Genomic DNA, 144179 nt, shown 5'->3' with positions numbered 1-144179 from the left:
ATTTATGGTGGTGGGGTCCAAACCAAAAAAATCATACCTGAACCAGATATGATAAAACATGATCACTTTTTGAGAAAACAATCTGTAAACACCCCAAAATTTTCAAATCCAAGATCAAAGTCCAAAATCCTAATTTTCATTGTGAACTTGGGGTTTTCATTTTTAATTCTTCAGAAATCCATATTCAGGGTTCAATTCTCATTTTTGAACCAATTTTCTTCAAATCGAGATCTAGATTTAATCTTTTTCAAAACTTCAGATCCAGATCCTTTTCAAAATTCAATTTTTATCCTAGTTTCAAAATCAATTCTTGAATTTCAAAATCAAATCCATCATTTTATAAAAATATTTTGAAAAATACCCTGGATTCAATTTATAATTCAATTTAGATTTTGAAATATCAAAATGGATCTAGATCCAAATTCAAAATCCATTTTTTATCTTAAATTAATTGTTGAATTTTAAATTCAAAATCCAATCTTTATTTCAAAAGAATGTTTGAATTTCAAAACCAAATTCAATGTTTTTTGGCAAAATCTTTCAAAATTCCATTTGGATCCAGTTTCAATTCAATTTGAATTTCGGGAAAATCAAAATGAATATCATATCCAAATGAGTTTCATTATTTTTAAATTGCCCTTTGCTTTTATTTTTTATTTTCAATTTTATTTTCAAAACCTTTCACTTCAGTCTTCGAAATAAAAAAAAAAAAGAGGAAAAATTTATCTTTTGTAAAGGGGGCACCACTTGTCATTTTTCAAAATTTAAAATGGATTTTCATTTTTTGCTCTAGCTTTAAAAACCTCATTTTTTACTTGATTTTAACTTCCCCTTCTTTTTTAAAAAAAACCCACAAGTGCATACACTTGGAGATGGTGCCATGTGTCAGTATTTTAGCAAAATACCCACTTTACCCATCTCAAAAATTTTAAAATGCCCACGTGGGGAGGTCTATCCCCCCTTGTATCCTCTTTGAATGCCATGTGGCAAGAGCCTTCTAGAGGCCTTGCCATATCAGTTTTACGCTAACCGATTTTTAAACTTTCAATGCCTAAACTACCCCCACCTTAGGCTATAAATAGAAGCCAAAAGGGAGGGGTCGATAATCTCGATCATCTTGAATCCTCCTCTCCTTCTCATCTTTACTGTAATTTTCTGTTGGTAGCTGAAGTGGGGAAGGAGGAAGCTCATCTAAGGTGAGCTCTCTTCCCTTCTTCCAATTAGTGTTTTTCTTTTTTTCTCTCTAAGCATCGCTCCCCTCCTTTCTTCTTCTTCTTTCAATATCTTTCTAATTTCATAAGTAGCAGTGTAGATTTACTTTATTTTTGTATTAATTTTGATTCTATACTTTTTGATCCATTGAATTTGCTATTTGATTCATGCAATTTTGTTTTATCCATTAGAATTATGAGATTTGATCTTCTATAGATCAAATCTCGTATTCGATCAGCCAAATGAATCTCAATTTATGCTCCATTACTTTGATTATGTTTATGAATGCATTTTATTTTAAATTTTCATCATCCATGCATTTATTCATGATCTGAAACATCAGATCTCACATTTGAGCATCTACGCATGTGTAATTTGCTTTTATCATGTTCTACTGTCTTTAGATTGCATTTTCAATTCTAATGCATTTTAGACCTGGCAATTTAGCTATAATTAGAGCTCATTTTGATCTAATTTTTTTTACTGCAACTTTATGCATATGTTTTCAAGATCTCCACAAAAAATCAGATCATTCTGAGTTTTTTTGTTCTACTTTAAACATCAAAACTCGGAACCTGTTGTTTTGCACCCTCAGGATTTTAGCAAAATTAGGACCGACTTGCCGAAGTGATATCTCCCTAACCAGAGATGATCTCTCCGATCCGTAAAAAGTGGAGTGTTCAAAATTGAATATAGTTTGTTCATGACAAATTTTAACAAATTCTATGGTGTTTTCATACCTGTTTTTGGTAAAAAAATCATAACCCTATCACCTTGTATCGTTTTAATGGCTCGGATTTTTATCCATTTTGTTAGAGTCATATCTCTATGATAGGAGATCATTTTTCAATTCTGTAAAAATTGTTCTCTTCGTTTATATGTCTAGTTCATCTCTGCCAACTTTTAGCTATTTCTATGGTCAATTTTTATTTTATTTTGATTAAATACCAGAACCCTATATTCTAATTCTATAGGAATAATTATATATGTATTTTGATTCTGGCCCTATATTATAATTGTTAGTCTCCTTCAGCAAATCGTCATTCAATTTATAACATCTTTCAACAAATCGTTGTTTGATTTATAATGACTTTCAACAAATCATCATTCGATTTACAACATCCTTCAGCAAATTTTTGTTCAATGTGTAGTGTCCTTCAACAAATCGTCATTCAACTTTCTACTTTCTTTAGCAAACGGCTATTTCGATTTGTGGTGTCCTTTGACAAATCACCATTGCGATTTGTAGTCCCCTTCAATAAATCATCATTCAATTTGTGACATTCTTCAATAAATCACAATTGTGATTTACAGTGTCTTTCAGTAAATCATTGTGCGATTTATTATAATTTTTTCCAGTAAATTTCTATTGCGATTTACAGTATCTCTTAGTAAATCGTTGTGTGATTTACAATTTTCTTCAGTAAATCGCTATTGCGATTTACTGTGTCTTTTGTAAATCGTTATTGCGATTTACAGTAACTTCAGCAAATCGCTATTGTGATTTATGGTGTTATTCAGCAGATCGTTGTGCGATTTGCGTAAATCGCTACTCGAATCAGGACCATTTTGCCAGAGGCGTATCTCTCTAACCAAAGATTGTATTTCTTATCTATAAAAAATGGTGTCTTTGTAATTGAATCTAGTTTATTCCTGAAAACTTTTAGTGATTTATATGGTCATTTCATGCCCCATTTTGATTGAAAACCAGATCTCAGTCATTTTGTATTATTTATATTGCACAGATTTTAGTCTATTTTCCAGAGTCATATCTCCCCAATGGAAGATTATTTTTCAAATTTGTTAAAAGGGTTTGCTTTCTTTATGTGTCTAGTTTATTCCTATCAATTTATTTAAAGTTATATGCACATTTGTTATTTTAATTCTATTAAAAATCAGAACTGGTTACAGAACTTCAGGTTCTGTAACAGGTTCATTTCCTGAAACAGAACAGTGACTTCCCAAAGTAAACATTTCTAAACCAAAACTGATTTTCCCATTGTGTAACTTGAAAATGTTTTCTAATCATGTTAGGAAACTTCTCCCACAAATTTGGTACAAGTTGAATTCGTATGGTCTCTGAAACATCTAAATTATAGAAGTTTGTTCACTTTTCTCAAATTCCTGTTTTTGACAAAAAACCTTCAATTTCAATTTTTTCTTTCATGATTTCTCAAAAATCTTTAATATTAAATGTTTCTTTTAGATAAGTCCAGAGTCTTCATAATAATCTTGAGCATTTTAGTACTTCATTTGTTTCATTTTTTTATTTAACTCTTGAAAGGCTTATTTTGGATGATTTCCTTCAATTTTCCAATATTGAAAGAAAATCCGACTAAGCCTACATTTATTACTAATATGTTTGCTCAATTTCGCAAGTAATTCATTTTCTTTGTTATTTTCTTTTTCAATTGTTGTATTCAATTCAAGAGTTGTAATTAAATACTTAATGAGAATTTTTACTTTATGCAAAGTTTAGGAATGAATGAGCATTTAGTTTAAGCTTAATTTCATGATTACCTTGTTCCATTTCTTTTTATTTTATTTCGAATACACAATAGAAAAACACGAATGGCGTGTGCACCATTTAATAAAGGGAAAATAAAAGTAAGTAAAGTTCATATTTACGGTCATAGTCAGAATATGAACAATACCTAGAATTATTATTTTTTATTAAAATACAAAAATCGACTTACACACTTAAGTCAATTTCAAAATCATCATATTTTCAAAAATACATTTTCTTCTTTTATTAGAATTCAAAATAAAGATTAAATCAAAATATATTTGTGGACATAGTCATAAATATATGAAAATTTATTCTTGTTTTAATTTTATAAAGGCATAAAAATCTATTTTATTCCTTATTTGAATTTAAATAAAGATTAAATTAGAATATGTTTGTGACCAAAGTCATGAATATATTAAAATTTAATATTATTTTTAATTCTATTAAAGAATGAAATTTGCTTTAATTCCAATTTCAAATAAATTCTTTTAATACATTCATCATTTAAGATAGAATTACATCATCATTTTACATTTTCTTTTAAATTATTCAAGTTATTTTCAAGTTTCTAAGTGATTTTTTAAACAATTTTCAGAAATAATTTTCATTAAAAATATTCAAAGTCATTTTCGATTTTTATTATAAAATTCAAAGTTAATTTTCAAATTTTGTCCAATTTTAAATCCTATCTCGAATATCTATCTTTAATTTCCAATTTTTTTATTTTATTTCTAAATTTCTTGTTTTTGAATTTCACATTCCAATTTTGAATTTCATTTTCAAATATTAAATTCAATTCTTTATTTCTTTCAAAATTCAAAGTGTATTTCCATTTCAAATCCAATTTTAAATTTTCAGATTTAAATTCTAAATTTAATTCTAAAATTCAATTTTGAATTTCACTTTGAATTTCAAATTCCAAATTCAATATCACTTTTTAATCTCAATTATGATTTTTGATTTCCAATTTAATTTTCAAAGTTCAATTCCATTTTCAATTCTAAATTTTCATTTCAAAATTTTAAATTAATTCCAAATTCTATTTCAAATTCAAGTTTTAATTTCAAAAATTCATTTCAATTTCCAATTTTCATATTTCAATTCCAAATTCCATTTAATTCTTTATTTTAGATTTTAACTTCAATTTTCAAAACAATTTCAAAATTCAAAATAAAAATCGAATTTAATTCAATATTAAATTTCAATTTTAATTCTAAATTTCAAATTCGATTTTCAAACTTGAATTCTGATTTCAAGTCAATTTCAACTCTGATTTTGAGTTTCAAATTCAATTCTAAATTTTAAAATTCAAGGTTTCCATCCTAAATTCAAACTTCAAATTCTAAGTTTGAAGTTTAAGTTCAATTTCACATTTTAAATCTAATTCTGATTTTCAAATTCAAAATCCTAAAAATTCCAAATATAATTTCAAAATTCCAAGTCTGATTTCTGAATTCAATTCTCAACCAAACTCTAATTACGATTTTCCTATTTCAAATCAATTCAGATTTCAAAATTTCAAAACTTAACTTTGAATTCAATTTCAAAATCTTCAATTTTAAACTTTTAACTCAAATTCATTTCAAGTTCTGATTTTTCAATTCAAAATTGATTTCTGAAGTCATTTCTTAAAAAGATATTTTCAAATCCATTTCAGAATCACTTGAAAAAATCCAAATTTTTGAAGCATTTCCAAAAGCATACATATTTTCAAGTTCAAAATCATAGCACAAGTCTGATTCTATGTGCATTTAGGACTTAGAATAATTTATTAGATAAATTTAGGCAAAGCAAAGGCCTATATTCGATCCTTGGTTCAATTACCCCTGGTAAAGGCGTCAGGAACGATTGAACCTCATACCAATGAGTAAGCCCCGTCTCTCCATTTTCTTACAAATTTCAAAATGGAGTAATTTCAAAATATCTTTACAAAAGGTCAAGTGAGACCTTGCGAGAGTTTTTCTCTTTCTTGCCTTAAAAAATAAAAAAAGAAAAAAAATTGCAACGATCACACAATCGAAGTTCAAGATCAACGTATAAACTATGGTTGAACTAATCGATTAGGATCAAACCTATTCGGAGTGGAGCATGTATGCACAAAGCATCTATTCAGTTTGGGTCCAAATCAAACTAGGATTAGATGGATCTTGTGAAATCTTATGTGGCGACTAAACCCATGTGGACCATGGATGATCCATATGGTACCTCACTCTTCGTTGGTTGTTTGATAGATCCACTTAACTTATTTGGATTTGACAAGATATTCAAAAGATATCAGATATGTCAAGTTAATTGGGTCAAAATTGCAATGAGCCTCCTTAAGCTGGATTTGATGACCTAATATGGGTTAGATAATTGCAATGGGTTAGATCCATGGATATGGATCAAATCAGATTGGATCCAGGTACTTATAATCAAGCACAACATGCTTAAAGATACAATTCAACTAGATTGGATCCAGTGGAATTGTTTGAACCAGTGGGACCAGTACCAAGGCTAGACAAATGATCACTGTGGGATCCATGGACAGGTATAATGGACTACTACTTGCATGATATCAAGGTAAGTCCTCAACTATTTACCTGATGATTTGGATTTATATTGATTATTATATGTGGTTGGGTCATATTTTTGAGTTTATTAGCATTTTTTGGGTTGGGTCTGGTAACCCAACATTAGATCAAAATATTGAAATCCAACTTTAGAATTGTTGAAACTAAACTCAAAGTATACTTTGGATCCAATTATGGTTAGATTGGATCACTATCTGCTATGGGTGAGTTTGGATCCAAACTAAAATTATGTGGATTCAAGATTATTTATTTTTTGGTGACTATAGACATCTTGATGTATGTTCTCATTGGATGCCTTTATAGTACAGACCTAGTATTGGTCTAGTTTTTTGATGGATCTGGATAATATAATGCTAGATATGATTGAAACTAATTATATACATTGTGTGGATTCATTCGGATTTGGATCCTATGACTTGAATTTGGACTATAGTCAGATCTTAGTGAACCATGATTAAACATGATAATAAACTTGATAAAATAATCAGTTTGAACACATAATATTGCATAAATCTAGATAAGTAATAGACCCTTTATATGAATTTGCATGAAAGTTATGCTTGGAATTGAGAATTATTTTGATTGTCGTGATTTGGTTATTTTAATTAATAACAACACAATGAGATTCTAGAATAGCTTGCTAGATATGCTTTGTGGATAGTCCATGTTATTGGTCAAGTGTTCACTCTAAACATTATATGAATCTAATGGATTTGAACTACAATCAAATCTTATATGACTCATGGTTTATGCTTGAGCTATCTAAACATGTATAAAGTCGTTATAGGTCATGTTTGGATTTGGTGATAACATCGCATGTCAATTTTGGTGATTGACCCATAAGAATCTAATGGATTTAAATATATATCTTTCTTTCAGACCTATTGATGAATCCACACTTATATTTTTTATATGCTTGTAGTTTGGTTGCTCATTATCATCTTGATAAGATTAAAAGCCTTAAAAAATAAATAGGCTTGTAATATTTGGCATATCTAAATGGTAGTGAGAAAGAAATAGACAACTCCCATTGATTATAGATTTGTTGCATATCCAAACTAAATATGAATATGAGGACTTAAGCTTTAATCGTAATGCATATTGCTTTTAATGTTTTAAAAATAAGCATATATTGCATAATTGTAATATGTTAAAAAAGTGAGAGTTGAATTATTATTTGGACATGCATGTAAATATTTATTTACATATGATGATAAATAAATCATCATAAATTGTGTTCCCTATGGTTTATTTGTATTAATGTATGAAGAGATATTTTCATGCTTTGTAAGCTTTATGCATGGTATGCAACATGATTTTATTTATTTTTTATGATTGTTTAGATCTGAATAATATCAATCCAAAAATGATTTGATGATAGTTAACCTGATGAAATGAAAGCATGTTGCATAAGATATTGAGCATAATGCACATATAGTGCAAGTATAGTCTACGGTGAAAACTTGAAAGTAGGAGTATTTGCCATGTTTTGCAAATCAGAATTGATGATGGATACATGACTTGATGAAAAACCATAGTACCTCATTGGTGTGCATATGAACTATGTACAAGATAATTGACATATAATGTCCTATGATTGTGGAAGAGTCATAAGAGATTCCATGATTAACTAAGAAGGTGAGACCTATATGTTACAATGAGTTTTAAGTAAGGAAACCTAATTGATACATGTGCAAAATAATTCACCATGGTGATATGTATTTGTTAGCTCTAAAGTAATAGATTGCATAATTGTTGTTGCAGTAAATGTGAATGATAGTATGCACATGAAATTGCACATTAAGGGTTATGATTGAAAGCTATAGACTGTATATTTGTTTGCTCTTTCCAAGATAGTTTTGTAACACTCTCATGATGTCATGAATAAATTATAGTATATGTGAATTAGTTTCATGGTCACATCATATATGCATGGTAACTTGATAAATTCATAAATCTTAATGAATATATTTTCAAGATGTTATGATCATTTTGTTTCATGCATGGAATGATAAGTTGTGGTAGAATAGAATAGCTTATGAGCCCACGTGGCTCTTGGGGATCCTCATGTGAGACCCTATGGCCATATCTGGACCGGTACCAAGATCCAACATCTCTCACTTGTTCATATGGGGCAAACATTAGAATTATAAGGATTTCTCACACATAAGTGGATTATTCACTCATGTTCATTTATACTCACTTGAGTCATATTTAACTCACATGTTTTGTAAAGACATCTTTTGAAACTACCTTCATTAATGTATCAGCTTTCATATGCGAAGAAGGTAAATAATCAATTAAGTATTTATCCTTCTTTAGCATACATAGCTAAACATCAACCATATAATCTTGCACATTTCTAAGAGTTATCATATTTTTTTAATCATGAGATTTTTCACACATGTTATGAATTATTTATCATATAATCATGTGGACTATTTGGGTAATAAGTATATGTTTTATGGGCTGCATGTAACCTATAGAATGGTTATAGAGGGGATTATTGGATTTTATGGGGTACTATCTCTAATTAGTGGAGGTATTAATCCAATCCTTCATGGTGGCTTATATAAGAAGACCATGGTCATGGCAGATTAGACAATTGAGTCATCCTTGAGCTCTTTTAGAGGATTGTGAAGAAACCCATACTTAGATGGGTTGGAATAGCTCAAGTTGGTAGAGTGTGTGTTTTCATGAGGTTAGAGGTTCAACCCCTCCTAGCCTGTGCCCCACTATCTGTGATAGGGATCTAAAAGATCTTACACTAATTGGGTCAACATAACTCATACCTATGATTTATATTTATTCAAAAGTATTGTGGGCCATTGATTTTTTGCGTTTTTTAAATATTAAAAATTCATAATCTAAAACATGTCATTTAGTAATAAATGATAAAAATCTAATATGTAAAGTCTGATTGATGAAAAACTCAATTATTAGAAAAGGAACATTGTGGATCATCATTGGTTGTAGATTTTGGACATTACATTGGTTGGAAGGTCCCCTTCCATATATATTAACCAAACACTTAAAAATCAAGAGCTTTTGCTAAATTGATTCGATCTAAAGCATGGATTTTAATAAACAAGAAATGATCTTAGGTTTGGTCATTGGCAAACAAACCATGTTGAGCAAATCTTTGTGGTCAGATTTTTTTTTAGTAAGAAATAAATTTTGATTCAGAAGTCAAGTGAAATGGTTAAGGTGACCTCTATAGTTAAGCGATAAATATAAATATAAATATAAATAATATATATATATATGTGTGTGTGTGTGTGTGTGTGTGAAAACAAAAACCTACAAAATGAGCACTGCGCAAGATATTGGATTTTTGTGTTTTTCTTAATTTTGACCCCATAGATGTGTTCAACATGATTGATTTGCTAGAAATCAACACTTCAATAATGTTTTTTTTATGGAAAAAATGGTATTTGGAATGTCAAAAGTTTTTGAAAAGTATAGGTCATTGATTTTTGAAACCTTATAAAAACCCATCCATGCATCGGAATCAAATGTTGCAAGAAGTGTTTCCTATAAAAACAAGCATATAGATCATCCAATAATGTGTTTTATTTAGCACCATGCCTATTTTGTAGGTTTCTATCTATCTATCTATCTATCTATATATATATATATATAGTAATGGGTATATGCTAAATAAAATATGCTAAATGAGTTTTTTTAGGTTTTTTTGTTTTATTTTTAAATTCTGACTGTATAAATGTGATCTATGTAAATGATTTTATAGGGATCAGCTCTCGAAGTGTTCGATTATGACACATGGGTGGATTTTTATAATATTAAAAAAAATAACAGTCTAAAATCTTTGTAAAATTTTTAGGCTCCAAATATCATTTTTTGATCAAAAAGACATGATCCAGGTGTGGATTCCTTGTAAATCGACCATGCTCAACACATTTATAGGGTTAGAACTGTAGAAAAAACATCAGAAGAGCATAAAAACTCATTTAGCATATTTCATTTAGCACACACCCACATATATATCTATATATATATATGTGTGTGTGTGTGTGTGTGTGAGAGAGAGAGAGAGAGGAGAGTAGGTGTCTATCGTGAGTGAACAAGGGTTTTTAGGGGTTTTTATCACAAATCTAACTTCGCATATGTGTTCAACATAGTCTATTTGCTAGAAAACGGTACTTAGATTGTGTTTTTTTATAAAAAAATATGAATTTTTAAGCATAAATATTTATAAAAATTCTAAACTATCAAAATTTTAATCTTATAAAAGCTTACCTACATGTTAGAATCGAACAATCCAAGAATCTATTCCTATGAAATCAATTATGTAGTATATATCTTTATGGTCAAATTTGAGAAAAACATTGAAAAGAAAACTTCAAAAGCCTAGTATGCGACAATGGACACGGATAGGAATAGGCATCTACCCCTACTCTCTCTCTCTCTCTCTCTCTCTCTCTCTCTCTCTATATATATATATATATATATATATATATATATATATATATTGATAAAAAAATTTAGAAGAGAAATTTTGACCTACCTGGATTCTATAAAATTCTTTTTAGAAGCTTTTAAAAGATGTGAGGATGCTAGTTTCAAGCTATGGCGATCATTTTTTCAAGCAAAAGTAGGTCTTTCAATTTTACTAGTTTTGAAGCTAACAACTATATATTTAGGTATGCAAAGAGATGAAACGTGTATAAATGTCGATGTACATATTGTATTAAATCAAGAGAAATATGCAGATTGATTTGGAAAATACCTTTTTTCATACTTTTAGGGTATGTTGGGTTCTCTAAGGCTCCTCCTCGGTTCAACAGTACCTCTGCGTAGGTATGTGGATTGTTGCAATGGCTTCGACATCACCTTTGGGTATGACAGTTTAGAGCTCATGCCAAGAGAGGGTAAGAGTGCAGACAGGGTTGGGTAAACCTTTTTCTCTAGGGCCAACACAAATGTATATGATTTCCATATCCAGCTCTTTCCTGATTGTAGGGTTAACTCTTGTTTAAATAAGTCTTGGATGAGATATGAATCTAAAGTTTTCTGGATAAAAATTTAATCCAAATAGATCTAGGGTTATCCTCAATGGGGATAAGGCTCATCCAGGGAGAGTCTGACACGAAATGTGCAAGAAGAGGTTGAGTTCAAGTGGGAGAGTCTCACATGGGACCGGGCGACACATCAAAGTGTTGTCCAATAATGGGACCACACAAGTAGATGAGACTGCAGACTGGATTGCAGTCTCATACCGAAATTGGGGGTTTTGAGTTTCTTTTTGTTGGGATTATTCCTCAGACCTCTAGGTTTGTAATGTTAAGGGATTTGTAAAGAAAATTAGGGTGTCTATATATATATATATATATATATATATATATATATATATATATAGAGAGAGAGAGAGAGAGAGAGAGAGAGAGAGAGATGGGTAGGTGCAAAATTAATATGTGCTAAATGGGTTTTTCTGTCCTTTTGGTGTTTTTTTTTACAGTTCTAACCCCATAAATGTGTTGGGCATGGTCGATTTATGAAGAATCCACATTTGGATAATGTGTTTTTGATGAAAAAAATGATATTTGAAGCCTCTAAAATTATAAAAAAATTGTTCATTGATTTTTTGAACTTTATAAAAACCACCCATTTGTTAGAATTGAACACTTCAAGAGTTGTTCCCTATAAAATCAAGTACATAGATCATATTTGTATAGTCAAAATTTAAAAATAAAACCAAAAAGCCCTAAAAGACTCATTTAGCACGTATCATTTCACACCTACCCATTACTCTCTCTCTCTTATATATATATATATAGTAGAGCGTAGGTACTTAATGATATGTGCTTAATGAGTTTTTCTGCTTTTTCAGTGTTTTTTTGCAGTTTTGAATTTATGAGGAATCCATACTTGGATCATGTGTTTTCGATGAAAAAAATGATATTTGGTGCCTAAAAAATTTACAAATATTTTAGACCTTTGATTTTTTGAACCTTATAAAAACCCACCCAAGTGTCATAATCGAACACTTCAAAAGCTGATCCCAATAAAATCAAGTACATAGATCACATCTGCACAGTAACTAGAATATGAGAATTACAATATGAGACTAGAAATATGGGCATTTTCAACACATTTTTTGCAAATCCAACCATGTGGATGTGCTTGGCATGGTGAATTTGCTAAGAATCAACCATTGGATCATATATTTTTTGATGAAAAAAATGTGATTTTTTAATACTTGAATATTTGTAGATTATGAGCCATTGATTTTAAAACCTTAAAAAAATCACATTTATGCATAAAAATCTGATAATTCAAGAGCAGGTTATTATAAATCCAAGCATATACATCACATCCATATGGAAAAGAAAAGAACAAAAAATCCATGAAAATAGTGGTTCACACATTAGTTCTCATATTTTCAGTTCTCATATCCTAGTGATTATATATATATATATATAAAAATGAGAGAGAAAACTGAACATATTAAGCCCCATTTTTTCGTTCTGCCCTATGGTTTTGAAGTATTTTATGATAGATCAGAACTGTTAGATGTGTTTAGATTTAGTGGGAATTGACTCTTGGATCATGTTTTTTTTATGAAAGCATGATTTTATGAGCCGGAAAAAACTGGTACCTTTGTAGCCATTGATTTTGGATCACCCAAAAAACCTGTATATAGTGGTGATCCAAAAGCCTGTTCTCACTAAATAAAACCTATAAATTGTGTTAGAAGTGAGGAAAAAAAAACCAAAAATGATATTTTTGAGAGCGGCAGAACGAGAGGAGCGCATTACTCTCTCTCTCTCTCTCTCTCTCTATATATATATATATATATATATATATAGAGAGAGAGAGAGAGAGAGAGATGGCGTTTCATGGGTCCACGTTGCAAGTTTTACGTTCAGTGGGTAAATAATTTTCTTTATGGGTGCTTTTTGAGGGTGTCATTTTCGCCTGCCTTCTTTGTCCCGTCTTGCAAAAAGAGTCTGACCACTATCTGGGTCACGGGTGGTCAAGACATCCGAGCCCAGTCAAAAGCCCATCTAGTTTTGACTCCATGACCCAAACCATGTGCCATGCTGGTCAACTCGGATTAGTCTTAAATCTTGCATATGTTTTGGCCCATATCATGGTCAGTCAGGCCTCCAACATCTTTCCTTCGACTCAAGTTGGTGTCTCTTAAGTCAATGAGAAACAGGCCTGGGTTTCAAATATGTTAGTACGGGTTACAGCTCAAGCTTCACCCGATACTGTATACATTTTTATGGCAGCCAGTTTTGGATCTGGGTCTGAATCAAGTCTTATTAGTGGATCCAGATCCACATTTTCTTTTTCTTTTTTCTTTTTGATAGTCAAACAGGGGTTAGGCAGACCCCTACCAGATATCTCTTAAGCCTCATGTGGCAGAGGGATTCTAACCTGGGCCTTCAGCTTGGCACAGGACCCCGCTTTGAGATCCAGATCCACATTTTCTTTTTTATGACCAAGGAAACTACCCATGTAGAACAGTTGAAGATGCTTGCATCACCAACACCCAACTGGTACCCCTCTCTTTAGGGATGTAAACGGGTCGGACTTAGGTCAGGTTTAGGCATTATCAATTCCAACTTAATCTGGTATGAACTAATCCGGTTTGGTTTCAGATTCGAGTTCAGATGGAATTAGATAAAACCAAACCTGGAACTGACTAGCTTAAAGACCAACATTTACACTTAACCAGGTCGGGTTTCAACCGAGTTCCAGGTTTTGTCATATTCGGGTTCAAGTTTGAATGTGAAACTCAATACCAAACCTGAATCCGATTATTAATCGGTTCTGAAGTTTCTTGGATCTCTACTCCTTACGTACTCCCAAAACAGAGACTTACTCTTACTATTGACCAATCCCAAGTTAAATTTCAGTTAAATAAAGTCAAATGATAATAATACCCTCAAAATGACAGGTGCATACCCTTCTCTTCTTTATGAGTATAAACTGTAGTTTTAATTCCAAACAATACAGAAAACTCAGTAGAATCACGATTTCCAAGACTATGGAGGTTAACATGAGGTCTCTTGAGACTTTTTCAGATTAGGGGCAAAATGTTGTCACCTAATTATTCTCCCTTTTATTTTTTTTATATATAAATGATGTAAATGGGTCAAACCTGACCTGAACCCAACCCAGATCCACTGATAAATTGATTCCCAATTCTAGATCCGTACCCAAACAGACAACCACCCGTTCCATATTTGAGCATATCCGGCAATTCAGGTCAGGTTTGGTTGTTATCCAAGTTGGGACTTGATTCACTTGCACCACTGAATAGTTCCCAGCCGATTGTTTGCTCTGTGAGTTTGCAATTTTTGCATGGTGTAGAAGCGATCACGAAACCGTTTTTTGTTCATACATTTGCAATTGAAGTTTGTTTTTTGTGAAAGGCAAGCAGGGGTTGGCAGACCCCACCAGTTATTATTTAACGTGCCATAGGGTGTTGAACCTGCACTGTCCCACCACAAGGAGTGGTGCACTGACAGCTCTAACCAACCATGTGAAGCCCTAGTTGGTAATTGAAGCTTGTTTTTACCATGATGATTGTTGTTCTCTATTTTATAAAGTTGTATTTAGAGTATGTTTTGCTTTGATTGAGTGATGTAAGTGTTGAGTCACTTCTAACTTTCTCTGAGCCACCATTGCACTTTGGTTCAGGTTGATCAATACCCTGAAAGGTTAGCCTGTAGATCTGAACTGTAACCATCCTGCGGGCAAAATCGTGAATGAATGCAAATGCGTTGAGCTTTCTTTGTTCACCCTCGTTGTGATTACTTTCAAGTGATTGCAATTTATCTCTCTTTCTTCTCTTTCGCTCTCTTATACTCTCAATACTAAAAGCTTTCGCAGTGGCAAGCGAGCGATTAAAAAGGCTTGCGACGATAAGGAAGGACCGTCGCACCACACTGACCTATTGAAGAAATAAGACCATGACAAGTAGTACTAGAGCTTATTCTTGAGCTGGAAAAGGGACTCTAGAGTCGGTATCGAGAGACACATCAATAGACTACGATTTGTGAGCAAGACATCGCGGCGCCTCAATACAACTTACGAAGCACCAAAGGTAAGGCAGTTGCTAAGATCAAAGAGATGGGTTCACCTCGAGGCTATGAGCAAATGGTCGACACTATCAATAGACTGGTGGCTGATGTGACTTTGCATGAGGAAGTGATTTTATGCATAATTGAGTAGTTTTGAGCAATGGACGACGAAATAACAAGTCTGCGAGAGCAGGTGAACTTGTTGATAAGACAAGTTACGTCGTTGACTACGATAATGACAGCCCTGCAGACTGAAATATGGGAGCTTCAGTTGAAGAACCGCACATTACAGCGGACAGTGACCCTAAATGGTATAAATGATGATAGGCCATCAAAGATAGATGTGCCAAGGCCAGCGAAGTTCAATAGTTTCAGAGACAGCAAGACCATGAAAAATTTTCTGTTCTAGATGGAATACTATATGGATATTCAGAATGTACTGGCCGAGGACCTTAGAGTGAAGGCTACAGTAGTTTTGCTTGATGGAGATGCCATGACCTGGTGAAGATGGAAACGTAGCAATATGGAAAGAGGGCATTGTGTAATTGATACTTTTGAGGCCTTCAAAACTTATTTATGAAACTACTTTATGTCGCAGAATATACAGTGCCAAGCATATATGATGGTATAGAAATTGAAGCACATTGGAGCCTTGATAGATTATATCAGAATACTTCAGAAGCTCATGTTGGACGTACCCAATATGCTAGATAAAGATAGACTCAACTGGTTTATTACGGGATTACAGCCGTGGGTACAATCTGAATTGAAAAAGAGCAATCCCGAGACTTTGAAAGATGTATATGTGACGGTTGAGGGCCTAGCAGATACTCAGCGCAAGACCTTCACTCCATCGACCAAGGTCGAGAAGAAGCCAGACCATGAAGGCAAGAAAGAGGATCGGTGTGACAATAAGGGTAAGGTGTTGACCCAACACCATTTTGACAAGAAACGGGTGGGTTGTGATTAGTTGGTTCTGTGGCAATAGGCATATTGTAAGGCAATGTCCTAAGTGTCTTGTGAAGAACGATGAACAAGCCAATATATAGTACAAGCATAGAGTAGTGACACCGAGGTCGTGCAGCCCAAGATAGGGGCCTTGCAGACCATAAATGTGGTTAGAAGTTGTGCAGTGGAAAGTATATCAGTCAGCAAAAAACTCATGTACTTGAAAGTCATTGCAAATAGGAAGTCTATTATGGCAATGGTAGACTCTAGGGTCACACATAACTTTATCTCGCAAAAAGAGGCAGAGCGGTTGGGCTTGAATCCCATACCAAAGTAGAGGACCATCAAGACGGTGAACTCTGAGGCCAAGTTCATCCTTGGTGAAGCAAGGGATGTGGCTATCAAAATTGAGAGTTGAGCCAACAAAGCCAACTTCTCATTGGTGTCCCTTGACGATTTTTGAATAATTTTGGGCATAGTATTTCTTCGCAGCCAAAATGTAATGATGTTGCCAAAGGTGAACTCATTGACAATCACGGGGCCAAACTCTTCGCATACGATGCAGTGCCTTACTCTTGGAGGCAAGACTTCAATGTTGTCTGTTATACAATTGAAGAAGGGTGTCAAGCAAAGAAAGCAGGCATTCCTAGTTGATGTGCACACTGAAGAAGGGAAGGTTGAAGCAACTGTGTTGCCAACCCTTGCCCCATTGTTGGCACAGTTTCGTGAAGTGATGCTCTCAAAACTGCCAAAGCGTCTGCCACCGAAATGTGAGGTCGACCACATGATTGAGTTGACCCTCGTAGCAAAGCCTTCTGGCATAATCACTTATCGCATGGGACCGACTGAATTGAAGAAGTTGCACAGGCAGCTGAACGAGATGTTAGAAGCAAGCATCGTTTGTCCTTCAAAAGCACCCTTTGGTGCCCCTGTTCTCTTTCAGGTGAAACATGATGGTTCCAAAAGGTTATGTGTGGATTATCGTACACTGAACAAGGTCACAGTGAAAAACGAGTATCTGTTGTCACTGATAGCAGACTTGTTCGATCAGTTAGGCAGTGCTCGTGTCTTTTCGAAGCTAGATTTGTGATCGAGTTACTGGCAAGTGAGGATTGTATGTGACAATGAGCCAAAGACAACTTGTGTCACTTGCTATGTTACCTATAATTTTTTTGTGATGCCATTCGGGTTGACTAATGCTCTAGTCACATTCACGACATTGATAAACAAGATCTCCTACCCTTACTTAGACAAGTTCATGGTCATCTATCTTGATGACATCATGATCTACAGTAGCAGCATGGAGGAACATGTGGGGCACTTGTGAACAGTGTTTCAGGTGCTGAAGGAGAATGACCTTTGTGTCAAGCGAGAGAAGTATCTCTTCGGCCAGGGGGAGATCAACTTTCTTGATCATGTCGTAGGGCATGGTTTGTTGCACATGGATGGGCAGAGCAGAGATGAGAGTCATTTAGGAATGGGGTCTACCAACCAAAGTATGAGAGTTGTGGTCATTCTTTGGCTTAGCAAACTACTATCGACGGTTCATTGAAGACTACTCACTCATTGTTGCGCCCCTCATGGATTTGCTGAAGAAGAATCGGGTATGGCTCTAGACAAGAGCCTGCCAAGATGCTTTCAATGGCTTGAAGAAGGCCCTGGTGAGAGAGTCAGTGTTGCGGTTGCTGGACCACATAAGACCCTTTGAAGTCCACACATATGCTTCAGACTTTGCCATCGGTGAAGTTATCATGCAGGAGGGACATCTGATTGCTTACAACAGTCAAAAGTTAAAGGATGCGGAGATACACTACACTGTGCATGAGCATGAGATGATGGTCATCGTGCACTACCTCAGGACATGGCGGCACTACCTTTTGGGTGCTCAGTTCATCGTTAAGATGGACAATATTGCTACGAGATATTTTTGGACACAGAAGAAGCTTATGCCCAAGCAAGCTCGATGGCAAATGTTCATAACTGAGTTTGACTTCACTTTGGAGTATAAGGTGAGGAATACCAATGTTGTTGTTGATGCCCTGAGTCGCAAGGCTGAACTAGCGGTTGCGCGGATGGAGCCTTTTGAAATTCACTTAGAGGGTGCATTGTCGGACCGCATCCGCGAAGGAATGCAGCAGGACACAACAGCGCAACACCTTGTCTCTCTGGCGCAAACGAGAAAGACTAAGATTTTGGTTACGGAATGACCTCCTTGTGACTAAAGGGAGATGCATCTTCGTGTTGCGGTGAGAAAGCATTCATCGTGAATTGCTTAAGGAATACCATAATACATTATGGGCCAGTCATTCAGGTCAGGAGCAGACCTTAGCAGTCTTTGAGCGCGGCTACTATTGGTTGCAGATGAGAGACAATGCGGAGGGGTATGTGCAAACATGCCTCGTCTGTCAGCAAGATAAGGAGACCAACTAGAAGTCTGTCGGCCTCCTTGAGTCTCTACCTATTCCAGAACATCCTTGAGAGAGCATTTCCATGGACTTCATTGTTACCCTGACAAAGGTAGATGACTTTAGCTCTATCTTGGTGGTGGTGGATCATTTCTCTAAGTATGCCACCTTCATCCCAACTTCGAAGGAGTGCTTTGCAGAGAAAACTGTGGAGTTGTTCGTCAAGCATGTTGTGAAGCACTAAGGTGTACTAAGAAGCATTGTGAGCGATCGCGATGCTTGCTTCATAGGAAAATTCTGGCGTGAAGTGTTTCGGCTACGTAGCTTCAATCTGCTATTTTTAGCAAGTTTTCACACACAGACAGAAGGGGGCAGGCGGAGCGCATCAACAGACTATTGAAGTAGTACTTCAGGCACTTTGTTAGTGTCAATAAAAAAGACTGAGTGAAGCTTCTGAACGTGGCCCAATTATGCTACAATCTTCAAAAGAGTGAGTCTTCTAGCCATAATCCATTCAAGATAGCTACGGGGCAACAACCGCTGACTCCACATACTCTAGTCGCACCTGAGAAGGGAAGGTCATCCTTTGCTTATCAGTTTGTTTGAGATTGGTATAAGCAGACCGAGCTGGCGAAGGCGTTTCTGTATAAGGCGACTAAAAGGATGAAGAAGTGGGTGGACAAGCATCGTCGGCTTGTCGAGTTCCATATTGGGGACTAGGTGTTGGTGAAGCTTTACCCGGATTGCACAGACATCTTCCGTGGGCGGTACTGCAAACTAATCAGGAAGTACGAGGGGTCATTCACCATCACTAAGAGAGTGGGCAAGCTGATGTATAAGATAGACATGCCCTTGGACATCAAGGTTCACCCGATGTTTTATTTGTGCAACCTAAAATCATTCTATGCAGACAAGAGGGATCCGGAACATAGAGTGCCACAATGTACTCCTATCCTTCAGAGGTCACTGACAACACAACGGGCAGAGAAACGTCTCAATAATATCCTTGGCCATAAGGTCAACTACTTGGGCAAAGTCAAAAAGTATTTTATGTAGTGGGAGGAGACAACAGAACCGATATGCGAGCCAACATTCTTGATGATGAGCCGCGATCCAGATAAAGTCAGGGCCTACCATGAAATAGATGGTGCCGAGGGCAGCACATGAATTGAAGGGAGGAGCATGTTCCCCTGTGACCTACTTTGTACAGTTGTGTATAGAGTCTATTTTGCTTTGGTTGAGTCATGATGTAAGTGTTGAGTCGCTTTTAACTTTCTCCGGGCCACCCTTGCACTTTGGTTTATGTTGATCAATACCCTGAAGGCTTAGCTTGTAGATCTTAACTGTAATGAGCCTGCGGGCAAAATAGGAAATTAATAAAAATGCGTTGAGCTTTCTTTGTTCACCCTCGTTGTGATTACTTTCAAGTGATTGCAATTTCTCTCCCTATCTTCTCTTTCACTCTCTATAGTTAAAGCTTCTGCAGCAGCAAGTGAACGATTGAAAAGGCTTGTGGCAGTAAGGAAGGATCATCGCACCGCACTGGCCTATTAAAGAAATAAGCCCGTGACAGTTGTCATGTATCGGTTTTTTTTTTGTTTTTTTTATGACGAGGAACGCTTGATGATAACGAGGTCACTTAATAGGCCTCTCCATATTAAAAAAAGTTAAAAATGATAAAATATGGGAAGTAAAAAAACTCAAAAGATTTTTTATTTTTTTTATAAATCTTGCATTTTTTTGGCAAAATTGAGGCAATAAAAAATAAATAAAAAATAAAAAAACTAAATTTTATAAGAAAATATAAATAAAACACATTTAAAAATAAAAAACTTGGGGGTTTTCAGGATAAATATCTACTAAAAAGGTAAATATTGTGATATTTGTCACAATTTAAAAATCTCTTGAGAATTTGCCATTTTAAACTCTTAGGAAATTTCTTGCAATATTATCATAAGGTTTTTTTAAATCTTGTGATATTTGTCACAGAGGTCCTCTCTCAATCAATGTTATCAGTATCGGTGTGTATCAACCTGTATCTACCCATATATATTGTATCGATAAAAAAATCGATAACATGTGTTGTATTCTCATTGATGTGAAATCTTTCTTAATTATTTTTTAGTTGATTCAGAACAATTCACTTGAGAATCGGTATCGACCGATTCACTTAAATAGTTGGCTAAACGATTCAAGGCCGATACCGACAACATTGCCCTCCCTACCTCTCCCTAGGGGACCACCATCCTATCTTACATGCTCCAAGTCCAACCATAAAAAAAGTTGCCATTTTACTCTTCACATGTTTTGCAACTGGCATGGCTCTAATTTAGTAATGCATCATCCATCGATTAAAGAACCAAACAAGTTACATGAATAGTTGTCGATGCAATTTTTACATGATTTGGAGATATATTCACCTAATCTACTATTGAGAAAATGAAAACTTTTACATGATTGGGATGATACGAAACCCTTTTTCTTTTTAAAGGTAAGAGTGTGTGTCTTCTTTGCAGGAGTTGTCTTTGTGAGCACTTACGAAAGCGCAAAAGCTTGCTCCACATAAGCTATATTGGAATATGGATAAGATCCAACCTGGTGTGACCTGGTTTGACATGGGTATATTATGGGGTGGTGCATCACTCATGAGAGTTATAGGGCAGTTGTTGCAACTGCCCATACATGTTAACCACTAGAAGTGGTAACCACCCACACATCCCACTTCAGGCCTTCCTTAAAAGCCTATAAGAAGAATCTGGTTGCAACCAAGGTGCATCCTCTTCTTTCATGTATAGGGTTTAGGGTCATTCTCATCATTGACCTAAGGCTTGGGCTTATTGTGGGCATCGATAGGCTGAGGAAAATGCCAAGGACCCTCATGTTGGGTTATGGGCCCACTCATCGCGCGTTATGCTGGGGATGTGGGTGCACTGGGAGCGTTTGGTTTACGTTCACTGATGACAGCATGTCAGCTTTTTTTTATGGTGACACAAACTCGAGCCTGCTATCTATTTTCTCGTGTCGCCGATACTAGAAGTCACCGGTAAGGCGGGTAGCAAAATATGGGGTGGCATGAGTGTATGCCCGTTTTGCTATGAGGTGATTGGCAGCATTCTGGACCTCTGTTAAATTTTGAAAACAGAGGACGATAGTGTATCCCTTCACATAATCATTTTTTGCCGGGACAAAAGGGGAAGTCGGGAGATGAATGTTACCGTTGTCACCATCAGCCTACGCCATTGCATTCACAGGCGGGTACACTGCCATGGTGGCTATCTGGCGTCCAGAGTGTTTTTTAGTTTCTAAGAAACCGATCTGGTTTCTCAGAAACCGAAAGATGCACTTCTGCCCTGATTGCTTAGGTCGGCAACCTGGTGGAATAAAAAAATCAGGGTAACCTTTTACCTGCCGATGGCGTTTTCACCAGGGAGGTGAGAGGGGAGATGATCGTCGATGTCATCGTCACTACCGTTGGCAGTTGGAATCGGTCGCCAGACCATCGAGCTAGTTGAAACCCCAAAACCCTCGTTGGATAAGTTTTTTTGTCAAAGGGGTTCCAGCTATGGGTCATCGATCGAGAAGGGAGGGGGTGTTGCCATTCGCCGTCGACATCATCGGCAAGCACATCAATTGTCCTCTGCATAGGGGCGACCCGGCCGATCATGAGAAACTGAAATCCCTTTTTTCAGTTTTCTGATTTCTTTGAATCTGTCATCGTCGAGCAGTCGCTGGGGAGTGGGAGCTGCTTTTGTTGCCGGGGGTGTTGCCATAGACATCGTCGGGGCAGGGGTGACCTTCGCCGACGTGCCATCGTCAGTTCGACGACATGCGACATCCGAAGCATCATGCCTTCCCCTCTACAGTTGGGCGAGGTGGGGGTCACCATTGTCGGTGACTGTCAAGCGCGGTGGGAGTCACCGTGGGGTGACGCAATGGTGGTTTTTGGTTTATGAGAAATTGTCTCAGAAACCGAATACCCTTAGCCTTATTATTCGGCTTTGTTTTGGTAAGCCGAACCAAGTATTCTGACCTGGTAGTGGGGCTCGATTGAGACCCATTTTGGGTGGATCAAGTCTGCCTGAATCTTATTGGGTCGGTCCTGACCCAGGATCGGACCCGGACCCATTAATGGTTTTGGGTCTGGGTCTGATCTTGAGAGCCCAGGTCCTGTTTTGACTGGGACAGATATGGATCTTGTATAGATTGGGTTAGACTTGGGTCCTTTTTTAACTAGGTCAGACTTAGGTTTCTATTATGGATCGGATCTAAATCCAAATTGAATTAGATAGGATCCGTAACATGGTCCAGATACTATTTACACCTAAACGGGATGAGTGGCAGATATAGCCCTTTTCTAGGACTGATTCAGACCCATTTTTTGACTGATTCCTTTTGGTGTTTCACCAATTTTGATATGTAAAGACCCTGTTTTCATGAATCCATGAAAAGACAGGGAATTTTTTATTTAGTTATAGGATTTTATGAGCTGAAATGACATAGTTTATATGAATGAGGTACGCTTTATCAAAATGTCAAATATAAATATTGAATATTCCATAACATGTAATTTACTGCTTGAAACGAATTATGAGCATGAGGATTGATATTGCATGATGTGTGACGTATAGTAATTGCATTGACAATTGTGCAAATTGCCTATAAGAAGCATGTGTGAAATAATATATGCCTGTTAAAATGATATAGTTCAAAATTTGGAATTTTTGGAACTATTGTAGCATGCTTGTTAAGTTCTGAAAAATTCACATGCACTTTGACATATCATGTCACTGAACTAAAATATGAAGCATGCTTTATTAATCAAGTACCTTAAATTTGTCGTTGTTTTATAACATGCAAGGTATGCTCGAATAGAATCATGTGCATTTTTTATGTCTCTTGGAGCATATTATATTTTGACACTTGATTCGTCCCAAAAATGTAAAAGGGACTTGGAGCACCACTATAGGGGTATGAAGTGTTATTTTGAGACTTGTTGCATGTTGAAACTCCATGGCGAGTTATGTTTGGGCGATAGACCCATTTTGTGAGTTGAGCTCACTTATGCATAAAATGTTATACACCTCTAAAATAATGAATGTGATGTCGTCTTCACCGATGAAGTGCTCCTCTTGGCCTAGTTACGCTAAACCATGTGAATGGATGGGCTGACCTTGTCATGGTGATTGTGTTGCCCTACGAGAAACACAAGACAAATGTGCCTATGTGCCTCGAAAGGAGGGGATGTTTACTAACTGAGGCTAATAAGATAAACCCTCTGGTAGCCCATTCACAAACGGTTCACCTTGGAGAGGGTGGATGGTACAACCCTAAGTGATCGATCGATTTTACGACATATTTTGAGGAGCAATAACGTTCTTTGGCCTCCAATCACTCAGAGTTAGGGTGGTCGAGGTTACCTATTGAGGTATTTCTCAGGTACTGCAGTAGTGTGGATTGCAATTCGTTGCCTATGCGATGTTTCTCTCAGCCATGAGCCGCTTGCATGAGGTTGTTTACTCGGTCTGTAGGTACGTTGGTTATCACACTCAATGAAATAACAAACGCCAATGGTATTTTTCACAGATGTGAGGTTTTCCTTCGCGTACCCAAAGGAGTAATCAAGACAAAACCATTAAACTGACCACTGACTTACTACTTGAGTACTTTTGCTAGTTTACTTACATGCTTAGTTGAAATTTTCAGTTACATGTTTCATGTTAAGTAATATGAACACTGCCAAGATAAGATATTTATTGTTTTTAATGTTTTACACTACTTAGTTGTAAACATTCTTAACCATGATCGAAGATGTATTAGATTCCATGCAAATGTTTTTAACTGTTCCATCATGTTAGAATTACTTATGTTTTTCATAGATGGTTAGCTATGTTGATAATTAACATCCTGCTAGTGTTTGCTTATGTTTTTCATAAAATGGTTAGTTATGGATTAACGATGGAGGCAGATGCGCATTAAGGACTGGACCCACACTTCTAAAAGTTCTTGTGATTCTGGTGGTCATTTTGGGGAATGTCCCAATATTGAGAGATATTTAATAAAAAAAAATTGTATATCTTATATGTCTCATTTTGTATTTAGAAAGGAAAGCTCATTTTGTATTTTTGTATTTTTGTATTTGCTAAACTCTTGGCCTGTAACCCGCTCAAAGATTTCCAACTATTTTCTTCTTTTATATTTTTTTTTGCTTTGCGCAATCTTAAAAAAAAATCTCTAAAAACCATAGATTTTTAAGTTGGTATTTTTGAGACATTATAGAGGATCTTTTAATTGAATATGCATTTTAGGTTTTTTTCTCAAATTACCCAAGATTTATACATTTTTTCATACTTGGATCCAGTTTGAGATCTATATTTAAATCTAAAATCCATAATTTTTTGATAAACTTTCATAATTGGATCTAATAAGACACTGATTAAAGCATTTATATATAAAAAAATATAAATTCATATTTTTAAATTACCTAAATTCTAAATATTTTTTAGTTTTTAGATCCAATCTGATATTTATATTCTACGTTAAAATCCATAATAAACATGTTCAAACACTCATATGGTTGGGTGCTTCAGATCATACGATCCAAAACGAAATAATATGACCCATTATCCATGGTTGTCCAAGTTGTTCACACACCATCATCAAACAACAGACATTTAGAACAAAACATCTGAGTATGGTCCAAAAAAATGTTGCACTTTGCACAATTGTTACAGAATGAACATAACTAGTGCTATGTTTCAACTTTTTTGTTCATTTCGTTCAATCCTAAACAAGCCATCAAACATACTCCTAAATTATAAATTTTCAGGTAATGAATGAATTAGCTGGAGTGATGATGAAATACTATGGGTAGTGGCCAAGAACCAACGATTTTAAATCTAGGATTAATCTTGATTTATAAAGACTTGTTGATTTGTTAAATAATTATTTAGAAATAATTTATTTAAATTGATTAATGATTTTAAATTAATTTATGAATTATATGCATTTTTTATGTTTCATATTCAGATTTTTGAGTTGAAATTGAATTACGAGTTAGACATGAATCCAAGTTCTAATATGAGAGTTAACTCCAATCCCATGTTGTGTTGATATACTGACTCAAAATTTTCAACTAAAATAAAATAAATGTTTTTCACTGTATTTCAAATTTTCTTTGGTAAAGGGCTATGGGAGAAACATGCATCATGCATGTGGATGGCTCACGGGTGACCTCTATGACAAATATCATGAGATTTATAAAAATCTTTCGATAATATTGCGAGAAATTGCCTGAAAGTTTAAAACAGTAATTTCTTGTGAATCGTGATAAATATCATGATATTTACAGTTTTAGCAGATATTTATAGTGAAAAATCATGAGATTTTTATTTTTAAATATATTTTATTTATATATTTTATAAATTTTTTATATTTTTAATGTATTTTTTTATTGCCAATATTTTGCCAAAAAATGTGAGATTTATGAAAAATTTCAAAATCTCCCGAGTTTTTTACTACCTAGATTTTGACGTTTTTAATTTGTGACCCAAACCCGTCACGGGGTATGTTCTAGGAAAATTTTCATATAAGGCCAACTGTTTGCCCCTAAGCCTCAAGCATCACCTTTGTCATAAAAGTATTTATAATTTCAGAATCAGAGCCGTACATTTTGATAAGGTTTTAAGCTACACGACTGGCCTACGTTGAATTTTGAAGTCTAATTTCTCTCGTGACCTAACTGTGCAAGCCAAGCTCAACACAAAGGTACACTTTTTTTTTTTGTTTATTTACACGAATAAACCACTCTCCCTCGCCACCGCTCTCCTCTCACCACCACTTTCAGTGGCTACGACCGGCGTCCTCTTTTCACCTGAGGTACTCTCTCATCTGCTACCTCTCCTTACCATCCTCTCTCTCTCTCTCTCTCTCAGAGTGAACCCTAAGCTAATAATCAGTTTTTTTATGCTTGAATGTTGGGGGTTTTGCCTTGTAATGCATATTTTTGCCATTCGTGGTGTGAATGAATGTTAATTTCGTTTTTTTTTTAGTTATACTTCAATTTTGGGGGTTTTTGTATTTTAAACCTTATTTTTGTAACGTTTTGAACGAATGCATGCTAAATCCAAATTTTTGGGGTATGCGGGTTTTGTATTTTAATCATCATTTTTGCAATATTTTTAGTAAATACATGCTAAATCCGAATTTATTTTTTGGATATGGTTAGGTTTTAGGAGTTTTGTGTTTTTATTTTTATTTTTATTTTTATAATTTATTGAGCGAATGCATGTTAAATAAAAACTTTTTTTTTCAGAATTATTTAGATTTTAGGAGTTTGTATTTTAATCCTTATATATGTCATTTTTGAGTAAATGGATGCTAAATAAAAAAAAAAATTATGCTTAGATTTTAGAGATTTTGTATTTTAATCTCTAATTTTATAATTTATGAAGTGAATACATGCTTACCTTTTTATAATTGTCCCATTTGTCACTTTCCACTACTAAGTGTGTTTTTGCATGTCACATAACCACAATCCTTAAAATTTATTTAAAAATAAAAAATACATATTTTTTCATGATAAATAACCATTAGAAACATAAATATTGCATTTAAATCATGATACTTTTGTTTGTTACGAAAAAACATCATATTTTGAATCGCAAAAGTTTACCATTTAAAACGTTCAGGTAATTTCTTGCTATATTTTTCCATAAATCTCTCTATATTTTGCCCTGACGCTGTAGAGATATTCCATGATAGCTTTGCTGGGGCACTTTTTATGGTTTTTTTGTCCCTCGTTTGGTGCTAGTCTTAATTTAACATATTTAAGATAAACGTAGACGTTAATAGGGGTATTAATCACATGGTCTCATGCAGGTGAAGCAAACATGAAAGTTGCAGTGATCGGTGCGGGAGTGAGCGGGCTGGTCTCCGCCTATAACTTGGCCAAGGCCGGTGTTCATGTGGTGCTCTATGAGAAGGAAGATTACTTAGGCGGCCATGCTCGAACCGTTCGCGTCCATGGCGTCGATGTGGATCTCGGTTTTATGGTGTTTAATGGCGTACGATAATTGCTCTTAATCTTCTATATATTTGCACCATAAGCAAACATTAACTTCTTTTAAATTATGGGGTGTTTGAATGGTGTAACGAAGCCAAGGGATTTCTCATTGAAACCAATTCACATAGTCCAATACAAGCATGATTAGGCTTGATCAGACTCAAACTTAAGTAGTTTTAATTTGGTTCTAAGAAGGGAAGGGATCATCATGATCATCTACTTTAATCTTAATTAATTTCTGCTTATATTAATGAATTGGTTTATTTACGCTCAGGTCACATATCCGAATATGATGGAGCTGTTTGAAAGCCTAGGAGTTGAAGTGCAAGAGTCGGAGATGTCGTTCTCGGTGAGTCTGGACGGAGGGAATGGGTGCGAATGGGGAAGCAGGAACGGGCTCTCTGGCCTCTTCGCGCAGAAGAGAAACGTACTTAACCCGTCCTTCTATCGGATGCTTAGAGAGATTGTCAAGTTTAAGCATGATGTGTTGAGGTGAGCTTCTTCTATTCATCACAAGTGCTCCTTAGGCTCGTAACAAGGGAGGATCAATTAATTGCAATGTGATTAACACTTTTATAGCTAGGGAAATGGAAACCTATAAAATACAAAACCTACTAAATGAAACATGATAGTGTGATTTTAGTTATTCATTTTTTGAAATTTGATCCCGTAGATGTGTTCAAGTTCAACATGATTGATTTACTAGAAATCTACACTTGGATCAAGCATTTTGGATGGAAAAAATGGTATTTGAAGTCTAAAAATTTTATGAAGATTGTAGGCTGTTGATTTTTTAAACCTTATAAAAATCTATCCATTCTTCAATCAAATGTTCAAAGAAGTGATTCTTATAAAAACAAGCATATAGATCATATCAGTCAAAATTTAATAAAAACACCAGAAATTCATGAAAATCTACTATCATGTTTCATTTAATAGGTTTTATATTTTGTAGATTTTCATTATATATATATAGTAATGTGTTCCTTAGGGTCTATTTTTTGTTAGGTAGTGTTAGGCCCCTTCAAAAATCATAGTTTTAGGTTTTTTTCTCATGTCTAATACCGTAGATGTGATCTATAGGTTTTGTTTAGTGGGAACCAACTTTTGGATCGTCGAAAACTGACCTGCATACAGGTTTTACCAGTGATCCAAAATCAATGGCTATGAAGATACCCATTTTTCCTAACTCAGGAAAACATATTTTTTTTGTCAAAAAAACATGATCCAAGAGTTGATTTCCACTAAATCGAGCATTTTAAACACATCTAACGGTTCAGATCTGTCATAAAACACTTAAAACCTATAGGGCAGAATGGGACAGAACGAGAAATAGGGCCTCATATGTTAAATTCTTTATATATATGAGTTTATCTAACATTAAGTTAAGTTGCATGTAACATTAATTACATTCAACTATATATATATATATATATATTAAAATGATTAAAATATTCTTAAAAAGGTGGTAATTTTTTTATAATACACAATTACTTTTTTGGGTATTAGTGGGCTTTTGAAATTAGAGGTGGGGATGGCAGTGGATCAAGGGAAAGCCGGGCCCTACCCCGCCCCGCCTCGCTTTGTTTGGACTAGGGATGGAGGACATGAAACATGGACGGAAGCGGGGGATAAAAGTTAAAATCAAAACCCGGGATGGAGGCGGGGAAGGGCATACGTTTTCCCCCACCCCGTCCCAATCCTCATTAGTAAAATAACTAAAATACCTTTAAGAATGGCATTTGACCGGAGAAAAATAGGGCTCTGCCTCGCCTCGCCTCACCCCGTTTAAACCGGGGAGAACAAGGGATGAAGGACATGAAACGGGGATGGATGTTAAAAACAAAACCCGTGTGGGAATGAAGGTGGGGATGGAGGGCAGAATTTTAAGACAGGGAAGGAGTGGAGACCTTGTCCCCCACCTTCTCTCCTGTTCACTGCCATCCCTAATTAGGGGAAAAGAAAAAGTCAAATACCTCTTCTAAAAATTTAACTTTATAAATATATCAAAGTTACTGTTTAATGTTAAATTAACTATATATAATGGCATTTGCTTATTACAGTAGTAGCCATGAGTGCATTTAATATTCACAACCCCTACATATAAATTTGATGATATATATATATATATATATATTATGATGAAAGAAAATTCTCACTAATAACTAGGTCACTTTATGGGCCCACCTCCTGCTTAGTATAACTCGAGGTCGAGGACACGACCATGTGCTCCAACTATGATAAAGCATAATATTGCTTTATAACAATGTTTACGTTCGGCTGGTGGGCTTGGTAAGGTAATGACAAAGCGGACGAACTGACTTGTGCTTATAAAATTAACCACATAAACTCTCTTAGCGTGAAATGCAATAAATGGATTTGTTATATATATCCAAGTGGATATTCGTTATGCCACGTTTCCACTTATGGAAGTTGATGTCATTACCAAATATAAATGGATTGTGCTTAATAATAAAAAATGATGAAATTTTAGTTTGTTTTAGTTAATTAGTGGACCAGCAAATCATTGAAGGTTGCCACAATGTCCAAATTCATGACAGCTAGTAGCCACTCGCGCCCCATGTGCACTGTCTATGATGTCCCATCAGGTCAGGGATGCAGACGGGACGGATCCAGGACAGCTAAATTTATTGGGGAATCCCACCCGCTCGAATCTAGAACAGCTAAAAATTGTAAAACCTCATAGATGGTGGGCAGTCGAGTGTAGGGGCTCACTTAAAATGTGCAATGTGATTGCGCCTGATCTGCTATCCTCTTGGATGACATCACCTTTCACTCTAATGCCTTGAAAGTAGGGTTGCAAATGGGTCGAATTTAGGAAGCCAATTTTTTGCAAATGTGGTTGTCCTGAATCTAAATCCATTCACTTTTCAATGTATTTTGGGATCCGAAATCTGATCCGTTTGTATCCCTACTTGTAAGGTTTTTTTTTTTTAAATGATGGAGAAGAGTTTAAAATTGTGAAGGGATCTCCAGCTTTGCTGATTTACAGTTGCCGAGTACATCTCATAAACAGATGATAAGGTAAGGTAATTTCTTTCTTATCTTGATTACTAACAGACTAACAAACTTTATCTTGCCTAACACTTCCCCTCAAGATAGCGTGTGAATGTCATGAACACCCATTAGTGAAATGGCTCCCTTACAATTGCTTTTGTAAAAAATATCTACAAGTATTGTTCATTTGTTAGAACAAAAGCAGTTTGGATTATCCCAGAAGAGATCTTCTCATGAACTAGGTAACAATCGAGATCGATATGCTTGGTGCGTTTGTGATAGACGGGATTGGTTGCAATATGAAGAGTAGCTTGATTATCATAGAATAATTTTGTCAGTGCTCAGAGTGAGACCTGTAGATCTTTGAGAAGAAATCTGAGCCACACTAGTTCACACGTAGCAGTTGCCATTGAGCGATATTTAGCCTCAGGATGAGCGTGAGACTGTGTGTTGCTTCTTTGATTTTCATGATAATAGACTGGTGCCAATGAAGGTACAATAGCTAGATAAGTATCTTCGAGTGTTGGGACAATTGGCCCAGTCTGCATCACAATAAGCTTTCAGATCGAAGGTGCTAGAGGATGATAACAAAATGCCTTGGCCAGGACATCTTTTGAGATATCATAAAACTTTCATGGCGGCAGCAAGATGTGGTTTTCAAGGAGCACTAAAAAATCGGCTTAGCATATGCACAGCATAGACAATATCTGGGCGAGTGATCATCAAATAGATCAAACGTCCAGTAAGACGCCAATAGTAACTCAGATCATGTAGTAAGTCTCCATCAGTGGCATTCAGCTTCAGATTTTGTTTCATTGGAAACTCAATGAGACGTGCTCCAAGAATATCCTTCTTATCAAGAATCTCAAGAGTGCACTTACATTGGGATAACAATATCCCATGTGCAGATTGAGCAACCTCAATGTCGAGAAAATATTTTAAAAATCTCAGATCTTTCATGTGAAAATGCTCATGGAGATGAGATTTAATCTTATGAATGTCAACTTCATTGTTGCCGGTAATGATAATGTCATCTACATAGACTAAAATGGTTGTAAAAGAGGCATTGTTAGAGTATGTGAACAATGAATAATCTGCAAGAGATTGGCAAAACCCAATTTTTTTGATGGCAGTAGCAAACTTAGCAAACCAATTCCGAAGTGCTTGCTTAAGTCTATATAAGGATTTACTTAGCATGCAAACAAGATGCTCTCCCTTATGAGAAAAACCTGATATATATATATATATATATATATGTGTGTGTGTGTGTGTGTGTTTTCATGTAAGTTACCATGAAAGAATGCATTGTGCACATCCAACTGGTGTAATGATCAATTTTGGATGACAACAATAACTAGTAAACACCGGTCACAAGTTTTGCAACATGAAAATATGTTTCATGATAATCATAACCCTCATGTTGAGAGTATCCTTTTGCAACCAAACAAGCTTTATATCGCTCAATAGAGCCATCAAACTTGTATTTGACCTTATAAATGCACTTGCAGCCAATCAGCTTGACATTCAGAGGAAGAGGTGTTAAGGTCCAAGTTTCATTATCCTCAAGTGCTCAAATTTCATTTGCCATAGCGTCATGCCAACATGACTTTTTCATGGCCTCACTAAAGGTGATAGGTTAATGAACCAAAGAAATTTGAACAAGAAAAGCATGAAAGAAAGGAGAGAGGTTAGCAAAGGAAACAACACTTGAAAGTTGATAATGCATACCTTTCATTGAAGATGGCGATGAATTGAGATTGGATGCAATAGTCGATAAACAATGGTAGTCCCTAAGCATGACCGATGGATGACAAGTTCTAGTAGACTGATAACAAGGAGCAGGTGAGGTTAAGGGTGTTGACGATGATGGTGGTGAATCATTGCTAGAAGAATTAGAATTATGATTGTTAGGAGGAGGATCTGGTGGCAAAGGTTCAGTGATGGGTGAGAGGGAATCATGAACATCCAATGCAGAGATGGGTATGACAGAATTGTTGGTGGAAGGATTGACATGCTGAAATGAGAATGTGGATTCATAGAATAGTACATCATGATTGACAAACAACTATTTAGAGTCCAAATCATAGACCTTGTAACCCTTTTGGTATCCCAAAAAAATGCAACAACATGTACGAAGATCAAATTTGGTTCAATGAGGAAGGGCATTCGCTGCATAGCACAAGCAACCAAAAACTTATAGGTGTTGATAGGTCAGTTTGGGTTGGAACAACCTTTCAAATGGACATTGTCCTTGTAAGAGAGAAGTGAGTGTTCTATTTATTAAATATGCAGGAATTAAAATACACTCACCCCAAAACTTGAGGGGTAACTGAGCTTGAAATCGTAGTGCTCTAGCAACATCAAGTAAATATTGATGTTTACGCTCAACAATGCCATTTTGTTGAGGAGTGTAAACACACATGTATTGATGCCGAACACCATGGCTCGTAAAAAAATATTGAATTTGGTTGGAAAAAAATTTAGATCCATTTTCGGTCTGAATTTGTTTGATGTGGGTGTTGTATTGGGTTTGCACTGGAAACTTTTTTTACTAAGATAAAAGTTTTAGACTTGTTATATATTAAATATGCTCATGTACACATGTAGTCAGCCACAATTGACAAAAAATAATGAGCTCCAAAAATTGTAGATGTGGGGCATGGTTCCCAAATGTCACAATGAATCAAATGAAATGATGATAAAGTGAATATATCACTTAATGCAAAAGGAGAATGCATATGTTTAGCTAATGTGAAAAATGAACAAGTACATGAATCAGAAGTGAAAATAGAAGAATCATAACTAGAAAACAACCACATGTGAGAGGGAGATGGGTGATTGAGGCAGCAATGCTACAAGTTTAGAAGGCTCGAACGAGAGGTAGCTGCAGAAACAAAAGAACTTGAAGGCTGAAAATGGTAGAGACCATTGTGCTTCTCATCGAGCTAATCACCATCTTCGTTGAAAGGTCCTGAAAAACACAATAATTTGGGTAAAAAGTAACCAAACAGTTAATAGAGAGAAACACAAAAGCCATTCAGAAGGTTAATGCTAGAAGAAGATGAAAGGGTAATACAATATGATAAAGATACTAGCGAGGACATGTGATCGCTAGCACCTGTATCAACTATCTAAGTAGAAGAATTAAATTAAGAAAGTGAAGCAGACAAGCCTGTAAGGTTTATTGAGGAGGAAGGAGTTTGATCCTTAAGAAGCTCTAAAAGTTGCTGATGTCGCTTCCATTGTGAAGGTAGGTGCAAAGGACGAAGGAATCGACAAGGTAGGTGAAGCATGGCAGCGGTAGGCTGTTGTGAAGTGAGTGAGCGGCCAATAGGATTGTGAAGGCGATGATCAGGTGATAGCCATAAAGAAGGTAGCACTTGTCCTTAGTGTGACCCACCCAATGACAATGAATCAATGATCACATGTAGGATGATTTCTGCGGGCTTACAGCATGGCGGCACAGTCTGACTAATCATGCGAGTTGAGACGAGCTTCTCGCTGAGATTCTTCCTATAATACCAAGGAGTAGGTCTTGGCAACAGTTGGCAAGAGATTCATTAACAACATCTAACCCTGAATAACATTATATGAGTCATTCAGACCCATTAGAAACTGAATGATGCACTCTTGTTGTTGTTCTAATATCACTTTCATAATACCGTAGGAACTCGATGGTGGAGATGTATACAAGAGAAGCTCATCCCAAAGAGCCTTAAGTTTCGAGAAATATGCAGTGACAAATAATGAGTCCTACTAATGATGAGAGATGGACCACTGGATATGATAAAATGTGAGGAGCAAGAGTTTCAGTGAATAGAAACTTGAGGTCTTGTCATGCTTTGGGAGTAGAAGTGGCATAAATGACATTGTCAGCAAGTTTTGGCGAGATGAAGTTAAGCACCATGATAAGACCATGTGGCTGCATCGTACCCAGGCGATATAAAGAAAGAAGATGATGCAGCAGGTTGAGGAAGAGTGTCATCGATAAAGCTGAGCTTACTTTTTGCACTTACGGCAGTAGACATAACCGGCTCTACGTAGAGTAGTTCTACCCATTGAAAGGCTTGGAGACAAGAACGGTCCTTGGGTTGTCAAAACGATGAAGGAAGAAGGTGTTGGACAGGTCTGATGGGAGATCAGACGATGAGCTAACAGCTGTGTTGGTACCCTGTCGGCAGCCATGGCAAAGAAGAGAAGAAGAAGAAGAACAGGCCAAAAACGGTCGGTCACTGATACCATGTAAAGAAGGTAAGACCCAGAGAGGAAAAAAGAATTGACGTATCTTCATTTGATGATTTACATTGTCTATTTATACAAATAAAAATCTCTGATACGAATGATGTTTATCCCACAAAAAAAAAGATTTGTAAAACTAGGCGTACTAGTTTGAATTTGGGATTATCAAATTCTGAAAATATTAAGAATAAAATCAACAATATTTTCGAAGTCCACGTTATACAGCGGATAAAAGATGCCCTCATCTTCAAAACATTGCTAATGATTGTTTCATAGATGCCAAGTGGGTCCACCCTGACTAGGGGTGCACACAAGCTGAGACTGGGCTGTTCGAGCTTGGCTCGAGCTCGAAGGACACTGTTTGAGCCGAGATAGACTTAATCCATGAAAAGAATATGGTTTAAATGATAAAGAGGGCAGGAATAGATTTCTTCACCTTCTGAAAAACTGGCAGAGAAGGCCTCACCGCTAGAGTACAGCCCTTTTCCTGTTAGAAAGCACGCAGAAAAGGTATACATCGTAAATAAATGCATTGTCAACAATAAAAAAGCTTTGGCTGGCCACGAGATTCAAACCTGTCACCCTCCTCTGACAAAAAAGGTTCTTTGCCTAACCATTAAAGCAACGACAGTTACTGTGTTATGTTGGAAATAAAATCTACATGACTTTTCTAGCTGAATCGAGTTCAGTCACTTGATCAAGCTCGGCTTGTTTATCTAGGCCGAGCCTGGTCTTGTGTTCAAGTTTGGCTTGTTTATACTGGCGGACAAGCTCAACGGGAACTTAAACAAGCAGAGCCCAGGCTAGCTCGGCTCGTTATGCACCTCTTCATGCATGAGGAGGAAGACACTGATTGGTGGACGACTCCATTTGTTACACTGTAAAATGACACGTTTTCATATGAAAACGGGGTCGTTTTCCTATGTGGAAATGGTTATCTTCTTGAGGTGGGTGGGAAAACAAAAGGCCCCACGTTGGTCAAATGTTTTCTCCTGCCAAATAGGGCTTTCATGAACCAGAGAAAATGTGGGCCTATGTTGAGCACAGTTGATTCTCTACGGTCGTGGCTTTCATACGAAAGGCACTTCCGGTGACCACCCATCCCTGTAGGTCAGACAGTAAATGATGCAGGTGGACCGAATTTGGCTAATCGGTTACAGGTTCAATGTTAGAATCCGAACGCGTGATTAAAGCTTCCCATCTGTTTTCACTTGTCTGATGCAAGTCAGATATATAAATATCAAGGTCCCGATTCACGTTATAGGCTTCAGATTTTACATTGTGAACTTTTATATATCCTTGTATTGTATTGTGGTATCCCACAGTGATCCCTTTTTTGCTTCATTCATTCTTGAGTGTAGTTTTGAACTGTGATCACTACGGCTTTTTTGCCCATTAAGTTAAAACCAACTTCAGTGCATGATTCGATTCCCGTGGGCGTTATCCCCCCTTGCATAAGCCGAAGCCGGTTGTTCCCAGGGGTTGAGTGGCGCGCCCAGGTTTGCACCCCTCGGGGGTGGTTTCTCAGTGCAGTGCAGTGCAGTGCATGACTGGAAACTAATTAAAGGATGGTTCTGCAGCTATCTTGAACAGCTTGAGAGTAACCCTGATCTTGATCGCAATGAGACGCTTGGGCATTTCATCGAATCACACGGCTATTCTCATGCATTTCGAGACCATTACCTTGTGAGTTCACAACCATCTTGTTCATTGCCTTTCTTTCTTTTTGGTACTTGATCTTGCATTGCCCAAATGATGAGACTGATGAAGAGGAGTGATTGGCTGCAGATTCCAATGTGTGCCTCAATTTGGTCGTCCTCCTCCGAAGAAATGCTCAACTGTTCAGCTTACTGCGTACTTTCATTCTGCAAAAACCATCACGTTCTCCAGGTAATGTGACCTCTTAATTACATGCCTTTTGCACCAACACCACCACAAAAATTTCCACTAGGAGAGTGGACTTGGTACTTGGCTCCAAGCACATTCTAATGTGCTCTGAGCATCCTGGTGTTTGAAGTATGGCTTTTGAAAAAAAAAGCATTTGAAGTTTGAATTTATTTTTTAGGGCAGATTAAGTGATATGACAAAAAACAATTTTTTCTCTTGAAATCACGACGGTCCGTGGTGAAATGATGACATCAGCACTTTTGGTGCTCCCGACTGCTAGCACAATGAATGGTGGGGATTGAAGTCATGGATGGTGGTGATTTTAAAATAGAAAACCTAGTGTTTTGTCTTTTTTTTTTATGATGAAGAACCGTTGCGCCGAAGCGAGAGAAAACCCCGGATGGGGCCTCACAATCATCCTGCCTTATGTGACCCACCTCTGAAAGCTACCGACACACCCCTGCACCAGCGCCCCCACACCCACTGGCCACACGGGGGACCCCTGACGTGCTAAAACTGTGTTTTGTCAAATTAACCTTGACTCGAGCACATTATAACGTGCTCACATGGAGAATAAATATAGGATTAACCGAATCTTTATTGGTGGTAATGCAAGTATAAGGTGTTCTGCCCAACTAAGGGGAGCTATCGTAGCTGCCCTTTATTAAAAAAAAAAAATGTCCCCCCAAAAAAAAGAAAAGGAAAAGAAAAAAAAAATTAAAAGAGGCTGCACTTATAATAAACTGTGAGGATTTTGTACCAACGGGGCTCCACTTGTTTGGTAGGAGCATCTCTCCTTGTGTTGGGACGTTGCAAGTTCAAATCCCATGGTATCATTGTATAACTGGTAGGGGTTTGACTAACCCCAGCTTGCCTTTAACAAAAAACTGTGAGGATTTTGTGTTGAAGCACAAAAGCAATGTCTGAACTGGTTGTCTAAGGTTTATGCACAATCTACTACATAATAACAACCATGCGGTAATGATTCGATTGTGAGGTTTGTATCGTGAGCTTTGTTGGCAGCACACCATCTACGCTCCAAATTATTATCCAACATCTGACCCAAATCTGAATCCAATTACTACAATTCGCTGAGCCGGATCGAATCTGATTAATAATCGGTTTCAGATTCAGTTTGGGATTTTATTATCAAATCTAAAGGATATCTGCATCCAACAGATATCCAAATTAGGTTACATGTAAAAAGTAGACTGGGTGCTGCTCTTTTCCATCTAAATCTGAATCCGAATCCAAATACTTAATACCCAATTAGGTCAGATTCAGTAAACGGTACATCCAACCTAAGTCCAAACTGTTTGTCCCTAAATGCAAAACATTCATATGGAACCTAATTTTCTTTCAATCAGATTCAGTGGCAAAACCTAAAATCGAATTCGGATTCAAATACCATGCTACGGGTTCCCAAACATGGTGAGGAATCAGGAGTAGCTGCAAGCCTGAATCTTTGAAGGAGTTGTTTATGCTTCCAAACAAAAGAGGTAGTCCACATCTCGTTCTATCCCCCCGACTCCTTGCAACTCCCTCCAACACGGGTTCCCAAACAGAGCCTTATTAATCGTATTCCATTTGGCTTACTGAATCCACCTAATTGGAGTCTGATTCAGTTTAGATGTTGGATAAAATAGCATTGACATCCCTGGTCCCTCTATGGATTGTTGAGAAAAAATGCCTTGATATTTTTGACAGCTTGATACTAGCATTGAAAAAAAAAACGAAGTAGAATTGATTTTTATCGTGGTTACTTTCATCACCGTCCTCTCTTTTTCTTTTTATCAATGTCCGCCAACTTTATGGTACATGCAATTTAGTGGCAAAAATTGGTTGAGTCAAGTGAAAGCAGGTTAAGTTTCGATCAACTCGTATTAATAGTTGGAAAAAAATTGAGAGCAGCATTTGGAGTGAGTTTGGTTTGCACGGAGCGCAATAAAGTGGAAATCAAATTCTTCTTATCTACCAAAATTGTTGGTTATTTTCTAGATTAAAATGAAAAGGAATTGGGACTTGTTTGAAAAGGTGGATGTTGGGAAAAAGAATGGGAAGTAGTGGAAGTTAGTTTTGAGAAAATGTGATTATCAAAGTTACTTTTGGTTGTTTGGCACAAGGGAATTAGAGAGTTGATTGAACTTGACATGGAGTTCATCTCCATCAATTCGTTGATTTTTTTTTTTCTTGAGAGGAAAGAGAAAGAGGAGCGGGTGGATAACCCTCCATTGGATTCAAACCTTAGAACCTTGGGTAAAGATAGTGTGACCTAACAATCCAGCTATCTTATAATAATAATAATAAACCAATGCAGCTATCTCATTGATGGCTTGATTTTTCGTGTTTTCTACTTGTGAAAGGTTCTGCTTTTCTTGCTTGTTTGGTAGGAGCTGTTAGTGCAGGCCACCATGTGTTGGGACGTTGAAGTTCAAAACCTAATGTTATGTTGTCTAACTGGTGGGGTCTGCCTAACACCAGTTTGCCTATAAAAAAAAAAGTTCTGATCTTCTCGTCCAAAACTTCATCCTCCATGTTTAGATATTTTCCTCTATTCCAATGCAATGTATTCTTCATTTCTCTCATTTGTATCAGAAACAACATAGAGATCATAACTATTATCCTATTTTTGGGAACCAGTGTTGGAGGGAGTTGCAAAGAGTTGGGGAGAGTAGAACTACCGAAATTCGAGGGAAATGGATTTGGGAGGAGTTGTGAAATCCCTATCCACTTTGGAAGAATAAACAACTTCAAGGATAGGCTTGTAACTATTGATTCCTCACCATGTTTGGGAACCTGTAGCATGATATTTGGCTTGGGTTAGGGCTTATAAATTAGGTCTTAGGTTGGCCTATATATAAATAACAATTTAGGACTTAGTGAGGTAAAATCTTATTGTTTATTGAGGTAAAATAGGTGAATATAAGATTTACTGGAGTAAATTAAATAAAAATTTTGAACCATTAGAAAATTAAGAATCCACTGGAATCCTTGTGATTCAAGGAGTTGCAAATACCTCCTCTTTTTAAGAGTTGGGGTCGACTGATTCCCAGCCTAAAATGTGGACTCCCCCCAACTCTTTCTCCCTAACGTCCGCCAAATCCGTGATCTGAGTGCCACATCACATAACCATCGCCGAATACACTACAAATACTCCAGTAACATGCTCCCAAGCAAAGCCTTAATTTCTCCCATAACAATAAAAGAGACCCCAATTCCTTCCAAATAACTTGTCTTTCCAAACCATTTTTCACCATTTCCTTCTAAATACCCCTGCTAAACACAAATTTAATGGAATTGGATTCCAATCCTACTGATTTTCTCCTGTCCTCATATTCTGCACACATCACAAGTGAAGATGAACAGTCAGCTGGGAAAGTAGAAGCTGTGATTATTGATGACAAGGTCAATCTTAGAAATAACTTTCCTAAGATTTAAGGCAAAAACAATCACGGCTGACAATTATAATCACAACTTGTACTTTTCTCTTGTTTCATTAAACTTGAGAAAGTGTTGTGAACATCTTGAGAAAAATTCAAGAATCACAGGGCAGTGCAAACATGCTCTTTGGAGAAAAAACTTTGATGGCATAAAAGTGGCAGAAGAGAACCACTAAGACTATTTTCTGAGCTGATTAATTTTTCAGGTGCCTCGCTTTCGAGCCCCCACTACCGTCTCTTCACGTAATCGACAAGATGGGAACCCAATTTCCTTCTCTTCTCCAATTCCCTCTTTTCTGCAAGCAGCATTAAGCGCGATGTGGGTTCTTATAAGAGGTGGAAGTTCTTGATATAAAACCGAAGGGATCGCTTCCATTCAAGCTCCTGGCAGAAAAAATGTTTTTCAATGCTGTGTGGGAGAGGAAATGTAAAAACCACCATAAATTCATATAAGTATACCACCATTGCTATATAACTTGAATGCAAAGAGAAAGCATGTTGAGAAAGGGAATAATTTGGTTTCTTTTCCTGAATATTGTTGAATGTGTTCCGAAGGGGTTATCTCATAGGGTTACTTATTTTCGGAATCGAGTCGTTACCGTTGTTTTTATTTGTTTGTGTTATTGAGATTGGTTTTATAGTTTTCTTTGCTGTGGAAGATGTGACAATGAAAAATTTGTGGTCCATGCTGCAGGTCTTTGGGCGACCACAATGGCTTACTGTCAAGGATCGCTCACATTCTTATGTCAATAAGGTTTGAACATTTCACTTGTACAAATGATACATTAACTCTATTTCCATCTCTTCAGAGTACAATATTTGTGTATGGTCCTTTTGAACAATAACAGATCATAGATGAACTGGAGAAACGAGGTTGTCAGATAAGAACAAGTTGTGCAGTGAAATCTGTTTCAACAGCTTCTGGAGGTAACGTGTTTTTCTTCTTGAAAGTCTTCATGGATCTATGAAGGAGCAAGCTAATCTTACCTAAAATCTAAATCTAAAAGGAGAGTGAAATACTCTTTCATAGATCTAATGTTAGATGAGTATAATGATGGAAACTCTTGCATTCTTTAGCGAATAAAGAACCTAACCTTGGCTCTTTTTTCTTTTCATCAACATAAAAAAACAAGTGATAGGAATACAAGGGAGTAGAAACGAGAAGGCCATACAGGAGAAGGGTTGACTCTATCTTTGGTTTTATCCAAGGTTGCCCGACTAGAAAGCGGGTAACGATACGGGAAGAGAAAGTGAGAAGCGATGCATAATATATATATATATATATATATATATATATATATATATATATAAGATTGAATGGGAATCATAATGAAATACAAATAAAAACTAAAATAAATGTGACTAATATTAAATTTCATGATTTTTTAGTATAAAAATTAAATTTTTCACAAAATCTAAAAATAATGACTACCAATTTAGAGAAAGCATATGGAAGTGGGCGAGAAGAGAGAGAAAACACAAAAAACATGAAAATTTGATTTAGAGAACATATAAGAAGAATAGACGAAGCGTGTGGAAAGCAAAGGAAAAGTGTGGGAGAATCAATGTTCTCATCAAGTTTTGGAAGCAAGGAGTATCGCACTTCCGAAGCAAGTTTCCGGGAAGTGGGCTTCCCACCTATCTAAGAAGCTTTCGGTAACTTTGGTTTTATCCATAGTCAAAAATATCGATCTAGGTCAGCGAGGCAATTTCTCACGATGTTATATAGGTTAGGTTGATAAGTCTCAGGAAAATCTCATGGCTTAATTTTTTTTTAAATATAAAAATAAAAAGAACCACCACAATGGTTACCTATGTGTCAGCAGAGTCCTGGTGAAGCTGAAGGCTCAAGATCGAATCCTGCTGGCCCATAGGGGCTGATATTGCTTTTGTTAAAGATCCAGATCCAAGTGATGCTACAAATCCAGACCCAGGTGGTGAAGGGTCCACACGACTAGAAAGAGTCCCAATTAGTCAGGGTTCTGCTAGTCTCCTCACAGGTTCCTTCAAAAAAAGAAACACAGAGAGAAGGAGAGACTCCAGCTCATTAGAACTCTCCTAAGGTCAAGGTGCTGAGTTGAAGAACTCTAGAAGTCCCAAGTAGGATCCACATTGTAATAAAATTCCTATCAAGGATTCTATTTATAACAAACCTCTAGGGTCCTGTAATCACTATAAATTGAATAGAAACCCTCCCTCAGAAAATCGTTGAGAGGGAGAAAACACATAAAAAACATGAACAATTGATTTAGAGAACATATAAGAAGAATAGATGAAGTGTGTGAAACACTGTTAGTCTCCTTATAGATTCCTTCAAAAAAAGAAACACAGAGAGAAGGAGAGACTCCAGCTCATTAGAACTCTGTGGAGGTCAAGGTGCTGAGTTGAAGGACTCTAGAAGTCCCAAGCAGGATCCACATTGTAATAGAATTCCTATCAAGGATCCTATTTGTAACAAAGCTTTGGGGTCCTGTAATCACTATAAATTAAATAGATCCCCTCCCCCTCAGAAAATCGTTGAGAGAGAAGGAGAGAGTTGTTGAGATCGTGGACGTAGGCACTTTCTGTCGAACCACGTTAAATCATGTTCTGCATTTTTACTTTCCTTGTCAGTGTTATATTATATATATAAGTAGATGGATACATGTATATATATATGAAATATATATATGTATATGTATCTTCTTTTATACACATAAAACATATATTAGAAAATACATTGTCTTATGGATTACAATTTAACACCCCCCTCAAACTTAGGGCATAATGACCAAAAGTTTGCCAAGAAGAAAGTTTAATCATGGAGAGCACAACGATTTGGTGAAGAAATCTGTCAGCTGATATTCTGAAGTTACATATGGAAGATCTATGACTCCTTTCAGATATGCTTCTCAGACATAATGGCAGTCTATCTCGATGTGTTTGGTTCGCTCATGAAATGTGTGGTTTTTGGCAATATAAATTGCACTATTGTTATCACAGCATAGCTTAGTGGGCCCTTCTACATTAATCCTCATATCTTCTAGTAGCTGATGAATCCATACAATCTCCATGGTAGTAGTTGTCATGGCTCGGTATTCAGCTTCGGTAGAGGATAACGATACTTTTTGTTGTTTCTTACATCTCCATGAGATTAGTGAGTCTCCTAAAAACACACAAAAATCAGTGGTGGAGTGACGGTTATTTGGATTACCTCCCCAATCAAAGTCAGTATAAGCTATTAAATTTAATTTAGAAGAAGATAAAAATACTCCCTTATTCAACGATCCCTTTATGTATCTGATGATCCGCATAATTGTACTCATATGAACGGATGTTGGTGCATATTGAAATTGACTGGCAGTATGAACTGCATGTGAAAAATCTGGTCTAGTAATACTCAGATACATCAAGGAGCCTACAAGTTGTCTCTAGGGAGTGGGGTCTTTGAGAATAATTTCATCATCAATTTTCATTTTGGTTCCTACTATAGAAGGAGTTTCACAAATTTTATCATCTGTAATACCTGACCTGTCAAGAATCTCAGAAGCAAGTTTAGTTTGAAATAGAAAATAACCTCTATGTGAATATGCAGCTTCAATTCCCAGAAAGTAGGTCAGAAATCCTAAGTAAGACATTTCAAATTTATCTTTTAAAATAGATTTTATGCTCTTAATTCCTTTAGAATCGCTTCCAGTTATTAGCATATCATCGACATATAAAAGCAATATTATTATTCATGGGTTGGATTTTATAACAAATAAAGCGGTGTCAGTAAAACATGAGGAAAAATCATTTTTCATTACAGAGTTAAATCTATCATACCAAGCCTTGGGGGCTTATTTTAGTCCATAAAGTGCTTTATGGAGACGAAGTATTTTTCTTTTAGGAGTCTCCATTCCTGGAGGAGCATCCATATACACTTCTTTATTAAGATCGTCATTTAAAAAGGCGTTTTTAACATCCATTTAGTAGATGTTCTATTTTTTAATAGAAGCGATAGTTTAAGGCATCTGACAGTGACCATTCGTGCAACAGGGGCAAATATTTTTTTATAGTCAATCCCGTATTCTTGACTATATCCTTTGGAAAATAGACGAGCTTTATATCTTTCTAGAGATCCATCGCTCTTGGTTTTGACCTTAAACACCCATCTACACCCTATGGTTTTCTTACCCTTAGGAAGATCTTGAAATTCCCAAATCTTCTCTTTTCTGAGAGCTCTAAGTTCATTCTCTATAGCTTCTAAACATTCAATACTTTTTTTGGCTTCTTCAAAGTTTTTGGGTTCTACATACGACTGAATGGCACTAAGGAAAGCTCTATGTTGAGGTGTGAATGAATCATAAGAAATGAACCTAGAAGGGACTTTTCTATTTCTCTCAGCTCTCCGTGGATTTTTCTCATTTGAATAGGTAGTTCCACTAGATTCGTTATATTTTTTATGGAACTTCTAAAATTATTTTATAAGAAATGAACCTAGAAGGGACTTTTCTATTTCTCTCAGTTCTTCATGGATTTTTCTCGTTTGAATAGGTAGTTCCACTAGATTCGTTATATTTTTCTATTGCACTTCTAAAATTATTTTTATCTCTATGGGAATATGTGATAGGATCTCTAGTTGTTTCTTCATCAATATATTGATAGGTAGATGGAGTGTAGTAAAGAGTTATTCTCCTCAACTTCATTATCACTAGAGTCATTATGTGGGAACTCATCATCACTAGCATCATCATTTCTAGATAATAACTAAAATAAAAAAGAATAATCCATATTTTTTTCATGAGGTTTACATTTTTTAAAACCACTAACATTTTCCAGAAAACTCACATTTCTGGACACATAATTTGTCGCTTTTAATATCATAACATCGAAACCCCTTTTGAGTTTCGGAGTAACCAAGAAAAGAACATGTGATAGCTTTTGGGGAAAGCTTGTCATTCTTGTCCGTTAGAACAAAACATTTGCATCCAAAAATTCTTAACCTATTATAATCAGGTTATTTTGTGTACAACATTTCAAAAGGCAACATTTTGTTTAAATTTTTTGATGGAAGCCGATTTATGAGATAGACAGATGTGAGAACTGCCTCGGCCCATAAATTTTTTGGTATGTTATGTGAAATGAGAAGGATTCGAGTAGTTTCAATGATATGTCTATGTTTTCTTTCGACTAATTCATGTTTTTGAGGTGTTTTCGGACAAGATTTTTGATGGAGAATATCATAACTCTCAAAATATCTTTTGAATTCATTTGATAGGTATTCTCCTCCAGAGTCAATTCTAAGAATTTTCAAGTCACCATTAAATTAGTTTTTGATCATCATATGATATATTTTGAATGTCGTAAAAAACTCATGTTTGTGCTTAAGAAAAATATCCAACAATATCGTCAACAAAAATCACATAATACGAAAACCCCCCTTTTGATAAAACAGGTGTCGATCCCCATATGTCCGAATGGACAATTTCAAATGGTCTTTCTCATCTTTCCAAGAGTACAATCATTACATGTGAAATCACTTTTACAAAAATGTTTAACAAAAGGTAAGTAAGAAATTTTAACAATATTGGGATGTCCAAGCCTTTTATGTCATACATTAATATCTTTATATTGGACAACATTGCAAAAATGGTTTTTTCGAACTTAAACATAGTCTAGATCTCTCTTCCTAGAGCCTTCCCCAATCAACCTCCCGGACTGACGATCCTGTATCCAATATTTATCAGATGAGAATTTTATATCACATCCATGGTCCGAGAGTTGAGATACTGAAAACAAATTTAAGTTTAATTTTGGTATAAATCTAATTTTTGGGATAAAAAAACCCTTGTTTTTCAAAAATTTTAATTCCTTTGATTTCAAGAGAAGTTCTATCCGCAGTTAACAAAAGATGAAGAAGAATTTTTTGAATATTCAAAAAAGAAACAAATACTTGGAGACATATGAAAGGAGGCACCTGAATCTAAAAGCCAAGAAGTCTTACTGGGAGGAGAGAAAGTTGACATGGCGGCTCCGGAAATTGCCCCCTTGAGAAGAGGTTGAAGTGCTTCTACAATTTGATGCAAAGAAAGAGCTCCATTAGAAGAAGATGAACTTTCTTCCTTTTGGGGTTGGGATGTGGTAGCCATGACTAGTAACTTCTTCCATTTTAGACAAACCAGTTTGATGTGCCCCGATTCCTTACAAAAGTGGTACACAACTTTGCTATAATCTCTTTTTCTGCCTTGCCCACTATTTTTCATTGTTCCTTGATTTTGATTGTTGAAGTGGAGAGGTTTGTAGGTTCTCAAATTGTTTCCCGGTCTTGAAACGACATTAACACCTTCACATTCTTCTTGGTTGGAAGGTGTTGTAAGAACACTTAGGTTATTTTTGCTTATACTCATATGAGTCTCTTCCCTCACTTAATTTAGTAATTACATCTTCAAGGGAAGGGAAAGTAAAGGCGAATAAAAGAGAGGATTGTATTTGTTCAAATTTGGGTCTAAGCCCATTTAAAAAGTTGAAAAAGCGATCTTCTAATTGTTTATGCCTAAGCTCAATGGCTTCACCACTCCATTTGGGCTCAAGCATGGCAGGTTCATCTCAAATAGAAGACAACTCCGCAAAATACTCTTTAATAGTCATTTCGCTTTGTTGGAGGGTCAAGGGCCTTTTTTGAAGATAGTACTTGTGGGACAAGTCTCTTGAAGTGTACATTTTTTCAAGATATTATCATGCTTAAGAGGCCTTTTTGAATTTGATAATGTTGGCATTAATTCTTGTTTCAACGGATGAAAAGATCCATGATAGAATTTTAAAATTTTTCATCTCTCATTCCTCATGCTTCTTACGATAGTCTTCAAGCATTTTGATTCTCTCTTCACCTTCAAGAATTTTTATTTCTCCTCTTTCTACTAAGGTAATCATTGGTTCTAGTTCCGGTTCTGGTATTGAGCCTTGGACATATCCCCAAAGCCCTTTACCCCTGATATTACCGACCCAAACATGATAATTTGAGCCATTGAGTTTGAACCCAAGAGAGAAGTGAGAGTCTTTTTTCACCATTTTGAGAAGAAAGAAATATAGAGTGAAGAAGATCTTACCACAAGCGAGTCTTTTAGAGCTTACTTGATGTGGTATGATTCTTTCGATATATATTGCAAGGAGTCTCCAAGTAGAGAAAGGTAGGTGCATGCCTTTCGAGGCACACAATCTTCTTCAACAATCACCTTTCTTCTTCAATAATTTTCAACAGCTCTGATACCATGTAAAGAATCCTTGCAAACAATCAAGTTTTCAAATAACTTTGATACTTCAAATACTCAAGACACAAAATAAATGCACAGTGTTTATAAGCTTTACACCACAAAAAAAGTGCAATGAATGCACAATGTTTATAAGTTTAAGGAGACAAAACTCCTTACCGTAATACATACCTTTACAATGGGCTTACAGCCCTTATTTATAAGCTTAGCAACTCATAAGAGTTGTTGGGTTGATGCTCTAATTAGAGCCGTTGGGAGTCAACCCAACTTCTCTTATTCTTAACTGTGCACTGTATGTATAGAAATAGTACATAAAAAAAGATAAAAGAAAAAAAAAGTTACAAAAATAAGAAAAATTAAAAGGAAGAATTACAATCATATTCAACAACATGAATATGCATAAAATGACTAAAATACCCCTACAACTAATACAAGAAAGAAATATATATTATATATATAAGTAGATAGATACATGTACATATATATGAAATATATATGTATATGTATCTCCTTTTATACATATAAAATATATATTAGAAAATACATTGTCTTATGTATTACAATTTAACAAGTTTTACCTTGGAGGGAGTCGAACCCATTAAGTGACCCGGTTCTCAGGTGAGGATTCCTTTGTCATAAAAAAAACAAAAATAAGTAAGAAAATAACATGTTTAGACAATAAAATATGTATATAATAGAAGAAATAAGTAAAAAAATATAAAAGAAAGAAGAAAAACACATTTAAGATGTAAAAAATAAAAAAGGTAAAAAATAATTGATAATATCACAATATAATTAAATTGATGATATTTTCAAAATATTGTGATATTTTACTTTAATATAATTTGATGAAAATACAACAATAATATTTCGGTATTTTGAAAATATTGCTGGTATATGTGACTATGGTTTTATCATGTTTATAAACTTATTCAAATTGAACATAAGAAAAAGAGATCAAGCATTAGGAAATTGAATGAATTTCTTTTCACTGTTTTCTCCCTATTTGTTAGTTATTATATTTGCAATCAATGGTATATTTATATGTGCTCAGCATTTACACCCTCAGAACAATATCAATTTAGAAAACTTGGAATGTGTACGAGAGTCCTCTATTAGTGTATGCATGATGAAGCAATGGGTTGAGAAAGAAAACTGATTAACCAATATGTACGGTTAAGTTCATGATCTTTAGTGAAAGTTCAATTATGTGTAAGACTGTAAGGAGACAAGCCAACACAGTGTCCGTCGTGAGATACCATATGAAACACCTTGTACAAGGTTTTGATCATGTTTGATGCAGAAGATCAATGTTGACCAAGTCGGACATGGTCAAACTCATGTCTAGGTATAACTTTGTCTTCTTTTGATTGTTAAAAATTTTGAAAATAGAAATCTTAGAAGATAAAATGTCATTAATGCTCCTTTATACCTGAACCTAAACCTAAATTGTCAGTAACTCTCTTGTATAAAACCCGAACCCTTCTCGCTCTCTCAGTTTGTAGAAAATCGATCATTATTTATCATCCAAAAAAAAGAAGCTAGATCATTATTACCTTTCATCCAACTATTTCATCATGCAAATTCTAAATGAGTCCCCCCTCTCTGTATCTAGTGTGAACCCCATGAAGTGAGTTTGGTAACAGTGCTTTGCTAAACATAGCATCGTTAGGAACAAACATGATCCATAAACTTAAATTTAGGTACCGAAAATATTCGTTATGCTTGATTTGGTGTTTCTGCATAATTTTCATTTATGTGTGCATGCATGTTTGTGTGTGTGTCCTCGTGTCCTACAGTTTGCACAAACTCTTGAATCTGTATCTTGTCCATATCCGTGAATCTGTATGGCATAGTTTTGTCCCTTCTCTTTCTTAGTAGTGACAATTAATGTATAAAGAAACCAGGAATATCAAAATCTTAGCAGTGAACCAAATGTGGTGGGCTTGTTAATGTCGATGTGTATGTTTATCAAAGGTTGATGCATTTTATTTTATAAGATAATATTTTTGGGCTTGTATATCAGATATTCACTATTCTTATTGCTAAACTTTCTCTAAATGAAAAACTGTGAGGACAACTTGCACAGAGTTTTACTGTATCACAATAATTTTGCAGGATGCTCCATAGTGACTGAAAATGCTAATAGGGATACATATGACGGATGCATAATGGCTGTCCATGCACCTGATGCTCTAAGAATACTGGGAGAAGCTGCCACATTTGAGGAGGTCAGAATTCTTGGTGCTTTCCAATATGCTTACAGGTATCCTTGAAATTTTCTTCTGTTCTAGTTTCATTGTTATTTTTTATTTTTTTATATGTCACTCGATGATAATAATAATCCTCCAATTGTTCTTCTGCTATAGTATTTTTTTTATGTTATTGGATGATAATAAATTACTGTTTTGCTAGATAAACTTATACTGAAATTATTAACTCTCCATGGTTTCAAGACCAATTGTCATCTCATTCTTCTTGGCTCTGATGATAAAGGTGGGAGTTATTGGGCACCTGAAGGGGGGTGTAGTTACAGGATTTTTGTAAATCTCTAGACCCCTAATCTCTTTTCATCTGGGGCTTCTGTAACTTTCTTATCATGCTATTCTTGCAATGAGAAAAGTCAGAAATACAGGACATGAGGAGGAGTGCGTGATACAAAATATGGGACCTTTCTGGAACTCAACACTCTTCCAGCTAGTCACTTACAAACCCTATTACCATCAGAAAATATCATTCACAGTGAAGGCAGACCTTATTAATGTATAAAAGTAATTCCTTCACAAGTTGCTTCAGCTGATTGACAAAAAACAAAGAGGTTGCAGCTGTTAGACAAATTATTCTACTTCTTGAGGCTCCACAGAGTAGATGGAAAGTTTTCTAACTGCTTAGCTTGTTAGACTTCTTGGACTAGCTTCAAAGTTATGTATCTCTTATCCCTCCACCTTAATCCACCTATTAAAATCTTATGCAGTAGATTTTCAGTGCCAGCTTCTTCTATATAAAGTTGCAGCTGAAGTTCATAAAGGTGAATTCAGTTTACTTTTGTTCAGAAATGGATGCAGTCATCTATATTCCAGAGATCATGGTTATAAGGGTGTGGAGCCTGTTGGAGACTTCATGAGTGGGAGTCGCCTAGTATTTGCATTTTACAATCTGGTGTCTTAACTCTTAAGTAATTTGTAGAAGCATTTATAGTTAACTTCATTAGTTGTATCTTTTGGTTCAGTATAATCTGATAAATCAGTTTAGGGGTTGGTGTTGGACTTGGTATCTTATTGTTCTGCTAAATTTGAGTCCTAAATTGAGGCATCTTTGAGACCAGGGTAAGGTTGTGTCCTGAATATTCTCTTAATGAGGAGCTAGAATTGGTCAGCTAGTTCATGACTTAGATCAAAGACTCAAAGTTTTGAGTCCTTGGTTGAGTTATGAGCCTAGGATGAGGTTGATCCTGCATTTTCAGTTGTTGATGTGGAGCTAGTCTTGTCTTCCTAGGTTCTACTTGAGTTGTTGAAGAATCCGGGTCCTTTTCAGATCACCGAGTACCACAATGCCTTATGGTTAATAAAGAATAAAAAATAAAACAAAATGGATAAAAATATGCATTTTGAAGAACTATGAAAATGACATATGTCAATGTTGGTTAGCTGAAGCAAACAATCTTCCATTGAAGGATGTGCGAGCAATTTCTTTATAGTGTTCTATCATGCTATTTGGTTCCTCGTACTTCGAACCAAGTTTGAAAATGACTGTTTAAAAACTATTCTTTTCCCATAAGATTTTCTTTGAAATAATCAGTTATCTGATTTTAATTGGCAGTGATATATATCTTCACCATGATGATACCTTAATGCCCAAAAACCCAGCAGCCTGGGGTGCTTGGAATTTTCTTGGAGTCAAAGGCAACAGGATTTGTGTGACATATTGGCTCAATGTGCTTCAGGTTTGTAGGGTTTTGCCCTCATGTCTATCTCTTAATAGTTCTCCTAAAACCTGTCCTTGAAAGACGCCTCTCTCTCATGCACACAGACATACCTGTGTGTATGTGTATAAATAATACCTCCATAGTATCTTAGTGAAGCAATTTCTTTGGATACTGTCTTTTTTATAAACCTTGTGAAAATCCTTCCATTCAAGAAAATAAAAGTAAATAATACAAAATATAGGAAAAGGCTTTATATGGATACTTTCTTCATAATAATATGCAAGTTTGTTGACATATGTTGTGAAATAAGTCATATAAACAAATAAAACATGTCAAAGTCACATGGAGATATCACTAATGTTGCAACTTCGAAATATCACTATCCATGAAGGGATACAACAGCCCATCCCATTAGGTTATACCAACAATTTTACATGGACAACTATAATATCTCCACTCTGGGATATTGTATAACCTCTACGGGATGCTTTTGAAGGAGTTACTTATTTGTTTACCTATCTGCTTCTGAAGGCATCAAGGTGCTTTTTTGTGGTTCAGTTGTCTTTTTCCTACTATTAGTTTCACATAATGATGCCAGCACTCTGATTGTTGGATAAAATTCATGGAGTTGCAGCATTTAGAGACTGATCTGCCTTTTCTTGTAACCCTCAATCCATTTCATCTGCCACGGAATCAAGTTCTTAAATGGTCAACAAGCCATCCACTTCCAACGGTGGCTTCTGTGAGGGCTTCACTTGAATTGAGTGAAATTCAGGGAAAGAGAGGAATCTGGTTTTGTGGAGCCTATCAAGGTTGGTTGTAGATTCTTCTTCTTGTCACTTTGTTTTTCTTTGTTCTTATTTAAATGAAGACTTTACATATTCCTTTTGGTGAAAATATTACTTTCTCTGCAGGATATGGTTTCCATGAGGATGGATTGAAGGTAAATATTGTTGCTTTGAAACTTTCAAACTTCTTTGTATTTGGTAATGTTCAATAAAATATCAGAAACACTGTTTTGCTTTTCCCTTAAGCATGTTGTTGAAGTTATTGTTAAAATTGTACATATATGTATATATTATATATATTACATATATATATTATATATATTTATTTTTATTCTTTTTACTTTTTTTTTATTCTTATTTTTATTTTTTGTATTTTAGTCTAGTTAAAAATGAACTAGAGCTCTATCTAGTCAACAAGATATTGATTAGTTGTAGAGTAGTTGGACTAGCTCCAACGACTATATCGAGTCTCCTCTTCTTCTTTTCTCATGTATATAAATAGGGGTTGAACTCCTCTTGTAAGCTATGCTTCTTGCCTGGTGATGAATAAAATAATATTTCTTTTTAGCCCTCTTGTGAATACCCCTTGTGTGGGTTTGGTATTTAGTGCGCCTTTTTGTGGACACTTGTGCGTGTTCTTTTGAATCTTTGCTGAGCATATTGAGTATGATTGGAAGATTCTTGTTTCTTTACATGGCATCAGAGCAAAGGTAGCTCTTGACTCTTGAAGATTGCTTGTTGCATCATTTTTCATGCCGCAGGAAGAAAAAAAGATCTTTGTGAATCAAGTGTTCGTGAAAATTGTGCAAGTGAGGCTTCTTGGCTTGAGTGATCGTGGTGTATTCATGCTAATTTGTGGTGGTGCGCTTGTGCTAGTTCTCTTTCTTTTCTCTCATCTCTTTCTCTCTTTTTGTAAAAATTGATCACAATGAGAAAGTCACCATTATACCTATGAAGTTCAATGATACTAACTTTGTAATATGGTCTTCAGTAATAAAACACCACATATGGAAAAATGGATTATGGGGATTAGTTGATGGTTCTGATATGGAGCCTAAACTAATCCTCACAAAGGTAGAAAATGAAAAAGAAGTGCCTCTTACAGATGGTGAGAAGGCTAAGGCACTACCTACTTATGAAAAAAAGTGGAAAGAGTAGAGAATGGGTCATGCCAAGATTATGTCTTGGTTAATCAATAGCGTAGATATTAAAAAGTGCTCTAGTCTTGCAAAGTTTAAGCATGCCAACAAAACATGAGAATACCTTAAAAATATGTATTTTCTTAAAGATATTGTACATGTATACAATTTGCAAAAAAAAGTTCGGATAATGACTCAAAAGGGCAAAAGTAGTAGAGAAGACTATAATGAATTGTCCGAACTTTGAGAAGAATTATCTATTCTTGAGCTTAATTGGCATTGCCCGAAAGATATAGAGTTTCGGCAAAAGTAACTTGATGCAAAACATTTTTATCAATTTATAAATAGTTTGAGGCCGGAGTTTGAAAGCACCAAATCCACGCTTCTTCATAGAGGAAAATTTTCTTCTATTGTTGACACTATTGAAGAATTGAGTATGGAGGAAAATAGGCTAAGAGGGCATCATTTAAAAAATGAAGACAACTCTGTTTTAGTTGTCTCTAGACCGGAAAACTACATGTGTCCTTATAAGCCACCTCATTGGAAACAAGGTGTTTCATTTCATATGACCCCCAATCAAAATGTTTTATCCGAATGTCATACCATCTCAAGCATATCAAATGTTTTCACAACTGATGTTTCATCTCTTGAAATAAAATTAATTGAAAATTTCAAAAATACTTTACAAAATTCTAAAAGATTTATTATTCCAAAGGTAAGGTATATTCTTAAATTAAATTTAAATCGATTGTCAGTTTCTCAAATATTTGACCATAGATGAAATGTCTCCTTCTCTTCTAATGGTTGTTGGGTGCAGGATCGTCAGTCAGTGAAGTTGATTATGGAAGGCTATAGAGAAGGAGGCCTCTACTACATGGATTTTTTTAAAATACCTAAAGATACCTTTTATTGCAATGTTCAAAAAATTGGTTTGGATTTATGGCACAAACGATTTGGTCATCCTAATATATCCAAAATTCAATATTTTTTAAATCTAAAAAACAATTGTAACTTTGAAAATTTTAAATATAAAGATTGTATCCATGGTAAAATGAAGAGATTATCATTTCATGAAAGAACCTTTATTTCTTCTAGACCGCTTGAGTTAATACATTCGGATGTCTGGAGGCCAACACCAGTTATATCAAATGGTGGATATGTATTCTATGTGATTTTTGTTGATGATTTCACTAGGTATACTTGGATCTACTTCCTTGAGCATAAGTCTAAAGTCTTTTCTCTTTTTCGAATATTTTACAATTTAATCAAAAATAAGTTTAAAATAACATTTCTATCTTTTGCATTGATTCAGGAGGATAATACTTATCAAATGAATTTAAAGATTATTTGAATTGATATGGCATTACATATCAAAAGTTTTGTCCTCACGCACCACAACAAAATGGTTTGGCCGAACGAAAACACATACATCATAATAAAGTTAAGTACCAGAATTTTGTTGATAGTAAGTCAAGTACCAAGGGATTTTTGGGGCTGAAGTAACCCTAATTGCCACATATCTCCTTAATAGAATGTCATTTTTTCTGCAAAATATAACACTAGTTGAAAAGCTTTTTAAATTAACTCTTGATTACTCTAGCTTGAGAGTTTTTGGATGCAAATGTTTTGTTTTCACTAACAAAAATGATAAGCTCTCACTTCGTGTTGTTCCCTGTGCCTTTTTAGGTTATGCAGATAATAAAAAAGACTATCGATACTTTGATCCCAAAAGTAAAAAAACTATATGTTTCAAGAAATGCATCCTTTTTAGAAAAGGAAAGTTTTTTTTTACTCTGAAAAGGCTTAAGAAGTAGCTAACTACTCATTCTTATTTGATTTGATTCCAAGTTATGAAAAACATGATTATGAATATGATTTTGATGATAATATTGATATAATAGATGAATGTAACCTTGATAATGATCACGAAGAACATCCTCATAAGAACCAACATTGTTTGCAATATTCTAGACGTAAGGATCCCAAGGACTTCAATCACACATGTGCATTAGAGAAATATGACAAACAATCCGAAATTCATGTTAAGTTATATGTAGAATGTCATATATATATATATATATATTTGAGATATATGTATATATAACTATAATTAATAATGTAATTTAGGTTGCCCAGTAGGGGCATTTTAGTCATTTTGTACATGTTAGAAAATAAGTTTTTCTTTATTCCTCTTCTTTTAATTTTTTGTATTCTATCTCATTAAATAAGGGCATTTTTGTAAAATGCCTTCTTATAGTCGTTGGGAGTACTCCCAACGGTCACAAATATGGCCATTGGGAGCCTCTCAATGTCTATTTGGAGGCTCCCTCTTGGCCTCTTCTTGTCTATAAATAAGGGCTTAAGGCCCTTTGTATTCGAAGCTTCTTTGAAGCTCCTTGATGAATAAATTCATTATTTTTAAGTGTTGTCTCTCTTTAGAAATTGTATGCACTCTTGTGCTTGTGTAAGCCTTAGTGGTTTCTGGATAGTCCCATAGTTGACTTGTGCATGTGCACTTTGTGATTGCGTTCTTCATAAGCCCTTAGTGGTTTTTGTGCTTTGGACGATTTATGGGTGTGTTTGGTGCGTAGCTCTTTATGGCTTATTGTATTTATCAATTAGTGGCTTCTTGTTTACGTGTTTATGTATTCAATGTAGTCACTTTGTGACATTTTTCTTTGCGTTAGTGTTTTATTACAGTTCAAACTAGGAGATCTTCTAGGATATCTAGACCACTGAGAAAATTTGTATCTTATGATTCTTTTGTCCCAAAATATAAGGCGTTCATTGCTTTAATTTACTCATATATAAAACCTTCAACTTATACTCAAGTCAAAGAACATTCTGAATGGATAGAAGCCATAAGAATAGAGTTGGAAGCTTTAGAAATGGCTAATACTTGGGTCATTCAAGATGTCCTACAAGAAAAGAAACCCATAGGTTATAAGATCAAAACTAAGAGTGATGGAACTCTTAATAGATATAAAGTCAGACTAGTTGCCAAAGAATATTCTCACGAATATGACATGAATTACGAAGAAATCTTTGCACCAGTTGCTAAAATTATTATTGTTAGGACCCTAATAGCCTTAGCTTCTTTTAGAAAATGACCTATATTTCAAATGGATGTAAAAAATATTTTTCTTAATAAAAACTTAATTAAAGAAGTTTATATGAAGGCACCTCTTGGTATAAATATTCCTAAGGGAAAAGCCCTTCATCTAAAAAAGGCTCTTTATGGTTTTAAACAAACACTGAAGGCTTGGTATGACAGGTTTAGTCGTGTTATGATTGATATTGGATTCAGATCTAATTTGACTGACATTGCCTTGTTTATTAAGATTTTTTATGTAGGTATTATCATCCTACTTCTTTATGTGGATGATATGATCATCACTGGAAGCGACAAACAGGGAGTTGAAAATATCAAAAAGCTTCTCAAAAAATATTTTAAAATGACTGATTTAGGCTTTTTAAAATATTTTTTAGGAATTGAAGTTGCTTACTCTTCTAGAGGATATTTATTGTCTCAGTCTAAATTTGCTCTTGATATTTGTTTATAGGTCCAGAATCACGGATGATAAAAAAATTGATACACCTAAGATTACCAACACCAAAATGAGAATTTATGATGGAGAACCGCTTGATATTGATATAGCACACGTTGTACACATAACTAGTCAATTTCAGCACGCTTCAACTTCTCTTCACGTTGGAGCAGTTCTGCGTATTATTAAAAACATTAAAAAGTCACTTTCTCAATAACTTTTTTTGTTTGCTTCATCTTCATTATATTTAATTGCTTACACTGATGCTGAGTGGAGAGGTGATACCAATAATAGGTATTCAACCACGGGTAAGAAACAACAAAAGGTTTTGCTATCTTCAAGTATCGAGCCATGACAATCACAATGATAGAGGTGGTCTAGCTTAGAAGATTGTTGGCTAACATGGGAGTTCAAGTAACTAGTGCCTCGCGGCTGTAGTGTGACAACAAGAGTGCAATTTACATTGCCAATAATTGTACCTTTCATTAACAGACTAAACATATTGAAATAGACTGCCATTATGTTTGAGAGGAGTATCTTTATGGAACTATAAATCTGCCTTATATGACATTAGAATATCAACTAGCAGATTTCTTTACCAAACCTCTCGCCACTCCCAGATATCACTTTCTTTTAGATAAACTTTCGGTTATTATACCGTAAGTTTGAGGAGTGTTAAAATTGTACATAATGTATATATTATATATTATACATATATATATATATATATATTATATATTTATTTTTATTCTTTTTACTTTTCTCTTTATTTATTCTTTTTTTTATTTTTTTTATTTTACTCTAGTTCAAAATGCACTAGAGTACTAACTAGTCAACAAGATGTTGACTAGTTGTAGAGCCGTTGGAGCTAGTTTAACGGCTACAAATAGAGCCTTTGGACTAGCTCCAACGACTCTATTGAGTCTCCTCTTCTTCTTCTTTTCTCATGTATATAAATAGGGGTTGAACCCCCTCTTGTAAGGTATACTTCTTGCATGGTGATGAATAAAATAATATTCATTTTTAGCCCTCTTGTGAATACCCCTTGTGTGGGTTTGGTATTGAGTGTGCCCTTTTGTGGACACTTGTTGTGCGTGTTCTTTTGAATCTTTGGTGAGCATATTGAGTGTGATTGGAAGATTCTTGTTTTTTTACACATACCATAAAATCCAGTGTCTAATCTCTACCTTCTATGGACAAATTCATGCCAGAAGACAAATTTGTATAGATACATCTTTGATTGTTGTTTATCTTGACCAGTTGCTCAACTAGTCCTTTATTATTTTTATTTTAGCTAATGCAGTCATTTTAGTTTCTCCATAATGATTTCTTTATTGTTTTTACAGGCTGCAATGGTTGCAGCACATGGCTTATTGGGATCAAAATGTGTTCTTCTAGAGAATAGAAAATGTATGGCACCTTCCCTGTTGGAGAGTGGAGCACGTCTTATTGTTACTAGGTTCCTCAAAAGTTACATCTCTGCGGGTTACTTAAGGCAGGTCCACTCCAGGACTTGCATGTGGCATTTCATACCTTTTATCTCCTTGATTCATCATTCTAATTCTCATCTAGTTCTTTATTAGTGATTTCCATGTTATAGTGCAACTTTATCTATTTATAATATTATAGATTCCCATGTCCATAGTCCATGAGCAAATGAATAAACATAACAAGGACAAGCTTTGAGGTTAGGGATTCTTTTCATGGATGAGAATTGTGGAAGAGGATTTATATTTTTATGTGCTTATGGACAAGCAAAGTAAAGGGGAAAAAATGGAAATAGCAAAAAATCTTGAAGAGAATCCAGCTGTCGATGCCAAGTGAAACCAGCTTGAAGGCTATAGAGGAAAGTCAAAGATGAGTCCATGAATGAATAGAAGCAAGACAAAATAAAAAGAGATTGGTAAAAGCTGGAAACCCCAAATAACATGACTCTTAGCTATAGCAGATGACTAATCCACTTTCACATGAAAGTTTATACTTGAAAGACATGATAAAAGTGGTCCATTTCAACTATAAAATGAAATACAAGAACATAAATGTTTCCGCAAGTAAAGGGCAATGAGTAAGACCATTTTTTTCAGAGTGCTGACATCAGAAAATCATGTAATCTTGTTGATGAATAGACATGAATACAAAAAATTGATAGGCAGATGAGAAATGAGTTTCAACTTCAGGTGTAAGATCTGAAAATCCAAGCAAATGGAGACCTTATATTTGATTAGCCTAAGGCTTCATACCATGTAATGTCAAACGTAGAAAAGAGAAATGCATGCTAAACCTTAATTGCAGGAGTACATGTACAAAGTAAATGTAGCAGAAGGGTGAAAAGGACAGAAATAGAATTGGGGACATATCACTATGCTATATAAAGAAAAAGGGCATTTTGCTATGTACATCAACATGTTTAGGCATCTTGTTTCTATTCATTCTATACAAATACATTTCAATTATTACCTTCTAATCAATTTGCATGTTACAGGCCTTACTTTCTGCACTTGGTTGGTACCATTTTGACTGTATCATGTATCCCTGTTAGTGAGACTTAAACTTCATCCTTTGTAATTTTCTCCTTTTTACCCACGTATTTCCAGTTTCTTATTCTCAGCAAACAGATCACTGTATGTGCTATATGGGCAATTTATGTAATCTGGAAAGATAAGTTTTTGTGATCTGCAAACAGACCACTGTGTGTAATGTGTCAACTACATGGACAATCTATGCAGTCTGGACTCTGGAAGCATAAGTTTTTAAGCTTTGGTTGATTTATGACTGAATTGGCTGCTACTTTTTCACTGCTTTTTACTAAACTCCGTTTCATGATGCGTGCAGTTTGCTAGAGGATGGTGGTACAGTATTTGAATTTCTAGGAACCAATAAAAAAGATTGCCTCAAATCTGTGATGAAAATTCACTCTCCTTTGTTTTATTGGAAGGTATTGCAACTAGCTTACACTTCATTTGACCAATCAAACTTTTTGCTTGATGCTTCATGATCACATTTTCAGGTTGTGTTTATGAGATGGAGTTCTCCTGTACAGAAGGGTTTTTGTAATGGGTGAAGCTATTGATTTTATTTGCTCAAACTTGCCTTCTGGTGGGTCAAATGATGGTGAATTCATGATTGTTTTAACAGGTTGCCACTGAGGCTGATCTAGGGCTTGCAGATGCATATATAAATGGTGATATATCTTTTGTTGACAAAGAAGAAGGCCTTCTAAACCTTTTCTTGGTGATTATTTCTTTCTCCACCACGCATTTAGTGCCAGAAGTTCAGCTGTTACTGTTGTTTTGAGTTAATAATTGAGGAATTCATATTTTTTTTGTGCCTTCTGGCAGATGCTCATTGATGGCAGGGATAAACGTAATTCTGTGGACCACATAAATAAAGGGTAACATCTGCTTAGTACTTGCTTTCTCTTTCCTCTTTTGGGTAATCTAGTTTGTGAATTAGATAGTGGACTGGAACTCTTGAAGTTTTTTTCATCAACTGATTAAATGCTTGATCCAGGGGTTGGTGGAAGCCAATAATTTTAACTGCAGGATTTGCATCTGCAAAATTTTTCTTTCAGCATCTTTCCCGGCAGAATACACTCACACAAGCTCGACACAACATCTCTCGTCACTATGATCTGGTCTGCTACATAAAATACAAATATCCTAGTGTTTTTTTTCTTTTCACGGTTCAGTTAAGTGTTAAATAAATTATTCTGCTTTTCTTGCTCGGTTTACAAAAGTTCCTTTTATGTCACTGTGTGAAAAGAAAAGCTTTTACTTATGTTGAACTGTATATTGTATAGGTTGTTCATCTCATCTTCTATGTTCTGTTATTTGGTGTATATGCTCAGCCATTTGGTCTTACATTCTTTGTCCATTTCATCTGTCTGAACTCATGTCATGCTTGTTTAGTGATAATCTGCTTTACCTCTCATACAAGCTTTGGTCTCTCTCAACCTTTATCAAGTCTAGGGCTTCCAAGAATAAAATTTACTGGCTAAAATCCAGCCTAAACTTTGACCTGAATTGCCTCTGTAAACCACATGCACCTTGTGCACATGGGAACTTTGCACATATATTTATTTATTTTATTTAAACATCCATACATATGTGTGCGATTTTTACCGATTTATAGAGGTACTGATTGAAAATATTTTCAGAATCAGATGTATGGAAGCCACCACAATGAAGTTTCAGCAGGGAATAGAGAGAAGAAGAATGAGAAAGGGATGGAGAAGAAAAACGGTAGCCTCATTTACAATAGGCGTGCCCTAATGCTATTATATGTAACATAAAGTACATTAGGTTTAAAATACAAACAAATCACAAGGAATGCCATTATAACATAAAATGTTATTACGTTATCAGACGTCCAGATCTAGTAACACCTAATCACATTTTATCACCTTTCCTCAAGTTGTGCATGGTCTTGAACCATGGACAACTTGTTCTTTAAGAACCAAAATTGATGCTTTGTTAGGCATTTAGTGAATAAGTCGGCAACTTGATTTTGTGCGAATGTGATGAGGTTCAATCTCCTTGTCTTCAACCTTCTCTCTGATGAAATGTTGATCTATCTCAATATGTATTGTCCGACCATGCTCATGCTGTATGGGATTATAAGCAATGTTAATAGCACTTTGATTATCACACAATAAGAATGATTGGAAAATTCTTTCTCCTAGATCAGCTAGAAGATGTCTGACCCAAGTAGCTTCAATTGTCCCTGCTGCCAACCTGTATTCTGCTTCAGTATTGGATCTAGCAACAACTCTTTGTTTTCTGCTACTCCATGATACCAAATTCCTGTCAATGAATATATAATATCTAGAAACAGATCTCCTCTCATCTGTATTACCTGCCCAATCTGCATTTGTATAAGTGATGATTTTGTACCCCTCATTGTCAGGCCAATTTCTTTGATAAAGAAGACCATCTCCAATGGTTCCTTTCAAAAATCGTAAAATTCTCTTCACAACATCATCATGACCAGTTCTTGGTTCGTGCATAAATTAAAATACCTGATTTACATAATACACAATGTCTGACCTGGTAAAGGTAATAAACTGAAGCATCCCAACAATGCTCCGATATTTAGTCGAATCATTATATAACTCTCCATCATTAGAGCTTAGCCTTTGATGCAAAACACTAGGCATGTTTAGGGGTTTACAATCTGTCATTTCTGCCATCCTCAAAAGATCAAAAGTATATTTATGTTGTATAAGAGTTAAAACATCACCTCTTCTATCCACTTCAACTCCAAGAAAATACCTTAAATCACCAAGATCTTTCATCTTGAAATTTTGCATCAACAATTTCTTCATTGTTTCCATGTAACTGTCTGAATTGCCTGTAAGGATTATGTCATCAGCATATATAAGCAATAAGGTAGTAGCATTTTTATCCTTGAAAATGAACAGAGAATGGTCAAAAGAGGATATGTGAAAACCATAATTTTGAACTTTAAGGAAAAAACTCTTAAACCAAGAATGAGAGGCTTGCTTCAACCCATAAAGGGATCTTTTTAGTTTGCACACATAGTCTTTGGGATCTCCTTCGGCATATCCAGGAGGTTGTTCCATAAAAACTTCTTCCTTCAGATCCCCATGTAAAAAGGCATTTTTTATATCTAACTGACTCAATTCCCATCCATAATCAACTGCCAAGGATATAACAATCTATATTGTTCCCATTTTAACCATGGGACTGAAAGTCTCGTCATAATCTTGCCCATATTCTTGTATAAAACCTCGTGCCATAAGTCTTGCTTTATACCTCTCAATGTGTCCATCAGGCTTATATTTAATCTTATAAACCTACTTGCACCCAACAACGTTTTTCTCCTCTAATCTAGGAACAATTTCTCAGGTTTGAAACTCATGTAGAGCCTCTATTTCTTCATTCATAGCCTCTATCCATTTATGGGATTTAATGGTTTGATAGAAGTTGATTGGTTCATCATGCCTCTCAACTTGTGACATAAACAACTGAAAGTCTATGAAAAAATTATCATAGCTAACCCACCTTTGAATAGGATGGCGTATCCTTTTCGATCTTCTTAATGGAGGTTGACTCATATTTTGCTCAGTATTGTTGGTGATAGGATCTCTTCTTCTTCTAACATAAACTTGACTAGAGAATCTCTGAATTTCTCTAGACCCTTTATTTTCGAAAGTATGTGGAGGTTCGAGATTTGGTCCATTTGAACTCAATTCTTCGCAAAATGGCTGACAAGTCCCCCCCTTCTCTTGAAAACAATTATGCACTCATCCAGGGATCATAAACTTCAACATTTCGAAGTAAATCTTGCTCTTGAGATAATGTTGTGCTCTCAAAATTTTGTTCATCAAAAACAACATTGTTGAAAATCTTGATACGTTTAGTTACAGAATCATAACATTTATATCATTTATAATCATCCGCATATCCAACAAATCTGCACTTCACTGCTTTATCCTGGAATTTATTTCCTAGAGACTTGTCATCATGAACATAACAAACACAACAAAAAATACGCAAGTCATTATAATCAGGGTGTTTTCCAAAAAGAGAAAAGGAGACTTATCCTCTAGAATTTCCATGGGCAGGTAGTTAATGACATGTAGTGCAGTGTGAAAAGCTTTTGTTCAAAGGCTAATAGGAACATTACTATCATGAAGCATACTCATAGCACTCTCAACAATATGGCGGTGTTTCCATTCAGCTAATCTATTTTATTGAGGGGTATGTGGACAAGACGCTCATCTACTTATCCCATTATTTCGATGAAAAACAATAAAGTCATTTGAAGAATATTCACCTCCCTCATCACATTGGAAATGCACAATATTAGAGGAGAAACGATTTTTTACGAATACACATAAGTCTTGAAATCATTTAAAAACTTTAGACTTATGTTTCATGAAGTATATCCAGGTGAAGCGAGAATAACTATCAATGAATAAAACATAATATTGACTCCCTGATGAAGAATAAATAGGAGTTGGTCCCAATACATCAAAATACACAATTTCAAAAGCTCTTGATACTCTTTCATTAACAAGATTAAAAGGAAGTACACGACTCTTGCATAACTGACAATTTGAATAATTTTTAGCATCCAAAACAGGGTGCAGACAAGACTTTGAAATTAAATTTTCTGACACAAGTTTCTTAATGAAACCTTTCCTACAATGACCCAAACGACTGTGCCACAAATCTGACTTATTACATTGAGAAAGATTGTAGACATCTGTATAGCGAGACTTAAGATTTTGTGATGATGGTTCCAAGGGAGAAGACTTCAAGGCAGAAGATGAATATGCAGTGGGATCCTCCTAAAAGACATTCATGTTTCCTCGTTGTTCCTCCTTAGTGAATGTCTCCTTCGTTCGAAGATCCTTGACATATATAGAAGGAGTGAATTCGACGAAAGAATTTGTGTAATCAACAAATTTGGAGACAGATACAATATTCTTTTTAATATTAGAGGCAAGAAAAACATTGGACAAACCAAGAAATGAGCTAGACAAAGGAATTTTTGCACTTCCAATATGAGTAATGGGATGATGTGTGTTATCTCCTATGACTATGCTACTTTTTCCGAAATAAGGAGATAAGTTCAAGAGCTTACCAACATTACCTGTGACATGAGTGGCCGCTCTGGAATCCACATACCATTCTCCTTGCTCATTCTGCTTGATTGTCTCCAGTAGGCTTTTGTCTCTCAAATTCTCTTTTGTTTCCTGCTTTGCTGTTTTTTTTCTTGTTTAAAGGGTTAAACCAGCAGTCAGCTTTCACATGTCCTCTCTTATTGCATAAAAAGCATGTAGGCACTCTCTTTTGATTCTCTGCATTAAAATATCCTGGAGAACTCAGAGTAGGAAAAATGCCACGACCTCCTTGTCCAAAACGACCACGTCCTCTACCACCTCGAAAACCGTTACCCCCACGTCCAGAACTCTGAGACATATCTAAAGCCAAGACATTATGTGCATCAACATGTTCACCATCTTCCGTCATGTTCTTTATGCTCATCTCATACTGAAGAAGTTTGGTTTGAAGATCTTCAAAACTGAGCATCACTGGCAAGACACATAAAGATGTGTAAAGAACATGATATTTTGGTCCCAATCCATTAAGAGTTTGTTGAACTTTTTTCTTGTCTGAGATTGCATTTCCAACAATAGCGAGTTGATCTGTAACGGACTTTACTTTGTTTAAAAACTCCATGAGTGACATTGAGCCTTTCATGAGTGAATGAAACTCCCTTTTTAAGAATAATACTCTTGCTTCTGAAATCTGAGAATATGTTTGCGCAAGCCTGTTCTGTAGTTGAGCAGTTGTGCAATCATCTGATATTGATATCAACACTTTCTGTGGAAGTAATGTATGCAACCAGGGTCTAATCTTGTTTCATTCATGTTGTAAATTCAGGGTTTGAAATATAATTAACTAATGTAACTCCATTTTTTGTGGTAAGAACAAAACATTTGCAACCAAAGGTTCTCAATTTAGAGTAATCGGGGCGGGGGGGGGATCTTGTAAAGTTTTTCAACATGTGAGATGTTTTGCAGCTTTATATATGGCATTTTATTTATGAGATAAGCAGTGGTAAGTGCAGCTTAGGCCCAAAACTCTTTAGGATCATTTTTCGAAATGAGGAGACGTTTGCATAATTTTGGCTGAATCTGATTTTCTGTTGCTGCTCATTTGTACTTGACTGAATCTGTCTTTCTTTCTCTCTCTTCCATTTCCCTTTTATTTTCTTCTCCTACTTTTAATCAATGGATTCTTCCACCTATGTTGGACTCTCTTCGAATTTTTTGACTCAGCTTGTCTCAGAAAAAGCTTAATCATAAATAATTTTCTGACTTTGAAGAGACAAATTGTTTCTTTCATAAGGAGCCAAGATCTGTTTGAGCATCTGGATGGATCGATTCCAATCTCATCACCATTTATTTCACAGGAATCGAAGGATGATAAAGGCACTTCATCAGTCACAGTCAGATCCCAGCGATCAGACCTGCGAGCACAATAGATGTTGCCAATATCTAAAATGACTGAATATTTAACAAGATAATGAATAATCTATAAATAGAGTGCTTCAAAACATGACAAAGTAATGTCGAAATAGGTTCAGACTTCAGATCTTTAAAAACAGTCAGCAGATCAGTTTCACAAATATTGATCTTATACCAGAATAAATGAGATTTAGGATTAGGATCTTGAAACCAGAAAACACAGATTTGACATCAAAAAAATTGAAGTTTTTGAATTAACACTTGACGTCAAGGAGGCTAGATACTATTAGAAAATGAAATAATCCAAAGAAGAACTGAACGAGAAGAAAAGAGAAGAAAATGAAGGATTAGATTAAGAAAAATTCAGAAAAAAGAGAGTTTCTGACTTGAAGATAAAATTTTAGATATCTAAGGGCATACCTTTTGGAAGCAATCCGCAGTCTTGCTCTGATACCATGAAAATATTTTCAGAATCAAATATCTGGAAGCCACCAAAATGAAGTTTCAGCAGGGAATAGAGAGAAGAAGAATGAGAAAGTGACGGAGAAGAAAAACGGCAGCCTCATTTACAATAGGCGTGCCCTAATGCTATTATATGTAACATAAAGTACATTAGGTTTAAAATACAAACAATTTACAAGGAATGACATTATAACATAAATCGTGATTATGTGATCAGACGTACGGATCTGGATCCAATCCAGATCCAGTAACGCCTAATCACATTTTATCACTGATAAATTCCATATCCTACTAAATTTAATCTTGGCAATGCAATTGGGTGATGTTAGTCACCACTCGTTTAGTAACTTGAAAAAGGTGTCACCTTTTTTAGTTGTGTTTTTTAATCATAGACAGATCACATTGAATTGCATTTCCATAGGTTTGCCAAAATTCCTTGGCGGTGCCAACTGTTACATTAAACCACAATGGTATTCAAATTTTTTTTATTTTTTTTAAGGACAACTTTTAGTTGTGGAGACTAAGAAGGCGCATAGAGTACAACGAGCTTCTGGTACATATTTCAACTATTTTTTTCCTGATAACATCTCCTGAATTCATTACTGAGGCCAATTATATTAAACTCGTGACTTGGACCCTTTTTTCACGGATCTTGTTGGGAATTCTCTACATCCTCACATAAAAAATGTGCATAGTTTTCCTATTGCGGAATTGAGTGTTGCACCATGATTTAAGGGATTTCTAATGCATTTGGGCTTAGTCTCTCAATCACTTACTGCACATGGATATAAGTGCACTTGTTATTATCACACATTGCATTTTTATGTGGTAACACAAGATACGCGTTGATAACTAAGAAGATTGAAATTAGACTCACTTCCAGAAGGCGTACACTGGAAGAAATGTGTTTCTTTAATGATCCTATCTGGAAATAGTAGTAATAAGGCATTCCAAGTTTTAGGCACATTTTAGCCAATTTCCTACTGGTGCTTTCACTTATACAGTTCATATTAAATGATGCATCCAACGTGACTTTATTGTCTGTTGGCATTGCATCATTTAATCCTTAGCTTTCTAATTTGATCAGCATGTTATCATTCCTGTTAATTCACCTGTGACTCAATGTTCAAGGGGTTGCTCACCTGTTAACGAGTTTATTATGCCATTTTTAAGGTTCATGGCTATTTCTAGAAGTTACAGGTACTGGAATATGCTGCTTTAGTGTTAAGTCCATGAAACAAAATGAAAATGAAACAACTAATGCATGTGAGGCAGAGTTACAGCATCTAATAAGTTGGAGTCTATGTTATGTGTTTGTCATTCCGGTCTCAGGAAAATGCCTGATAAAACTTATCAGTGGGTTTTCATTGTTTAGAAGTTCAGTAACTGTTCTATAGTCTATGTTTGTCTGAGAATCCTAATAGAAATCTATGGTAGTCGTACCTTGGGGATTAGGGGTGGCAATCGGGTCGGGTCGGGTCGGGTCGGGTTGGCGGGTCAGAATACCTCAACACGAACACGACCCGTTTATGTGGCAAACACGAACACGACCCATTTATTAAACGGGTAACCCGACACGACACGGTTAACCCATTTAATAAATGGGTTGGGTCGACACGACACGATTACATGACACGGCGACCCGTTTATTAAACGGGTTGGCGGGTCAGAGTTAGGGTTATATATATATATATATATATATATATATATATATATATAAACGGGTCGGTGGGTTTACGGGTTCGTGTAAACGGGTTGACCTGCCTGCCTAACCCATTTATTAAACGAGTTGGCGGGTCGGAGTTAGGGTTAGATAAGTTAATATATATAAACGGGTCGACGGGTTCGTGTAAACGGGTTGACCCACCCGCCTAACCCATTTATTAAATGGGTCAAACAGGTTGGCGGGATGGCATACCCCTAACACGAACACGACCCGTTTAATAAACGGGTTAGGCGGGTCAACCCATTTACGACACGAACCCGTTTAAGCCAAACCCTAACCCGGCTAAGAAGCGGGTTGGCGGGTCAGGTCAGATTTTGCCACCCCTATTGGGGATCATGCCCAAAAATAAGACAAGGAGCAGAAGAGGATATATAAGAGAAACTGGCAGCCAATAGGAGATTACCATATTAGGGCTGGTGTCTCCTTTTAATATGTATTGATATTTTTTGCATGTACAATATCTCCCTTTATAAGAATACACCTCTTCCCTTTGAGCCCTATCTATCTTAAAGTACAAAAATACCCTTACATATAAATGCCAAGGACATCTGAATATAAATGGATTGGATCTGGGTCATAGATTACATGGATCTCTAACAAATCCTGAGTCTGCAAGTTGGTGATTGCATGCTGGAGTGAGCAAGATCCTGTATGTTCTAGTATGTCTTTTCCAATGTACACGAACCATGCCACTGAAATGCTGAATGAGTGTTTTCATATTCTAGTGTTAAAGTTAATGTTTCCATTCTCCTAGCTGTATCATGCAAAAATTAGAAACAATTGACTCAAGCAGTCTCTGAGGTGCTTTGCATTGATCTGTCGAATTTGATGACTTATCATAATATGTCCTTTCGATAAGTATGTATATATAAGCCATTTGGCTCATGTTTGTTGAAAGTTTTACCTTAGTGGGTCAGGCAACTGAGATTGAATCAGTGAGTTTAGAGGCACGCATAAATACACGTTGTCTTTCAAGCAATAATTGCCCCACTTAGTATCAAGTCCTCAGTGTAATGGGTATTTGTGCAACAATGCTCCCAAGATACAACCAAGCTTTCGCCTTCTCGCAAATGATTGGACCACACCCTGCAGTGGGTGAGCCCAACAACCTCGACACGGACCACCTTGAACAACCTCTTGACTAGGGTTGAATCGGGTATGGATCCTGGGTTTGAATCTGAATTTTAACAGTAATTGAACCGGGATCCAAACAACAACTAGATATGAGTTTGATCAACAACAAGATCTGGATCCTAGATAGGGATCTGAACTATAACCTGACTTGAATCTTAGGATTGGATATGATCTGGAACTAGATCTAGATTCAAACCGCTACTCGAACCACAACTGAATCTGGGTAATCGGGGCTGGATTTGAGCTAAACCAGATCTGGATCACTCTAAGAGGATCAGATCTCTACCTAAATTTGGGTCTAACCTTGGGGGGAGAGAGAGTGAGAGAGAGAGAAATCTCAACTCGAGAAAGAGAAGAGAGCAGTGAGGGATGGGAGAAATGGGAGAGGGCTAGAGTTTATATAGGCCCCAGCCTAAGGCCACCCATAAAAGTCATAAAGAGCCTTTAAGAGGCTAAAATGGCCAGCTATAAATGGGTCATAGCAGGCCAAAATGGTCAGCCATAAAAGCCCAAACGGCTAGCTAAGGAGGGTGCCCAAATAGGGCCTAAAATGACCTTGGAAGGGTCAGGATCAACCTTGATCGAGTCAAAAGGTCAACGGTCAACAAGTCAAGGATAAGGGGCAGATATTGAACCGTTTTAGACCATAAATGCCCATGTGAAACCATTGGGCTTGATCCAAACGGATCCGGATATGATCCAAAAAGATTCAAGAAGGTTTTAATGCAAAGTCAAAGTCTATTTAATAGTTGGTCAAAAGACAAAAATATACTTGAGGATTAAAATGGTCTCAAGTACTAAAAATAAAGTCAAAGACCAAACCAAACCGAGTTGAGCCAAGCCATGTTGGGTCAGGTCCAGGTCCATAATCTGCAAACCCAAACCCAAACCCATATCTGAATTGAAATCTAAATCTTAATATATATATATATATTATTCGTGATCCAAGATCCAAGGTTTGTTCAAGCCCAAAATCTAATGCTCTAAAGGGCCATGCTTTCTAAGGCACCACCCCAATATATAAGTACAATGAAAGTTCCTACAACTTTCAATATGTGTCTAAACTTTTGTAGGGAACCCTACTCTCACATAAAATGAAGGAATTAGGGTAAAAAATTTAAGTAATTTTGAGCAAAAAATCCAACAATTCCCCACGTTGATCAAAACTATAAAAAGAAGACTCAAGAGGTTGTTCACAAAGATTAAGTGCATAAGTTAAGGTACCTTTTGGGTTTGAACCTCCACGTTAGTGTTACTTAGTCTTAGTCAGTCTGAGACTTCAATAGTGTTAGTTTTGAATTGAAAATCCCGATTAACCTTTCAGACACCATAACACACTTTCACTTCAAGTGGTCATTGTGTGTCTACCAATATATAGAAGCAGCACATTAAAAGTCTTATATTGTATCTCAGTGTCATGAGTGCTCTAGAGACAGTCTCAGTCCCATAGAAGGCGACCTCTACCTTCACACTCACATAGGTAAGTCCATCAAGGGTGTAAACCTATTTGAAACATCCCAGCCATAAAGCTTATGGATCTTATTAAGAGTTCAATTTGAACTCAACCTCCATACACAGGTTTCAAACACTTGACATCAGTAACGAAAAAATTATTATGTGCTCAATCCAATCACTCAGAGACTTGTTCTTCTCATTGAATCACTTGACATTGTTTGACCCTTATCACGTGGTTGGGTTTCTATCAACGATGATTATTTTTATAGACTTTAATCACATTCCTTTAGATGTTTTAAAAATGATATCTCGAGAAAGTCTTTTTGTCAACGGATCCACTAAGTTTTAACACAATTTCACATATTTAGTTGAGATTACTCCTTGCTTGAATAAACTATTCACATAATTATGTTTTAGACTGATATGTCTAAATTTTTCACTATAAATATTACTTTTCGCTTTGTATATAACTGCTTGACTATCACAATGCATAGCTATCGAAGGTACTGGCTTGTCTCCTAATGATATCTTCATTAAGAGATTTTTTAGCCACTCATCTTTCATACTAGCTGATGGTAGTGCTATCAACTCTGCTTTCATTGTAGAGTGGGTTATCAGAGTTAGCTTCTTTGATCTCCAAGTAATTGCTCCAGATTTAATGGTAAATATCCAACCACTTGTGGATAATGATTCATTAGAATTAGGATTTTAGTTTGCATCATTGTTTCTTTCAAGTACAACAAATTCTCTCTCATAAAATATTTCATATTCTAGAGTTCTTCTTAAGTACTTCTGAACTTGATACATTGCATCACAATACTCTTGTCCTGGATTACTAGTATTTTGGCTCAACTTGTTCATGTTGAAAACTATGTCTGGTTTAGTTTCATTCATAGCATACATTAGACTGCCAATAATACTTGCATACTCCAATTGGGATATACTTCTTCCAGTGTTAATCGATAGCTTAACACTAGGATCAATCGAAGTAGCAATGAGCTTACAATCATAATGATTATAGTTTCTCAATATTTTCTCAATGTAGTGGGATTGAGTCAATGCATAATCATTCTCCTGTCTAATTAGTTTAATACTAAGTATGACATTAGCTAAACCCATGTCTTTTATGTCAAATTTAGATGAAGGAAAACTTTTGATATTATTTATGTATTATGCATTATTACTCATGATTAACATATCATCCACATAAAGACAAATAATTATAACATGACTATTTTCTACTTTGCTATATATGCATTTATCAAAGTCATAAATTATAAAATCATATAAAATGATTACTTCATCAAATTTCTCATGTCATTGTTTAGGTGATGGTTTTAAACCATACAATGACCTTAACAATTTACAAACTTTCTTTTCTTGACCTGGTGTTATATAGTCTTCCGGTTGTTTCATATAAATTTCTTCTTCTAAGACAACATTTAAAAAAATAGTTTTAACATCTATTTGATGAATTTCAAAATTATAAATTGATGCCAACAAAACCATAGTTCTAATAAATGCAATCCTACTTATAGCAGCATATGTGTCAAAATAAGCAAGTTTGGGTTTTGTTTGAAACTTTTAGCTACAAGTCTAGTTTTAAATTTTCCAAAAGAGCCATCAGTTAGAAGTTTCTTTTTGAAAATCCATTTGCATCCCAAAGGTTTAAAACCAAGGACAAATCAACTAAAATCCAGACTTTATTTTTTATTATAGAATATAATTCACTCTCTATAGCTTTTTTCCAAGAAGAAGCATCAGGAGAGGTCATAACTTCCAAAAAAACATATCTCTATCTATCATATAGAGGTGAAAATCAGAACCAAAATCTTTTACTTTTCTTGATCTTTTACTTTTTCAAATTTCAGGATTTTCAGGCTCATAAATTCTTTTCCTTGGATTATTTTCAATAACTTTTGGAGCTTTAAGTGATTTTAAAGTTAAATATTCTCTAAATTCGGCTCGGATAGATTCTAAAATCACTTTACTTTCAATATCCATAAACTTATATGTCTTATTATTTTGAAAATATCCAATTAAGACACATATTATGGTTTTTGGATCTAGTTTGGTTAATTTTGGTTCAGTAAGCTTCACATAAGCAATATAACTCCAAACTTTTAAATAATTTAAATTTAGTTTTTTACCTTTTTAAAGTTCATAAGGTATAGTGTTTGACTTAGAATATGAAAATCTATTTAGAATATGACATGAACTAAGCAATGCATCACCCTATAAGTTATAATCTATACCAAATCAATAAGCATCACATTAACCTTATCAATTAGAGTCCTATTTTTATGTTCAGCTACACCATTATGTTGAAGAGTATATGGACTAGTATTTTGTCTATGTATTCCATGAATTTTACAAAATTCAATGAACTCATTTGAAAGATATTCATCACTTCTATCATAGCTAAAAGACTTGATTTTGCAATTATGAAAGTTTTCAACCTCTTATTTGAAAATATTAAATTTTTCAAATGATTCATCTTTTATTTTCATGAGATAGACATAAGTATATTTTATGAAATCATCAATGAAAGTTATAAAATAATTATTGCCCCCACAATTTGAAGTATTTTTCATATCACATACATCACTGTGTATTAAATCTAATAATTTAGAAGTTTTTTCAACACTCTAAAATGGTTTTTTCAGCAAACTTTGTTTTAATACAAACATCATATTTTTTAAAAAGTTCAGTTTTGCATTTAGGAACAAGTCCTAAGTTACTCATGCTTCTCAATGACTTAGAATTTACATGTCCTAGTCTTGCATGTCATAAATCATATGAGTCAAACATACAAACAGAAGAATCAACTTTATTACTTAAATTGAGTTTGAACAACCCATTGGTGGCATAGCCTTTGCCTACAAACTTATGGTTCTTCGACAGTATAATACGGTCAGATTCTATTATAACTTTAAAACTATGAGTTGTAAGTAGATAGGTAGATACAAGATTTTTCGTGACGGTAGGTACGTGATAAACATTTTGGAGGGTTAAACAATACCCATATGTGAAGTGAAGTTTCACACTACTTTTTCCATGCACTTTAGCTTTATGTTTATCTCCCATATAAATTATATGGTCTTCCCCCACAGTTTCGTATGTTTCGACCATACTTCCATCATTACACGAATGGATCCGCGATCCAGAATCTACATACCACCCCTTTTCTGAATTAATCATAAATACCTCACTAACTGCAACCACTAGGTAGTCATCGGGTTTACTAGCTTTATTGCACGAACTTCTTTTACTTCATCTTTCTTATCTCGAGATCGAGCTTCCTCCTCGATCTAAGATGTTAAAGAAGTTGTTAACCTTTCATTCTTATGTTTTAATTCATTTCGATAATATTTCCAAAATGGAAGAAATTTGCCAATTATTGCAGCCACTTAGAATAATTCATCAAGGTTCATACCTTCAGACTTGATCTGATTAGCCACGATTTGCATCTCATGGACTTGAGATAGCAGTGGCTTATCATCGAAGAATTTTAAATCCATATACTTGTTAACCAAAAACCTACAATTTCCAGCATTCTCCATTTGGTACTTTCTTTCAAGGGCTTCCCACAATTTCTTTGCAGTATTGACTTCTGAGTAGAGGTCGAACAAGGTGTCAGAGAGAGCATTTAGTATGTGTTTGCGACACACAAATTCATCCTGCTTTTACTTTCCTCTTGTGATTTTTAGCAATGGTTTTGTCTTCTTGTTCTTCAGGATAGTCCTTTGTGAGCATGCACACCACATTTGCAATTATGAGGAAGATGAATACCTTGTGTTGCTATCGTTTGAAATTGGTGCTATCGAACTGGGACAACTTGGGTAGCTCCTGGTTTCCAACTTTTACAATCGTCATTTACAGAACTATCACTTGAAATTTGTTGAAAATTTTATCTTAATGTGTGAGGCGACTGAGATTGAACCATTGAGCTCGAAGGCATGTGTAAACACATTGTCTTTAAAGCGATAGTTGCCCCACTTAGGATCAAGTCCTCGATGCAATGTGTATTCGAACAACTACGCTCCCAGGATACGATCGAACTTTTGCCTTCTCGCAAATGATCAGACCACGCCTTGTACTGGGTGGGCCTAACAACCTTGACACAGACCACTTTGAACAACCTCTTGTCTAGGGTTGAATCGGGTATAGATCCTCGGTTTGGATTTGGATTTTAGCAGTAACTGGGTCATGATGCAAACAACAATTGGATATGGGTTTGATCAACAATCAAATTTGGATCCTGGATAGGGATTCAAACTATAACCTGACCTGGATCTTAGGATTGGATCTGAATCGTTACTAGATCTGGATCCGAACCACAACTGGATCTGGGTAACCGAGGCTGGATCTGAGCTAAACCAGATCTGGATGACTCTAAGAGGATCGGATCTCTACCTGAATTTGGGTCTAACCCAGGAGAGAGAGAAGCATCAAAGACGAGAGAGAGAGAGAGAGAGAGAGAGAGAGAGAGAGAGAAATGGGAGAGGGTTGGGGTTTATATAGGCCCCAGCCCAAGGCCACCCATAAAGGCCATAAAAGGCCTTTAAGAGGCCAAAACAACCAGTTATAGATTGGGTCATGGCTGGCCAAAACGGCCAGCCATAAAAGCCCAAACAACTGGCTAAGGAGGGCCCCAAAATAAGGTGCAAAATGACCCTAGAAGGGTCGGGACCGACCTTGACCGAGTTAAAAGGTCAACGATCAACAAGTCAAGGATAAGGGGCGGCTACTGGACCATTTTAGACCATAAATGCCCATGCAAAATCGTTGGCTTGGTCCAAACGGATCTGAATAGGATATAGAAAGATCGAAGAAGGTTTTAATGCAAAGTCAAAGTCTATTTAATGGTTGGTGAAAGGTTTAAAATATACTTGAGGATTAAAACCATCTCAAGTACTAAAAAGAAAGTAAAAGACCAAACCAAACCGAGTTGGGTCTGTAATCCACAAACCGCAAACCCAAACCCAAACCCAAACCCAAACCCAAATCTAAATCTAAATCTAGATCTAACTATAAATATATATTGTTTGTGATCCGAGATTCAAGGTTTGTTCAAGCCCAAAATCTAATGCCCTGAAGGGCCATGCCCTCTAAGGCAGCACCCCCCGACAATGAAAGTTCCTATACAACTTTCAATATGGGACTAAACTTTTGTAGGAACCCTACTCCCACATCCTTAGAAAAATGATGGAATTAGAGTAGCAAACTTAAGTAGTTTTGAGCCTAAAATCCAACAATCTCGGTAGTCTTTGACTCTTGATTATGAATGCCTTCTTTTTTCTGTAAGTTGACACCTCCTTATCTTTGTTCTTCTAGAGCAATGAACTCTTTTCGCTGTTCTTGGATGAGACAATGACATACTCATGTGCAGTTTTCAAGGTATGCATGCTTTCAGCCTCCACCTTCAGTAACTTTAATGTACATATGTGCAATTCATGGCTCATGTAAACATTTTTAATCATATGAACTTTTTTTTTCAATTTAGGTTTAGAGGTTCTAACTTGATGTGTCATTTTTAATTGTATGGCAGGAAGAGAAAGAAGAATTGAGACTTGCACAGATGAGAAAAATTTCTCTTTTGATTGAAAAGGTGAAGCATTTTGTTGTAAGGCCGTAATCAGTTTTGTAATCTAGTGCCAATATTATCTTTTCTTGTTACAATTGATTTGCAGGCAAGGATTACTGACATGCATGAAGTTCTTGAGATTGGATGTGGTTGGGGAAGCCTCGCTATAGAGGTTGTTAAACAAACAGGATGCAGATATACTGGAATCACACTATCTGAAGAGCAACTTGAATATGCTCAAAAAAGGGTTAAAGCAGCCTGTCTTGAAGTGAGTTGTTGACTTTGAGTCTCATCTCGTTAAAATTGCATTTAGTTATACTTCTGATAACTTTATCAAACAGTTCATGTTTTTTTAACACATTGCGACATTTATTAGATCGATGAGACTATCGTATAGTTTTTAGGAAGAAAAGTAAAAAATGCTAACTACTCTGAAGGTGGCTGTCTTTTATGGTATTATAGTGTTTTCTTATGTATCAAGTTGTTGCTTCATTATGACAGTTGAGTCCTAACTCAGCCATTTTCTCATGTATGACCAGCTTCCAATCCGTATAAAGGGATTGGGCCCCTCTTAACATGTTGTCATCATGAGAAGTCAATCACCATGTTCCTACTATGCTCAAGCCTCCTTATAGGGATTTTTCAGTTGAAGTTGTAAATGCTAATATTATATTGGTTTATTTTCATCCAATAAATGCACTTTCTTATGTTAATGTCAATTGGTTCCAAATTATTAGATTTAGTTTTACTGCTTGTTTCCTTCTTTTGGCTATGCTTCCTTTCTAACTAGATGGTCAATATCTACTATACTATGAGTCGAAAGGAGTGATACGATCAACTTCCTTTCAATGGGAGAATTTTTCCTCTCCATTCACAGACAGGCATTTCCGGACTTCTTCTAGTTTGAATTAAATTAGAAGTCTCTCTCTCTCTGTTCCTCCAAGTTGTCCTTGCAAGATCTACACAGTATTCAGAGAGTTATTATAATATTTGATGATGGTTCAGTTATCTGCAGGGTTTTAGTTGCAGCACAAGGCACAATTTACAATTTTAGTGTAACTGGGCAATTTTCTGTTGATTTTCATGTGACCAATAATTTTTATTGTCAGGATCGAATTAAATTCCTGTTATGTGACTATCGCCAGCTGCCCAAGTTGCAGAAATATGATAGGATAATATCTTGGTAAGTTGTTGACCGCTTTAGAAACTGGATTTAAGACAATTATTTGTCATGTCATGATGTGCTTTTTCTTCTCATATGTTTGAACAGTGAGATGCTAGAAGCTGTTGGGCATGAATACATGGAGGAATTTTTTGGCTGTTGCGACTCACTTTTGGCTGAATATGGCATCTTTGTGCTTCAGGTGTGACAAATATGATGTTTTCTTGTTTCTCTTTTATGTTCACATTCTGCCGATCCTCAGATTACATTTCTTGCTTTTTGGCTCCAATTCTCAATTCAACCAAATTTCTTGTCCTATCAGGTGCACGAATGCGTGTGAGTGTGTGTGTTTCATGTAGGAATGTAAAATGGCATTCTTATGTGCTAGATATCTCTGTTGGACATTATGGGTTACGGGTCCAACCCACAGTCTGACCCGGTTTGACACCCTCTTAGTGGGTCACGTAAGTGGCTGAATAATGAAGATAGTGGGTGGGAGTTACATGAATGTGGAGAGACCACATTCACGTAACTGCCCAATTCCTCCATTATATAAAGGGCTTAGGGGTTACGAAGATGATGAGAATTCGTAACACTTCCCTGCCCAAATTTAGTTCTGCATTCAGATTTAGCATAATAGGGTCCTGCTCACCGTTGACATAAGGCCTGGGCTCATTGTGAGCGTCGACCGGCTGAGGAGAACGCCGAACTACCTACACGGACAATGGCGAATCCAGGTACGCTCCCTGTCATGTTGTTTTTTACAGGGTTTCGCCCTACAATGGGTTATGGGCCCACTGTGCTACCACGCATTTTCCGCTGCGTGTGGTTGTGTAGGCCGTTTCGGCGTTTACGGCATCGGTGGAGTCGCCGTGGGGCGACAACCACCGGTAAGCGGCTGATCATATCCTTATAAAAGAAAAAGAAAGGATGATCGGAATATACCTATGGCCGTCGGGCTGCAGGGATGATCCGCTGTTGCCGGGATGGTCGCTGGAACCATCGCCTAAAAAATTCCCCGTAGCTGTCGGCTGGCAGATGGCGAAAGGGTTTCTCTGTTTTTCCATTTCAGCCGTTGGGCAAGGGGCTTTTGCCGGAAAGCTGCAGAGGTGACAACGGCGGTCTTGCCGGCGCCCTGGTTACCCCACCTCATCGCCGGAGTGACCTGTAAACCGGCGACAATAAAAAAAAAATTTTAACCCTTACCTGTCACCGGGGAGGGGGTGGGTTTTTCGCCGGGGCTGTCGCCGGATTAGACCATCACCGTGGGGCGATATGCCGGCTGAATCATCCGCCGATCGCCGGCGATCTTGTCAGCATTGTTGTTCCAGCCGTGCCTTTCAGCCATCGGACGACGGAGCCACCATCGTCGTCGTGGGGCGACGATGTCTGACGGGGAGGCTGGTGCCGGACCGGCGTCACCGTGTGGTGACGCAGGTTGTCGGCCATCGGGCACGGTCGCCGTGACGGTGACGTGGGTCGTCGTGGAACCGAAAAGGGCGGAAACCCTTTTCGGTTTCCCTGAAAATTCAAACAGAAACCCATCGGGTTTCTGTTTAATTTCTAACAGGGGACCGGATCGGGTCCCGAGTGAAGACCCGATATCAGGGCCTGATCCAAACCCTAAATGGATCGGGCCTGCTATTTTTTTTGGATCTGACCCGGACCCATAATGGGACCGAGTCTGGGTCTGATCCGAAAAGGATCGGGTCTCCATTTAGATCGGGTCCGATCCAGATCCATTTTGGAATGGGTCCGATCCGAACCCATTAAGAGTCGGGTCGAACCCGGGGTCCGTTTCGGACCGGGTCGAACCCGGGGTCCGTTTCGGACCGGGTCGTACCCGGGTCTGGTTTGGACCGGGTCGTACCCGGGTCCGGTTTGGACCGGGTCGAACTCGGTATCCGGTTTGGACCGGGTCATACCTGAATCCATGAGGGACCGAGTCCGACCCGGGTCTATTTTGGACCGGGTCCGACCCGGGCCTGTTTCGGACCGGGTCTAACCCGGGTTTTAGTTTGGGCCGGGTCCGACCCGTATTAAGTATGGGTCGGGTCAGACCCGGATCCCATTTAAACTGGGTTGGATCCATAAAAGCAGAATTCCAACACTATTGAGACTTAATCGGATCAGGAACCTGATCCGACCCCTTCCAAAACTGGTTTAGAGCCATTTTTGACCGGTTCTTTCCATTTTTTCACCGATTCCGGGATGCTGAGACACTGTTTTCATAAATATAAAGAAATACAGGGATTTTGGCATACGATCATAGGGTTTTATGAACTTTTGTTCATATTAAGTATCGATTTATAAGGTTTAAAACCGGTTCGGACCCTTAGATGACCGGTTCAGGGCGTTTTCAGACCGGTTCAAAGTGTTTTTAGACTGGTTCTTACATGAGAACCCTGGGTTTTTCCCATATGAGCATGCTTTTGTTATTTTTCATGCTTTATAAAGTATTTATTTTGAATAATGTATGACTTATGCATGTTAATTCATGTATTTAGCGTTGGTTAAGTTATGCATGATGATTTTAAGCATGAATTGTAACTAAATTTATGACAATTAGTTTATGCATTTTTTGTTGAAGTATGAACTGATATTATGTCATGAATTGTAACTAAATTTATGACAATTAGTTTATGCATTTTTTGTTGAAGTATGAACTGATATTATGTCATGAATATACATGCATTAAAATGTGTGCATGGGCGTACTCCATAATACGAATAGGTTTTTTTTTTCGGTAAAAGATCTTGATTGACCGATTCGTGTAATCACCAAAGTGATCTGAGTCGTGTTAATTAAGGATTCTTTGGACCGTATTAAGATTCGTTATTATGATTGTGTGTGAATTTATGAAACATCGATTCTACCCAAAGGTAGGTTATTGTATTCCAAATTTACACAGGGTGTGATTGTAGATGTGCATTCCAGCCCATGAAGCATGTTCGTACCCAAAGGTACAGTACTGAATTACCTCTGAATTCATGATCTACTAGTTTCACCAACTGAAGTCAATTCCTTGAGAATTGAAGAGACAGAGCAATTATGAGTATTGTCGTTTTCACCAAAGTGAAACGATAATGGCTCAACTATGCTTGTCTCAGAAAAGGTGAAAATAAAGGGTCTCACTTTTACCTTTTCAACACAAGTCTCGTTTGAGCAATAATAGTAATGTCTTTCCGTTTTTCGTTCCTTGATTTATCAGGTTCCTTTCATATCGACGATTCAAGTAGTATCCCTATCTTAGACGGATCGAATTTTTCTGATTGGAAAGAAATCGTGTTATTCACTTTGGGCTATATGGATTTAGATCTCGCCCTTAGAATTGACGAACCTCCCGCTCTTACAGAGCAGAGTACAGTCGATCAGAAGGCTGCCTCTGAGAAGTGGGAGCGCTCGAACAGACTTAGCCTGTTGCTTTTGCAATCTCGGGTGGCTAAGAATATTCGAGGCGCCATTCCTCATTGTAGGATGGTTAAGGAATTTCTGGGAGCCATTGAGGCTCAATTCGTCACTTCTAATAAGGCAAGGGCCAGTACCCTCATGTCCAAATTAGTGTCTATGAAATATGCTGGTGACAGTCACATCCGACAGCATATTTTGGAAATAAGGAATATTGTGACTCAACTGAATGACATGAAGTTCGCCATCTTTGACTCCTTTTTAGTCCATCTGATCTTAACCTCGTTACCTACTGAGTATGGACCCTTTAAAATCTCCTACAACACACATAATGATGAGTGGTCTTTTAATGACCTCTTGAGTAAGTGTGTTGAGGAAGAGGAGAGATTGAAGGGTGAGAGGGTGCCAAGTGCACATATAGCCTCTCATAAGGAAAAACAGAGGTCGAGGCCAAAGAAAATCTCCTTCAAAAAGAAGAATCAGAAGAGAGCCACTGGGAAGAGTTCAAACTCTCAGGCGAAAGTCAAATCCCAGTTAGGTGGCTCTTCTATAAAGTGTTTCTTCTGCAAAAAGAAAGGTCATAAGAAGGTGGACTGTTTGAAGTTTAAGAAGTGACTCGAAAATAAAGGTAATAAGTCATTCGTTTCTCATGAGTGCAATCTTATTCATGTTCCATTGCATAGTTGGTGGATTGATTCTAGTGCCACGGTGCACATTGCCAACTCTTTGCAGGCATTTCTGAACAAAAGGGAACCAACGAAGCATGAAAGAAGCATCTTCTCAGGAAATAAGATGCGTTCGCATGTCAAGAGCGTTGGGACCTGCAGAATTGTGTTGGAGTCAGGATTCATGTTGGATTTGGTCGATATATTTTATGTTTCATATTATAGTCGGAGCCTAATTTCAATTTCAAGACTTGACAAGTTTGGCTTTGCTTTTAAATTTGAAAAATCTGAACTTATTATTATGAAAAATTCAATGAATATAGGTTCTGCATATACGTGTGATGGTTTGTATCGATTAAGAACCAAACTCCAAATTCAGGAATCTCACTCCATTGCGAACACAATGATTGACAATAAACGTGGTCTAAAGGATGATCAATCCTATTTGCTTTGGCATCAAAGATTAGGACATATCTCGAAAGAGAGAGTCCAAAGACTCGTGAAAGAGGGAATCCTTGGATCCCTTGATTTTACAAATATAGAGCCATGTGTTGACTGCATAAAGGCTAAGCAGTCTAACACATATAAGAAAGACGCCAAACGCAGCAATGGAAAATTAGAAATAGTGCATACGGATGTCTGCGGCCCTTTTTCACCGTGTTATACGGGTGAAAAGTATTTTGTCACCTTTATAGACAATTACTCACGGTATATGTATCTCTACTTATTATCTGAAAAATCTGAAGTCTTTAAGGTTTTAAGGACTTCAAGAAAGAAGTAGAGAAACAAACCGATGAAGTTATTAAGGTTGTCAGGTCAGATAGAGGTGGCGAATATTATGGTCGTTTCACTGAGATGGGACAAAAGGAAGGTCCATTAGCGCGGTTTCTAAAAGAGGAAGGCATTGTACCTCAGTATACCATGCCTGGTAGTGCTTACCAGAATGGTGTAGCTGAAAGGAGAAACCGTACGCTTAAAGAAATGGTTCGAGCGATGTTGAATCACTCAAACCTTCCTTTGACTTTGTGGGGTGAAGCTCTTAGGACTGCAGTGCATATTTTGAATAAGGTTCTTACGAAGGCTATTCAAAAGACTCCTTACGAGTTATGGACAGGTAGAAAACCTTCTTTGTCATATATGCAATTGTATAACCCACATATAAAAGCTTTTGATCCTAGGACAACTAGTGGTTTCTTCATTGGTTATCTAGAAAGATCGAAAGGCTTTAGGTTTTATTGTCCATCTCATACACCACAGATAGTGGAAACAGATAAAGCAAGATTTCTTGAAAATGGTTCTGTTGGGATAGATGCATCTCAAAATATTAATTTTGAGGAAATGCAGGATTCAGGTTTCTCACCTGCTAAGGATAGTGACCCGATTTTCTCTATCATTGTTCCTTCGAGTAATGTAAGAGAAAGTCCAGTCAATGAACATCAATCCCAACTAGATCTGGTTGTTGATGAGGATATACAACAACAACAGGATACAGAGGCTCATTTTGAACCACCTGTAGCACCTGTATGGAGGTCCACCAGAATTAGGAAATCTGCTATCCATCCGGACTATGTGGTGTATTTACAAGAGTCAAATGATTTCATAGACATTGATGAAGATCCCTTCACATTTGCAGAAGCCATTGAAAGTGAAAGATCAACACATTGGATCAATGCCATGAAAGAAGATCTTGACTCTATGGCAAAGAACCAAGTGTGGGATCTTGTACCTCGACATGGTGGAGTTAGACATGTTGGTTGTAAATGGGTTTATAAAACCAAAACAGACTCTAAAGGTCATGTGGAGAGGTACAAGGCTAGGCTTGTTGCAAAAGGTTTCACACAGATAGAGGGCATTGATTGTAATGAAACTTTTTCTCCTGTCTCAACTAAGGAATCATTAAGGATAATCATGGCCCTCGTAGCTCATTTTGATTTAGAGCTACATCAGATGGATGTGAAAACTGCCTTCCTGAATGGGGATCTGGATGAGGAGGTATACATGCAACAACCTCCTGGTTTCAGTATAGATGACTCGAATAACTTAGTTTGCAAATTAAATAAGTCAATTTATGGACTTAAACAGGCCTCCCGCCAGTGGTATAAGAAGTTCAATTAGGTAATTATGAACTTTGGATTCACTGAAAACATTGTTGATCAGTGTATTTACATTAAGACTAGTGGGAGTAAGTTCATAATTTTGGTATTATATGTTGACGATATTCTTCTTGCAACTAATGATTTGAGTCTTTTACATGAAACAAAAGAATTTCTTTCCTCTCATTTCGATATGAAAGACATGGGTGAGGCCACTTATGTCCTTGGAATCGAGATCCGTCGTAACAGAACTAAGGGTGTCCTTGGCCTATCTCAGAAATCCTATATCCTTAAGGTTCTTAAAAGATATGGGATGGAGAATTGTTCTTCTAGTTCGGCACCTATAGTGAAAGGGGATAAATTGAGCTTGAAGGACTGTCCTCAGGATGATATTGCGAAGGCTCAGATGGATGTTGTCCCATATGCTTCAGCAGTTGGGAGTTTACAGTACGCGCAGACTTGCACTCGACCTGATATAACATTTGCTGTGGGAATGCTTGGTAGATATCAGTCAAATCCAGGCATTGCGCACTGGAAGGCAGCGAAGAAGGTCATGCGCTATTTATAAGGAACGAAAGACTATATGTTGACCTACAGGAAAGCAAACCACCTAGAGGTCATTGGATACTCTGATGCGGACTTAGGAGGGTGTATTGACAGTTTAAAATCCACTACTGGATACATTTTCCTTCTAGCGGGTGGTGTTGTCTCATGGAGAAGTGGAAAGCAGTCTACCACTATTGCTCATACCATGGAGGCATAATTTATTGCTCTATACGAGACTACGTCACAGACCATTTGGATAAGAAACTTCATTATGGGTCTTGGTATAGTGGACTCTATTGAGAGACCACTAAAGATCTTTTGTGACAATGAAGCAGCCGTGTCCTTTTCAAATAACAACAAGAGCTCAACATCGTGTCGACACATGGAGTTAAAATATTTTGTTGTTAAAGAAAGGACTGAGAATCATCTGATATGTATTGATACAATTGGGACGAAGGAAATGACTGCGGATCCCCTTACTAAAGGGCTAGCACCGGGATTGTATTCCCAACATGTAAAGGGGATGGGTCTTTTTTATTCCTTCTGATGTATGACAATACATTATGTAATCACATTTGTGTTTATGTTTTGATTCTCTGAGGTTTTGTGTTATTGTTGATTTTGCATAAAGAATCTCTCATATGGGTTAGAGAGAATAGCAAAATAACAATATTAAAGGACCAATAGAATAGGTGAGAGACCAACCTATTCATAAAGGTAATTTCTTTACATGCCTAAGTATTGAAGGTGAATTGTAGTGTAGTACAAGGAAATATGACATTTCATAAAGAGGTGTTCATATCCTTGACTCATACGATTCATCCTTGTGATAAAGGGTGGCATGTGAACCCACATGAAGAATTAAATCGAGATAACGGTATACACCTCGATTTAGTACACTTTTGGTGTCAATGGGTCAAGTGGGAGAATGTTGGACATTATGGGTTACGGGTCCAACCCATAGTCTGACCCGGTTTGACACCAGTGGGTCACGTAAGTGGCTGAATAATGGAGATAGTGGGTGGGAGTTACGTGAATGTGGAGAGACCACATTCACGTAACTGCCCAATTCCTCCATTATATAAAGGGCTTAGGGGTTACGAAGATGATGAGAATTCGTAACACTTCCCTGCCCAAATTTAGTTCTGCATTGAGATTTAGCAGAATAGGGTCCTGCTCACCGTTGACATAAGGCCTGGGCTCATTGTGGGCGTCGACCGGCTGAGGAGAACGCCGAACTACCTACACGGACAATGGCGAATCCAGGTACGCTCCCTGTCATGTTGTTTTTTACAGGGTTTTGCCCTACAATCTGACCCTAATTTGTTAGTCGGATTCAGTTTATGTTTTTACACTAAATCAAATACGGCTCTTAACTCTGGATCTGAGTTTGTTTACATATAGTTACATGTCAATTACGATAAATAGGTAACCCAGGTCAGTTTAGATAAAGGATTTCTTTATCTATATGATTCCGACTCCTAATCCAATTATACTACATCTGATCATGTCCAACCCAAATCTGACTCTAGTCTGACCTCTTTATGTCCTTAGCATGCACACACAAGCTTGATTCTAAGTGTGTTTGTTGCAATTTAATTTGTCTTTTACTGTGATTAGTCTCAATGCTCAAAGGTTATTGGAATAAAAGTTCAATACAAGTACCTCACTCTTATTCTCAACATAGTTTAGCTTGTTAACTGGGTGGAAATCGATGTTATATGCTCCCAGTTTATATCAATACCAGATCAACGTTATAACGAGCACCGGAAAAGCTCTGAATTTATAAAGGAATACATTTTCCCTGGTGGATTACTTCCTTCCTTGAGCAGAGTAACATCTGCTATGACCTCTGCATCAAGACTTTGGTAAGACTACATGCACTTAATTGTTTTTTCACATCTGCTCTGCTCTTATTCTTTTCTTTTCCTCTGTTCCTTTGAGAAAGTAACAAATTGATAAAATGCAGTGTGGAGCATGTGGAGAATATCGGCATCCATTATTACCAAACGTTACAATATTGGAGAAGGAATTTTATGGCAAACAGAAGGTATGAAACATTATTCTGTGTTCAGATAAAAGAAATCTCCCTGGCACAGTTTGCAACATCATAAGTGTTTTTTTTATGTTTCAGTAAAATTCTGGAGTTGGGATTTGATGAGAAGTTCATTCGTACATGGGAATATTACTTTGTGTACTGTGCAGCGGGTTTTAGATCACGTACACTTGGTGATTATCAGGTTAGACTTTATCGTCTTCTGTGTAATATATCCTGTATTAACTAACTTATGTGGACAGTTATGAGCTGTTTATTGAAGTTCTGATTAGGAAGGAAAGCTAATACCAATCTGACATGTTAACATGTTAATGTAGATTGTGTTCTCTCGGCCTGGTAACTCGAGTGCTTTCAGTAACCCATATGAGAGCATGCCCTCAGCCTAAGGTTCTTTCATGATGTAGATGGAGATTTGATGACAATAAGCAGATGCAGTTTCGCTCTTGATGTATCCATTGTGTGTGTGTGTTCACAGTGGATATATTCTCATCTTAGTTGCCTGAAGATGGTCCACTGAAGAGTTTGGTGAATCACTGTGTTTGTTGTCACTGCGCCTATGCCCGAGTTTGAAGCTTATGGAGCAGGCAAAAAGTTTGCAATCGCCACAAGCAGGCAAAATTAGGACGTCAGTCGCAGATTGCAAGTTGTCTCTGCATTTTTGTACACTATCCCATTTCAAAAGTGTGAAAACCAACCATTGGTTTCTATACTTGGGCTCTATCCCGTTTCAGAGGACACACTACCGTCCATTATTGAACTGGGGAATAATCATTTGATGATTAACATTATGCTTGGAACAAGTAAATGATTCATCTCTCTCACTCTCTTCTTTTCTTATGCAAAACCGGGGAAAACCATGCGCTCATTGGTGTAAAAACCTCAAGGGCCCTTACCCACTAAAGTACACCCAGCTTCCGCCTCACATCAAGGCATGTGCACTCGGCATTTCTTTTTTTATTTTTATAGGCAAGCTGGAGTTAGGCAGACCCCACTAGTTATGCAACCGTACCATTGGGATTTGAACTTGCAACGTCCAACATAAGTGACATGCACTAATTGCTCCTACCAAACAAGCCAAGCCTCCATTGGTAAGGGATGTGCACCCGTGGGTTTCAAACTCATGATGTCTGCAATGTTCTTAAGTCGCCCCTACCATATAAATAGGGGCATGTATAGGAGACTTTTGGCCATGTTTGGAAGTGATAAAACTTTTCTTAGGAAATTTTGAACCCATGAAAATTTTGCATATGAAAAGCATGAAACATAAGGCTGGAAAGACTACAAAATGTGAAAAATCGTCAAATATAAAAACTCTTTTGCCTTTCCTTGTGGAGAAACTTTGCCCATGTATGGCTTTGGAAATCATACAAAGTTGTGATCATTCTCTTGGAATAGCATAGAAAGCTATTTTCACATTTTGTACAAAGATTTATTTTTTCTCTAATAACATACATGTGGTAATCATCTCCCAATGTGTGTGATAATCGAAGAAATTAAGCTGTGATATGTTTTCTCTTCACCTGTCAAGTTAGCCATAGCTATCAAAAGCTTCGAAAGACTTTGTAAGCTCACTTGGTGTGGAAAGTGAACTTCACGAGAGACCCGCCTCTAAAATATAGTTTGCTTTTCACAAATTGAAACCAAACTTATTATAGATGGAATTTTCACTTTAAAAATACATATTCTTTCTAAAATAAAAAACATATAAACATTTCTTATTAAACACGGCATTTTTGGGGAAAAGGCTTAAAAGCTACACATTCAAGTAAAAAACATGAATTTCATCCTACTTTTCTTTATGCCATTTACTACTCGTTTTGCATGTTTATAAGAGTAACAATTATGTAGATAGACTTGCACGGTTGAAAACCAAATGATGACGATCTCTGTTATGTAATTGTAACTGGTCCCGGGTCTGCCAAACCCCAGCTTGCCAATACAAAAAAAAAAATTTTACTGCTTATTTTCATTCACTTTTGCTGCCCGTTATGTTTTCTAAATGCTTCTTTCATAACCATTGCTGGGCTCTAAAATAACCACAAGGTAGTTAAAGCGCTTGTGGTCATTTTTTACTGCAAACAATTTTCAAGATTTTTTATTCACTTCTTGTTGCCCGTTATGTTTTCTAAATGCTTCTCTCAAGGTAGTTAAAGGGCTTGTGGTCATTTTCACTGCAACAAGTTTTCAAGAATTTTCACAATGCGAGAACGAAACACCCCAACAAAAGCAGCTGGTTTATGTTTGGATAAATGATAAAAAACATTCGTCCAACAACATCCAAGAGTGGACATCAGGCAGAAGCATTTTCTTCAGAACTTGGTCAAAAGACTTGTGATGTGATGAAGGACTCGTATTAAGGTCATCCGCTTGATGCACCTTCCACGCCCAAACGCGAGGAACATTTTTTTTTAGCACCCCACGGTTTCCCCGTGTAATAAACAGATGAAAGAAAATACCAAAGGTTAGTTATTAACACCCACTTATTAGTTCATTAGTATGTAAGCAACACGCTTTTGTTTGCCAGATTTGGAAGGAAGAAACACAAACACAGGCTGAGGGAAGAGTAACGAATTGATGGTTGGAACTCACACTGGCAAAACCCACAACCACCAACAAATGATTAACCCTTTAAAGTAGGAAAGAGAAAAACTCTCTCTAAAACCCTATGACTGCCTCAGCAAAATACCATGAAAACAATCAGGCTAATCTCAGGCAAGAAGCTTTTGGTAAATGTTCAATCCTCCCAAGCCCACAACAAAGAACAACATGAAGAACAGCAGGTATATGCATCACCCAAGCTCAAGCAGCATGCTGGTAGGCAATTCACGAGGAGAGAGCCATCACAAGTTCCAGATGCAGGTGCTCACCATCGGATCGGTTTACAAGCTGAAACAACCGTGGCCAATCGGAATTTTCATCGCAATCCCCACCCCAAACCTCTGATCTCCGCAGGACTTAAAAAAGGCACAGCATCTCTCCTGTAGACAATGGCAAATACAGGAGGAAACAAATTATGCCACTGACAAATATTTCAACTACTAATATTCCTACTCTGAGCTCAAGTGTTTAGCTCCCTTTCCCCCTTAGTTCTTTCTACTTCAAAACACTACTCAATATCAAGTATCATGCAGATCTAACAGTGAGGCTTAACCCTTCCCACAGCAGTCACGCTGCAAAACTAACACCAAAACTTTAACACATATTTAGCTACTCTTCCTCATCAAATCACAAATTGAAAGTTTGTGCTACTGTAACATTAAGAAAAACAGAGGGAAGAAAAAAAGACAAGCTCCACAATCACATTAGCAGGTACGAAACAACTACACTCAAAACAAAAATACTAATGTATCAAAAACTATAGATATGGCTAGCAAGTACGCCTAGAGACATCAACACCACACAGAATTAACTACATAGGAAATACTAAAAGACTTATATAATCCTTGGATCTACTGATTCTAACTAGCAAAAGAGCTACTTGTAACTACTGGGATTTAAGCAACCCAACCAGTCCTGCAATTCATTTTCAATCTGAAAGAGATGCCTCGCCCAGCTGACGGACTGCAGAAACCCCACTTGCTGATGTAGCCACTTTTGTTAAACCAGAAGATCCACACATCTTTCAAATGCTCTACTGGCTCTGCCGATTCCCAGCACCATAGCCACCATACCCAGACTGTACCCCAGGAGCACCATTTGCTTGAGGCACACCATAACCTCCACCCTGTGCCATACCATGTGAAGGATCAGACCTCCACATGGCATTGGGGTATCCAGAGTTGCCGTTAGCCTCTGCATAACCACCACCCATATAGCCAGCACTTCCCCCAGGTTGCTCACTAACACCACTGGAGGTAGTATTTAGAACACTGCCAGCTCGGCCACCAACAGCACCATAGCTACCAGAATTTCCGTATGACCCTTCACCGCTTCCATAACCATACCCATAACTTGGGTTGGTAAAACCTGCACCACCACCAGGTGACTGCCCACCACCACCGCTAGCACCAGATGCACTCCATGGAGCTGCACCTCCATACCCAGCATTGACACCATAACCTGCAGTATTACCTTGCATTCCATAACCTGTAGGTACTTGATTACTCCATGGGCTTCGGGGCGCCCCAGGTGGGCCACCAACATAACCAGTGGTAGGAGCAGATGGATTGACATATCCACCAGCTGGACCACTGTACCCAGCATTAGGGGGAGCACTTCCATATCCACCAACACCATAACCCGGATAACCAACACTACCATTACCCGCTGTCCCATATCCATAGCTAGGTGCCCCATAGCCGGAGGAACCATATGCAGAAAATCCACCTCCTGCTGCTGGAGGTTGTCCATATCGGTTTGCATCCATTCTACCATCATAACTGTTGGAACCAGCACTGCCATAGCTCTGATAGCTGCCACCACCTGAGCGTCCACCACTTCCAGGGTTTGATTCCTTTGGCAAAGCACGCTTAACCTCAACAAGTTTACCATTCAAGTCATGAAATGTCTTATGTAGAACTCTATCAACAGCATCCTCAGAATCAAATGAAATAAACCCAAATCCCCTTGGCCTCTGGGTGCTCTGGTCATACATCACTACGACGTCTGTTACATTACCATACTGCTCAAAGTATTGACGGAATCCCTCTTCGGACAATGTTGGAGGAAGCCCACCCACAAAAATCTTCTTGGTTCTAACATTGCCACCACCTCCAACGTTTCTCCCTGCATTAGCATTCCCAGACCTAGAGGATACTTGCTGTTCTTCTCTTGATAAGGCCCGCTTTGCCTCAACCTGAATAATCAAAGCAGACATAACCATCGGACACAGAAAAACAAAATACACATACATATACAATGCTACACAATAAAAAAGAACAACATAATTGCAGTGAATACAGAAGATGAAGTACAATTTCATGAGTGGAAGCAGATGGATAGATCTCATAACTCATACACTGGAATTATAAGCATAAGGCATCATCAAATCTCACATTTGGTTAAAAATGCTTCCCTTAATTAATATCAACAAAGCAACAAATCAACAGGAAAAAGACGCACACATAAAGCAGAAAACCCTCTTTAAGTTTTGATTTTACACATGTTCGGAGTGCGTGTGATATCATGGCAGTGACAATAAACCATTAAATTCACAAAAGTCTATGAACAATCAAATAGATTAATTCGTATCAATATTCCCAACTCAACACAAAACAAAAACTCGGAGAAACAAATCTATTCACACTATAAGCTGGCATTAATGCTAGAAGACTAGCACCAACAAAAAAAGCATATATGAACAACGAAACAGAACTCTAGACAAACGGACTGCCCTTCAAAGAGTTAACAAGGAAGAAGACAGCTTCCAACATAAAAACACCACTGATGCATAACAGAAGCAGCAATTACACTTGTTACCTTCAACACCGAGAAGCATTTTGCTAACTCCCACCGACCCAGTTTTTCAGATGAAACTAGCATTAAAATACTACTCGTGATAACCAACATTTTGAAGAGAAAAAAAAACGTAAAAACAACCAATGATACATGTCCACTTCAAAGGCTGTTCGTATTAAGCCCAAAATCAGCTAGAAAACAAAATCGCAGGACAACCCATTCATCGAGCAATCAAAGTACAACCTTCAAAGACAACACACGGACACACAAATGACATCAACCGTCATAAAACTCACTAGAAATGTCCAAAAAAAAAAGTAGAAACGAATCAACAATGAATCGCAAGAGTTTGGGGATTCGTCACAAACCAAAATCAGATCACAGAACCCAAAAAAACAACAACAAATCCTTATCACTACATGAATCAAACCTACGGTTCAAAACCAATCCGATACAACATATCATTAAACAGGGCCTAAACCCATTCCACCAAACACCCACAAAAAAGAATTCCCTACCCAATCATTTTTTTTTCGAAAAAAGAAACCCCAAAACCTAAAACAACTAAAAGGCGAAACCAGAACCAAATCTGGTGAAAACGGAGCAGAAAAAAAAAACAGAAAACCCATCTGGGTAACTTACAGTTCTACCGTCGATGGTGTGTTTGTCCTGAAGGACCGTATCGAGGAGGGAGGGATCGGAGAAGACGACAAAGCCGAACCCTCTGGGTCGGCCCGTGAGCTTGTCCCTCATGATTACCGCCTGCGCCACCTCCCCGTAGTTCCCGAAGTGCTCCGTCAGCTTCTCCTCCGTCGTCTCCCACGACACCCCTCCGATGAACAGCTTCCCCTGGTCCGAATCCATCGCTTCTCTTCCTCTCTTTCCTCCTCTACTTTTCCTTCCACTTCTTTCTTCTTCTGCCTTCCCTTCTCGCGAGGAACAGAGAAGGGGGCGAATTGGGTTTGCGAGAGAGAACCCTCTCTCTGCCTGCGGATAAAAATATCTATACGCAGTCCTGTGGTTCGCTAGAGAGGGAAACTAGTAGATGGACGGTTAGAGAGGTGCAGGGATGGACGGTCTAGATTTGGCGTAGGGTTTGGTGTTTTCCTTGGAAGGTTTTTCCCTGTTCCATAGCACCGACTCACGGTGTTCGGGTCTTTCCAGAGAGTTGGCAAAACGTGGAGAAGGTGCCTATATGAGGATGGGTGAGTGTTGTTCTGAGCCGTTGATATTAGGGAGTGTTGTGGAGATGATCTGGACCGTGCCATTTTGTGGAGGCCTATATGACAAATAAGCTGTGCAGTTATTCGTGATTTTTATCACGATATTTGTGTGATAACAATTATTATTGTTGTAAAGTTTTTTTCCATGTTTAACCTAGGGAAACACCACGTCAGAGCTCACCCGTAGGGCCTATGCATGGCTTCGGCTTATGCAAAAGGAGTACCGCCTGCGGGCATTCGAACCCTAACTGCCTGTCTAACAGCCAAGAGCCGCTCCAACTACGCTATCCCCTCTAGGGCAATTATTATTGTACGTTTAGTATGTAATTTTGTTAAAAAAATAACATATTTCTAGAAATGAGTTATAAATTTTAAAATCAGCCCGATGTCCAAATTTACAAATATTAAGCTTTAACAAAATCATTTTACCCTATGCATGAGAGAATCTCCCGAAGTTGGTGCGATATATCATTATGTTTTTTAGGTATCACAAATTCTAACTAAAATATGAATTTACATGATTTTTTGTGCTTTTCAAAAGGTTCGCATAATTATATCTATAAATCTTTTTTGTCGAAACTTCACAAATGTTCAACAAAATTCACATATATACTACGAAGTTCGCATATATATATATATATATATATATATATATATATATATATATATATATATATATATATATATATGCAAACTTAGTATAATTAAAACCCAATAAAACTTTACAAATATTTCACTAAATTTGCATGTATAGAACGAAGTTTGCATAAAACCGTGCACATCTCTTTTAAGTAATTGATCATCAAGGATCTTTGCAAATATGGGGCGATATGCATATATGACACATTGTGAAGTTTCGTGAAATTCGCACTCTCAAACGACTATCGCATATTAGGTACTAACCTCGCAACTAAGGTCATTGTGAATATGCTTTTCGTATGCAATTTTTTTAACATATTAGTAGATTTTTAAAAATATCACAAATATTGGGAATAAAGAAAAATGTTAATCTTTTTTTTTTTTGCAGAGTTTTGTACAATCATTAAATGTGACCTTTCGATTATCTGCAACTTAGAGTTATTTTTGCATAAACTAGGGCTTTTTGTGGTCCTCAACATACTTCCCCCCTCAAACAATTTTCGGTGACTAATTTTAGCGAGTCATCAACACTAGTTTATCGTCAAACTTTTCAAAATCATTTGTGTTTATCTGTTTGTCTAACTAGTTCCTTAAAGATTCATATGCTTCTTTCCTCTAGTTTGGTTGTTTATATGCTGTGTATCTTTTATTATAAATATGATCGCATAACACTGTTTGTTTATTTTTATTTATTTATTTAGCAATTTGAGTTTCTGCATTTTGAATAGGTTATTATGTTTATTTTTTGCAATGTTTTTTCAATAATCTATGTTATGTCTCTGTGCCCGTTTGTTTACTTATATTCTTCATTTTGTTATTATAAAAAATTCTAAATTTGTTTGTTATAATATGGCGATTAAGAAGAGTGTCTTGAAGGAGTCCACACCTACTTCATTTGATATTGTTGGAACACAATAAAAAATGCCAAAGAACAAAAATTAGGACTTGGGTGATGCATCCTAATATAAAGTATGGAGTAAAGTTGACACGTGGGTAGAGAGAGCCTGTGTCGTGGTCAAAAGTTTGAGTGTTTGCCATTTTTTTATAGAAAATATAGCATCACTAATCGAAAACCTAAAAATTTGCACTGAAACAAAAAGCAACAATTAACACCTTCAATGTTGGTCAGACAACAACACATGCATAAAAGGTAGAGGAGTTTGTGACCACAATCGTGTCACTCATCTCAAAAATATCTAAGAAGGAAGAGGACTCAGTGATAAAGAAGTTTGACCCATTGAAAACCATTATAGATCTTCAAGTAAGGTGATCAATGATATACTAATATATTTTAACCCTTTTAGAGACCATCATTAAATGCCTACGTCAACCCGACAACATATTCATTTAATGAAAATAACATATGAAAAAAACTATTCATATACACTTCATACATTCAATTAACATAATTACTTACAACAACCACTCTTAAAACCAACTAACCATAATAACCCCTTAACCCCTAATCAATGTTTGTGCACAGTAAACCCTAACCCTATTATATCAACAAAAGCAAATAAATATAAATAATCTACAATACAAACAAATATATATCTATTAATAAAACCCTAAATGATAAATCGAGTGACAAATATTAAATAAAACACAAAGAAATATAAAAAAAATATCCACAACAACAACGAAACACAAATACACATAAGGCTATTAACTGCATATATCTACAAACAAAGAAAAAAGTTCAAAATAAAATAAAAAATATGCATATATATTGTTTATATAGAACTCACCTTTCAACCTAACCTGAGAAGTTGATACGAAGGATACTGCATCCTCGTTGAAATGTAGCAAAAAAATTTAATGAAAATCACTACAAGGAGAGAGAAAAAAAGTTAGGGTTTATTCCATAAACAAATGAGAAAAAGAAACAAAATGAATAAAAATAAATTTATATATGATTCAACAAGCATGCGAATGTAAGAAAATTTATGCAGATCACCCTATATTTACGAATCTCCTTAAGGATTAGTTACTTAAAGGAGATCCTGTGAACACCCCAATTTTTTCAAAGATTTGCAAAATGACCCTTTTGCCCCTAACTCCATCTTCTGAGAAAATCAAAGCGATTTCAAAGCTAAATTTCAGTCATTCTTCAAATTTTCTTGATTAAAAACCATATTGATCCATTCAGAATTGATTTCGGGTCCGAATCCAGTGTTTTAAATCCAAATCTGAGTTTCGTTGTTCGATTTCCAAATTAAGATTACAAAAATACAAAAAAATGGTTCTAAATGGCTGGGGCACTTTAACAGGCACTCTGGTGAATCCCTAACCTAATATTTCTCAATTTGGGGTTGTAAATCTCGAATATTTCCTAAAAATCCGGACATAAATCCACTTTCTGAAGAAAGTTTCTCAAAATTCACCTTGAGTTCTCAGAAAAATTCTCTTTTGTAAATATTTCTGCAAAAATACAAAAAAATAGTGTTTGATCTTTGTTTCCTCGTAAAATCTTAGATTCTTATTCCAAAAAATACAAAAAAATGGAAAAATAACACAAAAACCAAAAAAATTGGAAAAACTACGAGAAAAATAAATAGTTTTGAAGCTTTTTAAGATAATTTTTCTGAAAACCTCACATTTGAACCCTTTTTTTTTAAAAATTTTCCAAAAGAAAACCTCTTTTTGGAAAAAGAGAGAATTCCTAACAAACTCCTCCCGCGCGTTTCTCCTTTCTCTCTCCATCGCACATCTGCAACAAAACCCTCTGATCTTCACCTTCCATCCCCAACGAGTTTTTCCACTCTAACTTTCCACTGCTCCTTTAAAAGAAGGCCTCCACCGCTTCTCAGGACACCCATCTTCACGCAACAACTTTTCTTGAGCATACTTTGATCATCTACTTTTTCTCCTCTGGTGTCGATCCTCTACCTTCACGCATCGGGTCTTCAATCGACATCTCTTCTCATCGAGCATCCATCAGTTGTCCTTCCTGGAGGCATCCATTACAATCGACCTTCACCGAATTTCCTCTTTCTGAGCTGTTATCGACACACATTAAACTCATCATCAAGCAACATCTGCAAGTGAAATCAAAAGGATCAACCAAACATTCGTTAATCCTCTCCATCGATCATCTTAACCCAAAGGAGGACGACTATCTCTACGAAGCTACAGGCAAGTAACCATGTTATTCTTTCTTTTGATTTTCTATTTCATATGATGTCCTTTTCTTTTACGCCAGATTTCTGGTCTTCATCATCGCTTTATTTTGATTATTCGTATTTGTTACCTTAAACCATTTTCACTATTTCGTTTTAATCTCCCTTTTACGCACCATAGATGGTGTCAGATAGCTTACAGCAACTCTGGCCCATCTCATGCAACAACAACGGGATCTCATAAATCCCCACACTCATTTTCACGATTCATTTCATCGGATCTCCTCACTCTATACATGAGTAAGATCCTATTTATGTTGCTCCCTGGTCGATTTCTGATTCACTCTTTTAATCTCCCTTCGTCGTTTCCTGTTTGTAACATTTTGCAGTCCATCATCTGCTATGTATTTCAGCAATTTATGTTTGAAAATAATGAGAATCGCTTTGGCATCATACCTAAGACCACACTTTCATAAGGGATGATTTGGGATTCTGCTGGGTTACTCAGCAACCCAGTTGCTCAGGAATGACATTTCCCACAGCATTTTCAATCACTTTTGTCATCTATGCATTTGTTATAAAAGTCGTTTGCCTGGACCGATCCATTATGCTGTATCTCAATTAGCATATACCTGTAAGGATCGGAGGTTTGGCAGGGATGGTTACTTCGGTTTAATGCCTGGGATACATATTCACTCTCTTTATTTTCTCTCGACTTGGGTTATCCGTCCTCTTGCCTTCGTATCATAAATTTTCCCAAGATTTACCTCATTTAACGTTTCATTGGGCCTTGCATGTTTGTCATCTCTATCAATAGGGAATAAGCTGCCATACTATACTTTGGTTTTCGTGTGCATCATGATCATTGTAGTTTGGTTATAAATCCTTGTATTCTAGTCTCTAGGTTTCAATGATTATAGTGTCTCTGTTTCATACATACATGCTTCTGCCATTATCAGAACATCCCCATTTAGTGGCTGGTTCCATTCTAGTTTCAGAAAACTTTCACCAACATTTCATTTCTGGTTCATTTCATAATGTCAACTGCGTTTTATTTGAGCACCTGATTTAATTTTTCTGTATATACTTTGGTTTATCGATTTGTATCTCTATTGTTGAGCTCACAATAAATTCTTCATGGTGATTTTATTGTTTGGTTCGTATAACCCAAATTCTGGTCATAGTTCTGTCAGCATATCATAGGATTTGAGTTGAATATTTCTGTTATTTTCCTCTTTCCTCTTCTTTTTGATAATTCTAATGTTGTGTTTATCTTCCTTTTTGTATACCACATCAGTTCTACATCTACCTTGGTGGTCCCTTTATAACAGAAATTGCAGTTATGAAATCTCTATTGGTTTTGAGGCCAGAAAGAGAATGTGCTCTGGAGCCATCAAAGTCGATGGGCTTTATTGAAATATTTCTTGTTGTCGGAGTTGGTTGAACCATTGGGGGTTCAAAAAAATCTGTTGGTTGATAATTTACGTTATCCTGTATTGCCTTCCCTAAAACTTAATGTATTGAGTTTTAAAATAAAAGTTTCTTCTCTTAAGGGGTAGGTGTGCTTCCTACTGATGAAAACTGGAACTGTCCATCATGATACCAGCCTGAGTATTAGAAAACAGGGTTTGTTTCATTCTATACAAATTTTGTTCCTCTGTTCCTATGCCGAATTTTGGGTTTAGGTCCCGAATCGTTATCTGAGCAAACACATGCTCATGACTGCCCTGTTGCATATGCAAAATCCCCAAGCAATCCATGTGTTGATTTACCTGCGCTCTTGAAGGTCTGAAGTTTGGTAACTATGGCTGTGTTCCAATAAATTTCTAAGAGTCGTGAAGGACCCATGTTTAAGGTCTGCTGAAGGCCTTTCAGCCAATACTGCCATGGCCCAATGGTGGTGATGGTTAAAATGTTGAATCCTGAACATTGTGACTACAGAGGATGATCTTGTCGATCAAGTGAATGTCCTCAACCTGCAAGGCTTCAGGAGATCGTTGGAATTATGGTTCTGGATAACCCCTTCCAATCTATCATTGGTCTTTCAACTATGAGCCTGGATGTCTTTTTTTTTTTTTTGGAGCCTCTTGGATCAACAGAAATTGAGAATTTGCATCACCCAAGCCGATACCCTCTAGGACCAGCAAGATGGGAGATGTCTAGATAGGAATTTAGTTAGAGTCCTCATAAAAAACAGAGCAGGAAAATCACGAGTTCTGTGTGATCTTCATTTTCATACTGAATAAATGAGTATATTTCATATATCTTTCCCTTCAATTTCTGGATGGTTGTTTTTGATTAAACGCATGTCTCTAGCTTTGATAGCCTGTTCAGCAACATTTGACTCACCCAATGAGCTCCAGGTTTGTATACCTATGTCTGTCATTTGATTGTTTATCTCATTTATTAACCCATTTGTTATATTTCATCTTCTTATCTATTATGTGTTCGTTGCATTATCAATCATGCTGTTTCCTGCAAAGTCATTAGCCTTGGTGGTTTATGTTGCAAATGTGAATCATAAGTTTTATTTAGCTTAAAAACTAAAAAAAAAAAATGACACCAAGATCTGATATATTTTTTTTTCCTGTCAGTTAGCAACATTGCTACCATTCTTGTTCTCTTTCACCATGGTTTTGATTAGCATTAGTCTCTGTATTGGTTTTCAAAAGGTATTGTCACCATTGGTTTCCTGCCACTCAACAAAGTTCTAGTTATCAGCTGCAACTCTCATTTTCCTGCTATATCTTCTTGTTAAATACTCATGAACTCCCAGCTCACTGAGCAATACACTTAGTTGCATACTATTATGACTTCACTTACCTTCAGCTATGTCTGCACATCTGTCTCAGTAGCACCAACTGCTATCCATTACCCACAATCTCTCCAGCACCCGATTTCTCTATCTTCACAGCTTACTGATAGGAAACAGGTTTTGTGTCATGGCATTTGTTATTATAAAAACCTTTTTTTTACCTTATTACAATCCAGCTCCAGTGCCCGGCAGCCTCATCAAACCCCTCCATTTGAGGCAACCTGTCACATATTTACAGCAGTGCCCAGCACTGCTGCAAGTATTTGCATACCCATAACAGTGCCCCTGCACTGCTATGATTCATACATCCACCATCGAGGCCCAGGCCTCTCCTCTAATGCTTGTACATTTGTTAAATTTTTGCTGAACCACTGTGTGTGTGCATGGTATGCCATTCACCACACAGTAAACAAACTGTGTAAAAATACATTTTTTCATTTACTTCAAGGCAAAATTCTGAATGCCTTTTTTTTTCACATGTGGCTTTTCATGTGATGTTCTGTATTCATGTATAAATATATATGTATGTCCATATCCATATATATATATATATACATATATATCCAATGTATACCCCTATATATTTTCCAAATTATTAATATATATACGTCTACCTATACATATATACACCCATATGTATATGTATATGTACGCATGTATTTACATATATGCGCCATTTTCCATCCTTTTCATCATACATATCTTTACACTATTTGATTTCCATAGGATATATGTGATTTTCCTTCTCTTTTCATTACTAATCAAGTGTTTTGCAGGGAATATGAGAAGAATATTATCACTGGGGATTTTTGTTTTCGAATGTAAACCTTGTAATAGCTAGATCTTAATAAGAATTTACATTCCCTGTTTTAGATAGAATGAATGAGCATTATGAATTGCTTGTTTTTCATGCATTTTTTTCTTTATTTTTCAAATTCTCACGAATGGGAACACGAATGGCACGTGCACCATTTCATAAGAGGTAATTGATACTAAGTTGATGACCCACATCAATGGCCATAGTCAGGGTGTGGACAAAATTTAGTATTTTTATCTTTTACAAAATAACACTGGATCCACACTGGATCCGTTTCCAAAATTCATCATATTTTCCTTAAATATTTTCTTCTTTTATCAGAATTTAACTTAAAATTAACTCAAAATATATACCAATGGTCATAGTCAGGGTATATTGAGGGTTCATTTCATTTTAAATTCTATAAAAGCACCAAAATGTATTTCATTCTTCTCTTGAATTTAAATATAGATTATTATATAATACATTCAATGACCATAGTAAAGAATGTATTATATCTTCAATCTTATTTTAATTCACTTAAATAATGAAATAGCTTTTCAAATTCCAATTTCAAAATTCTTTAAATTCATTCATCATTTAGGATAGAATTGCATCATATTTTCGAAATTCCCTTCTTAAAATTCCAAGTGATTCTTTTCTTTATTTCTCAGATCAAATATGGATTCAAATTCGATTCTATCTCATTCTTCAAAGATTCAAAATTCTATTTCAAAGTCTAATTTGACTTTGAAATTTCAGAATCATCTTTTGTATTCAAATTTCAAATTTCCAATTTAATTCAAAATTCAATTTCAAAGTTCAAATTAAACTTTGAAGTTTCTGATTCATTATCAAAATCAAAATCAAGTTTATCTTCTTATCTTCAATCACAGTTTGAGATTGATTTTGAATCTCAAAATTTGAATCTTCCTAAAGTTTTAAAATTCAATCTGGGTTTCTAAAACCCAGATCCATCTTTAAAGGTCCTATTTGGATTTTTCATAATCTGAATCCAAAGTTAAAATCCTAAACTTGGATCCAGATTTCCAAGTATGAATCCAACTTCACTTTGGATCTCAGACTTCAGATCCAAAATCTATTCTAGGATCCAGAATCCAATCTCATCTTGGATCTCAGATTTCAGATCCAAAATCCATTCTTTAGGATCCAGAACCCAATTCACCTCGGACCTCAGATTCAGATCCAAAATCCATTCTAGGATCCAGAATCCAATTCCACCCTAGATCTCAGACTTCAGATCCAAAATCCATCTTAGGGTCCAGAGTCCGAATCAATCTTGGATCTCAGACTTCAGATCCAAAATCCATTCTAGGATCCAGAACCTAATTCTACATGGAATCTCAGATTATAGATCTAAAATCCATCTTAGGGTCTCAAAGATCCAAATCCATTCTAAGATCTAAAACCAATTCTACTTTGGATCTCAGACTTCAGATCCAAAATCCATTTTAGGATCCAAAACCGATTCTACTTTGGATCTCAGACTTCAGATTCAAAATCCATTTTAGGATCCAGAACCTAATTCTACTTTGGATCTCAGACTTCAGATCCAAAATCTATCTTAGGGCTCAGAGTCCGAATCAATCTTGGATCTCAGACTTCAGATCCAAAATCCATTCTAGGATCCAGAACCTAATTCTACATGGGATCTCAGATTATAGATCCAAATTCCATCTTAGGGTCCAGAATCCAAATCTATCTTGGACCTCAGACTTCAGATCCAAATTCCATCTTGGATTCCAAATCTTGAATCCAATTCCATTCAAAATTTCATATCAAAATTCCATCTTGATTCCAATTCTTAGAACCAATTTCATTTCATTTCCAGATTTCAAATCAAGTTCCCATTTCAGATCCTAAATCCAAAATTCAACTTTGAACTCTATTCAGAATCCAGATATTGGATTCAGATTTCATCTTGAAATTTCAACTTTCAAATCAATTCTATTTCTCAAAATTCTATTTAGATTTCCCACATTTTATTTTGATTTCAAACCTTCAAAATTAGAATTCAATTCCATTCCAAATATTCATCCAAGTTCAAACTTCTAAATTCAAAGTCCATTTATGACTTTTAAAATTTTCTTTCTTCTGTTTTTATCTAAGTTTCAAAAATCATTTCTCTCAAGATCCAAATTTATTTTCCTAAGCTCTGATTATTCTAAAAACTTAGAACTTTAAATCTTAAGTTCTAAAGTTAGAAATCATTTCTTCACTCCATTATTTGATTCATCTCAGAAACACTTGGAAATTTTTCAAATCATTTTCGAAAAGAGCATACATCTTTGCACTGCACAAGCATGATTCTTTGTGCATCTAGACTTAGATAATTTCTTAGCAAAACAAAAGGGCATAAATTCGACCCTTGGTTCGATTACCCTAGTAAAGGCGCCAGAAACGGTCGAACCTCGTACCGACGAGCGGATCCCGTCTCCCAGTTTTCCCGCAAAAATTTCAAAAACGGAGGCGAGTTATTTTTAAAATATTTTTAAAATTAAGGTCAAGTGAGACCCCGCAAAAAAGTTCCTCTTCTCTCTATTCTTTTCTCTTCTCTTCTCTCTTCTTTTCTTTCTTCTATATCCTCCCTTCAAAAAGGAGGAAATAAAGGTTGGAAACGGAAAAGAGAAGAAAGAGAGAGAACATTACGAGAGGAAAAATTTTGCGATGATCACAGTTTTGGCGACCGTGATGGGACTCCTCTCCGTCCAGTCAAATTATGCCTTTTACTTTGCTTTGATATTATCTAAGTCTTTATTCTATAAATGTCAGCTTCATTTCCATGCAAACCTTAGGAGCCTAGATTCTGTCCTAAAGCTGACATCATTGCATATAGGATTTAAGTATGGTTTGGTAGGACCATATTGAGGAGATTATTTCATGCTCACATTAGACTTAGGTCTGAAATACAACCCTCCTCAATTTTAGGGATTGAATGCAAAACAATGTATGCAAGTGCATGTTTCTCTTCATTTTAATCTATCTCTTTAGGACTTGCATTAGAGCCATCTGATTTCTTGCATTTTGAGCATATTTTGAAAACCTCCTTACCTATATTATCCCGGTCTTCACGTTGCTGGGCTGTCTCACTGAACCATAGTTCGGGAGAGAGCCTCACAACTAGACCACTTATTTGGGTTCGGGCCCCCTACCACGTACCTAAGGGCCATAGTTCGAGGTATATCGGTAGGTGCTCAAGGATGTTGGGAAGCCATTACCTTAGAACCAGAAGAATACTTCTATGCCACGTACTTTGAGCTTCGACTTGGGTATATCAGCGTATCTTGATTGGAATCAGATGATCTAAACCCTAGAGTTAGGATTAAGGTCCTACAAGCCATTTCAACTATTGCATTTAGAGTCAGCCTTTAGGAAGTGCTGTGTGCGCATCCTTGTTTGTGCAACGTTAGTTGTATGATAATTCTCTTATTCTTTCATATATATATATATCAAACCCTTTTCAAAAACCCTGGGTGTATTATTCAAAACTTACCCTTATTTTCAAAAACCCCAGGTGTATATTTCTCTCTACCTACATTTCTTTTCTCTTTTAGATCAAATTTTCTTCAAAAATCCTAGAAAATTCCTTTAAAATTTCATCAACCTTTTCAAAAATATTCCAGGATTTGATTCTTCAAAGAGTCTATCCATAAGTCCTGCATTTCTATCTAATTCTCCTTATTTCTTCTTTACCCCAGTATCATTTCAATGTCGTCAAATTCCCTCGATGCTATTTTTTCCCAAGATCATGTCTTTTATCAGATTCAGGATGGATCCCCGGATCAGCGGGTCATCCAGTCTCGTCCCTTCTTCCCTCGGTGGTATTATTCTTGGTTCGCCACCTTCTCACGTATGTTCCCAGACCACCTGGATGACTGTGGGTTGGAGATGGCATCAGCGGTAGGCAAGCGAACCATCAATGGAGCTCTGATTCAGGCCATGGCAGAACAGTGGAATCCGCGTACCTGCACATTTTGGTTTCCATGGGGAGAGATGACTCTACTGATGGATGAGTTCAACGATATCATGGGATTGCCCGAACCAGCTGGCCAGCCAGATGATCCTGTCGAGCAACAGTTTTTGATCAACATCAAAGAGGTGGATGTTCAAGAAGCCTTGGCCAGAGCAACATGGAGCAGATTTTGGCCTCTCACTGAGATTGGTGGGAATCAATTCATCGACCTATTCGGACTATATCACAAGTACGGAGCCTACAAAGAGGTTGACACTTTGTCTCGAGCAGCGAAAGACAGGATTCAACATGCCATGATCCTATGCACAGTAGGATTAGCTTTCTTCCAAGATGGTCAGAATTTCATAGATGTCAGAGTCGCCCAGCTCTTTCGAAGATGGGGAAGTAAGCAGACCCGTTAGTTATCAGTTTCTATGGCAGCCTTAGCTTTCCTTTACAGAGGCTTGGCTCGATTTGCTCTTGGGGAGATCATTTTGGTAGAAGGATGCACTTACGCCCTGCAGTCGTGGTTCCTGCGACACGTTCCCTCGAAGGCCAGTTCTTTCAGGTTCAACAGTAAGCAATCGAAGACAGCCATTCAGTGTCGAGCTCTGATCGAGAAACTGCATCAGGAGGAGATTACTTGGGACTTCTTTGACAGAAGAGAGACCGTTCCTCGATACACCTATGCCCGCGATAAGCGCTACAGATTGCTTGGCCCTTTCTTTTGTGTTGATTATCAGCCGAAACGATGTCTCAGGCAGTTTTCGCAGCGGCAGATTCGTGCCAACACCCGCTTCCCGACAGACAACATGCCAGAATTCAACCTGCAGTCGGATCAGTGGTCTGGGGCATACCATGTCACTAAATATACCTAGAACTCCTTTGTTTCTCTGTCTATATTTCCTGGGCCAAATGTATCATCTGAATATCGAGAGTAGTGGCAAACTGTCTGCCCGCCCTCTCTTTGTCTTTGAATGTTAAAATATCAATAAAAATTACTTTTGGCCAAAATTTTACTTCTTGTATTTTGTTTTATAGTGCAAATGGTCACAATTTTAGTGACGACCTCGTCCCGGGTAAAAGGGACATTCCTCCCACATTTTTCTTCACTATATTTTATCGTGGTTGACGACCTCGCTTAGGTAACAAGGCACATTTTCTGTTATCATCAAATGGTAACACAATTATCACGAATCATGTGATGACCCAATCCCGGGTAATGGGATAATCTCTTGAAATTGTCTACCAAAAATCCTTCATTCTTTTTTTCCTAAAAAAAAAAGTTATAATTTTCAAAAAGCTTCTCCATACTCTAACCATCCCCATATTTTATACAGGAGAACTTTGGCATCTGAAAATGGTTCAGACGAGGGTTGATAAGAAGGCTGCTCAACAGCACAGCGACAGCGAAACAGAGGAGTTGAATTCTCCTAGATTATCCAAGAAGAATGACTCAGAGGATGAAAGCGACGTTGATCCGGCCATGTACCAGATATTTCAAAAGATGATGACCACGATGATGGCTGAGCAGGATAAGGCTAGTCCCAAAAAGGCAGCTTCTAAGAGCAAAACTAAAAAGAAGCCCATAAAGAAGCCAGTCAAAATCAGTAAGCAGAAGATCCAGCATGACAGCACCTCGGAAAATTCAGAATCAGCAGAAGAGAACTTCGAAGAAGAGCAGCTGATTTACATTCCGAAGCATCTACGGCAGTCCAAGAGACCAGTAGAAGAGCTAGTGTCAGTAAACAAGCAAAAGTATGGGGTACCCACAGAGGATTCAATCCAAGCATTGACAAAGATAGTCAAAGACCTGCAAATCCGTGACAAAGGAAAGAGGTCATACACCAGGCAGGACTTCTATCTCGGCTTAGAAGGGGACAAGGATCTAGAGAACCTCCCCCGGAAATTCATTAAGTTTGACGGAACCGGCGATCCAAAAGCTCATTTGGCAATGTTCTTCACAGAATGTGCCGGTTCAGTGAAGATAACCGCGCCCTTTTTCTCTGTTTTCCCCACAGCCTGGACGGGATAGCTGCCAAGTGGTACGCTGAACATGTCAATCCCATTGAATTGAGGGATTTTGACAAAGTTGTTAATATGTTTGTTGAACGCTTCATGTTCAACACAGAGGCCCTACCTACCCTAAACCACTTGTGCAACCTCAAACAGGAGCCCAATGAGAAGGCCAGGGATTTCATCCATAAGTGAAGGAGCATTTGCAATAAGATGAGGAATCCCATTTCTGAAGAGCATGCCCTTCAAGTCATCCTAAACAATTTTTGTCAGCCTATAAAAAGTCTCCTTTTCCCATATCCCTCCAAATCGTTTATCGAATTGACAGAGCAAGCAGAATGGCTCGAAATGGGGGTAGAGAATGGGATGTATGAAGGTGTCGCTCTGGCCAAGAATGTCCCAGACCCAAAGAAGAAGGCTCATTTTACCTACTCAGCTGATGTTCCCGAAGATAATCAGGGCAGTAGCAGCAGAAATGACAATGGCAGCGGGTCGAAGCCTGAGCAGAATAGAGGTAGAAAGGGAAAGTTCTTTAAGAACAATGACAAGTCTCTCCCAACTGATCCTCAACAAAAATGGGACTTTTAAGAAAAACCTAAACACATCAATTGAAGCAAGGATAGGAAGTTCACTCCTTTGGACCAGCCTCTGGAAAAAGTGCTGGAATACCTGCTATCCCACGGGATGGTGAAGTTGCCCAAAATTGCAGATCCTCCAGTATTCATGGGCAAATACAGAGAGCAATATTGCAAATTCCATAGAGCCATGAGACATGATACAAAACATTGCTTCGTCTTGAAGCACTTGGTCCAGGACTGTATCGACAAAAGCATCCTCTTAGAGGATGAAGAGGATGGCAAAATGGAAATTTTATCGGCTCCATTCCCAAAGCATTCAACATCAACCATCTCAGAACATTCATTCCTCCCACAGAGTCATATACATCCATGCTCTAGTGAAGAACTAAAACTCCAGCATCAGGTAACGGTTCTACATCAGGATCAGCCTGTATCTCAGAAAATAGATATCTTCTCACTTCTTGACCAAGTAAGTGTACCAGTCGAGAATGAAAGAACTCAAATTTTCCCAAGAAGTTTCCTTAAGAAAGAAGTCTGCACAGAGAAAGCAAAAACCTCTAAGGCAGCGGAAGAACAGGCTGATGATTTTCAGAAGCCAATTACAACACTCTCCAACATTTCCATCTTCGAATTAACTCATGATTCTCCCAAACATCAGGAAAAGTTGGATGATCTATTAAGAAAGATCAAGGTGAAGCCGAACACCACGCCCAAAGATTTGGCACAAATAGTAAATCAGGCGATGACAAATGCGCCTATCACCTTTTCAGATGAGGACCTGCCAAAGCCTCATTCTTTTCACAACAATGCACTGTATATTATGGTAAGGACCAGGGGCATGACTGTCCCACATGTGCTCGTTGATGGAGGCAGCAGCCTCAACATTTGCCCAGAGATGACAGCAAAGGCCCTGGGATTGAAGGAAGAAGAATATGTGCCTGATCCCATTACCATCTACGGTTTTGACAATCACGGGCAAACTGCCAAAGGCAAGATCTTTTTGGAAATTTTTATCAACTACTCAGTGCACACGGTATTATTCCATGTTGTCAATGTACCGCCGACTTACAATCTGTTGTTAGGACGAACATGGATCCACAATGCCAATGCCGTTCCGTCAACCCTCCACCAATGCATAAAGTGGTCTAAGGGAGGAATGATTACTACCATCCTGGGAGAAGACCCTGAAGAGAGGCTGCCGCAGCCTATGATTCCTCGCCCAACATTTACAGTTGATATTCCAAGCATCCGAGAAGCGAATGAAATCAATCTCAGCGATAGCTTAGAGATGCTGAAATTAAAAGATGTCATGGACGAAGAGAACGTTGCAGCCACAGTCCAATGGCAAGGACCTTGTTTCTTCAAACTAGGAGGCTGCATCAATTACACCTCCTTCAAAGATCATCCTTTATTCCCTCAGTTTTCCAAAGCAAGAAAGGGATTCGATCTTCTGATAAAACATGGATACCAGCCGTTCCGGGGCATGGGAAAGAATGAAGATGGTATAGTGAAGCCAATCGTTCCTGCTCAGCATTCAGACAACTCAGGGTTGGGATTCACCGGCCAGGATTCCAGCAAGAAAATAGTATTTGTCAGAGGAAACAAGTGAAGATGATGCCTTAGTTTTCCTGCTTTCTTTTTTCATCTTTTGTTAATCTTGTAGGGACAACACAGTCCCATCTTTTGTCGATGTCTTGTAAATACTTCATTTCCAATCAATGAAAGATCAATTTTCTCTTCACATTTGAGCATCTATCATTCTTATCTTATATTTTATCTATGCCATTATTCCTTGCTTTGTATAAAAGGCTCACTTTTGACTTGTATTTTCTCTTAAAAACCTCCTCTTGGCATTTTCAGGACCATTAACTCTTGAATCAATGACAAAATTTGTTATCAATCCCAAATATCTAAAATTGGCAAGGTTTCCTGAGATAAAAGACAGAGTAGAGGTCAGCCAGGCAGCAGAGCAGACCGAAGAGCCAGCCAAATTTGATTCCACCATTCAGGAATTGCCAGAATTTGCTCACATTCAGAAGCAGGATGAACCATCATCTTTGGTTCAAGATCCAACTGAAGATATCAACATTGGGTCGGAAGATGATCCGAAAATTCTCAAAATCGGGTCGAGTCTAAGCGAAGTTGAAAAAGCAAGATTCATCCAATTCCTTGAAAAGCATCAAGAAGTATTTACCTGGACTTACGAAGATATGCCAGGATTAGATACCAAGCTGGTTGAGCATCGACTCAAGTTGAAACCAGAAGCCAGACCAATCAAGCAGAAACTGAAGAAGTTAGACCCTCGAATTGAGCAGCAAGTCAAGGAAGGACTTGAAGATTTGCTAAAAGCAGGCATCATCCGGGCCATTGATTATCCAGATTGGTTAGCAAATATCGTGGCAGTCCCTAAAAAGAACGGAAAAGTTCGGATTTGCATTGATTTCAGGGATCTCAATAAGGCCACCCTGAAAGATGATTATCCACTTCCTAATATTGATCTGTTGATCGATAGCACGACAGGTCATGCCATGTTGTCGTCGCGAAATTTTCCCCCCGTCTTCCCTTCCTTGCGGAAGAGAGAAAGAGGAAACGCTTTCGTGCTTCAAACTTGACCGGATTTTGGAAATTGCTTTTGAAATACTCGCCTCCGTTTTTGAAAATTGCGGGAAAATCCATGGGATGGGGCTCGACCTGTCGGTACGAGGTTCGACCATTCCTGCCGCCTTTAACAGGGGTAATCGAACCAAGGACCAAAACTATGCTTGACTTAGTTAAATCATCAAAATCGTGTTCTATCCTAGATGCACAAAGAATTCAGGCATGTGCTATGAGATTTTGGAAAATGCAAGTTGGAAAACATGATGTATGCTTAGAAAACATTTGGAGTTGGAAAGAATCTCTCAGGAAAAGGGTCAATTTCTCAGGGAACTCAGATAAAAAGGGTTTTTGAAAACATGAGAAAGCTTATAAAGATGTGAGAAAATCAGGAATAGTTGAAAATCCTGGGAAAATGGAAGTGATTCTTGAAAAAAGGTGAACCTTTGAAAAGGGAAATACTTCTTAGGAAAACTTGGACTTTGAGAGTTTTCTTAGGAAAATAATGGAAAATTTATAGGAAAACTCATTGGGGAAGGAAATTCAAAACTTGGGAAATTGAAATCCTAGGAATTTTTACCCTTGAAATACTTGGAAATCGATTTTGATCTTGGGGAAAGATTGGAAAACTCTTTTGAATCTCTTAAGAAAATATCATTTTCCAGGGAAAACTGTGGAAAAACTTGTCTTTGGAAAACCGATTTTGAAAAATCCTTAGAGTTTCTTGAGAAATCGATTTCTTGAGAATGAAGTTTTCTTGAGAAAATCTTGAGAAAATCAATGATTTCATGATGCAAATGACATGAGTAAATGAATGCCCTTTGAAAAGATTTTCCGAGGAATTGGTTGGAAAATGTGCATTAAGTCCAAATAAATCCTTCACATATTCTGACTGTGGCCATGAATATGTTCAGAACTTAGTTGATTTGATGCACATGATTTTGAAAACTTTGGAAATATGATGTGCATTTTAAGATAGCCTAAGAGTGTAGGCTCAATGTGACTAGTAGAAAGATGATGGATCTGGGTCTCGTCCATATTCCGACTAGGGCCGTAAATATGGATCCCACCGAGTCCATCAACTCCCTAAGAGTTGGTGCACGTGCCATTTGTGAACATCCATAGTGCTTTTGAAATAAGATGTATGCATCACATAAGCAGGATATTTGCATAAATTCAAACTATATGATATGCATCCTAGTCTAAGCAGGAAATTAACTCTCTTATTCCAAAATTTACATTATTACATCACTAAATAAAGGAAGTAAAAGAAATTTGCAGACTTCAGCTCCTTCTTTTGATTGTTCCTGCCAAACTTGAAATAGGGTTAGCTCAACTATGTGGGTTTTTCCAAGATTTTCCAATAATATTATGAAATTATTGGATTTAATTGGATATAAACCCTATTCTCATGTTTCTTTGATATTTGAAATGATGTAAATGCAGGAAATTCAGTAGAAAATAGTTTGAAATTTGGAATGGTGGTCAAAATGACCAAAATACCCCTAATTATAAAGTTATACCTTTAAAATCAGGGTTTTTTGAAGGAAAACTTGGTAAAATTGAGATTTTGAAGTTTAAATTGAATCAAATGATGATGAAATGCAGTATGACATGCTGTTAAATACATTAGGACTGTAAAATCAGAATTTGGCATTTTGCAATTTATCCAAAATAATGAATTTCGCTTGTTTTTCACTTGGATCCGGGTCCTGGGGGACCCTGTTTTGGTATTATGGCTAATCCGAATCTCAAATGGATTCAAAATTGCACCAAATTCGGTATGAAGTATCTACTTACTCTGCTAAACAACCTGAAATGCTAAAAATCACGAAATGATATGATTTAAATGCTAAGATTCAAAGAAAGTCCTAAAATGGTGGATTTTGCCTATGGATCCGAACCAAATGCAATGCCTAATATGATAATGCAAGATTTACACCATGGAAACTTCTGATATTTTGCAGACTGCTAAAAGACTCGAAATGGAACATTTTTGGTTTTTACAGCCTCAGGATATGAGCCATGGTGAGTTCAGCAACAGGGATTTAGTTCTGACATAGGTAAAAATCACCCTAATCTGATGTAAAATTTCAAAAAAATATAAAACATCTATGGAAATTTATGAAATTAATCAGAGCTACGCCCGACACCTACATTAACAACTTTCATGTTTATAACTTTGGCATTTGATCAACGGAAACATAGATAAAAATATAACTATTCCTGCCTAAACTAACAGAACAGACAAATATAGAAAAACAAAGGACTGACAAAAAAAATCCGAAGCAGGTATCAACACTCTTCTAAAAATCACAGTCTTTCATATGCAAACAGAGGACACCTCGGACATAACTTTCACTTTTTGCAGTTTTGGATTTGGAGCAACACACAAAGAGAAACCATAACCCTAAGTCGATCCAAGATCTCAGAAGCCCAAATTAGGCTCTGACACGTGTCCCGAACTCTCAGATTTTTGTCAGACATAAAAAAAATCAGAAACATCTTAGAAAATCTTATTAAAAACTAGACATTTTTCTGAGTTCAGAACATCTTTTGGATCGAAAATCGGATCTCCCATGAGGGATATCTCGATTTTACAAGTCGGCAAATGATTTTCAAAACGCATCCCGGGTAACAAAACCCGACTTGCCATTTTGAATGTTTACCGCAGTAAACAAATTCAACTGCCTCCGAATTTTTGGAAACATTTCAGGGACACCTAAGGGCGCATTTGGTGATTTTTTTGGGATTTTTAATAAAAAACAAATGCATGAAATGATGTGTGGACTGACTGACAAAAACAGAGACCTACTGAAAATGAGCAGAGTTGAAATAAATGCTAAACTAATCCTAATTAATTCATGAAATATGCTAAATGAATGAAATAAAATGCAAATTAAACCTAGCTAACTACATGAATGTTAAAAATCATCAAGGAAGCACAATTAAACGTTTTATATATGTCGTTTTATGAGAATAGCTCAATCCATCTCTCGGATGAGCTCTTTCTTCAAACGACTCCCGAATCGGATTATGGAATTACATCAAGGGGAAAAGAAGTGCACCTTGCTTCGTTACGCAGCGTAGAAGCTCTTGAAAGGGGCGGCTATCACGAGCTTCCTTCGTCCTTCACTCCGGGCTTCGGATGGTTCACCAAAATCGACCTATGCTTGAATCGAATAGGCCACTGCACGAACTTTACTCCACCTCTCCAATGAGCCAAAGGGGGCACGATTTCCAAAGTTCAGAAACGGATTTTAGGGAAGCTAGGTCGGATTTTCAAGTTCACAAAAATGGTCTCCAAAGATGCTCCCCTCTCCTGGGCGTGGAGCCTTGTTTTTATAGATTTTCTGAAAAATTTTGAATTTCAAACAGGCTCAATCTGAGCCCTCCATGTGGCGCCATCTCAGGGGGTGCTATCTGGGGGTTTGAAATTCGAATTTGGCTTTTCCAGGGAGCCCTCAGGTGGCGCCACCTCATGAGGCTATTTTGATTTTTGAGAAAAATAAAAAAAAATGGAAATTTTGTGGGTGAGACACCTTAGCAGGGGAATTTGGAATTTTTTCAAAAGCTTGCTTGATTCTCTCTGCAGGAACTCCCAGATGGCGCCACCTCAGAGGGTGCTCTCTTGGAATTTGAAATTCAAACTCACCTTTTGTAGGGATTCCTCAGGTGGCGCCACCTCATGGTGGGCTACTTTTATTAAAAATAAAATAAAAATCAAAATGGAGCCAAGTGGAGTCCTGGAATGGTGCCACCTCAAAAGGTGTTTTGAGGTGTAAAGTTGGAACAGTAGGGGCATGCCATGTGGCGCCACCTCTGGGGAGTTCAAATGTTTGAAATTTTGCTTTTTCTGCAGGAAAGGAGGGGCTGACATGTGGCATTTCCTCAGAGTGACTCCTACGATGCCATGTGGCAGGAGAACATGAAGGGAGGAAGCAAAATGCGCCACCTCATAGGGGGGTTTTTCTACCTTTTCTGATGCAGGGAGGTCTGGACATGTGGCAGACAAGTGTCAGCTGTCTGGAGAGGCTTTCTCAAATGGCGCCACCTCAGAGGAGAATTTGAATTTCAAATGGAGGTTGGTCCTGGAGGAATGGAGGATGGACATGTGGCGCCACCTCAGGGTGGCTCCTACAATGCCATGTGGCAAGAGGGATAGGCAAGGGACATGTGACGTCCTTAGAGGCCATCTGGAAAAATCAGAGCTCTGGATTTGCGCCACCTAGGAGGAGATTTGAATATTTGAATGGTTTGCTTTTTCTGAAGAAAGTCAGGAGTGACATGTGTCTCCCACTTTTCTGAAAAGAGTAGGGAGAAGACATGTGTCCTCTACTTTTTCTGAAGGAGGTAGAAGGAGACATGTGTTACCTGCTTTTAGAGAATGACACGTGGCATTTGCTTTTTCTGAGGAAGTGAGAGCTTGACATGTGTCCTCTGCAGGAGACACACTCCATATGGCGCCACATCAGAGGAGACAAGCTTACTTTTTCTGGAGGAATCTAGGAGTGACACGTGTCTCCTACTTTTCTGAGAAAAGTAGGGAGAGACATGTGTCAGGCTACTTTTCTAGAAGGAGTAAGAGGTTGACACGTGTCCCCTGTAGGAGACACACTTCAAGTGGCGCTACCTCAGAGGAGACAAGCTTCACTTTTTCTAGACAGGAAAACCTATGACACTTGGCATCTCCTGGTAATCTTGGAATGACACTTGGCGCAGGATGGATAGGGTGACACATGGTAGATAAATGGGATGACATGTGGCGGCTTCTTAGGGTAGCTCCACACTGACACTTGGCATGGAAATGAGAGGAGAGAGAAATGACAAGTGGCACCAATCCAGGGGACAAGGCTCCTATATTTTTGGGTTTTTCAAAATTCAAATTTTCAAAAGAAAAGCTTGTGTGACACCATCTCAGTGTGGGTCCCACATTGCTTCTTTACTGAAATAAGGATAAAACAACAACTTCTTTTTGGAATTTTCATAAAATCTGGACTAATGAAAAAAAAAAAACAGGAATTTTGGAAAGAGTTGGCCCTTGTAGGGCGATTTTGTAAAAGAAAGATATTTGAAATTGTCAAAAAGGGCAAAATCTGAGGTGAAGTGACTGAAATCCATATTGAAAACTATCCAAATCATTTTCCTGAGAAAATATTTTGAAATTAAGAGTCCTGAGGGTAAAATGGGAAGAATTGATAATTTTGAAGACCCAGGGTTTTGAAATCAATTTTGAAAAGAGTTGAAATTCTAATCTGGATGGAAAATTTTGAAATCAAGAGTTCTGGACCTCGAAGTGACATGCTGTGCAGTGCAGTGATTTGAAATGCTCATGCAATGATATGCAATGTCATGTCTTATGCAATAGGATCTTGAACCAAGACTTTGGAGATGTCTGTCTCCTGTCAGGAGTAAAATTTTGAACATCTGAGATAAAAATAGAAATTTTTTTGAGAGTTTCAGATGAAATTTAGACTTTTGCAAGATCCGGGCTCAGAAAATGACATTTTGCCCTCCAGTGATTTCAGAGGCTGGATGTTGATGTTTGGTGGAAATGTTGGGGAGGTGAGTGAAAATTTGGGGTGTTTACAGATGCCCCTCTTTGCTACTAAGCCGGCTCGTGGCCGAGCTTAGTGGCAAAAAAAACACACCAAATTTGGGCTATATATAAAAAAATGCCCCAGTTAGAAGGATCTGACTGGGTGTGAAGAAATTAGCCCGAGGAAGATGGTAGATATGGAACGAAGAATGAAGAGGAAAGATTTGCTCTATGAGAGCAAAGTTCAGGTTTATGCCCTTGACCTGGATGGGACAGAAATACCTCGCATGGAACGAAGCTCAGGCTTTTAACCCTTAACCTGATTGGGGAATGGAATATCTCATCGAAATGAGACTCAGGTTTGTACCCTTATCCTGATCGGGCGGAAAATGGAATACCTCTTTGATCGAGGCTCAGGTTTGTACCCTTATCCTGATCGGACGGAAAATGAAATACCTCTTTGAATGAGGCTCAGGTTTGTACCCTTATCCTGATCGGGCGGAAAATGAAATACCTCTTTGATTGAGGCTCAGGTTTGTACCCTTATCCTGATCGGGCGGAAAATGGAATACCTCTTTGATTGAGGCTCAGGTTTGTACCCTTATCCTGATCGGGCAGAAAATGGATGGAATCCTCGAAGGAAGAGACCATGATGGAACCTTCGGATTTTGCACAGTAAATCCGACAGGGGTTTTGCAAAAGGAAGGAAAATGGGGTCCCTAAAGCTTGAAAAGGGATTGGTTTTGGGCGTCTCATTGCTGAGACTAAAATCAGCTTTTGAAATTGCCTTTTGCGAGAAAATGATTGGTGGTTCGACCTCGAACCGAAATGGGACTGTCTATGGTGGGACAATGGGGACACAGGGAAGTGTGCAATCTGAGAGTTCATGCTCTCAAAGAAGGGAAGGAATCAAGTCCTTAAGAGGGATTTTAAAATTGGTGTTAGGATGTATCAAAAAGGGACATCAAGCTCTCACTTTACGTCAAGATAGCTAGAAAATATTGTCAAAATATTGGGAATTTTATTGTTGATTCAAAATATTTGAAAATGTTGCACATTTTTGCAAAGATATTCTTTCTTTCTACCCAAAGCATTACCTCCAAACAAGGTTCACTTTGTAGAATCGAGACTTGAAATCCAAATTGCTCGCAATTGACCTTCTTCAAAGAAGTTATCAATTTCCTTGATATGAGCAAGAAAGAGAATTTGATATTATGAAAGCAATTGATGAAAGAGTATTGATAATAGAATTTCACAAGATTAAAGAGGATTCTTGATAGATTTGGCAGTTTGATATCCTGAGAGCTTCTCTCTTGATAATCTTTCTACACTCTTTTGGGCCTCTGGTGTTTTGCTACATTCTCCTTTATTTTGGAGATGTTCTGACTTTTCTCTCTTTCTTTTTTCTCTCTTTCTCTCTTTTGGGAAGGGTACGTCACAAACTCCTTCAACTTGGAGATGTTTCGATCCTTCTTGGATGATGGGTTTGGAGATCTTTGGGCGATAGCTGAAATTAAATATCTTTTAGGGATTGTCGAGAGGTCCATCGCATCTGCCTTCATCTTGACAGTGCTTTGGACTTTCCCTGAAATGATCTGTCACAAACTTCGTCATCTTGGAGATGTTTCGAATCTTCTTTGGCCCCGGGGGTCTATTCGCCTAATTCGCCTTCATCTTGACGACAGGTGAGAGATCCCTTTTGTGGATATTTAATTGCAGCTTAGGTGATTTGGAGGAGACAGGGCTTGGATAAATGCTCTCTTTTCTAGCACTCAGGATATTTCCACTGCCTTGTCTTTATAAGAATAATCCTTAAAGATGTGCCATAACTGCGATCAATATCAATCATCTACGATTTTTCAATAACATTGAATCTTCTTTTCTGGCCATATCGAGGACTTATCCTTCATCCTTTTGGTTGGCCAATAAAAAGAATTTGAATTTTGAATCTCTTTTCGCAGAAGCTTCACTCTTTTGGAAGTAATGCTGAAGGTAAACTGAAATAAAGATTTGTACAATAAAGATTCTGAAATCAACAATTGATTGACAAATTGACAAAATTTTCTTGAAATCCTTGGTGAAAATGATTATTTGAAATCCGGCTCAACACATTCGTGACGAAAATTCTCCTCTCTTTTTCCCCAAAAAGAGAGACTCAGGCTTAGCCCTTACCTGAATGGGAAATGGGAAATACTCCTCTCTTCCCTAAAGAGGAGGTGTTTGCAAAATGAACTTTCGAAGAGAAATTGAGCTTTCGTCAAAGCTCCCTAATATTAGGCTTCTCTTATGGAAAGGGGGTCGATAATAGTGAGGTCTGAAAATTGGGTTATGAAAGGAACGAGTCCATCACACTCTCCCTGCAAGGGGGGTCCTTCATGACGAAGATGGCCTAGTATGAAATTGGGGGGTCACAAGAAAAACGAGTCTCCGTCGAGCCTCTCCCTTAAAAAGGGTTCCTCGTGTGAAATTGGAAATTGTTTTGCAAACGGTTCACAAAGACGCGAGTCCCTTCAAACTCTCCCTGAAAAGGGGCTAAGTGAACAAATTGGATAGCATGCGAAAGAACGAGCTCCCTCGAACTCTCCCTAAAAAGGGTCTTTCGCAAGAGGAAATGATTGAAATTGGATATTGAGATTGATTGACCCGAAGGTCGAAATTGGAAATTGGAAAATTGGTTGTTGAGAATTGAATGACCCGAAGGTCGAAATTGGATGACCTGAAAGTCGAGATTGAGAATTGATTTGACCAAAAAGGTCAGAATTGAGAATTGGTTGACCGAAAGGTCGAAATTGTGTGACCCGAAGATCGAAATTGAGAATTGATTGACCTAAAGGTCGAAATTTGGAAATTGATTGACCCGAAGGTCGAAAATTGGAAATTGGAAATTGAGGTTGAGAATTGGAAATTGGGTGATCCAGAGGTCGAAATTGGAGAATTGCCTGATTTGAAGATTTAAATTGGAATTTGGAGGTCAAAATGTCAAATTCGAGCAATTGACAGACTTTGATGACTGAAATGACTTGGATTAATCAAAGGAGAATGATGAGTTCGAGTCAGAGCTCAAATAAAATACAGAGATCACGAGTCGGAATACGGATCAACAAAAGAAAATGAAGAGCTCGCATCTGAGCTCAAATGAATAGAGAGATCACGAGTCAGAACCCGAATCAACAAAAGAGAATGAAGAACTTGCATCTAAGCTCAAATAAATAGAGAGATCTCGAGTCGGAACCTGGATCAACAAAAGAGAATGAAGAGCTCACATCTGAGCTCAAATAAATAGAGAGATCTCGAGTCGGAACCCGGATCAACAAAAAAAAATGAAGAGCTCACATCTGAGCTCAAATAAATAGGGAGATCTCGAGTCGGAACCCGGATCAACAAAAGAAGAGCTCGAATCTGAGCTCGAATGAATAGAGAGATCTTGTAAGACCCGCAATTTTTCAGAAAATATCTGAATAAAATTCATGAGGCATTTACCGGTAAAAATAGCATTTTTTCTCAGAATGCGAAACGAATCAATTCCTGCGAGCCAGTTATACTTAGGATATTCGTCGAATCGCGAATATATGCTCAAACACTCTGGAAGCCATAACTTCCTATCTGAACAAAATCAAAGGATTCCTGCGAGCCAACTTTCTTAGTGGCATTAATACGAAGATAATGGCGTACTCAGAATTTTTCGGAAAAAAATCGCCAAAAACCCGAAATTCTTGCGGGACCCACAGAAATATGGGTGGGACCCACAGAAATATTTCTCAGAAAATATTCTAGAAGATTCTAGAATATTCCAGCACCTTCCAGCACCTTCCAGAGCCTTCCAGCTCCTTCCAGCACCTTCTATGAAAGGGATTTCTGAAAAGCCAAGGGGTAAAGAGGAGATTCTGAAACTTGGGGCCCAAGTTTCAGAATCTATAAATAAAGGAGCCCCCCTCTCTTTAAAAATCGCCAACCCCTCTCTCTCTCCTCCTTTTCCAAACCTCCCCTACCTAGCCTAGCCCACCTGAGCCCACCTGACCTGGTCTGAGCCTGCCTGACTTAGCCTGAGCCTGCCTGACCTGGTCCTAACCCACCTGACCTAGGTCTGAACCCACCTGACCTAGCTCAAACCCAGTTGACTTGACTTGAACCTAGTTGGGTTTGAAGTCAAAGTCAAAGTCCTTTTTGGTCCAGCTTTTGGTTTAGATTTCTGAACCCAGACTTAGCCTACTTGAGCTGAGTTCGAACCTGCTGAACCCAGTTGACTTGGATCGAACTCTGTTTGGTTCAAACCACTTAGGTTGAGTAGCTTGACCTGCTCTACCTCTTTCTCAACTAAGTCAGCTTCATCTGACTTAGTCTGACCTCTCGAAAGAAGGCTCGAAGCCAAAGAAGCAACCCGGAGCCGTTTCTTCTACGATTTGAAGTAAGTTCGCTTCATTAAACCATCTCTCTCAAGTATTTGATTGTTTGTATATAGCATATACTTTCTGAAGTAGTATCTTGCTTTAGTTCTTGGTTGAGCCCTCTAGGACACTTCGGTGTTCACGCGCTCGCCTCGTAACTATCGTCGGATATATATGTTCGAATACGCAGTATATGCGTTCTTCAAAATAGTATCTCACCCTAGTTCTTGGTTGAGCCCTCTAAGACACTTCGGTGTTCACTCGCTCGCCTCATAACTATCGTTGGATACAGATCTAGGTGTATATCTGCTGATACTGCCGACGCGTCTTATATCGCACAGGCCATGTAATTTACCTTTGCCGTCGCGTCGTATGATGCCAAGGCTCCCTGCTTTCTGTACTTCCGATTATTGCACTTCCGATTATGCATTTACTTACGCCGTCGCGTCGAACGATGCCAAGGCTCCTGCTTTCTGCAATGTATTTACTTACACCGTCGCGTCGAACGATGCCAAGGCTCCTGTTTTGTTATATATGTAGAATATTTCGTTCAGTTACACACCCTGAACAATAGTATATGCATTTCCTTTACGCCGCCGCTGTATAAAGCAAAGGCTTCTGCTTATATTACATATATGGCGCGTAAGTGAGCGTTCAAACGGAGATCAACTCCAAAATCGCCCATGCGATTCCCTTACCGCTCCTCGTACAAGATTCTGCTTGACGAATGAAGCCCCTATTGGAAAGGCTTCGCCTTTTGGCAAAATGCTCTTTACGTAAAGACTAAATCAATTACGTATGGCCTGGCTATGGCCCAAGGTTCCTGCAACCTTGATGGATGCAAAGTACGCACAACGGTGCGCATCCATTTCCCGAGTTAAGCGTAGCGATTTCCCACCAAAGAGGGGAGATGCCGCTGAAATGGATAAAAGAAACGCACGCTTTCTCCGTAAAAGAGAGGAAGTGCTGCTGAAATTCCTGAAGGAGCTAAGAATGGCTCAGAAAGAACGTAGCAGAAGTGCTACCCAGTTATACAACGCCTTCTACGATGTAGAAAGGTTCGTCGCACCACTGCCGGTAGAGCAGAGAAGGTGTTGACAGAATGGTTGGCAGAAGAGCTGCCAAAACCAGTTAAGTGGCACAATGATGTCCTTTGTTGGAACGATGTCAGAATGACTCGTCTCCCTGACACCTGCAAGGGCATCATACTTGTAAGAGTCGTTGCGCCAAAGTAGTGGTAGCGCCTTGACAAGGTCCTGAGCTCGTTGCGTAAAAATACGCCGAGTAGCCGATCCGTAGTGATCGAGTCATGTGCATGCTCATTGAGAATTATCAGACAACCAGACTCGTAAGGGCCGCTGAGCCGGAGTGAGTTGTTTCCACCGAAAGAGGTGAAGTGCTCGTCAAGGCCGAAGTGCCGAGAGCAGAGTTAAGCATGCATATGAATAAAACCTTTGTTCCACGGTGAAAACCGTGTGGTTGATTGGGGTCGGGTACATACTTCTCAAAGGCTGCCCTATAGGCATGCAATGTTCGTCAAGTAATTGTAAGACCGGCAGGCCCCTTTCAGAATTTCTCACCGAGGAAGACGGTGATGGCGCAGCCTTGAGTGACATATATTTCACCCGAACCTGATAGAGTTCATTGATGGCCTTCGTCACTCAGAGGTATGGAGGTCGTGGTTATCCTTAAATATCTAAGGATTGAACCCAACTACTGCAGTAGCAGAATGCATTCGGATACCTAGTAAGGATCTCTTCCGGTATGCTGTACCGTCCTACTAGGGGGATGGGGTCAACAGGCCTCTGGGGTATCTAAAATACATAGAATAATCAACCCCCAGATCGTCGCGTTGTCGCCCAGATATGAGTCCCCTAAGCCCAGGGGAAGGTGCAATTATCGAAACAAAGCATTAGCTTAGGTACAGCGCTACTTTGAATGTATGAGTGGATGACGTTGTTGAGTCAGTCCTGCATAACCTTTGTGAAGGTGTCATGGTCGGTATACTACTAGACCGATTGGGAAAGAACACCATTGATATCCGTACGACTAAGTGAAGCTCGGAGAGCTGTCCTTAGATTCGTAGGATACGGATGTGCCAAGCATAAAGGCTTGAGCTAGACATCCATTCGTGACTCTGAGGAAGTCAAGGCTAAGTCGTAGAGACTTAAGAGGTTATTCTAACTCACAGCCCTGAAGAGGCTTATGCGAAGTCATGACAACTTGCGTGGATGTTCAACTCATAGCCCTGATGAGGCTTTTGCGATATACGCTAAGTCATGGAGGCTTAAGTGTCGTATTACGAACTGCAACCCTGAGTGGTCTATGCATTTACTTGAGTTGAATAGATAGGTGTTTGCCTACTTACCAGACCATCAGTGGTTCTGACCCCGTTTAATGGGGATTTCAGGTGTTGAACCTGCGTGGCGATATGCGGAGCAAGGTGGCATCAAGTTCTAGGGTTTCTCTAGACAGAGTTGTACTGCTTCCTTTTTATCGAACCTTCACTGCTTTTCTAAGCAGTAGTGTTGTAATAAACATGTGCTTTCGATAAAATGGAATACTTTGGTGGTCAATGAGTTGCTTGGCCACATACCTGCAACGTGCTCAGAGTTTTCTAAAACCGACGACTCATTATCGTCTTATTCCGCTGCTAAAAGCTTTTCTAAGTTCCGCTGCAAAGAAAAAAAAAAAGAAATCCATGAAAATTTTAACTTAGCTTTGTTTTGGAAATCCGGGGCGTTACAGAATTGGTATCAGAGCAAGAGTCTGAGAAACCTGGTTCGAGATCCGTCTTGTTCACCATATCACACTGTAAGTATATTTTGTACTTCTTGTTCTGATCTGGGTGCATCTTTGTATAGATGGCAACTCACGACTCCCGAGGATACTGCTATTGTTGCGGGATCATGCACGATGAGTGGGTATGCCCATATGAAGTCCAAGACTGCCAGTATTGTGGCGAAGAAGGGCATTCCGTCAACGAATGCCAAATGAAGCATACCGCCGATATGGGTCGGCGGGGATCGCTTGGTCTTAGGGATGCGACCTCGCATGTTAGTGGGCCACATTACTCCAGTAGAAGGAGTAGCCGTACTCCAGCAACTTCTGATGAACTACCGTCTCTGGTAGGATTTGACTTGAACTTCCTTGAGGGATTTGGTCAATCGCAAGGCTATCAACAGGCATCATGTACGCCTAGCTTGCACAGTTGGGAGGAGGGATGCAACAACTCCTTCTATAATCCCATTATGATTTCAGATTCCTCGAATCAAAGTACTATTATATGGGGGAACAGAGCGGCTACACCAACGCCGAGTCTGAATGGCCAGGAAGAGGGATACAACATATATCATCCCGTTATGGTCTCGGATTCTCCGAGCCATGATGCCACTGAATGGGCAAGTGGACCGGCATCACTGATCTATCCACAAGAGTCGCTTGAGAGTGCGGAAGTGCCGCCCAAGCCAAAGCTAGTTGTGCCTGCACCAAGGCAATGTGGAAGTAAACGATACTTCGGGTTCTTTGGGTCAAGAAAGAAATCCAGTTCCTAGAAGAGACTGGTAGTGATTTGGAGTCAATAGACTCATGTACCTAGTTTCTCAACGCCTAAAAGTCTGCCAGTGCGGCATGACGATTTGTATAAGGCGATGCTTGTGTAATTGTGATGTATATTAAGTAAATAAAACTTTGCTTCGATATATACATTGTGAAACTAAAATACGTTGTTTGTATGTGGTAGATAAATGGCTCCTACGACGAGGAGAACCATACCAAGCGAGGAGTCCCATACTCAAGGATTTCTGCTGGAAACACTCAACAATTTGGTTACTGCCATTCGAGAAACAAGGCCAGAACCAGTCGCACCTCGAAGCGAAAACCTTGGTAGAATAACCTATGAAAAATTCCTCAAGCTCGATCCACCAGTCTTCGCCAGTAGAGCCGATCCTGAACTGGCAGAAAGTTGGGTCGAAGAGACCGAACGTGCCTTCCTGGTGCTGGGAGTACCAGAAGAAAAGAAGACCAACTTTGGCACGTACAGGCTGAAAGACAACGCACGGAAGTGGTGGGATACCACTAAGATTATCCAGTTCTCGGAAGTTGAAGTCATTCCTTGGACTGACTTCCGGAGAGCTTTCATGGATAATTACTTTCCATTACACTCCAGAAACAAGAAGAAGATGGAGTTTCTGGAATTGGAGCAGGGTGGCATGAATCTGATTGACTATACCACCAAATTTCAAAATCTTGAACGGTACTGCTCCCGGTTATTTGAGACCGACCAAGAAAGGGCCGACAAGTACATCAATGGACTGCGAAAAGGGCTAAGGTCACGGGTTATCACCAGCATGCCCCAAACATTTCAAACGGCTGTGGCAGCAGCTTCAAAAATACAAGTGGATTGGGAGCGATCAAAAGTGATCATAGCAAAAAGGCCCATAGTTGATGGTGGGAACAAGAAGAGAATGTTTCCAAGTGGCCAGGGTTCACGACAACCCTTTCAGAAGAAAATGTTCCAAGGTGGAAACAACACTCAACAAGTTGTAAGGCCAAGGCAGAACATGGCTCCAAACAACCTGCAGTCCAACCCAAACTGCCCAAAATGCCATGTTAATCACGCAAGAGGACCATGTCCACGTGACACAGGTGGATGCTTCTACTGTGGCAAAGTGGGCCACATTGCAAGACAATGCAGGAAAAAGCTTATTGATGAGCAGAGGAGGAATGCCGGATCTGCCGGACCCTCTCAACAAGTACCACAACGAACACTAGTCCAACGACCCCCACCTAGAGTAGAACAAAGGCCTGCTGCAGGTAGTGTATACGCTGTAACGACTGAACAAGTCGAAACCGGTGGCCTCATTGAAGGCACCGTACCTGTTAATGGACATGCAGCTTACGTCTTGTTTGATTGTGGTGCTACTCATACGTTTATCTCCGACGATTTCACCGAACAACTCCACGCCTCGGTGCAACCGATTGATAAAATGATCGAAGTATATAACCCGTTGGGTTCACGCACTAAATGTATCCGGTGTGTGAAAAATTTGGATATTGAGATAGCAGGGCAACACTTGCCTACTGACGCCATCCTGATCGATATGATACAGTACGATGTCATTCTGAGAATGAATTGGTTGGATCAGAATAATGCCAAGATTCTGTGCCGCGAGGGCAGAGTGATTCTATCTCGACCCGGATTACCTAAGATGGAATACCGGTTATCCAAACCAGTTCCACAAAAAAGGCTCATATCAGCACTTAAGGTACAAAAATACCTTAGGAAGGGTTGTGTGGCCTTCCTGTTGAGTCTCTCGGTGGAAAAATCCAACGACCAACCCCTTGAGAGTTTGGAAGTAGTGCGGGAGTTTCCCGGTCTGTTTCCTGAGGAATTGCCAGGACTTCCGCCACTTCGTGAGGTTGAATTTGGAATTCAATCCTTACCTGGAACAACGCCGATATCCAAAGCCCCTTATCGTATGGCACCAGCTGAACTCAGTGAGTTGAAATGTCAGTTGGAAGAACTGATGGAACAAGGGTTCATCCGACCAAGTATGTCACCATGGGGAGCCCCAGTGCTGTTTGTAAAGAAGAAGGATGGATCCCTTCGGTTATGCATCGATTATCGGATGCTTAACCAGGCAACCGTTAAAAATAAGTACCCGTTGCCTCGGATTGAGGACTTATTCGATCAGCTCAGAACAGCGAGAGTGTTCTCCAAGATCGACCTCAGGTCTGGATACCATCAGCTCAGAGTTAAGGAGGAGGATATACCTAAGACTGCCTTCAGAACGAGATATGGCCATTATGAGTTCGTAGTAATGCCCTTCGGACTTACAAATGCGCCTGCTGTCTTTATGGACCTGATGAATCGAGTGTTCAAACCATACTTAGACACTTTTGTCATCGTCTTCATTGATGACATTCTCGTGTATTCAGAGAATGAGGAACAACATAAGGAGCACTTGAGAATCGTCTTGAAAACCCTTCAAGATAATCAGTTATATGCCAAGTTTTCAAAATGTGAATTCTGGCTAGACAAAGTAATGTTCCTTGGCCATGTGATCTCAAAAGATGGAATCGCAGTAGATCCTGCGAAGGTCGAAGCTGTGATAGACTGGAAGCAGCCAGAAAATATCACTGAGGTCCGCAGCTTCCTTGGACTTGCCGGATATTATCGGAAGTTCATACAGGACTTCTCCCGAATCGCCATACCAATGACGAAATTACTGAAAGAAGGAGTCAAGTTTGAATGGACTGACCAGTGTAAGGAGTGCTTTGAGGTTCTCAAACAGAGGCTTACCACTGCCCTTGTCCTTACCTTACCTTCTGGTCAGGGAGGCTTCGTTGCTTATACCGATGCCTCGGGAACAGGTCTGGGGTGTGTATTGATGCAGCATGGCAAAGTAATCGCCTATGCATCCTGTCAGTTAAGAATTCATGAGAAAAACTATCCAACCCACGATCTGGAGCTTGCCGCGGTAGTGTTCGCGCTTAAAATCTGGCGACACTACCTGTATGGAGAGAAATTTGAGGTCATGTCGGACCATAAAAGCCTAAAATACCTCTTTTCTCAAAAAGAACTCAATATGCGACAACGGCGATGGCTGGAATTCCTCAAAGACTATGAATTCACGCTTTCCTATCACCCTGGAAAGGCGAATATTGTAGCAGATGCCCTTAGTCGCAAGACTGTTGGCACTCTGGCCAGCCTCACCGGACAATGGAAGCTGATGGAGGATTTTGTCAGTTGGAAGCCATTCCTGGCTGACCCAGGAAAGATTCGATTGTCATGCCTGACAATCCATATCGAGATCCTCGATCGCATTGTAGCCGAACAGTTCAAGGACCCCCAGTACTTGGAATTAAAAGCTCGTGCCGAAAGAGATGACACTTTCTTCCATTTAAAAGAAGATGGAGGAATATGGATGGAAGAAAGGATTTGGGTCCCAAATAACCCTGAGTTAAGACAGGAAGTACTCCAGGAGGCTCATAACAGCAAATACACCATTCACCCTGGAGGTACGAAAATGTTTCGGGACTTACAGAGAAAGTACTGGTGGAGGGGTATGAAACGGGATGTGGCTACATTTGTCTTAAGGTGTTTAATCTGCCAGCAAGTAAAAATTGAGCATCAACGACCTGGTGGAAAAATGCAATGGATCGAGATTCCAGAATGGAAATGGGAGGGCATTACGATGGATTTCATCGTTTGATTGCCTCGGTCCAAGAGACAACATGACTCAATATGGGTGATCGTAGACAGACTCACCAAGTCTGCTCACTTCCTGCCAATCAACACTCGATACTCAACTGAACGATTGGCGGAGATCTACATTCGGGAAATCGTTAGACTCCATGGAGTGCCGATTTCGATCATATCCGATCGTGACCCGAAATTTACCTCTCACTTTTGGGAGCAGCTTCAAAGAGCCCTGGGGACGAAACTCAAGTTCAGTACAGCATTCTATCCCCAAACAGATGGGCAATCAGAACGAACCATACAGACTCTTGAAGATATGCTAAGAGCCTGTATGCTAGAATGGAAAGGTGATTGGGATTCCCACCTAGCGTTGACTGAATTTGCTTATAATAATAGCCACCACGCTAGCATTGGAATGGCACCGTATGAAGCCTTGTACGGGCGACCCTGTCGATCACCAATCCATTGGGGTGAAGTGGGTGAGCGAACCCTGGACTCACCCATGGTGTTGCAGCATTATACTGAACAGGTCCACATGATCAGGAAGAAGCTACTGACTGCTCAGAGTCGACAAAAGAGCTACGCTGATCAGCGGCGTAGGGAACTCACTTTTGCGGTTGGAGATAAAGTTTTTATCAAGGTCTCCCCAACCAAGAGTGTGTTTCGTTTCGGAAAGAAGGGGAAGCTCAGCCCCAGATTCGTTGGTCCCTTCGAGGTTTTGAGCCGGATAGGAGAGACCGCCTACAGAGTAGCATTGCCACCGCAGTATACACAGATACACAATGTATTTCATGTGTCAATGCTTAGAAAATACGTTCACGACCCTTCCCACGTCATCCAACATGAAGATATTGACATCCAGGAGGATATGACGGTGGAAGAAAGGCCAGTAGAGATCATGGACCGACGGGAGCAAGTGCTAAGGACAAAGGTCATTCCACTTGTCAAGGTGAGATGGCAATATCACGGAGTCGATGATTGCACTTGGGAGCCTGAATCGGATATGCGAGATAAATATCCTGAACTCTTCACCTTGTACTCTTAGCTGAATTTCGCGGACGAAATTCCTTTAAGGGGGTAATGATGTAAGACCCGCAATTTTTCAGAAAATATCTGAATAAAATTCATGAGGCATTTACCGGTAAAAATAGCATTTTTTCTCAGAATGCGAAACGAATCAATTCCTGCGAGCCAGTTATACTTAGGATATTCGTCGAATCGCGAATATATGCTCAAACACTCTGAAAGCCATAACTTCCTATCTGAACAAAATCAAAGGATTCCTGCGAGCCAACTTTCTTAGTGACATTAATACGAAGATAATGGCGTACTCAGAATTTTTCGGAAAAAAATCGCCAAAAACCCGAAATTCTTGCGGGACCCACAAAAATATGGGTGGGACCCACAGAAATATTTCTCAGAAAATATTCTAGAAGATTCTAGAATATTCCAGCACCTTCCAGCACCTTCCAGAGCCTTCCAGCTCCTTCCAGCACCTTCCATAGAAGGGATTTCTGAAAAGCCAAGGGGTAAAGAGGAGATTCCGAAACTTGGGGCCCAAGTTTCAGAATCTATAAATAAAGGAGCCCCCCTCTCTTTAAAAATCGCCAACCCCTCTCTCTCTCCTCTTTTTCCAAACCTCCCCTACCTAGCCTAGCCCACTTGAGCCCACCTGACCTGGTCTGAGCCTGCCTGACTTAGCCTGAGCCTGCCTGACCTGGTCCTAACCCACCTGACCTAGGTCTGAACCCACCTGACCTAGCTCAAACCCAGTTGACTTGACTTAAACCTAGTTGGGTTTGAAGTCAAAGTCAAAGTCCTTTTTGGTCCAGCTTTTGGTTTGGATTTCTGAACCCAGACTTAGCCTACTTGAGCTGAGTTCGAATCTGCTGAACCCAGTTGACTTGGATCGAATCCTGTTTGGTTCAAACCACTTAGGTTGAGTAGCTTGACCTGCTCTACCTCTTTCTCAACTAAGTCAGCTTCATCTGACTTAGTCTGACCTCTCGAAAGAAGGCTCGAAGCCAAAGAAGCAACCCGGAGCCGTTTCTTCCACGATTTGAAGTAAGTTCGCTTCATTAAACCATCTCTCTCAAGTATTTGATTGTTTGTATATAGCATATACTTTCTGAAGTAGTATCTTGCTTTAGTTCTTGGTTGAGCCCTCTAGGACACTTCGGTGTTCACGCGCTCGCCTCGTAACTATCGTCGGATATATATGTTCAAATACGCAGTATATGCGTTCTTCAAAATAGTATCTCACCCTAGTTCTTGGTTGAGCCCTATAGGACACTTCGGTGTTCACTCGCTCGCCTCATAACTATCGTTGGATACAGATCTAGGTGTATATCTGCTGATACTGCCGACACGTCTTATATCGCACAGGCCATGTAATTTACCTTTGCCGTCGCGTCGTATGATGCCAAGGCTCCCTGCTTTCTGTACTTCCGATTACTGCACTTCCGATTATGCATTTACTTACGCCGTCGCGTCGAACGATGCCAAGGCTCCTGCTTTCTGCAATGTATTTACTTACGCCGTCGCGTCGAACGATGCCAAGGCTCCTGTTTTGTTATATATGTAGAATATTTCGTTCAGTTACACACCCTAAACAATAGTATATGCATTTCCTTTACGGCACCGCTGTATAAAGCACAGGCTTCTGCTTATATTACATATATGGCGCGTAAGTGAGCGTTCAAACGGAGATCAACTCCAAAATCGCCCATGCGATTCCCTTACCGCTCCTCGTACAAGATTCTGCTTGACGAATGAAGCCCCTATTGGAAAGGCTTCGCCTTTTGGCAAAATGTTCTTTACGTAAAGACTAAATCAATTACGTATGGCCTGGCTATGGCCCAAGGTTCCTGCAACCTTGATGGATGCAAAGTACGCACAACGGTGCGCATCCATTTCCCGAGTTAAGCGTAGCGATTTCCCACCAAAGAGGGGAGATGCCGCTGAAATGGATAAAAGAAACGCACGCTTTCTCCGTAAAAGAGAGGAAGTGCTGCTGAAATTCCTGAAGGAGCTAAGAATGGCTCAGAAAGAACGTAGCAGAAGTGCTACCCAGTTATACAACACCTTCTACGATGTAGAAAGGTTCGTCGCACCACTGCCGGTAGAGCAGAGAAGGTGTTGACAGAATGGTTGGCAGAAGAGCTGCCAAAACCAGTTAAGTGGCACAATGATGTTCTTTGTTGGAACAATGTCAGAATGACTCGTCTCCCTGACACCTGCAAGGGCATCATACTTGTAAGAGCCGTTGCGCCAAAGTAGTGGTAGCGCCTTGACAAGGTCCTGAGCTCGTTGCGTAAAAATACGCCGAGTAGCCGATCCGTAGTGATCGAGTCATGTGCATGCTCATTGAGAATTATCAGACAACCAGACTCGTAAGGGCCGCTGAGCCGGAGTGAGTTGTTTCCACCGAAAGAGGTGAAGTGCTCGTCAAGGCCGAAGTGCCGAGAGCAGAGTTAAGCATGCATATGAATAAAACCTTTGTTCCACGGTGAAAACCGTGTGGTTGATTGGGGTCGGGTACATACTTCTCAAAGGCTGCCCTATAGGCATGCAATGTTCGTCAAGTAATTGTAAGACCGGCAGGCCCCTTTCAGAATTTCTCACCGAGGAAGACGGTGATGGCGCAGCCTTGAGTGACATATATTTCACCCGAACCTGATAGAGTTCATTGATGGCCTTCGTCACTCAGAGGTATGGAGGTCGTGGTTATCCTTAAATATCTAAGGATTGAACCCAACTACTGCAGTAGCAGAATGCATTCGGATACCTAGTAAGGATCTCTTCCGGTATGCTGTACCGTCCTACTAGGGGGATGGGGTCAACAGGCCTCTGGGGTATCTAAAATACATAGAATAATCAACCCCCAGATCGTCGCGTTGTCGCCCAGATATGAGTCCCCTAAGCCCAGGGGAAGGTGCAATTATCGAAACAAAGCATTAGCTTAGGTACAGCGCTACTTTGAATGTATGAGTGGATGACGTTGTTGAGTCAGTCCTGCATAACCTTTGTGAAGGTGTCATGGTCGGTATACTACTGGACCGATTGGGAAAGAACACCATTGATATCCGTACGACTAAGTGAAGCTCGGAGAGCTGTCCTTAGATTCGTAGGATACGGATGTGCCAAGCATAAAGGCTTGAGCTAGACATCCATTCGTGACTCTGAGGAAGTCAAGGCTAAGTCGTAGAGACTTAAGAGGTTATTCTAACTCACAGCCCTGAAGAGGCTTATGCGAAGTCATGACAACTTGCGTGGATGTTCAACTCATAGCCCTGATGAGGCTTTTGCGATATACGCTAAGTCATGGAGGCTTAAGTGTCGTATTACGAACTGCAACCCTGAGTGGTCTATGCATTTACTTGAGTTGAATAGATAGGTGTTTGCCTACTTACCAGACCATCAGTGGTTCTGACCCCGTTTAATGGGGATTTCAGGTGTTGAACCTGCGTGGCGATATGCGGAGCAAGGCGGCATCAAGTTCCAGGGTTTCTCTAGACAGAGTTGTACTGCTTCCTTTTTATCGAACCTTCACTGCTTTTCTAAGCAGTAGTGTTGTAATAAACATGTGCTTTCGATAAAATGGAACACTTTGGTGGTCAATGAGTTGTTTGGCCACATACCTGCAACGTGCTCGGAGTTTTCTAAAACCGACGACTCATTATCGTCTTATTCCGCTGCTAAAAGCTTTTCTAAGTTCCGCTGCAAAGAAAAAAAAAAGAAATCCATGAAAATTTTAACTTAGCTTTGTTTTGGAAATCCGGGGCGTTACAGATCTCGAGTCGGAACCCGGATCAACAAAAGACAATGGAGAGCTCGCATCTGAGCTCAAAGTAAAGAGATCTCGAGTCGGAACCCGGATCAACAAAAGAAAATGAAGAGCTCGAGTCTGGGCTCGAGTAAGGTAATGAGATCACGAGTCGGAACCCGGATCAACAAAAGAACATGATTTGAATAAAAAACCCGAGTCGGAACTCGGTTTTCTGAAAAATTGGGATTTTGAAAATGTGCCAGTTTGAGTACTGGATTTTGAAATAATACCAGTTCGAGCGCTGGGTTTTGGTTCAGTATTGGTGATGACCTTTCGATTTTGAATTATTTAGGAATCGTGATGGGACTGTTTGTTGAAATCCCAATACTGACCAGATTGTTGCTCATGCAGTTGAATGCAAATGATTATGAATTGATGCTTATGAATGCACATGTGCATGAAATGAGGAATTTGTTTATCCTGTCTGCGTATAGAACAAAATTTTAAAATGCCCCAGTGTAACTGGGAAAGAAAGTTGGATCATTATCTGAAGGAAACAGGAAGGATTACAAGAGAAGGATAAATGTTTCAAGTATAAAACTTTTTCAAGTGTCGAGCATTAATAGGATCTGGCAATTCTACCCCATCGGCATTGATGAGTCGATATGAGTTGCGGGGTAATGCTTCTTTGACAACATAGGGACCTTCCCAATTTGGCGACCATTTGCCGCCGGGACGATGCTTGGGATAAGCTGTGGATCGAAGTACTAAATCATTGACTTTGAATCTTCTTTCGATGATAGATTTCGCGTATTGCCTGGCTACTCTCTGGCGATAGGATTGAGCATGCTCTGCTGCTTTTAGCCTTCTCTCGTCGAGTAAGTCTAGCTGCACTAGTCGCTGCTGCTGGTATTGATCAAGAGGTAATTGCAGTAGTGAAGCAAATTTCAAAGCGGGCTTCTGAACATGTAGCGACAATACTACTTCTGTTCCATAGACCAGTTCTGATGGGGTAGCATTGGTTGGTGTACGAATAGTGGTCCGGTAGGCCCATAGTGCATCGTGGATCTTCTCATGCCAGTCACGGCCTGTTTCCACAGTTCGCTCCAAGATACGAATTAAAATCTTGTTGGTGGCTTCTGCCTGACCATTCCCTTGAGGATAATATGGAGCGGAAAAATGGTGATAGATCTTGAATTTTGAGCAGAATGTCTTCATCTTTTCATTCTTGAAATGACTGCCATTGTCTGACACAATGTCATGCGGGATGCCGAAACGGCAAAGGATGTTCTTGTGAATAAAAGAGACCACGTGTCGGCCTTCTACTGTGCGGAGACTGATGGCTTCTACCCACTTGGCGAAGTATTCTGTTGCGACAATGAAATATTTGTGGCCATTTGAAGCTGAAGGAGTGATGGGACCTACGACATCGAAGGCCCACATGGAGAACGGCCATGGAGAAACAACAGACTGTAAATAAGTCGCTGGAGCATGGATGAAAGGTGCATGTATCTGACATTGTACACACTTCTTCACATAATGATAACAGTCTTGTTGCATAGTCTTCCAGTAGTACCATGCTCTTATGATTTGCTTGACAAGGGTTTGGTAGCCGACGTGGCCGCCACAGATGCCTTCGTGTGCTTCTCGCACAACCTCTTTGGCTTCGTCTTCGTCTAAACATCTGAAATACTCTGAACTGAATCCACGACGATAGAGGACATTGTCCAAAATGAAGTATCGAGTAGACATACGCTGGATTGCTCGTTGCTCTTTCTTTGAGAGTTCTGGAGGAAATTCGCCAGTTTCTATGAAAGTTTTGATGTTGTAATACCAAGGCTTCTTCTTTTGCTCAGCCTGGTTTACCTGTTCCGCTGGAATGAAAGCAGGTTGGTCAAGTCTGCCAATTTCAAAAGAGCGACAAGATTCTCCATTTTTGAATGCCATAATGGAGCTTAAACTGGCTAGGCTATCGGCCACTTGATTAGAATCACTCTTGATGTGGAATAACTGAAATTCTTCGAACTTGCTGACGAGAGCTGAAACAATTTTCTGATAGGGAAATAACTTCTGATCTTTGACTTGCCATTCGGCTCGAACTTGATTGACAACAAGTAATGAGTCACCGTAGGCATGTACTCTCTTGACATTGAAGTCTAATAAAATCTTTAGACCTTGGATCAGGGCTTCATATTCAGCCATATTGTGGGTACATTGAAAATCTAACTTGAGAGAAAACAGAATCATCTCTTTTTCTGGAGTGATTAATAGGATTCCGATGCCTATTCCCGCCATATTCTTAGAACCATCGAAAAATAAATTCCAGACTGGAGATTGCTGGATATTGCAAATTTGCTCATCAGGGAAGTCATCTTCGGCTTTCACTTCTTCGGCCAGAGGAAAATCCGCCAATTGATCTACAATTGCTTGGCCTTTGATTGATTGCTGCGAGACATATTCTAAGTCATACTGCATCAATAAGACTTGCCATTTTGCGACTCGTCCGCTGAGGAAAGGCTGCTCTAAGATGTATTTGAGGGGATTGAGTTTAGATAGGATTTTGACCTCTGATGCCAACAGGTAGTGTCTTAGCTTCTGACACATCCATACCAGATCTAGGCAGGTCTTCTCTATTTGAGAGTATCTCTTTTCATAATCTATGAAAGTCTTGCTCACGTAATAAATGGCATGCTCTATCAAGCTGCCTTCTTTGTATTGCGCCAAGAATCCGCCGCATGCGACTTGATTGACTGAGATGTATAGCGAAAGAGGCTTTCCTAATTCTGGAGGCTTCAGAATTGGAGGGTTGAGAAGATACTTCTTGATTCTATCGAATGATTGCTGACACTCTGGTCCCCATTCGAATTTCACTCCTTTTCTGAGTAAGTGGTTGAAAGGTTCGCATCTCATTGCCAAATTGGAAATAAATCGCCGGATTGACTGCATACGTCCTTGAAGGCTACGTAATTCTTTGAGATTCTTCGGGGGTGGCATATCAATGATAGCCTTGGCTTTGGCCGGGTCAACTTCAATTCCCTTTTTGCTAACCAGAAAACCCAACAGTTTGCCTGATTCGACTCCAAAGACACATTTTTGAGGGTTAAGCCTTAACTTGTAAAGAATGAGTCTCTTAAAGACTTGATCAAGGGCTTCGAGGTGATCTTCTCCCTCTTTAGATTTCACGAGAATATCGTCAACATATGCATCCATGATTTTACGCATCTGATCGTGAAAGATAACGACCATCGCCCGTTGATATGTTGCTCCAGCATTCTTGAGCCCAAAAGGCATAACTGTATAGCAAAAAGTGCCCCAAGGCGTGGTGAAAGAAGTTTTGGGTTGGTCGCGGGCGGCCAACTTAATCTGATTGTAGCCGGAATATCCATCCATGAAAGAGAACATAGCATGTCCTGCCGTGCTATCGACTAGAAGATTGATGCTTGGAAGTGGATAGTCATCCTTCGGGGTTGCCTTATTGAGGTCTCTGAAGTCTATGCAGATCCTTACTTTGCCACTTTTTTTTGGGACAACGACGATATTGGCTAGCCAATCTGGATAGTCAATAGGTCAGATAAATCCTGCTTTGAGTAGATCTTCAAGTCCTTCCTTGACTTGTTGTCCTATTCTTGGATCCATTTTTCTCAGCTTCTGCTTAACTGGTTTAGCCTCCGGCTTCAAGACGAGTCGGTGCTCGACCAATTTGGGGTCTAAGCCCGGCATATCTTCATATGTCCATGCGAACACTTCTTCATACCGCTTGAGAAAATCTATAAGCCTTTTCTTTTCTTCTGAACTCAGACTGGTTCCGATCTGGAGAATTTTTGGATCTTCCTCTGAACCGATATTGACACCTTCAGTTGGATCTTGTACTAGAGGAGATGGTTCGTCCTGCTTTTGAACTGCGGCAAACTCCGGTAATTCCTGAAGAGACTGATCATATTCTGCTCAATCATCAGACTGCTTTGCACTCTTGTCATTTCCGGTGCTTGCTTTGATTCTGTGAATTGCTGTCGACTTCTGAAGGGCCTTGGGATTGAGAACGAGCTTCTTGATTGTCCGAGAAGTCATTCTGAAATTTTGGAGAAGAAATCTGGTTCAGATAGATCGGCTTATAGTAAGACAAACAATCATTTGAAGAGAACCATGCATAAAATGGCATTGAATTTATGAAATGATGAGACAGACAGAAAGGGAGTAGATGGCATCCGGATAGATAAAGAAACTTGGAATTTTATTGATTGAATTGATCAGTGACATTGGTAAAATGAGACATTTATTTGGAAAAGAATAGAAAGAAAATAACAAATGGCCTTCATTGTGCTCCTTTGACAAAAATAGTCTTCCTTGATGAGCTTCCTCCGGAGAACCCTAGTCCTGCTCTGTGGGGACGATGTTTCTGGATCATTGGCTCAATGCGGCCATCTTCGTTCTTGCCGAGTCCCTTGAAGGGTTGATAGCCATGCTTCAGGAGTAACTCAAATCCCTTTCTTGACTTCATGAATTGAGGAAACAAGGGATGATCCTTAATGGTGCTGTAGTCGATTCGACCTCCAACCTTGAAGAATTGAGGACCTTTCCATCGTGTCGTGGCTACTGTGTGCAGAGATGACTCTGATGGTGCCTGAAGTATTTCTCGATTCTCTCTGAGATTGATCTCTTCGCTTTCCCTAATGCTGGGAATATCTGCATTGAATGATGGCCGAGGAATCATGGGCTGCGGGAGCCTTTCTTCTGGGTCTTCTCCAAGTATTGTGGTTATCATTCCACCTTTTGACCATTTTACACATTGGTGGAGGGTGGAAGGTAATGCATTTGCATTGTGAATCCACGTCCTTCCGAGCAGCAAGTTGTAGGTTGGTGGTACGTTAACCACGTGAAAAAGCACCGAATGCACTGAATAATTGATGAACACCTCCAGGAATATCTTGCCCTTGGCTGTTTGACCATGATTGTCAAACCCATAGATAGTGATGGGATCTGGAATGTATTCTTCATCTTTGATCCCTAATGCTTTTGCGGTCATCTCAGGGCAAATATTGAGGCTACTGCCTCCATCGACCAGCACATGCGGTACTGTCATTCCTCTGACTCGAACGACAATGTACAGAGCATTATTGTGAAATGAATGAGGTTTTGGAAGGTCCTCATCTGAGAAGGTGATTGGCGCATTGGTCATGGCAGAGTTCACAATCTGTGCCATGTCTTCAGGAGTGGTACTGGGTTTAACTTTGATTTTCCTGAGCAGATCATCCAGTACTTGCTGGTGCTTGCTAGAATTCTTGGCCAAATCGAAGATGGAGACATTGGATAGAGTGGTCAGAGGCTTCTGACTTGACCTTTCTGGCCTGGGTCTAACGATTTGCTTGAAGAAGTCAGGAGTTCCTTTTGATTTGGGAACTGACTTCACAGGTGCTTCCGAAACTTTCATTTTACTGAATGCTGAAATTAAGTCCATCTTCTTGGAATCTGGAGCTGCTTGTCGTAGCACCATCACCTGATGCTGAACTTGTAGATCTTGTGCAGAACACGGCTTGATATGCTCATGCGGTAGAAAGGGTTGTGCAGATACTACTGCTATGGTGTGTGAAGAGAAGGGGTGATTGAGAATGTCCATTTTCTCTTCTTCTTCTCCTTCTACCAATAGATTCTTCTCAATGAGATCTTGCACGATGTTTTTGAGAACAAAGCAGTTCTCGGTGTTGTGTCCCACTGTCCTGTGGAACTTGCAGAACTGATCTTTCCATTTCCCCATGGGCACAGGGGGATCGGCCAATCTGGGCAATTTGACCATCTCTTTTGATAGCATGTACTCGAGCACGTCCTCGAGTGATTGGTCAAGATGAGTAAATTTTCTATCGTAACTCCATCCTTCATGTTTGGTCTTCTCACGCAGTTTCGACCCTTGATCCTGCTGAGGAGGCTTGCTGTACTGAGGAGCAGGCTTTGCTTTCTGATCCTTGTTGTTCGAACTGCCTGTGCCATAGCAGTAATCTTTCTTCTGCCCTTTGTGTCGATTTTGGCCTTTGTTGCTGTTGTTGGCAGAATAAGTGAAGTGAGCTTTCTTTTTCTGCTCACCCTGGGAGTTGTTTTTGGAAAAGGTGAAGCCTTCATAGACTCCATTTTCCACACTCAGCTCGAGCCATTCGGCTCGTTCAGTCAGCTCAATGAAGGTCCTGCACGGCGCTGTGGAGATTAATCCTCTTAACGGCTGCGAGAAATTGTTGAGGATTAAGGACAATGCATGCCTTTCCGAGATAGGATCTCTCATCTTATTACAGGCTGATCTCCATCTATGAATGAAGTCCCGTGCTTTTTCATTCTCATTCTGCCTTAAATTGCAGAGATGACTTAGTGTAGGCAGCGCTTCTGTGTTGAACAAAAAGCGTTCAATAAAGAGATTCACAACTTTGTCGAACTCCTTGAGCTCGATGGGGTTGATATGCTCAGCATACCACTTAGCTGCAACACCTTCCAAACTGCGGGGGAAGCATAGAAACAATGCTCGGTTATCCCTCTTAAACCGAGAGCATTCAGCAAAGAAAGTGGCAAGGTGCGCTTTTGGGTCGCCAGAACCATCAAATTTGATGAATTTTCGGGGGAGATTCTCCAGATCATCATCCCCTTCTAAGCCGTCATAAAAGTCCTCACTGGTGAAGACTTTCTTGCCCTTGTCGCGTGCTTGCAGATCTTTGACAACTCGGGCCATTTCTTTAAACTGCGTTTGCAAAGGCTCTTCTTTATCTCTGCTCTTTGATCTGCGGCTTTTACTTTGGCCACACTTCTGAAATGCCGGAGACACCTCATATTCTTCATCTGTGTTTTCAGTTGAGTTTGATTCATCTGAAATCTCTTCTGGCTGGATCTGTTTCTTGGGAGCCTTCTTACCCCTGTGACCATGGAACTTTTCTCTAAATGGATTCCTTTTTGAGCTGGTCCCGGACTGCTCATTCATCATTTTGTTCATTATTTTTCTGAACATGGCATACATTTGAGGGTCTATGCCATCGTCTTCTTGCTGCTGCTCTCGACTCTTCTCAGATCGAGGGGAACTCATCTCTTCTTCCGAGGCTGACGAGTACTGGGATGCCGTGGTTCTTTTGCCTGATCTTGTCTCAACCATCAAATGGATGCTTTCTGCAGGGCAAAGACCTGATTAGATTATGACGGAATTAGCTTTTAGAAGAAATATTTGCTGAAAATATGGTAGACAATTTGGAAAAGATGTCCCATTACTAGGGACTGAGTCGTCGTGGGGATCACGACAATTGTGTTGCCATTCCTTCTGCAAAAGAAATAAACAACGAAAATATGCCTTGTTACCTAGGCGAGGTCGTCAAACCACAATGGAAAGAGAGACAATTTTATAGAAATGAGGAAAACATGACTTTATTGATCTTGACAAAGAGGGGGGGGGGACAAACAATTTGCCACCATTCATGATAGTCGGCAGACACTCTAAGACTAGGAAAGATTTTAAGAGAAACAAAAGAATCCCAGCTGTAGCGGGCAAAATGATATGCCCCGGACCATTGTGCGGAAGTGAGATCAAACTCTGCCATAACTCATGATAACAGTCGGGCTTTGACATACTGCTGCCTCTGGGAGAACTGTCAAACACATCGCTCTGGTTGGTAGTAAATGCAGAAGAATGGTCCTAGCAACTTGAACCGCTTGCCATAAACGTAGGTATATCTGGGAGGAGATATTTGCCGATCAAAATAGTCCCAAACAACGTCATCTTCTTGAATGTTGTTGATCATAGACCAGTACTGCGCCACCGGAAGTAGTTCTTGACCATTGTATCTGAAAGAGCTTGCTCGGGCTGGAACATGCTGGAAAAACCAGAACTGAAGTGCGTAGATGTATCCTTCAACTAAGATGGACTCTCCAAGTGAGAATCGAGTCAGACCTCGATATAGGAAGGCGAGCGCTGCCATGGCTATAGAGAGGCGATTGGTTTGCCGACTTCCCCATCTTCTCATAAGTTGGATTATTCTGATGTCCATGTAATTTTGCCCATCTGGGAAGAGGGATAATCCTACAGTGCACAGAACCATTGCATTCTGAATCCTTTCCTTAGCTGTTCTTGATAGCGAGCTGACTTCGACGAAGGTCCCGTACTGGCGGTACAACTCAAGTAGGTCAACATATTCATTTCCTTCTAACTGGATCAGGGGCCAAGATCGGCGGCCTGTCATACGAGCTAAGGAGTCTCGAGGGTCCAAACCCTTGACATTGATAAGGAATTGATGTTCTAATGGATCGCCTGGTTGACCGGCTGGTTCTGGTAATCCCATGATTTCTGAAAATTCATCCATTAAAACGGTCATCTCTCCCCACGGGAACCAGAAGGTACACGTTCGAGGATTCCATCGCTCCGCCATTGCATGGATCAGGTTGCCATTGATGGTCTGCTTTCCGACTGCTGATGCCAGTTCTAATCCGCACTCGCTCAAATGGTCCGGGAACATTCGGGAAAAGCTCTTTAGCCAGGAATAATACCACCGGGGAATGAAAGTTCCGGTGCTAAGGGCTCGATGTTCAGGACGACCTTGTCGCATCTCGAAAGAGATGTGACCTTCAGGAAAGATAGGATCGACTTGACTGGATGCCATCGAACTGAAAACAGAGAAAGACTCAGAATGAGACTTAGGAAAATGTGAGAAATTTTGAAAAATTTTGCAGGCAGGATAAAAATACAGCTAGAAATTCGAGATCCAGTAGAAAGGTAGAATGTGAAATCGCCTGGAGTTTTGGAAGAAATGGGATACTCGGAAAAATCATCCAGGGTTTGAGAAAAAGATCTTGTGGAAAATAAGGATATTTTGAATAAGACCTAATGAGTTAAAAAAAAAACATTGGGAAATATAAAGAATTGAGAAAATCATACATACAATCACATCCTACACATTCAGCATTCCCTAAAAGGCTGACTCTAGATGCATCATTTTGAAAACAGCTGTAGGACCTTAATCCTAACTCTAAGTTCAGATCATCTTTGTCCAATCCAGTTATGCCGATATACCCGAATCGAAATCCGAGGTACGTGGTATAGAATTTCAACTCCGGTTCTAAGGTAAGGTTTTCCAACATCCTTGAGCGCCTACCGATATACTTCGGACTGTGGCCCGCGGTATGTGGTAGGGGGGTGTTAACCCAAATAGTTGGCCCAGTTGTGAGGCTCTATCCCGAACTATGGTTCTGGAAGAGAGCCCAGCAACGTGAAGACCGGGTAATGATAGGTAATTGAGATTTTGAAAAAAATGACCACATGCAAGAAATAGAGGGCTCTAAATCCTAGAGAGATAGACTTTTGAAAATCTTTGAAGAAGCATACATTGTTTGCATTCAGATCCTAAATTGAGGAGAGTTGTGTTTAGACCTAAGTCTATGTGAGCATGAAAATTTCTCCTCAATATGGTCCTACCAAACCATGCCTAAGCTATATGCAATCAATGTCAGCTAGGTCAGAATCTAGGCTCCTAGGCTCACATGATATCAAAAGTAAAAGAGCTGACAATTTTGTGAACATAATTTTGATAATTAAACTAAGTCAAGCATAATTTAGGTCAGACAAGGACAGGTCCCATCACGGTCGCCAAACCTGTTGTCGTCGCGAAAATTTTCCCCCGTCTTCCCTTCCTTGCGGAAGAGAGAAAGAGGAAAGGCTTTCGCGCTTCAAACTTGACCGGATTTTGGAAATTGCTTTTGAAATACTCGCCTCCGTTTTTGAAAATTGCGGGAAAATCCATGGGATGGGGCTCGACCTGTCGGTACGAGGTTCGACCATTCCTGCCGCCTTTAACAGGGGTAATCGAACCAAGGACCAAAACTATGCTTGACTTAGTTAAATCATCAAAATCGTGTTCTATCCTAGATGCACAAAGAATTCAGGCATGTGCTATGAGATTTTGGAAAATGCAAGTTGGAAAACATGATGTATGCTTAGAAAACATTTGGAGTTGGAAAGAATCTCTCAGGAAAATGGTCAATTTCTCAGGGAACTCAGATAAAAAGGGTTTTTGAAAACATGAGAAAGCTTATAAAGATGTGAGAAAATCAGGAATAGTTGAAAATCCTGGGAAAATGGAAGTGATTCTTGAAAAAAGGTGAACCTTTGAAAAGGGAAATACTTCTTAGGAAAACTTGGACTTTGAGAGTTTTCTTAGGAAAATAATGGAAAATTTATAGGAAAACTCATTGGGGAAGGAAATTCAAAACTTGGGAAATTGAAATCCTAGGAATTTTTACCCTTGAAATACTTGGAAATCGATTTTGATCTTGGGGAAAGATTGGAAAACTCTTTTGAATCTCTTAAGAAAATATCATTTTCCAGGGAAAACTGTGGAAAAACTTGTCTTTGGAAAACCGATTTGAAAAATCCTTAGAGTTTCTTGAGAAATCGATTTCTTGAGAATGAAGTTTTCTTGAGAAAATCTTGAGAAAATCAATGATTTCATGATGCAAATGACATGAGTAAATGAATGCCCTTTGAAAAGATTTTCCGAGGAATTGGTTGGAAAATGTGCATTAAGTCCAAATAAATCCTTCACATATTCTGACTGTGGCCATGAATATTGGTTTGACTTTTGTAATGGTTATTTTTAACACATTATTTTTCATTAAAAGCATTTGGAAAATCGTCAACCAAAGATAATAAAAACCGACTTTCCACAGATGTGGCGAGTACGGGTCGAATCCACAGGGAACGGGATATACTCAGATTAAAACTAAATATTGCATTTTATTGATATTGAACTTGTCCAATTACAAAGAGTACTACACTGAAATCAAAATTGAACAAGAACATAAAAGAAGCGCGCAGTGACTCAAGCCTGTGAACACAAGGGCATTTTCGTCAGTTTACTTGCTGCGTCAATCTATCACTGAGACGAGATGCTCTTACGACAACTTAATATCACCTGCATGATATAAAAACAAAGTTAGTAAACTATATACAGGAATGACTATTTCTAGAGGAATTCTGAAATTAATCGCTAACCTAATTCTATGTAAAACGAGGAAGTACCAGAGTTAAGTTCCTAAACTACTTATCCTAATGTTACAATTAACCTTGGACCAATGTTAAAAACCTAATAGACTACTAACGATCACATTAGAAAAACTACGAAAATCAACTAGGTAAATGATTGTTTTATCCCTGAACAGTGCAAACTCGAATTTTGATAGGTTTTCGCAAACAGGAAGTGTGAAGGGTCAAACTAAGTCCGATTCTAAGTATTTCTCTTCTATTCTCTTTCTGACACACTCAAGAGTCTGATGGATTTTACGAGATTGAAAAACTCATCCGGGAACTCCGGATATAAGCGTTTCAAGCTCGATAAAAATTATAGAACCGTTTGACCCGAAATCTAAAATCGCGTAAAACCTAATTTTTCAGAACGCTAAAAAGGCAAACCAAATCAACTCTGAACGAGTTGATTTTTGGTTTGCACGCAGTTAACACACTAATGAACAGCATAAAACAGTAATTTCAAGAAAACTCATACTATTGCACGTAAGGTAGCGAGTGGAAATCAAGGCAAAAATCGGGTTTCTTCTTTCAGTACACTATTCACTTGAATGATGCAATGTTAGAACTATGTATTCAAAATCCATGTAATAACATACATTCACAGTCCTAATACTATCTAAATAACAGAGTGAAAACATAATTCTAACAACAATGCTAAGGTTTTGGAAAATACCCTCAATCGACTAGAGTAATTTTAGTCAATGTGAGGGATTTGAATACCTTAAATGCTAAATACACTAATACTTACTAACCTAAGTTATCTAAATTAATTAATCTACTGTATACTAACTACTTAAAGCCTAACACATGTTGTGAACACAAGTCTACAGGAATTGAACACTCTTATCAACTATGCAAAACTAACATTGACTAACATATAATACTTCTGATTAGAGCTAACGCATCTACTACTATAACATGTAACCTAAACTCAGCAATTAGACCTAATCTAATACTGAACCAAGTAATGACTTAACAAATAAAATAACACAATCTATTAATCAATCAATTGACCAATTATCTATAAGCTGGAATCTGTTTAAACCGCATAGACAAGTCCTTTGGATTGATCAAATCCTCAAATGCTAAAACAAAACAAGAAACAACAAAGAATATATATTCTAACCTAAGGCATCAACACTATACAACATACATGAAGTTAGCTATGTAGCATCTGACTAAATACTAAAAACATAAACATGCCAGTCATTAATCTCAACCCGCATATGCATCAAAAAAACCAAACTGGGTAGAGGAAGTCTACCCGATTCATGTTGTTTGAATACATCTACAGAAAATTAAAGCAACATTTAAACACATCACTATAATTCTACCAAATTTAAACTATCTAACTCAGCTGTTAACATCAAATAACTAAATTACTTTTTAACCCAAAATGCTTCAGCCGGCTAGATTGAATCTAGCAGGTTTCCACACTAACGTTGGGCTAGCTTTTCCGATATGCAAAACTCAAAAACAAGATTAATCAAACTACCTAAACCTACACTATAGTGCTGGTTTAAGCACTCAACAATCATGCTAAGGCTGAAAGAAAAATAGAGAAACAGAAAATGCAGACAACAAAAACAATGCAACATGCGATGGGGTTTTAGCTAGAAGAATTGGGGAAACGAAGAAGACATGCCTGATTTCGGATGTCCGACGAATGGAGGGGTCGTGGGTGAGCGGAATCTGCCATAAGGACTGTGCTTTAGAGCCCTCGATGATGCTGGACTGCGTTCTCTTTGCTGCAGCTTGCAGGACGGTGCAGATTGGAGATGCTCCGAAGGTGGGACGTGAAGCCAATGGTGAAGAGGGTCGGCTG

At 38.2% G+C, this 144179-nt stretch overlaps 2 protein-coding genes across 5 annotated transcripts; one reads left to right on the top strand and one right to left on the bottom strand.

Moving 5' to 3' along the window:
- The first annotated feature begins 26398 nt into the window (after window positions 1-26398).
- LOC149845461 (uncharacterized) lies at window positions 26399-87093 on the top strand. 4 transcript variants are annotated; one of them, XR_016430194.1, is made up of 25 exons: window positions 26399-26578; window positions 27581-27765; window positions 28039-28256; window positions 36602-36707; window positions 36810-36911; window positions 41043-41102; window positions 41197-41275; window positions 49696-49843; window positions 51397-51520; window positions 52137-52314; window positions 52417-52445; window positions 58324-58472; window positions 59810-59912; window positions 60113-60208; window positions 60316-60368; window positions 60488-60611; window positions 76093-76155; window positions 76307-76366; window positions 76449-76610; window positions 77452-77525; window positions 77613-77706; window positions 85904-86084; window positions 86186-86266; window positions 86351-86456; window positions 86590-87093. XR_016430194.1 is itself a non-coding variant. In XM_089995758.1 (25 exons), the coding sequence occupies exons 2-25, from the start codon at window positions 27592-27594 to the stop codon at window positions 86656-86658; spliced, it is 2589 nt and encodes an 862-aa protein (XP_089851884.1). In that variant the 5' UTR covers window positions 26399-26578; window positions 27581-27591; the 3' UTR covers window positions 86659-87093. The 4 variants fall into 4 exon arrangements, 3 of the variants coding, with proteins under 3 accessions (XP_089851884.1, XP_089851885.1, XP_089851888.1); XM_089995758.1 differs by having other exon boundaries at window positions 85948-86084; XM_089995759.1 differs by lacking the exons at window positions 85904-86084; window positions 86186-86266; window positions 86351-86456; window positions 86590-87093 and adding an exon at window positions 77827-77970.
- Window positions 87094-88828: 1735 nt separating this feature from the next.
- Window positions 88829-92669, bottom strand: LOC149845460 (heterogeneous nuclear ribonucleoprotein 1-like). Its single transcript, XM_089995763.1, has 2 exons — window positions 92312-92669; window positions 88829-91067 (listed from the first exon to the last, which is right to left on the bottom strand). Exons 1-2 carry the CDS (start codon window positions 92531-92533, stop codon window positions 89904-89906), a joined length of 1386 nt encoding a protein of 461 aa, XP_089851889.1. The 5' UTR covers window positions 92534-92669; the 3' UTR covers window positions 88829-89903.
- Window positions 92670-144179: the final 51510 nt, after the last annotated feature.

This window comes from Nuphar pumila, chromosome 2, assembly GCF_984573655.1.
Source record: "Nuphar pumila chromosome 2, dmNupPumi1.hap1.1, whole genome shotgun sequence".
NCBI classification, from domain to species: domain Eukaryota; kingdom Viridiplantae; phylum Streptophyta; class Magnoliopsida; order Nymphaeales; family Nymphaeaceae; genus Nuphar; species Nuphar pumila.
This window is presented reverse-complemented; position numbering and strand designations above follow the sequence as displayed.

Bases quoted from the DNA above. Each gene is read 5' to 3' on its own strand.
- LOC149845461 (XM_089995758.1), top strand. From the start codon at position 27,592: ATGAAAGTTGCAGTGATCGGTGCGGGAGTGAGCGGGCTGGTCTCCGCC. The intron at 52,446-58,323 runs GTAAATATTGTT...TTGTTTTTACAG, and splicing joins TCCATGAGGATGGATTGAAG to GCTGCAATGGTTGCAGCACA. The intron at 60,209-60,315 runs GTGATTATTTCT...GCCTTCTGGCAG, and splicing joins GCCTTCTAAACCTTTTCTTG to ATGCTCATTGATGGCAGGGA.
- LOC149845460 (XM_089995763.1), bottom strand. From the start codon at position 92,533: ATGGATTCGGACCAGGGGAAGCTGTTCATCGGAGGGGTGTCGTGGGAG. The intron at 91,068-92,311 runs GTAAGTTACCCA...TTGATTATTCAG, and splicing joins ACACCATCGACGGTAGAACT to GTTGAGGCAAAGCGGGCCTT.